We start from the raw sequence: 121896 nt of genomic DNA, 5'->3' as shown, positions 1-121896 counted from the left end.
TAGAACGGGAAGGGACCTTGAAAGGTCATTGAGTCCAGCTCCCTGCCTTCACTAGCAGGACCAAGTACCCATTTTGCCCCAGATTCCTAAGTGGCCCCCTCAAGGATTGAACTCACAACCCTGGGTTTAGCAGGCCAATGCTCAAACCACTGAGCTATCCCAATTGAAGAATAATCCTTTAATTAACGATTGTCATAGAATCCTAGTACTGGAAGAGACCTTGAGAGGTCATCTAGCTCAGCCCCCTGCCTCATGGCAGGCCTGAGTATTGAGTATTGTGTATTACAGGGGTAGGCAACCTGCGGCACGTGTGCTGATTTTCGGTGCCACTCACACTGCCCGGGTCCTGGCCACCGGTCCGGGGGGTTCTGCATTTTAATTTAATTTTAAATGAAGCTTCTTGAACATTTTAAAAACCTTATTTACTTTACATACAACACTAGTTTAGTTATATATTATAGATTTATAGAAAGATCTTCTAAAAACATTAAAATGTATGACTGGCATGCAAAACCTTAAATTAGAGTGACTAAATAAGGACTCGGCACACCACTTCTGAAAGGTTGCCGACCCCTGATGTATTATGTCATGGGATGAACCCTCCAACCAAAATTGGCAATGGTAATCACCCTTCCTCCTGCTCAACCAGCTCCGGCCTGGGAACTGTCCATAACCCCCTCCTGGGCTGGGAGCTCGGAGTCTTCACTCCCAGCCCTTGGGTTACTGATGGCAACGGCTGTTGGAACCAGCTGACAATCCACTTCGCTTTCCAGCGGGGTGGTGATACTAGAGCAAAGGTGGGCCACGGCTGTCCTGCCCGGCCCCGCCCCTGCTGTTCCCCCTCCCCCAGAGCCTCAGCTCGCCAGGCCGGCGGCGCGACTCGGGCAGATTCACAAGTGAACAAAGCGTGCCCTGGCATGGCCCCCCAACAAGAGAGGGACGCAGGATCGGGCACTCGGGCAGCTCAGCACAGGCACTGCGGGGTCAGGGGCCCCTGCTCCTCCTGAATCCTCCGCCCATGTTCGCAGGGCCCCATGCTGAAAGGCTGGCGGGGGGGTTAGGGACAGGGGGTTCCGGGAGGGGGCGGTGGGGGGGGTTCTGAGGGGAGCAGTTAGGGGGCGGGGAGGGGGGGGCAGGCTGTTGGGGGGGGCACAGCCTTCCCTAGCCGGCCCTCCATACAGCTTCACAACCCCGCTGTGGCCCTGGGGCCAAACCCTGTCCACCCCTGGCCTAGAGGCTGCCTTGGAGGGGTGCTAGGGGGCGCTGTGGCGCGGACGCAGGGTCGCCGGCCCCAGGCCCGGGGACGCTCTCGGGGTCGACTGAGCGCATGTTCCGGCTCTGCCGGGCACAGTCTAGGCCACATCCCATAATGCCTCGGGAGGCATCCGCAGCGCGGTGCATGCTGGGAGTTGTAGGCCCGGCGGCCTGCTCGTCCCGTGGTGCCCCGCGCGGGCCCTTCAGTTCCGAGCGGGCGCGGTGGGCAGGCGGCGCGGGGATGGAGGGCGGGTTCGGCTCCGAGTTCGGGGCCGCGGGGGGGAAGCTGGACCCGGGGCTCATCATGGAGCAGGTGAAGGTGCAGATCGCCGTGGCCAACGCGCAGGAGCTGCTGCAGGTGGGGGCGGGGCGGGGCCGGGCCGGGCCGGAGGGAGGCGGAGGGGGAGGGGGGGCGCATGGCGGGCTCGGGCTCGCGCTCGCGCTCGGGCTCTGACGCTCTCTGCTCTCCCCAGAGGATGACCGACAAGTGTTTCCGGAAGTGCATCGGGAAGCCGGGGAGCTCGCTGGATAACTCGGAGCAGGTGAGGCCGCGCCCCGCCTGGGGCCTCCCGCGGGGGCTGGGGTTCGCTGTCCCGGTGACCCAGGGCCTGTCCCTCTCGCTGGCTCCCCGCACTCAGGCCGCGTAGAGACCCTCCCGCCTCACAAGGCCGCAGCGCCCCGGCGTCCGAGCCCCCTGCGCCAGCCAGCCACGGGGCTGTCCCTGGCGTGTGGACATGCTCAGCGGGGCCCGTGAGCCCCACGGCCAATCTTCAGCGCCAATGTGGCCCCTTGGCACCGGAGCTGGAATTCCCCGGCCCAGCCCGTGGTGGGAGCCAGGCCCTGGCCAGGCCTGCAGCGCCACTGCTCGCTAGGTCACGCCCTCGCGGGGCTGCACCTGCTGCCCAGCCCCACTTCAGAGTGAAACATGCCAGCGGGCACTGGGATGGTGGGATCCAGTGGTTTTCAAACTTTTTTCTGGCGACCCACTTGAAGAAAATGGTTGATGCCTGTGACCCAACGGAGCTGGGGATGAGGGGCTTGGAGTGTGGGAGGGGCTCAGGGCTAGGGCTGAGGCTTGGGATGCGGGGGTGGGGCCGGGAATGAGAGGTTCAGGGTGTGGAAGGGGGCTCTGGGCACGGGGTTGGGGGGTGCAGGCTCTGGGGTGGGGATGAGGGGTTTGTGGTGCAGGAAGGGGCTCTGGGTTTGGGGAGGTTCAGGTCTGGGGCAGGGGATTGGAGCCCGGGGTTGGGGCACAGGGTTACCTTGGGCAGCTCCCCGTCAGCGGCGCAGTGGGGGTGCTAAGGCAGGCTTCCTGCCTGGCCTGGCCCCGCGGATCGCACTGCCCACCGGAAGCAGCCAGCAGCAGGTCCGGCTCCTAAGTGGAGGCATGCAAGTGGCTCCGCAAGGATCTTGCCCGCACGCACTGCCCCCCCCCCAACTCCCACTGGTCAGTTCCTGGCCAATGGGAGTGCAGAGCCAGGGTGAGGGCAGCACGCAGAGCCCCGTGGCTCCCCACCAAGGAGCCGGACCTGCTGCTGGCCACTTCCGGGGCGCAGCGCGGTGTCAGAACAGGTAGGGACTAACCTGCCTTAGCCGGGCAGCACTATTAACGGCCCGGTCGGCAGTGCTGACCAGAGCCACCACGACCCAGTGCCATACGTTCCACGATCCAGTATTGGGTCACGACCCACAGTTTGAAAACCACTGGTGTAATGGCATGTGTCTCATAAGAACATAAGAGCGGCCATACTGGGTCAGATGACTGGTCCATCAAGCCCAATACCCTGTCTTCCAACAGTGGCCAATGCCAAGTGCCCCAGAGGCAATGAACAGAACAGGTAATCATCAATCATCCATCCCCTGCCGCCCATTCCCAGCTTCTGGCAAACAGAAGTCTCTGTAGGGTGCTTGGGGGAGGGGGAATTGCTGATCTTTGCAGTATTGCCCAGAGTGGATTCTCAGAGCTGGGCTGCTTTGTGCCATCTCCCTGAGGCTCTCAAAGCACTTTACAAGGTGAATATCCTCATCTGTATGATGGGAAAAGCTGCTGAGAAAGGAAATGACTTGCCCAAGGCTACTGGCAGAGAGGGAAGGCCAGGGACTCCCTGTAACAAGCTTTAGCCAGCTGCTCTGACACTTGCAATGTTCTGTTGTCTGAGCTTTGTGCTTGCTTTGGTGTGCCAGATAGTGCATTGGATCTAGCGTCTGTTCCTAGCTCTGTCACTGGCCTGCTCAGCGACTTTGGGCAACTCATCTCTGTGCATGCCTCTGATTCCCCATCTCTAACATGGGGATAATGAGCCCTGCTGTCCTTGCTAAAGTGCTTTGGGTCTGGGGTGAAGACTGAAGTAGCATTATTGTTCTATTTCAGAAGTGTATTGCCATGTGTATGGACCGGTACATGGACGCCTGGAACACAGTCTCCCGAGCATACAACTCCCGGCTGCAGAGGGAGAGAGCCAACATGTGACCGGTTTCCAGTAGCCCTGACAACATGCTTCAATACTACCCCCTGCCTGGGGAGAGTGACTTGATTCCTGGACTAGCTGGAGTGGCCCAGTGAGAATGAAAGGAAAGGTGGTGGGAGTGAAATCCCTGTGGTTTGATTAATTTGGCATTTTCATCATGGTAGAGCAATAAAGCCACGTCTGGAGCCTCTCCCTGTTATTAGCCTGCGTGAGCTCAGTGTCTGACTACTGCAGAATGCAGGCTTGAAGCTGGGAGGGGTGATGGTGCCCAACCAGAGGGGTGGCTGCTGCCCATTCGGTCAGTGCCGTCACCTGCTAGCTGGCTTTGCTTTAGTGCCCTGGATGGAGTCTGAGGTCCACGGTAGGGGTCTGAGAGACTGGCTAGGGAATATGTTAATTGATGGGTGCCCTGTGAAAGGGCTACTGGGGCAGGGAATCCTTCTGGAAAGGGGGCTGAGCAATCCACTTGCCCCCCTCCCCAAGGAAGTGAACATGAGCCTTATCGGCAGTGCGCATCCACCCCTGGACTGTGGGTTTGGTGGCTGTAGTAGGAAGGTTGGTCTCTGAGCCTGGCAGGTAGGTTTGGTGAACTAACAAGGAAATTGTTAGGCAACGGTGTGGGGCTCCCAGCTTGCTGCCAAGTACCCCACGGGTGGGAGGGTGTCAGTACAGGGGGGCATTGGACTGTTACATGAAATAGTCTGGCCTGCATTGGCTTGCAGAGCTGGGTGCTGGCAGTGCATCAGCTCCAGCCCCCATAGTGGCACTGTGCCATACTTGCCGCGGGGCTGCACCCCAATAGTTGCTGCCAAATGAGAGGTTTGGAATTAAAAAATCTCCCCCTTTGTCCCAGCATAGAGCTCAGCTGCAGGCCCCCGGCAGCCTGTCCTGGCCAGCCGGTGTTCGCCTTTCCTGCGTCACCAGTGCACCTTGTCCTGGCTCTGTGGCCTCTGCTGGCTTCGTTCTGTTATTGAGGTGCCTGACAAGGAATCCGCAACGGGGAAGGAAACGAGAGTGCCAGGATCGCTGGGGGTGGGGCGTAGAGACGGGCTGCATGGAATTGCACAGAGCAAAGGTTAAAGGAGCTGCCTCAGCCAGCTGGCCTCTTGCTGTTTGTTTTCCCTCTCATGCCCCTTCATTTTCAGTCTCTGCCCTTTGCTTTTCTGGGCCATGAAGATGTCCCTTCCCTACTTCGGATGTGGTGAATCTCTGCTCCAGGTATTGGATTAAATCCTGTGACAGCTAATGGCTGCTGGCCCCTTGTAGGCCACACTCAGAGCCACCTCTGGGATTCAGGCAACTCGACCAAGGGCTGGATGGTTAAGCCAGGAGCCCCAGAGGGCAGGGCCAACAGAGCTGCCCTGGTCCTTCCAGCTCCTATGGTGCCCCCCTTTTGCTCTTTCCCAGTTAGTGGGTTCCCTGAGACTGGTTATTCCTTGAGTCACTGAGAATCTATAGACCAAACGCTAGAGGTGCCTGGCAGCTGTCTGTTAAAATGTCAGTTGTTTTGTTCAGCTTGTTTGGCTTCTGGCCCCAGCTCAGTTGAGGGGAAGTTAAATAACAACAGAGCGAGGGGAGCAGGGTGCTGTGGCCCTGCAGTGCTCGCGGAGGTGCTACTCCATATGCAGCTGTGATCCAGAGCCAGGCGGGGTTAGAGCTCAGTGCCGTTCTTGGGATTTTATTCTCAGCGCAGCCTAACACCCTGTGGGCTCTTTCTTGATCACAGCTGTGCATGGGGCAGATGCCTCCCTGAGCACTGTGCTGAGTAGGACCAGAATCACCTCTGGGTCTTCACTTGGCCTCGGGGGGTCATCCTGCTCTCTGGTCCTGCACAGGTGCAATATGGAGTTGTGTGCAGCCTGAGGCTTGGACTGGGTGGGCACTGTCTTGTTCTAGCAAATCCTGTGTTCCTAGAACAAAGCAGGATTTGTGAGCAGGAGGAGTCTGCCCCCAGGAATGTTTAATAGCTGCAGGGGCCAGCAGAGCCCAACCCGCTCTGCTAGGAGACAGCATTGCAATCCCAGAGTCCTAGGGCAGTTCCAGGCCAAGAGGATGTTGGATTGTGACCTGGGGAATCATTGCTGCTTAAATAACTCAGCAAGGGCTTGAAATTGCCTTCTAAGGGTACGTCCAAGGGTACATCTAAGCGATCGATTTATCGGGGATCGATATATCATGTCTCATTAAGACGCAATATATCGATTCCCCGAACGCACTCCCCGTCAACTCCGGCACTCCACTGGAGTGAGCGGCAGTAATGGAGTCGACGGCCGTCGATCCCACGCCGTGAGGACCCAAAGTAAATCGATCCAAGGTACTTCGACTTCAGCTACGCTATTCACGTAGCTGAAGTTGCATATCTTAGATTGATCCCCCCCACAAGTGTAGACCAGCCTTAAGCTGCACTAAGGTTAGAACATAACTTCTAATGGCACAAAGGGTTGGAACCAGTCCCACAACCTCCCTGACACCACGGCCAGGCAGCGGGCACTTACAGTAGAGCAGCAGCCTGGAGGCCTTTTTAAATCAGTGGGCCTAGCCAGAACCCTGTCCAGGAATCTCTAAGCAGGAGCAATGCCTAGACTACCCACACAATGGCTGCATTAGCTCATGCTGTGCTCACCTGAAAAGGCTCTGGGCCCAGCCTGTGTGGTAATTAGGGTGACCAGATCACCCAGGTTAAATATCGAGACGCGCAGGGGGGAGGAGGGGGGACAGAAGGAAAAAAGAAAAAACGTCGGCAGAGCAACCCCCCCCCCCCGATTCCTCCTCCCTCCGCAAGCGCTGGAGGAAGGCCCGGGAGACACAGGGGGGTGCGGGGGCCGGGCTGAGTGTGAGTTCGGCCTGGCCCCAAGCAGGCAGGACTTGGGCGCGGTACCTGGAGGGAGAGTAGGGGGGTGGCCCGCGGGGCCAGGCGGCGGCTGTTCTCCCCACCTGGGCAGCGGGTCTCGGGAGCAGCCGCTGCTGCAGCTCCCCCTGCTGCGGGTGGAGGAAGCGGCCAAGCACGTGGTGCTCGGCAGCTGCGGCTCTGGCGCCCCCGAAGCCCCCGAGCCGGGGCCTGCTGCGGGGACCCAGCAGCGCGCACGCTGCGCCCAGCCCCTGGCCAGTCGCGTCTGGGCTGCTGCCCAGCTGGTGCTATCCCGCTGGCGGCCCTGGAGTGGGGGCAGCAGGCCCCAGCCCCCCCATCCCGCTCAGGTCCCGCAGGGGAACGAACGGGGCTGCCGATGCCTCCACCCCAGGGCCGCTCGCAGGATTGCACCAGCTAGGCAGCCAGCCCAGACGCGACTGGCCAGGGGCTGGGCGCAGCATGCGCGCTGTTGGGTCTTCGCAGCAGGCCCGGGTTCGGGGCCGCCAAGCACCATGTGCTTGGCCGCTTCCTCTCCCGCGGCAGTGGGAGCTGCAGCAGCGACTGCTCCCGAGTCCCGCTGCCCAGGTGGGGAGAACAGCCGCCGCTTGGCCCCACGGGCCGCCCCCCTACTCTCCCTCCAGGTACCACGCCCGAGTCCTGCCTGCTCCGGGCCAGGCCGGACTCGCACTCAGCCCGGCCCCAGGCTCCCCTGTGTCTCCTGGGCATGGCATGCTTGGGAAAAGGCGGGGATTTGGGGCGGGAGCCAATGGGGCAGTGAGGGGGTGGGTATTTGAGGAGGGATCCAATGGGGGAAGGAGGGGGCGGGGGGGGGAGCCCTTCCGGGCTCTGCCTGTGTGCGGGTGCCTTGCTTGTTTGTCCAGTGTCCCGACCTATTGTTGGTCGGGACGCGGGACAAACAAGCAAATATCGGGACAGTCCCGATAAAATCGGGACGTCTGGTCACCCTAGTTGTAATAAGAACAGGAGTATTTGTGGCACCTTAGAGACTAACAAATTTAACTCTGTATGCATCCGAAGAAGTGGGCTGTAGTCCACGAAAGCTTATGCTCTAATAAATTTGTTAGTCTCTAAGGTGCCACAAGTACTCCTGTTCTTTTTGCGGATACAGACTAACACGGCTGCTACTCTGAAACCTAGTTGTAATGCGGCACAATGGTACCTGCTGGGAGCTCCATGGGTGGGGCTGCGCTTTGGCCACGGTAGGCTGAAGGATTGTCTCTGCACCAGATGTTCACCATGGGTTGCATCCTGAAATCCTCAACCCCCCACTCAGCTGCTGGAGGTGCCTAAATTTCCAGCGGCTGATGAGCACAAATCTGCCTCAGTCCTGACACCGCAGAGCTGCTCTGCCCCTGCCTTGCACCTAGGCATCGCCTATGGGCCCGATGTGGTAGGTGTGGTCAGAGGGGGTGACCAGCTCAGGAGTTTTGGGGACTGGCTGAGTCTATCCAGCCCAGGTGTTTGGGCACTTCTCTGTGATATGGGCCAGCTGTTTTCACATCCTTGCTGTGCTGGATTTAGAACCGGGGTCACCCGCCTTCCAGGCGAGTGCCCTAAACACCCGGCCATTGACTCTCCTGGGTGGGAGTCTCTCAACCTCTTGCTGAAGCTGTTTCCATTTGTATAACTAACTCCTGGCAGCCAGAGAGAACCCAGCGAGAGCTGCGGGGTGAGGGTGCTCTCTGGGGAGGTGGGAGACAAGTCCTTGCTCCACCTTAGGAAGAGCAGGGATTTGAAAACTGGTTTTCCCCCCCCCCAGCTGAGTGCCAAAGGACAGGGCATTGAGCTATAAGGGAGGAGGGGGCTGCTTTGCCACTGAGGCTTTTCCTGAGAAAGGGCTGACTTGGCATTCTCAGCTGAATGCCCTGTCTGGCTAAGGACAAGTGAAGACAGGTGCCACGTTACCTTGGAGGGGCTAGGCTTATCCCGGCCCACTCCTTGGCATTACCCACTGGCTGACGTAGGCAGCTCCCCGCTCAGCACACCGGCTGCTGAGCATCCTTGTCTTAGGTGAGTGACTCTCCCCTAATCGCGCCTGTGAGTAACGCACTGCAATAGGGTGAACAGTGGGATACTAAAGTCCTGTCATCCCTGGCATGGTGCTTGAGGCTGGCTGGGGCATGAGCAGGGGTACAGATCTTGGGTGGGGCTTCTGCCAGTAAGGGGCGTCCAAGGAATTGGGTCTTGGGTGGTCAAGCTGTGGTACAGTAGGTGGGTTTGGTTTGGTTTCTTGTCACTGGCAGCACAGCTCTGAAACCCCAGGGCAGAGAGTCTGCAGAGCCATCTCCTGGAGCGTGTGCAAGTGCCACTCGGGGGCCCCTCTGGAAGGCCCTTGCTGAATTAGCACCAGGGTGTAAATCACCTGCTTGGAGCTGGGTGATCCCGCGGCCACTGCAGTGATGGTGGGTGGGTTTTTACTATATGCAGCCTGGGTTTCCAGCAGATCGGGGCCTGTCTAGCCCTCACACACACTGCGCTGCAGCGGCTTGGGTGAAACAGGCCACATTTATTTACAGGAGCCACTGTCTAGAGTCGCACCGTTCTAGGCAAGTGAGCTCTGATTGCACCTGGTGAGCATGCCCTGGTGATGAATCGTAGCTGGTGCAGAGCGTTTGGCATTGGGCCATCTTCACCCCTCGGCAGCATGAAGGAGTGTACGTGGGCTAAGGAAGTAGTGCTCCAGGCGCTCTGGTAACCATTCCACCCCACGCTTCTCTCCTTCCCTGAGTGCAAAAATGCAGCTTCACAGCTTGAGGTTCTGCCCGATCCAGCCCCGGACGGCGGTCACTTTGGTGTAAACGCCAGGGAAGTAAGGCCTTGCACAGCCATAGCCCCAGCTTGTGATTCCAGCTAGAAACCATCGCCCTGAGGGTTCCTTGCAGGCCAAGGGGCCACCTGCATCGCCCTGCGGAAAGAGGGAAACCAGCCTGTGTCAGGGCAAGAGACATGCTGGGGTGCCCCATGCCTGCATGCTGCTTACAGGTGCTCTTGCTCCCAGCAGCGGGTTCCTGAGAGTCACCTTCTCAGGGGCCCAGCTCAGCTCCATGGGGAGCTGATCCCCACAACTCCCTGCTTCTGGGGTGGCTCTGCACATGAGCTTGTGTACACAGGCTGTGGCCTGAGATCAGGGGTCTCTTGTGAGGAGAGAGGCCCTGGGAGTGGTGACTGGCAATGAAACACAGGGCTGTTAGCAGGGGGAGGACAGCAGCTGTCCAATGCCACCTGGTGTTCCCCTGCCGCTCCCTGCAAGGGGCCAGCCAGGGAACAGTTGGGGGGGGGGCAAGGGCTCAACAAGGGAGAGGTTGTGCTGAGGGAAGTTTCTGCCCTGTGGGCCCAGCTCCAGGACTCCCTTGGCCAGTCTGTGCTCACCGAGCAGCTGTCGATGGTGCCCTGCGGGAAGCCGGCACACACCATCCTGCTGCTGATCTGGATGGGGTAGAATTTCTTGCAGGCCTGGTCGCCAATTACATTTACTGCAGCCTTTTGCAGGTGCTTGGACATGAGGCCTATAAAGACAAAGATCACTGTCAGCCTGTGTGCCTGACCCTGGAACTTGGGGAGAGAGGTGTCCTGTGATGCTTGACTGCAGCATGTGGCACCCAGGCTATGGGCCAGCTCTTGTGGTATGCGGGTGAGGCCTCGCTTGGGGAAGGCTGGGCTGTCTTCCTGCCAGAGCAGGTGTGCACTGGGCAGCTGGATATGTTAGTCAGGGGTTGTGTTGATGGGAATGGTGCGGGTGTTCACAGGCAGATGATTTAGCTGGAGTGTGGGAATCAGGGATGGCACAGGCAACAGCCAAAGGGGGGTGATGCACGCATCAGAGCAGGGGGAGTGGGAGCACAGCTGTAAGGGACTGACATGGATATTGGCTGCACTGGGCAGGTGTGTGTATCATATGGGAGGAACAAGCTAGAGGGGGTGTTGGTATTAGCTGGAGGGGTACGGCACGGTGTGGGTGTTACTGGAGGGGTATGGCATGGAGGGCACCTCGGGTGTTGGCTGGAGGGGTAGGGCGCAAACAGTGGTCAGTTGGGGCAGCCCATGCATTGGCTGGACGCACAGGTGGCCATGGCTGTACGGTGTACAGCACGGTACCATCTGGGTCCCTGGGGCCATACCTCCTTCCTTGGTGGCGCCCCAGCCTGTGATGAAACAGCGGGCCCCTTCCCTGAAGACGTGGGAGTTGTCCGGGAGGCAGATGGGCTTGATGGTGCTGGTGAACCGCACAGCTGTGGCCAGCTCCAGCAGCGCCACGTCATAGTCCAGTGTGTAGACATTGTAGAATGGGTGCTTGTAGATGCGGAAGATTTTCTCCACCCTCCCGTCCGTGCCACTCAGGAAGGGCGTCCCCAGAACGGCCACCCACATCTTGGGGTCACTGTAGCTGCAGGGTGGGAGAGAGCAGGAGGGCTGTTCAGGAGGAGGCCCAGCCCAGCCAGCAAGGGGGCCCGTTCCTGCAGGCGCTTGGGGCTGGCATACGCCATGGAAGCGCTTGCTGAGCCGTACGAGGAAGCATTTGCCCCAGCCCTGAGCTCAGTGAGCAGCCCTCCCCTTGCCCAGGGTTTCAATGGCAGTGCTCCTATGACTGGTTCTCCATGGTCCCTGCCCCGGGCAGTAGCTGTGTGGTGGGGCTCTGACACTGGGCAGGAGTGCTGGCTTGGCAGCCTAGAGCCTCCCCCAGGGCACCCTGTGCAAAGGGTCTGAGTGGAACCAGGCAGCGTCCTGGAGGGGTGATGGACGGGGAGGCTGAGGACAGGTGGAGGAAGAGCTGAGCAGACAGCCTGCCTCTGGTGGGCCGGAGGAGGTTCCGGCTGGGCCAGGCTGTGGTGACCCTGTCTCACTTACACGTCGAAGCAGTGAGCTGCTGAGAGCAGCCATTTGTCCGCAATGAGGACGGCCCCACACTTGTGCTCCTTCCGCCGCAGCCAGAGGCTGACCTGCCAGGGCCACTCACCCCGGGCCGCTCCGCTGCCACCCACGATCTTGCTGAAGGCCACGGCAGGGGTCATGCCGCAATCTGAGACAGAGGGAGAAGGCAGCTGCTGGTTAAGCAGACATGAGAGGCTGAGCTCCCTCCCTGCTCCACAAGGGGCAGGTTCCTGGGAGAGGCGTGGGCAGCCCACAGGGCAGTATGACAGCCGGGCCCATGGAGCTGCCCTAGGATGTTAGTGGGGAGGCCAGAGGGATTGGGGGAATGGCTGTGGGAAGGAAGAGCTGGGTTTGGCAGATACGGAGTAAACTGGTTTTGCTGGGACCCTGGTGCGAAGGACCCAACGGCTGTCACAGAGGGGTTGGGTTGGACGATCAGGGGGTGCTTCCTGCCCAGGCAGGCTGGGCCGTCAGGCTCTATGGAGCTTCTGGACCAGATCATGGTCAGACTTGGGTGGAGTGGTGGGGAGCGGGGAGCGGCCTGGGGGTAAGTGGCAGGATGGGAGTGGGACAAGCGGCAGGCCGTGGGTGTCCACTTCCTGTCACAGATTTGTACATTTTGGGTGGGGCTGGGCCTGCAGCTCCCCTCCGGAGCAGGGACTGACTCAGAGGAATGGGATGGAAGCCTGGGTCCCCAAGACTCAGGCTGGGTGACAGGGGCAGGAGCAGCGTGGGGCCAGGTGGCAGAACTGGGAGGGGAGAGCTTGGTAGGTCTTGTGGGGGGAGGGGGAGAATGACAGTGGAGCATGCAGGGCTGGGCAGAGGAGAACCAGGCAGGGCTTGGCTTCGGGGCAAGACAGTAGAAAGGGCTGGGCAGGCGGGACGGCTTGGCAGGAAGGCAAGTGGGGACAGCCAGGCAGGGCCAGGCAGGGGGGGTGGGGGGCAAGGCAGGGAAAGAAGGCCTGGCAGGGCCGGGCAGTACGGAGGGCTGGGCAGTGGTAAGGGCCAATCAAGGCCGGGCACTGGGAAGGACCGGGCAGTAAGGCTGGGCCAGGCAGTGGGGAGGGCTTGGCAGGTGGGGCCGGGCAGTGGGAAAGGCTGGGCCAGAAGACCCGGCAGGGCCAGGCAGCACTCACTGCAGTTGCGCTCGTCAAAGCCGTTGCTGCAGTCAGTGACACCGTCGCACTCCGGGTTCGCTTTCCCAATGCAGATCTTGCTGGAGCACTTGAAGGTGAAGCTGGTACAGGGCACCACTGGAAGGTGACAACCCACAGCCCACTCAGCATGTGGCCTGCGGGGCTGGGCCTGTCTGATATGGGGCTGGATTGTTCCCTGCGACGGAATGTGCTTGCTGCATGGCAGGAGCGCTTGTCTCCCCCATACTCCACCGGTGCAATGGAGGTGCCCCCCCACTGGTGCCTGCCATGCAGTTTGGGTGCCTTCCCCCTCCTCTGGTGACGGATGTGTGGTGAGGGCTCTCCCTCCCCATTCACAGGCACCCCAAGCCTAGCCCGAGTCTGTTACCTGGGAGCTGGCTGGGCCTGGCAGCCCCTGTGGTCTTCGGAGCAGCAGTGGTGGTTTTCCTGGGGGTAGCAGCTGGCTTGGTGGTAATTTGGCTGGCTGGGCTGGTGGTTGCCTCATTGCTGCTGGGCTGGGCTGGGGAGCTGCTTGTGGTGGAGGTCCTGGCAGTTGCCGTGCTGGGCGAGGTGCCTGCTCCAGAGCTGAGGTTGGGCTTGGATGAGATGGCATCTAGGATCCAGTCCTTGAGTTTGGTTATTCTGGAGTACACCCCTGGCCTCTTAGCCTGAGCACAGCCAATCCCCCAGCTTACAACACCGGCCAGGTAGAACAGGCCTGGGGTCTCCTCACAGGCCAGCGGTCCACCCGAGTCCCCCTGGGGAGAAGCCAGGCAGTGACAGCTCAGTATACTCTTTCCAGAGCCCCTGAGGGAACTTCTCAAACAGAGGAACCGCCAGGTGCTACAGAGAAATGGACAAGAAACTGTGCATTGCACACTCGTGGAATATCCTGCTTGTAGGGGGAATTTCACCCAGCCTCTCAAGGTCAGCTCATGCCCTGAAGCACCCATACCCTCTCACCCCATCTAGTGTGACTGTGCACACACTCTTTAGCTAATTCAATGGTCTGTTGTGTTTAGAATCTGAACCTCTGGACCTTACTGATATCATGTGGCATTGAGTTCCACAGGGTAACTATGTAAAACAGTATTTCATGTTTTGAGTTTTCAGTGCACTGCCCTTCCCTTGTACAGAACAGCTCCTTGTTCTCCTGTCAGGAGGGTTTGGGGTCAACAAGTGCAGCTCACTGACGTGCCTTACGTGCATTTCTACAGGCCTCCAGGAAGCAGTCACAGTCTCTCTAGACAACCCTATGGCCAGCCATTAGGGGCAGGGGCAGCATTTTGTACCTGGGGTCTTGAATATTCCTGCGGTGTAGCAGAATTGTGGTTTAGAAGGTCACTCACTAAACTGCATGGGGGCTTCATTTATCTTTCCTAAGATAGTGAAGAGCCAAGCTGCCCGCCGATCCTGACAGATGGACCGTCCTTCTCATTGGTCCATGTCAGAGGTGGGCAAACTTTTTGGCCCAAGGGCCACATCTGGGTATGGAAATTATATGGTGGGCCATGAATGCTCACAAAATTGGGGGTTGGAGTGCAGGAGGGGGGGAGGGCTTTGGTTGGGGGTGTGGGTTCTAGGGTGGGGCTGGGGATGAGGGGTTGGGGGTGCAGGAGGGTGCTCCAGGCTGGGACTGAGGGGTTTGGAGGGAGGGAGGGGGATCAAGGCTGGGGCAGGGGGGTGGGGTGCAGGAGGAGGTCAGGGGTGCAGGCTCCGGGCGGCGCTTACCTCAAGCAACTCCCAGAAGCAGCAGCATGTCCCCCCTCCAGCTCCTAAGCAGAGGTGCAGACAGGAGGCTCTGCGTGCTGCCCCATCTGTAGGTGCTGCCCCTGCAGCTCCCATTGGTCATGGTTGCCAGCCAATGGGAGCTGCGGGGGCAGTGTGCTGAGCCCCCTGGCTGCATAGGAGGCGGAGAGGGGACATGCTGCTGCTTCTGGGAGCCGCACAGAGCCCTGGCATGCAGGGAGCGGGGCAAGCCCCCAACCCTGCTCCCTGGCTGGAGCGGGACAAGCCCCAGACCCCGCTCCCCAGCTGGAGCTCGAGGGCCAGATTAAAACGTCTGAAGGGCCGGATGCAGCCCCTGGGCCGTAGTTTGCCCACCCTTGGTCCATGTAGATCTTGCTTATGGCAGCACATGGACAAAACCTCTGGAAGAACCACAGTTGCTGCACAGTCTGTCCCCACCTTCCCCCAAGGCAGATGCTGAGCCCACGAGCTCCCAGCCACTCTCTGGGTCTTTCCAGGGTGGCCTGGAGAGAGTCAAGAACTCCAAGGTTCTTACCTGGCACGAGTCAACCCTCCCCTCCAGGAAGCCTGCACAAATCATCCGGTCAGTGAGGGAGAAGTTGTAGAGAACATTGCAGGTCTTCTGGTCAATGATGCCGACAGAAGCTTTCTGCAGGCTCTCAGGCTTTGTGACTGCATGAAAACAAAGGGATTAGAAAGCCTGGGCATGCGAGGAGAAGGGGAGCTGATGCCCACTTGCTCAGGGCAGTCAAAGTCCAGATGGCAGCCTGCAGCTCTGACACAAGTGGCAGCCCAGATTCCAGGAGGCCGCACTCCACACTGAGTACAGCAGAAGCCACTCGGATCCTGCTGGGACTCAGCCTTGGTGGACTGTATTTCCTTCCACTCTGTGTAAGCTACAGCTGTGCAGCCCTTGGGTTTCTGCTACACTGCCAGGCTGGCTCTTGGGGGGCTGGAGCCAGGCAGTGACCTCCTCATCTATTATTGGGAGTGGACTACATCCACCCTGATTGAATTGGCCCTGTCAACACTGGTTCTCCACTTGTGAAGTAACTCCCTGCTCTCCATGTGTCAGTATATAATGCCTGCATCTGTAACTTTCACTCTATGCATCCGAAGAAGTGAGGTTTTTACTCACGAAAGCTTATGCCCAAATAAATCTGTTAGTCTTTAAGGTGCCACCAGACTCCTTGTTGTTTTGGAAACTTCCTGGTGGTCTCTGTCCCCTGCCTAGCAGGGCAAGAGGCTCCCTTTGCTAGTGCATGTGCCTTAACCCAGTCCCTGTCCCCTCCCTAGTGTCTGTCCCCCTGCCCAGTACCATCAGGTCCAGTCTTAGCTGTGAGCTTGAGCTGTCTGGGGCAGGGACCTCATCAATGGCACTGGGTAGCCCCTGACGTTCTCTTGGGCAGTTACAACGTGTAGACAGGCAATGCTCCACCACACTCTGCCCTGGGCTCTGGCCAGCTGCCAGCTCCCTTGTCTTTCTTCCTGAGGGCAGAGGGTGCTTCCTTGGCCCTGATTCTCTCCCTGGGGTCCCGGAGCTCTTGTTGATTTCTGGCTCTCTCTGCTGGACACCCCACTTCTCCAGCCTCCTTCCTATTCCCCTGGCCTGTTCAGCTTGGGTGAATGCAGCCATTTGCTGCTCGGTCTCTCACTAGCTCACAGTAAATCAATGGATAAATCACATTCATAGAATATCAGGGTCAGAAGGGATCTCAGGAGGTATCTAGTCCAACCCCCTGCTCAAAGCAGGACCAATCCCCAGACAGATTTTTGCCTCAGATCCCTAAATGGCCCCTCAAGGATTGAACTCACAACCCTGGGTTTAGCAGGCCAACGCTCAAATCACTGAGCTATTCCTCCCCCCATTACTCACTGTTGCCTTCTCTGACGTTTCCCCATCCAGAAATCATGCACTTTTTGCCAACGGGAAACTTCTGCACAGCTAACGGGAGGCACACGGGTTGGATGAACTTGTTGAAACGAAGGGGGCTGGCCAGTTCTAGCACAGCCACGTCAAAGTCCAGGATGATGGGGTTGTAGGAGGGATGCTGCACCACTTTCTTTATACTGACTTTCACCGCGTTGCCGTCTGCGCCAGTTAAGGATGTGGTACCTAGGTAGGCTTTCAGATATTCCAGCTTTGTCCTGCAAGTGCACAGTGCCCCCCCGCCACATGGACACACACTGTGAATTCAGAACAGCTAAAACTTAAGCATCTTATGAGGGTCAATAAGTTTCAGGGCCTGCAATGTGCTGTTCTGCGTGGACAGAACCTTGCTGGTTAATGTCCTCTTGTGAAAGGAGGCTCTTGCTTTTGGGTGACCTCTCCTTGGCTAGTGGGGCTGCTCTCGCCACATGCTGAGATGCAGGTACAGAGGAAGGGCTGGCCTGGGTCGGGCCCAAAGGCTGTCCAGCCCAGTGTCCTGTCTCTGACTAGCCAGCGCCAGGTGTTTCAGAGGAAGGTGCAAGAAACCCACGCTGCCCCCCATGAGGGTCCCAGTCTAAACCCTGACAGAGACTGGTTTAAACCCTGAAACACAAGGTTTCATTTCCCTCCAATATTCTTGTTGTTTGCATTAACTATTGTAACTCTGACTATTCTTGTTGTCCATGATATAAAAGTCCAGTCCCTCTTTAAATCTTACTCAGTTCTAGACCTCAATGACATCCAGTGACACTAAGTTCCACAGTCTAATTCTGTGTATGTAGGGGTAAAAGCATTTCCCTTCATCGGGTTTGTACTTTTCAGTTGAAAGGAGACTACTCTTGGCCTTGTGCTGTGAGACAGGGAGAACAGATGCTCCTGACATATTTCTACACGATTCATTATTTTTATAGACTCTTATCGTGTCCCTTCTTCTAGTCTCCTCTCTAAGGCAAACAGTCTCAGTCTCTTCAACCTCTGATCCTAGGAGAGTTTTTCCAGTTTTGTTGCCGTTGGCTGAATCCTTTCTAATTCTGTACTATCCTTTTTGAGATGGAGTGACAGTGCAGTACAGTTTCCAGATGGGGTCGCTCATTGATTTTTATAGTAGCATTGTAATCGTTTTTGTATTCTCTTTCATCTCATTCCTTATGCATCCTAACATTGTGTTGCCCTTTCCTCTAGCTTGGTTCGAGCACTCTGAAGTTCCTCACGTCCTCTCTGGTCCTGACTCACGGCAATAACTGCAAATTTTAATTCCTCACTACTCAACCCCCTTCCTGCATCATTAGTAAATGTATTGAAACACCCTGGGACCTAGTACGGTACCTTGAAGCACCTGCTGTTCACCGTCTGCCATGGTGAACATTGGTGATGGATTCCTATTCCTTGTTTCTGATCCATGACAATACTTTGCCTCTCACCTCATGACCACTCGGTAACAAAAGCTCTCACCAGCCCCAGATGATGCAGTGTGGCTGGGGCTGCAGAAACTGGAACAACACAACATACAGAGCTTTCAAGAGGAGATGGGCTCTTACTGATTGAAGCAGTGAGCTGCCGACAGCAACCAGCGCTCCCCAATGACAGTGGCCCCACAAAAGTGCCTCGACCCCTCCTTCAGGCTGACCTGCCAGGGGATTTCTCCTTTGGAAGCCTCGATACCTCCCACGATCTTGCTGGGTTTTGAAAGCCCAGGTCGCCCTCCGCACTCTAAACAGAAGCCAAAGCACAGCCCATCAGTATTTTCGCTGCCTCTGGAGATGGGTAAGGAGGGAGCCCTGACCCCTGCTGGCTGGTAACAGCTCAGGGCCAAGTCAGGGACATTTATCTAAGTCCTTCCTGCCAAGCTTGCTATTTCCACCAACAGGTGCCCCACTCCCCCAGGAGGTGCGCAGGTATAGCCACCCATGGTCATCTCCAGGGCTTCCGCCAGCTTTCACCAGGACCCTCAAGCCCCTTCGTTCTCAGTGGCAGCGTGCTGGGATGGGGCTTAGAGTCACTGGGGCCTGAACTCCAGTGACCCCTCATACCCATGAGCCTCCACCAAATGCCCGAAACTGAAGGAACACCCAAAATCTACCTCCTCCCTCAGAGCCCGTCTGATGGGTGGCCAAGAACCAGGTGGCATGAGCTGTCAAACACAGGCTGGCTTCCGGAGCTTGCCCTGCTCCCTGGCTGGTGTGGGGCTGCAGGACTCTCTTTGGGTGCAGAAGTAGGCTTTGAACTGCCAGGAGATCTTTGAGTGGCAAAGGACAGTGAGGGCCTTGGGAGCAAGCACAGCCATGTGCAATTATGCTACCTCAGCCACTGTGCTCAGGGCATGGAGAGAATTCCTGGTGTTTCCCCAGGTAAGGACTGGCAGTAACACTGCCAAGATCCCAACACACCTGCAGCTTCAAGCTGTGAAGCGCCTGATCTTCAGAGTGCAAAGTGTGCACAAAACTGCATGTGCAACTGAGATGCTGGGGAAGGCCACTGTTGGGACTCAGGAGATCAGGGCACTTCCCAGCAGAGGCTGCGCGTTGTGTTTGAGGCTCATGTGGGCCACGCTGGACACAATAGAAAAGGCTGTTTCAATTCAGTGGAAAGGCAGAGCCCTGAACTTCAGGCCTGGGAAGATCATTGTAACTAGACAGCCCGACCCTCCCAGCACCTTGCGGACGGGAAGCAGTAGCTGGCTTGCTGGCAGCAGGCACTGATAAGGTGGTGGACACAGGTCTGTGTTTGCTCGTGGTGCTGTTGCTGATCCCTTCCATGGTGGCAGCATCGTCGTTTGTGCTAGAAAGTGTCGTTGGGACAGTGAGGGCTGTGGGTATGGGGAAGGTGGAGATAGCATCAAGGATCCAGTCTCGGAGTTGGGTCACTCGGGCGTAGACTCCAGGCCGCTTGGCTTCAGCACAGCCAATTCCCCAGCTTACTATACCGGCCAGGAAAAACTTGCCAGATGGCTCTTCACAAACCAAGGGGCCACCAGAGTCACCCTGCAAGAGACAAAGAGCATGCATCACTGGAGTCAGCGGCCAACTCCAAACTGGGCACCATGCACTCCGCCTCCCTACACGTCACTCTGTGTTCTAACCTGGTGTGCAGCATTGCTGTGTGCTGCTAACGAGTTTCTGTGTACCACCCCACAGCTGGCTGCATTTCAGGGGTGGGTGAAGGATCCGAAATCTGTAATGTTTTGGGGATCTGCCTGGATGAAACACATTAAGTGAATGTAACTAGTGGAGACCAGGGCCAGCTCTAGGCACCAGCAAACCAAGCATGTGCTTGGGGCGGCACGTTTTCAGAGGCGGCATTCCGGCCAGCTTTTTTTTTTTTCTCTTCTTCTTCAGACGGCAAAAGCCTAGAGCCGGCCCTGGCAGCAGCAGTGCGTCGTGAGTGGGGGGGTGCCCTGGGGCCGGTGTGGTTTGCGCCGTGGAGGAGCAGCACCCGCACCTTGTTGCTGGGCCGGGCAGGCTCTGAGCGGCCGACACTCGGGCTGGGGGCTGTCCCGTGGGGCACAGGGAGTCACCTGCAGATGCCGCAGGGTGGCCGCCCCCGAGCGCTGGGGCTGGGTGAAGCGACCCGAGCCTCCCAGGGACTGCAGCAGGGCGGCCAGAAGCAGCAGCGGGGCCATAGAGGGCGGGGTGCTGCCGTGTGGGCCCACATCCCGCTCTCCGGGGCTTCACTCCCTCTTGGGCTACCCTGCCCTGGCTCCTCAGCCCCCTGCTGGGGCGGTCCCCCAGCTCTGCCCTCCCGGGTCCCGGCTGGTCCTGGAGGCGGGAGCCCTGGCTGGAGGGACCCTGGGCTGAGGCGCGGCCCGGGAGCCTTACTGCTTACCCTGATCCTGCCAGTGCTGGACTGGCTGGAGGCGAGGGGGGAGTGGACAGTCAGCACTGGTGGAGGGGAGCCTAGGGCTGGGGCGGCAGGGGGTGCGGGTGGGGGGGGAGAGAGCCCAGGGCTGGGGCGGCAGGGGGTGCAGCTGGGGGAGGGCACTGGTGGTGTTGGGGGTGGGGTGAGAACCCAGGACTGGGGTGGGGGGCAGCCAAAATTTTTTTTGCTTGGGGTGGCAAAAAACCTAGAGCCGGCCCTGGTGGAGACACTTAGCTGTGGAGTGGCCTCTCAGGTGGCCAGCCTTAAATCTGAGCCCTTGCTGCACATCAAGGGGGAAATTATCTTTCCAGTGACCTAGGCCAATAGCTTCCAGCTCTTAACAGTCTCCTTATTAATGAGACTGACCATCAAGTCTTAGGTCAACCTTCATTTTCCTCACTGGGCCCAGTGCTCCTTCTGGGCTACGGCTGTTACTCATCTGGGCTGTATACAGAGCACATGTCTGAGGCTTTCCTCTTCGCCACGTGCTGACGTGAAAGAGACGCTGTTTCATCCCTTTGCACGAAGGTTTCAGATTTGATCTTTGGCCCTGTTGTGTGATTGCTGGGCAGATGCATCTGGAGCTCTCAAGCTACTAAGTAACAAAGATTACGTTCCAACCTCAAGTCTTTTGCAGCCCATCTAGGCTGTGACACTGCACCCATCCTCATGGTATCTGAGAGCCTCTCAAAGTTATCCAGTGCTGCAAAGCTCTATCTTCCTCTAGGCTGTTCCAAGGAGGGCAGGGCTGGCTGTGGGCTTGCGGGTGGACTGTGACTGTGGGCGGGCCAGGCTGCAGGAGTGGGCTGGGCAGTTTGCCGTGCCCAGGCTGAGGGGTTTGCTGCAGAATTAAAGGGCATTTTCCCTTAATGGATTTTCATGTTTTCATAGAATCATAGAATATCAGGGTTGGAAGGGACCTCAGGAGGTCATCTAATCCAACCTCCTGCTCAAAACAGGACCAATCCCCAACTAAATCAATAGTTCCCTCAGCCTCTCTTCATAAGTCATGTGCCCCAGCCCCATAATCATTTTCATTGCCCTCCGCTGGACTCTCTCCAATTTGTCCACATCTCTTCTGTAGTGGGGGGACCAAAACTGGACACAATACTCCAGGTGTGGCCTCACCAGTGCCGAATAGAGGGGAAAAATCACTTTCCTTGATCTGCTGGCAGTGATCCCACTAATACAGCCCAGTATGCCATTGGCCTTCTTGGCAACAAGGGGACACTGCTGACTCATGTCCAGCTTCTCATCCACTGTAATCCCCAGGTCCTTTTCTGCAGAACTGCAGCAGTGCATGGGATTCTTCCTTCCTAAGTGCTGGACGCTGCACTTGTCCTTGTTGAACCTCATCAGATTTCTTTTGGCCCAGTCCTCCAATTTGTCTAGTCACTCTGGACCCTATCCCTACCCTCCAGCGTATCTACTTCTCCCCCCAGCTTAGTATCATCTGCAAACTTGCTGAGGGTGCAATTAATCCCATCATCCAGATCATTAATAAAGATGTTGAACAGAACCGGTCCCAGGACCAACCCCTGGGCACTCCGCTTGATACTGACTGCCAACTAAACATCGAGCCGTTGATCACTACCCGTTGAGCCTGACAATCTAGTGAGCTTTCTATCCACCTTATAGTACATTCATCCAATCCATACTTTTTTAACTTGTTGGCAAGAATACTGTGGGAGACTGTATCAAAAGCTTTGCTAAAGTAAAGATATATCACGTCCACTGCTTTCCCCATATTCACAGAGCCAGTTATCTCATCATAGAAGGCAATCAGGTTGGTCAGGCATGACTTGCCCTTGGTGAATCCATGTTGACTGTTCCTGATCACCTTCCTCTTCTCCAAGTGCTTCAGAATTGATTCCTTGAGGATTTTGCCAGGGACTGAAGCGAGTCTGTAGTTCCCTGGATTCTCTTTTTTTCCCTATCTTATTGCCCTTATATAAATCCATGGTACGCCCATTTCTTGAATACTGTGTACAGATGTGGTCTCCTCATCTCACAAAAGATATACTGGCATTAGAAAAGGTTCAGAGAAGGGCAACTAAAATGATTAGGGGTTTGGAACGGGTCCCATATGAGGAGAGATTAAAGAGGGTAGGACTTTTCAGCTTGGAAAAGAGGAGACTAAGGGGGGATATGATAGAGGTCTATAAAATCATGAGTGGTGTGGAGAAAGTGAATAAGGAAAAGTTATTTACTTGTTCCCATAATATAAGAGCTACGGGTCACCAAATGAAATTAATGGGCAGCAGATTTAAAACAAATAAAAGGAAGTTCTTCTTCACACAGCACACAGTCAACTTGTGGAACTCCTTGCCTGAGGAGGTTGTGAAGGCTAGGACTATAACAGGGTTTAAAAGAGAACTGGATAAATTCATGGAGGTTAAGTCCATTAATGGCTATTAGCCAGGATGGGTAAGGAATGGTGTCCCTAGCCTCTGTTTGCCAGAGGGTGGAGATGGATGGCAGGAGAGAGATCACTTGATCATTACCTGTTAGGTTCACTCCCTCTGGGGCACCTGGTATTGGCCACTGTTGGAAGACAGGATACTGGGCTGGCTGGACCTTTGGTCTGACCCAGTATGGCCGTTCTTATGTTCTTAGTGGCATTGCAACCTTTTGAGGCTTCGCCCAGGAATGTGGACCCTAGGCACATGCCTACTTTGCCTGTGTGTTCATCCAGCCCTTGCAAAGGAGGGCACCGGTGGCTGCTCAGAGCTCATCCCATCAGGGCGTACAGATGCAGCTGGCTAGTGTAACAAGTGCCAGAGCCTTTAGCTGGGCAGGGGTCTGTAATGGGCCGCTTGCAGGGGCTGAGTGTGTGACTGGAAGGGAATGAGCCCCTGCCCTGGGAGTTGACACCCACAACATCACTGCCCGGTGCTGAGAGAGGCCCCTCCTCACCTGGCAGGAGTCGATCTTCCCCTCCAGGTAGCCGGCGCACATCATCCTGTCAGTGAGGGTGTGGCTGTACAGGCTGGTGCACAGGGCCTGGTCCAGCAGTTCCACTGTCGCCTTCTGCAAGGTCTCTGGTTTCACCACTCGTGGGAAGAGACAAGGCAATAAACTCGATCTGCCTGTTGGGCCAATAGCCCCGAGCCCATGGGCCCCTCTTCCCTGCAGAATCAGCCCCAGACCAGCCGCACACCGAGCGACTGGATTGGGAGCTGCCAGCACAGCGGCCAAACACTACAACCCCGTGGTTGGGCAGACTGCGGAACCCGCCGGTGCTTCTGCACAATAAAACGCCTCCCAGCCCTTCTTGGGTGTGGCCCCTCCTGCCCCCCACCCTTCACAGAGTCTCCCCCAGCTCTTCTCAGGGTGTGCCCCCTCCCGCCCCTGCCCTTCACAGGGTCTCCTCAGCTCTTCTCAGGGTGTGCTTCCCTCTCCCCCTGCCCTGCACAGTGTGTGTATCTAGGGTTGTCAGGTGTCCAGTTTTCGACCGGAATGCCCAGTCAAAAAGGGACCCTGGTGGCTCCGGTCGGCACCGCTGACCAGGCCGTTAAAAATTCGGTTGGCAGCACAGCAGGGGTCCGGGGCTAAGGCAGGCTCCCTGCCTGCCCTAGCTCCACGCAGCTGCCAAGAAGCGGCCACCAGGTCCCTGCGGCCCCATGGCGCATGGGTGGCCAGGATGGCTCCGTGCACTGCCCCGCCCCTAGTGCCAGCTCCACAACTCCCACTGGACCAAACTGTGACCAATGGGAGCTGTGGGGGGTGGTGCCTGCGGGCAGCACGTGGAGTCTCCCTGGCCGTCCATGTGCTTTGGGGCTGCAGGGACCTTAGGGCCTGTTATAAACATACAGCTACGGGTAGCATAAAATCCCTCTTTACCCTGTAAAGGGTTAATTCCTCTTTTACCTGTAAAGGGTTAAGAAACTCAGAAAACCTGGGTGGCACCTGACCAAAAGGACCAATAACGGGAGAAGATACTTTCAAATCTTTGGGGAAGGTTTCTTGTCGGTGTCTCCCTGAGTCAACAAGGAACCAGGGGCAGGGAAAATACATCTCCCTAAGCCATATCTAAGCTAAGCATCTAACATTGCAGAAATAGTAAGTAATAGCAAAGAAAGGCATTAAGTTACCTTTTGTTTTAGCTTGTGAATTTTCCCTGTGCTAAGAGGGAGGTTTATCCCTGTTTTTGTAACTTTAAAGTTTTGCCTAGAGGGGAAATCCTCTGTGTTTTTGAATCTTTTGTTATTCTGTAAAGTACTTACCATCCTGATTTTACAGAGATAATTCTTTTACCTTTTCTTTAATTCTTCTTTTAAGAACCCGATTGATTTTTCATTGTTCTTAAGATCCAAGGGTTTGAGTCTGTACCAATTGTTGAGGATATTATTCTCAAGCCTTCCCCAGGAAAGGGGGGTGCAGGGCTTGGGGGGACAGGACTCCAAGTGGTCCTTTCCCTGATTCTTTGTCTAAATCACTTGGTGGTGGCAGCATACTGTTCAAGGCAAGGGAAAATTTGTGCCTTGGGAAAGTTTTTAACCTAAGCTGGTAAAAATAAGCTTAGGGGGTCTTTCATGCAGGTCCCCACATCTGTACCCCAGAGTTCAGAGTGGGGAAGGAATCCTAACAGGGCCGCTTCCTGAGAGCTGCTGTAAGTGCCGCCGGGACCCCACACCCTGAATCCCCTCCCACATCCCAACCCCCTACCCCAGCCCAGAGTCCCCTCCCGCACCCAAACTCCCTCCCAGAGCTCGCACCCCCCCAACACCCCAACCTCCTGCCCCAGGCCTGAGACCCCTCATCCCTGGCCCCACCCCAGAGCCCACACCCCCAGCTGGAGCCCTCACCCCCCCACCATTCCAACCTTCTGCCCAAGCCTGCTGAAAGTGAGTGAGGGTGGGGGAGAGTGAGGGACGGAGGGAGGCAGGATGGAGAGAGCAAGGGCAGGGCCTCAGAGAAGGGGCAGGGAAAGGGTGTTCCATTTAGTGCAATTAGGAAGTTGGCACCCTATGTGCACCCTCTCCCCTGGCCCTTCACAGGGTGTACCTCCTCCTCCCCCCTCAGGATTCCCACACACCCACAGCCCTTCTCAGGGTCCTGCCAGTCCTTCTTGGGCTGTGCCCCCTTCCTCCCCACCCCCGGCCCTGCTCAGGGTGGGCCCCTGGCTTTTCTTGGATTCCCCCTACCTCTGGCCCTTCTCAGGAGTCCCCACCCTCTCCTCTTCCCTGCTGTTCTTGGGTGCCCCACCCCAAGGCTTACAGAAGTCTTCCTTGAGATAGCCCCAGCCAGAGATGAGGCACTTCCTGCCGGCCGGGAAGCGGTGCCCGGGGCCTGGCAAGCACGCAGGCTGGATATACTTGTTAAAGGGCACCGGGCTGTCGAGCTCCAGCACAGCCACGTCGAAGTCCGCGGTGTCGGTGTTGTAGGAGGGGTGTGGGATGATGCGGCCCACGCCAGCTTTCACGGTGCTGCTGTCTGAGCCGCTGAGGGAGATGGTTCCCATGTAGGCGGCCCAGACTGCTGGGTCCTGAAACCTGAAATGCACAGACATGTGTGATCCCTTCCAGGCTGCCCCTGCACAGTCGCTGTGTGTGTCAAAGGTGAGGCATGGCAGTAGCAGAGGCTGCTGGGCCTTGACCTGAGCTGAGCCACAGCCATTGTGACAAATGCCCCACCATGTCCCAGTACCCTGCCCTCATGGCACAGTGCGTCCCCGTGGTGCTGAGGTGCCAGGCTGCATGGGCTCAGAATGGCTGGAGTCGGGCCGTAGCCCTAGGCCCAGGGCTGGATTTACACCTTACGCACTCCTAGGCTCAGCACACAGTTTTAGAGAGGTAAAGTGCCCCTAGAACACTGGCACCCATCGGCACGTGCCTACTGTGCCGAATAGGAAATCCAGCCCTGCCTAGCCAGTACAGCAGGAAGCAGGATCCCAGCTGAGATGTGGCAAGAGGCTGAATATGGAGCTAGAGCAGTGCTTCTCAACCCGCGGGCTGCTTGCGGCCCAATCCCATGAGCCATCCTCAGGGCCGTACAGGTAGTATATATAGTGTGTGGATGCAGCCCCCATAAGAGAGAGAGAACCGCATATGCGACCCACAATGGCAAACAGGTTGAGAAGCACTGGGATAGAGGGCTTCTCAACCTGTTCCCTTCCCTGATCTCGGCTCTGCCCATGGGAAGGGGGTCAGGGAAGGTGCCATGGCCGGGGCCATACTCATTGAAGCAGTGAGCTGCAGACACCAGCCACTTCTCAGTGAGGATAGTTGCACCACAGAAGTGTTCGTTGTTCTCCCTCAGGCTGACTTGCCACGGGAACTCCCCTCTGGAGGCCTCGGTGCCACCCACGATTCTGTGGGCTGTCTGCATGGTGGGGCGGCTCCCACAGTCTGAAAGGCAGAAGAGACCTTGTGTGAGCTCTGCAAACTTCCTCACTCCAGCCATGGGTGCAGACAGAGGCAAGTGGGTGCTGCAAACCTGCCCCAGCAGCCTTCACTGGGGGTGGGGATGGATTCATTTCAGCAGAGCATACACCCATGGCCCTGCCCGCTGACTGCCCCAGAGAGTGAGGCCATTGCCTGGAATGCCACAGATGGAGCATATTTTAAATTACCGTATATACTCGATCATAAGCCGGTTCGTTTATAAGCCGACCCCACCCCCAAGATGGATAAGTAAAAATGGAAAATTTTTATAACCTGTTCATAAGCCAACCCTATAATTCAGGGGTCAGCAAACTTTGGCTCCCGGGCCATCAGGATAAGCTGCTGGTGGGCCGAGATGGTTTGTTTACCTCGAGCGTCCGCAGGCACGGCGGTAAATGTAAGTAAACAAAGTGTCCCGGCGTGCCAGCTCCTTATCCTGACGGGCTGAGACAGCAACTGGTGGGGACATTTTTGGGGGGTGAGAAGCTTGGAGTCATAGATTCATAGATTCATAGATTATAGGACTGGAAGGGACCTCGAGAGGTCATCGAGTCCAGTCCCCTGCCCGCATGGCAGGACCAAATACTGTCTAGACCATCCCTGATAGACATTTATCTAACCTACTCTTAAATATCTCCAGAGACGGAGATTCCACAACCTCCCTCGGCAATTTATTCCAGTGTTTAACCACCCTGACAGTTAGGAACTTTTTCCTAATGTCCAACCTAGACCTCCCTTGCTGCAATTTAAACCCATTGTTTCTGGTTCTATCCTTAGAGGCTAAGGTGAACAAGTTTTCTCTCTCCTCCTTATGACACCCTTTTAGATACCTGTAAACTGCTATCATGTCCCCTCTCAGTCTTCTCTTTTCCAAACTAAACAAACCCAATTCTTTCAGCCTTCCTTCATAGGTCATGTTCTCAAGACCTTTAATCATTCTTGTTGCTCTTCTTTGGACCCTTTCCAATTTCTCCACATCTTTTTTAAAATGCGGCGCCCAGAACTGGACACAATACTCCAGCTGAGGCCTAACCAGAGCAGAGTAGAGCGGAAGAATGACTTCTCGTGTCTTGCTCACAACACACCTGTTAATGCATCCCAGAATCATGTTTGCTTTTTTTGCAACAGCATCACACTGTTGACTCATATTTAGCTTGTGGTCCACTATAACCCCTAGATCCCTTTCTGCAGTAACCCCTGTGACCACCCCCCACATGACCCCACCTCTAGCCCGGGACCCCCCCCACTCTCCTCATCCCATCCCTTCCCACCTTATCTGGGGAGGGCCAGGGGAGGATGTCTCTGACCTGGCTGGAGCTGCTCCGGCAGGCAGCACGGCTGCAGCCTGCTCCGGTGGGCCAGACCGGCACGCCCGCAATATGTTCCAACGGGCCGGGCGGCACGGCCACAGCCTGCTCTGGGGGGCGGGGCCGAGCGGCACGGCCACTGCCTGCTCTGGGGGGCGGGGCCGAGCGGCACGGCCGCAGCCTGCTCTGGGGGGCGGGGCCGAGCGGCACGGCCGCTGCCTGCTCTGGGGGGCGGGGCCGAGCGGCACGGCCGCTGCCTGCTCTGGGGGGCGGGGCCGAGCGGCACGGCCGCTGCCTGCTCTGGGGGGCGGGGCCGAGCGGCACGGCCGCAGCCTGCTCTGGGGGGCGGGGCCGAGCGGCACGGCCGCAGCCTGCTCTGGGGGGCGGGGCCGAGCGGCACGGCCGCAACCTGCTCTGGGGGGCGGGGCCGAGCGGCACGGCCGCAGCCTGCTCTGGGGGGCGGGGCCGAGCGGCACGGCCACTGCCTGCTCTGGGGGGCGGGGCCGAGCGGCACGGCCGCAGCCTGCTCTGGGGGGCGGGGCCGAGCGGCACGGCCGCTGCCTGCTCTGGGGGGCGGGGCTGAGCGGCACGGCCGCTGCCTGCTCTGGGGGGCGGGGCTGAGCGGCACGGCCGCAGCCTGCTCTGGGGGGCGGGGCCGAGCGGCACGGCCGCAGCCTGCTCTGGGGGGCGGGGCCGAGCGGCACGGCCGCAGCCTGCTCTGGGGGGCGGGGCTGAGCGGCACGGCCGCTGCCTGCTCTGGGGGGCGGGGCTGAGCGGCACGGCTGCTGCCTGCTCTGGGGGGGCGGGGCTGAGCGGCACAGCTGCTGCCTGCCAGCCCCGGAGCTGCAGCTGCTTCAGAGGCTGGGGGGAGAGCAGCGTGGCCAGAAGCGGAGAGACGCTGGCCCTGCCTCTTCCCTTCTGTCTCTGCTGCCTCTCCTTGCTCCCTCTGTTGGGGGGAGGGGCTGCGTCCCACCTCTCCCTCTCTATACCCGTTCATAAGCCGACCCCCTTCTCTGGTGCTTCCCTTTTTTACTAAAAAAATTCGGCTTATGAACGAGTATATACGGTACTTTTGGAGTAGATCTAGGAGGCCACGGTGAGGGACTGGTGAGGACCCACGTAGTGGGGACATGCAAACACCCACAGAATGACCCACAGGGGACCCACGCAGCAGGGATGGTTGCCAGGTGTCTGGTTTTCGAAAAGCCCAGTCGAAAAGGGGACTTGGCAGTGTCCGATCAGGCTGCAGCTCCGGAGCAGAGGGAATCCAGCTGGGGGCGGGGGAGGGAAGTGGAGAGGATTCAGCTACAAGGAATGGGGTGTGGGGAGAGCAGCAAGTGACGGGGGAGAGGGGAGAGAAGCGAACAGGGGGCTAGGCCTTAGGGGAAGAAGCAGAGCAAGGGTGGAGCCTTGAGGGAAGAGGTGGAGCGGGGGATTCTGGTTGTCAGCCGTTACAAAGTTGGCAACCTGGCAGGAACGGGCAAGGATCCATGCAGTGGGACATATGATTCGTGAACAGTTTCCTCACCAGAAACCAGTGTTCCTTACAGTCATCCAATCAGGGACTGGAATCATATCACATGATCTGCGTCCAGTAAAAAACAACCAATAAAGTTTGAATATCCCTCAGTGACCAGCCGGCATATGAGCCTAGCCCAAGGTGCCATGGCAGGGAAGAACTTGGAATGAGTTTCAACTTCATCGCCTGTGAGTTCACAAGAACAGTCATACTGGGTCAGACCAATGGAGCCCAGTAGCCTGTCTTCCAACAGTGGCTAGTACCAGATAGTTCAGAGGGAGGGAATGAGCAGAACAGGGCAATTCTTGAGTGATCCATCCTCTGCTGTCCAGTCCAAGCTTCTAGCAGTTGGAGGTTTAGGGACACTCAGATCATGGGGATTTGTCCTTGACCATCTGGAGGACAGGGTCATAATTCAAAATGATCTGGACAAATTGGAGAAATGGGCTGAGTTAAACAGGATGAAGTTTAATAAAGACAAATGCAAAGTGCTCCACTTAGGAAGGAAAAATCAGTTTCACACATACAGAATGGGAAGAGACTGTCTAGGAAGGAGTACGGCAGAAAGGGATCTAGGGGTTATAGTGGACCACAAGCTAAATATGAGTCAACAGTGTGATGCTGTTGCAAAAAAAGCAAACATGATTCTGGGATGTATTAACAGGTGTGTTGTGAGCAAGACACGAGAAGTCATTCTTCTGCTCTACTCTGCGCTGGTTAGGCCTCAACTGGAGTATTGTGTCCAGTTCTGGGCACCGCATTTCAAGGAAGATGTGGAGAAATTGGAGAGGGTCCAGAGAAGAGCAACAAGAATGATTAAAGGGCTTGAGAACATGATCTATGAAGGAAGGTTGAAAGAATTGGGTTTGTTTAGTTTGAAAAAGAGAAGACAGAGGGGACATGATAGCAGTTTTCAGGTATCTAAAAGGGTGTCATAAGGAGGAGGGAGAAAACTTGTTCACCTTAGTCTCTAAGGATAGAACAAGAAGCAATGGGCTTAAACTGCAGCAAGGGAGATTTAGGTTGGACATTAGGAAAAAGTTCCTAACTGTCAGGGTGGTTAAACACTGGAATAAATTGCCTAGGGAGGTTGTGGAATCTCCATCTCTGGAGATATTTAAGAGTAGGTTAGATAAATGTCTATCAGGGATGGTCTAGACAGTATTTGGTACTGCCATGAGGGCAGGGGACTGGACTCGATGACCTCTCGAGGTCCCTTCCAGTCCTAGAATCTATGAATCCTATGAATCTTCGCTAATAGCCACTGATGAACGTATCCCCATGAATTTATCTATTAATCCAGTTATAGTTTTGGCCTTCACAACATCCCATGGAAATGAGTTCCACAAGTTGATCGTGAATTGTGGGACAAAGTGCTTTCTTTTGTTTGTTTTAAACTGCTGCCTATTAATTTCATTGGATGATCCCTGGTTCTTGTGTTATATGAAGGGGTAAATAACACTTCCTTAGTCACTTTATAGACCTCTATCATATTCCCCCCCCCCCCGCCCCCCCCATCCATCCCTGGTCATCTCTTTTCCAAGCTGAACAATCCCAGTCTTTCTAATCTCTGCTCATATGGAAGCTGTTCCATCCCCCTAATCATTTTGTTGCACTTCTCCCAATTCTAATATACTCTTTTTGAGATGGGGCAGTCAGATCTGCAAGCAGTGTTCAAGGTGTGGGTTTACCATGGATTTATAGAGTGGCATTATGATATTTTCTGTTTTATTATCTATCCCTTTCCTAATGTTCCCTAACATTGTTCACTTTTTTGCTGCACATCGAATGGATGTTTTCAGAGAACTATCCACGATGATTCTAAGAGCTCTTTCTAAAGTGGTAGCAGCTAATTTAGACCCAATCATTTTGTATATATAGCTGGGATTATATTTTCCAATGTGCTTTACTTTATATTGATCAACACCGCATTTCATCTATCATGTTGTCCAGGGCCGACTCTAGTCACCAGCAAACCAAGCACGTGCTTGGGGTGGCACATTTTCAGGGGTGGCATTCCAGCCATCTTTTTTTTTGCTTCGGGAGGCAAAAGCCTAGAGCCGGCCCTGGCAGTAGCAGTGCGTCGTGCACGGGGGGTGCCCTGGGGCCGCTGCGGTTCGCGCCGCGGGGGAGCAGTGCCCGCACCTTGTGGCTGAGCCAGGCAGGCTCCGAGCGCGGGATGCACAGGCTGGGGGCCGCCCCGCTGGGCACATGAAGCCACCTGCAGGTGCCACAGGGTGGCCGTGCCACAGCCGGGGCTGGGCGAAGCGGCCCGAGCCGCCCAGGGACTGCGGCAGGGTGGCCAGAAGCAGCAGCAGCAGCAGCAGCAGCAGGGCCATAGAGGGCAGGGCGCTGCCGTGTGGGCCCACATCCCGCTCTCTGGGTCTTCACTCCCTCTGGGGCTACCCTGCCCCAGCTCCTCAGCCCCCTGCCAGGGCGGTCCCCCAGCTCTGCCCTCCTGGGTCCTGGCCAGTCCCGGAGGCGGGAGCCCTGGCTGGAAGGACCCTGGGCTGAGGCGCGGCCCGGGAGCCTTGCTGCTTACCCTGACCATGCCAGTGCCGGACTGGCTGGAGGCGAGGGAGAAGCGGGCAGAGTCAGCACTGGCAGGGTGGAGTGGGGGGAGAGCCCAGCGCTGGGGCAACAGGGGGTGCGGGGGTGGGGAGAGAGAGCCATGGGCTGGGGCAGCAGGGGGCACTGGTGTGGGGGGAGGGGGTGAGAGCCCAGGTCTGGGGTGGGGGCAGCCAAAAGTCTTTTGCTTGGGGTGGCAAAAAACCTAGAGCCAGCCCTGATTTTGTTACCCAGTCACCTGGTTTACTGAGATCCCTTTGTAACACTTTGCAGTCAACTTTGGGCTTAACTATCTTGAGTAACTTTGTACTGTCTGCAAATTTTGCCACCTCCTTTTCCAGATCATATATAAATATGTTGAGCAGCACAGGTCCCAGTACAGATTTTTGGGGGACCCCACTGTTTATCTTTCTCCATTGTGAAAACTGACTATTTATTCCTATAGTTTGTTTCCTGTCTTTTAACCAGTTACAGATCCAGGAGAGGACCTTTCCTTTTATCCCATTACCATTCACTTTGCTTAAGAGTCTTTGGTATGGGACCTTAGCAAAGGCCACGTACACTATATTGACTGGATCACCTTTGTCCCCGTTTGTTGACTCTCTAAAATAATTCTAATAGATTAGTGAAACATGATTTCCCTTTACAAAAAGCTGTGTGGACTCTTCCCCAATAAATTGTGTTCATCAGTATTTATGATAATTCTGTTCTTTACTAGAGTTTCAACCAGTTTTCCTGGTACTGAAGAGGAAGTTACTTACCTGTAACTGGAGGTTCTTCAAGATGTATGGTTCCTATCTGTATTCCACTGTGGGATGCACACCATGTGCCCAGAGTTGGAAAATTTGAAAGTAATGTCCATTGGTCTGTGCATGCGCCCTGACTCGCCTCATGCTCCTGTCCAAGGTGATAAAGGGCGGGGCGGTCCGACCGCAGCTCCAGTTCCTTGTTCACTGTGATTCTGACAGATCCAGAGCAGAGGGGAAAGAGGGTGGGAAGTGGAATACAGATAGGGACCACACATCTCAAAGAGCCTACAGTTACAGGTAAGTAACCTCCTCCTCTTCTTCGAGTGGTGGTCCCTATCATATTCCTGTGGGTGACTGACAAGCAGCACCTACGTTGGAGGAGGATGAGGACGGCAGGGCTGGCATAAAATTGCTGTGCCAAAGGAGTCACCCACCGCCAAGTCTGGAACTAAGGGGTAGTGTGGTGTGAACTTGTGAACAGAAGTTCACGTGGCTGCTCTACATCTGTCTATGAGGCACTTCCTGAAGGGATGCTGTGGTTGTTGCTTGAGCTCTAGTGGAGTGAGGCTGTGGGGGACATAAATTCAACATCTGGTAGCAGAGTTTAATACAACTGGAAATCTATTTGGAAAGTCTCTGGGTGGAAATGGCCTGTCCCCTGATTCTCTCTGCCACCCCAATAAACAGTCTAGGGGACTTCCTGATTATTTTTGTTCTCTGTAGGTAAAAGGCCAAAGCTCTTCGGACGTTGAGGGAATGGAGTCTCCGTTCTTCTGCAGATACATGTGGTTTCCGAAAGAAAACGGATAAGTGAATGGATTGGTTACAATGAAACTGGGAGACCACCTTTGGTAGAAATTTCCATGTAGATGTAAGGAGACTTTATTCTTGTGAAATATGGTGAATTGTGGATCCACCATCATCGCTCTAAGTTCACCGACTCTTCTCACTAAAGTGATAGCAACAAGGAAGGCAACTTTCCTGGAAAGGAGGGACATGGAGCAAGATGCCAGTGGTCCAAAGGGTGTGTGTGTTAATACTGATAGCATTAGTTTCAGGCCCCATTGAGGTGTGATCGTTTCAAGAGGTGGGACAGTTCTTAGAATCATGGAACCATAGAATCGTAGGACTGGAAGGCACCTCAAGAGGACAGCTAGTCCAGTCCCCTACACTTATGGCAGGGTTAAGTAAGACCATCCCTGACAGGTGTTTGTCTAATCTGCTCTTAAAATCTCCCATGACGGAGATTCCACAACCTTCCTAGGCAATTTCTTCCAGTGCTTAACCTCTCTGACAGTTAGGAAGTTTTTCCTAATTTCCAACCTAAACCTCCCTTGCTGCAATTTAAGCCCATTGCTTCTTGTCCTGTCCTCAGAGGTTAAGAAGAACAATTTTTCTCCCTCCTCCTTGGAACAACCTTTTATGTACTTGAAAACTGTTATGTCCCCTTTCAGTCTTTTCTTTTCCAGACTAAACAAACCCAATTTTTTCAATTTTCCCTCGTAGGTCCTGTTTTCTATACCTTTAATCATTTTTGTTTCTCTTCTCTGGACTTTCTCCAATTTGTCCTTATCTTTCCTGAAATGTGGCATCCAGAACTGGACACAATACTCCAGTTGAGGCATAATCAGCGCGGAGTAGAGTGGCAGAATTACTTCTTGTGTCTTGCTTACAATACTCCTGCTAATACATCCCAGAATGATGTTTGTTTTTTTGGCAACAGCGTTACACTGTTGAATCATATTTAGCTTGTGGTCCACTATGGCCCCCAGATCCCTTTCCGCAGTACTCCTTCCTATGCAGTCATTTCCCATTTTGTATGTGTGCAACTGATTGTTCCTTCCTAAGTGGAGTACTTTGCATTTGTCCTTATTGAATTTCATCCTATTGACTTTAAATATGGAGATCTACCTATCTCATAGAACTGGACAGGATCCTGAAAGGTCATCGAGTCCAGCCCCCTGCCTTCACTAGCAGGACAAAGTACTGATTTTGCCCCAGATCCCTAAGTGGCCCCCTCAAGGATTGAACTCACAATTCTGGGTTTAACAGGCCAATGCTCAAACCACTAAGTTATCCCTCCCCCACTGAGCTAGCCCTCCCCGAATAGCTTCAGAGCATTTCTACAGTTTTTCCAGATCATTTTGAATTATAATCTGATCCTCCAAAGCACTTGCAACCCCTCCCAGCTTGGTATCATCCGCAAACTTTATAAGTGTACTCTCTATGGCATTATCTAAATCATTAATGAAGACATTGACTAGAACTGGACCCAGAACTGATCCCTGCGGGACCCCACTCGTTATGCCCTCCCAGCATGGCTGTGACCCACTGATAACTACTCTCTGGGAATGGTTTATCAACCATTTTTGCATCCACTCCCTCGAGGTTGCATAGCTCCCTCGAGGTTGCATTTCCCTAGTTTGTTTATGAGAAGGTCATGCGAGACAGTATCAAAAGCTTTCCTAAAGTCAAGATATACCACATCTACCACTTCCCTCCCATCCACAAGGCTTGTTACCCTGTCAAAGAAGGCTATTAGATTGGTTTGACATGATTTGTTCTTGACAAATTCATGCTGACTGTTACTTATTCACCTTATTATCTTCTAGATGTTTGCAAATGGATTGCTTAATTATTTGCTCCATTATCTTTCCGGGTACAGAAGTTAAGATGACTGGTCTGTAATTCCCCGGGTTGTCTTTATTTTCCTTTTTATAGATTGGCACTATATTTGCCTTTTTCCAGTCTTCTGGAATCTCTCCCGTCTTCCATGACTTTTCAAAGATAATCGCTAATGGCTCAGATATCTCCTCGAGTATTCTAGGATGTATTTCATCAGGCCCTGGTGACTTGACAACATCTAACTTGTCAAAGTAATTTTTAACTTGTTCTTTTCCTATTTTAGCCTCTGATCCTACCTCATTTTCACTGGCATTTACTGTGTAAATGTCCAATCACCACCAACCTTCTCGGTGAAAATCGAAACAAAGAAGGCATTAAGCACCTCTGCCATTTCCACATTTTCTATTATTATTCCCCTCCCCCCGCCAATGGAGTAATGGGCCTACCCTGTCCTTGGTCTTCCTCTTGCTTCTAATGTATTTGTAGAATGTTTTCTTGTTACCCTTTATGTCTCTAGCTAGTTTGACCTCATTTTGTGCCTTCTAATTTTGTCCCTACATACTTGTGTTATTTGTTTATATTCATCCTTTGTAATTTGACCTAGTTTCCACTTTTTGTAGGACTCTTTTTTGATTTTTAGATCATTGAAGATCTCCTGGTTAAGCGAGGGTGGTCTCTTGCCATACTTCCTATCTTTCCTACGCAGTGGGATAGTTTGCTCTTGTGCCCTTAATAATGTCTCTTTGAAAAACAGCCAACTGTCTTCAATTGTTTTTCCCCTTAGACTTGCTTACCATGGGATCTTACCTACCAACTCCCTCAGTTTGCTTAAGTCTGCCTCCTTGAAATCCATTGTCTTTATTGTGCTGTTCTCCCTCCTACCATTCCTTAGAATCATGAACTCTACCATTTAATGATCACTTTCACCCAAGCTGCCTTCCACCTTTAAATTCTCAACCAGTTCCTCCCTATTTGTCAAAATCAAATCCAGAACAGCCTCCCTCTAGTAGCTTTCTCCACCTTCTGAAATAAAAAATTGTCTCCAATACATTCCAAGAACTTTTTGGATAATCTGTGCCCTGCTGCTGTGTTATTTTCCCAACTGATGTCTGGGTTGTTGAAGTCCCCCATCACCACCAAGTCCTGTGCTTTGGATGATTTTGTTAGTTGCTTAAAAAAAGCCTCATCCACCTCTTCTTCCTGGTTAGGTGGTCTGTAGTAGACTCCTACCATGACATCACCCTTGTTTTTTATCCCTTTTATCCTTACCCAGAGATTTTGAACAAGTCTGTTTCCTATTTCTATCTCAACCTTAGTCCAAGTATATACATTTTTAATATATAAGGCAACACCTCCTCCCTTTTTTCCCTGCCTGTCCTTCCTGAGCAAGCTGTATCATTCTATACCAATATTCCAGTCACACATATTATCCCACCAAGTCTCTGTGATGCCAACTATGTCATAGTTGTGTTTATTTACTAGCATTTCAAGTTCTTCCTGCTTATTCCCCATTAGAATACAGACATCTAAGATACTGATCTGATTCTTCCCCACACTTCTGTCTTGTCTCTCCATTATCCCTGCTATAACAACCCATGCTCCCCCCAAATTCCAACCCTTCTCACAGGTCTCCATGTTTTTGACTTACCTGTGGGCTTTGGTCACCTGCCCCCTTTGAACCTAGTTTAAAGCTTTCCTCACTAGGTTAGCCACTCAGTATCCAAATATGTTCTTCCATTTCCTCAGTAGGTGGACCCCATCTCTGTTTAGCAGTCCTTCTTCCTGAACAGCATTCCGTGGTCAAAGAAGCTGAAGCCCTCCGGGCAACACTTAGAAGGCCTTTCCAAAATCTAGCGGTTAGCAGGTGTGTAAAAACTCGCAAAGTGTTGAGGATGAGACCTGATGTCTCTAAGGATAGAATGTAGTCCAGGATTAGGGGAATCTTTGCAGTTTCTGGTAGAACACCTTTCTGTTGTGCCTAAGATGAAAAGCGTTTCTTCTTAGTCCGGTAACATTGTATAGTGGAATCTTTCCTACTGTTCGAGAGAATGACTTGTACTGCCAAGGAACATGTCCGTTCTATGGCTGATGCCCATCCAAATACCATGCCCTGGGGTGTAGAAGTTGCGGATCGGGATGCTTGATCCTGCCATTGTACTGGGTGAGAAGGTTGGTGAAATTCAGGATGGTGATCAGTGGACGGGATGACATGCGCAGGAAATTGGGGAACCAGAATTGTCTGTGCCAGAAGAGGGCAATCAGAATGACTGTCGCTTTGTCTTGTCGGATCTTGTGTGGCACCCACGGTAGGAGCAATAGTGGAGGGAAGGAGTAGTTGTTGAATTGGCCAGACCAGGAGAGAAGGAGAGCATTGCCCTGGGAGCTGTAACCGAGGGATCCCCTGGAGCAATATCTGGCACACTTGTTTGTCTGAGAGGCGAATAGATCTCTGGTTGGGGTCCCCCATTGTGCAAATGTTGGGGTCCACTAGGCATAGCTACCAGGTAACTCGGGAGAGTGGAAGGCCAAAAGTGCCGATGAAGCTCTTTTGCTCTGGGTCTGTATACCATAGTGACTCCATTTTGGGAACTCTCACCTACTTCTGTGTTAACTGCTTACATGCTCTGAAGTAGGCTGAAGCAGAAATGTACGGTCAGCTTTTTAGCAGATGGCTGCAGTTTCACTCACACTAGCAGAAATAATAGAGATAAGGAGCGAGGGAAAGGAGGGGTAGTTAGTTTGCAGGCGTCTAATCCAAGGTCGCAAAGACTGGGAAAGTTTTCTCACAAGCTTATGTGGAGCTTATTGTAACAGTTGTCTGGAAGGGAGGGGGAAGGGGGAACAGCCAGACAAAGAGATGTATGCAAACAGTTTGGAGTATAAAAGGTAAAAGTTATTTGTATTTGTTGCACTGGATTTGAGACATGATGGTCTCCCAGTGCCATTTCAGAGCTCTGAAATAAACTTGGCTTGCTTTCTCCCCTCGGTGTCTTTATTGGTGCCAAGCACACCAGGCAACGAACCCCTGTTTGCCATCTCGAGGCCCAGTTCTGGGCAGGCAACACAAAGATGTTGAGTAGCACTTTATTGTGAATTTCCCACTCGTGGTTGATTGCAAAGTGTCTGCTGAGTGAGTCTGTGAGTAGATTCTGTGTTCCCAGAAGATAGGCTATGGATAGAGTGATCTGATTGCCGATGCACCAGTTCTAGAGACTTACTGCTTCTGCACATAGAGCGGAGGTGGATTTCACTCCTCTTTGTTTGTTGATGTAGAAAACAGTGGTAGTGTTGTCTGACATGATCAGGAAATGAGAGTGAATGAGTGGAAGGAAAAATTCACATGCCCTCATTACTGCTCAAAGTTCCAGATGAGCCCAAGTTCCAGATGTGCTTCCTGGATTCTCGAGATATCCTGTGGACATGTAGAAAGGGGACTCTCCTGCATTCATGATGGTGCATTCATGATGTCTGTCCACCATAGGAGGGAGGATAGTACCTTGGCCGGGACTGTCAGCATGAGGTTCATAGCATGGTGGTTCAGTTTATACAGACTGCAGCCATGTCTGAAGGCAACAAAGGTGAAATCTCACAAAGGAGATCATGTAAGTGCATGATGCCATGTGGCCAAGTAGAGTTTGATAAGTCTTGGCCAGTATGCAAGGATTGTTTCTGATGTGAGCTATGATGTCACACATCTCCTGAAATCTGTCTGTGGGCAGGTATGCCTGTAGAGTTTAGGGTAGCCCTGATGAAGTCCAAAGATTGCATGGGGTTGAGGATCAACTTTTTGACATTGACACTGACTCCCAGAGAAGAAAGGAGGCGGAGTATAATAGAGGTTGATGTGTGGGCTTCTGGTGGGCCTGGTGACTAGAAGCCAGTGGTCAAGGTATGCAGAAACAGGGAGACCATAGCATCTGATATGAGCTGCTACTATGGAAAATAATTTGATGAAGACTCTGGAAGCGGTAGCTATCCCAAAGGGTAGTACTCTGTATTGGAAATGATCAGAGTCCACCGTAAATTGGGGAAAAATGTCTGTGGGCACGGTGAATATTGACATGGAAGTAAGCATCCTTCATATCGAGAGCCATGAACCACATGCCTTATTCTAAGGATGGAATTATCACTGCCAGCATGACCACACACAACTTTAGTTTGCAGATGAAGCGACTGAAGTGACAAAGGTCAAGAATTGGTCTCCACCCCACCTTTCTTCTTGGGTATTCTGGAGGAATGCATTCTATTGCTTCCCATTGTAATAAGGAATTCACCTCTTGGGTGAGACTACTGTTGTCAGAGTGGTCCCCAAAGGGACACAGCGAGGGGGGTCTTGGAGGAGATAGCATTACAAAGTTAATCGTATAGCCACGAAGGATGACATTCAGCACCCATTTGTCCCTTGTTATCACACTCCAAGTATAGGAAAAGAGTGCTAAGCAACCTCCAGATGGAGTCGAAGGGTTGTGAGGTGTTAGGCTCAGTGGTTGGCAGCTCTCAAGCTCACATCAAAAATACCTCTTTGCTTGTGGCTGGGTTTGAGATGTTGAGAGGGGGCCCTGGGGAAGCGAGACCTTTGGACTTTTTATCACATGCATGGAGGTTCCTGGGGGTCTCTGCTGGTAAAAGGGGTCTCTGCTGGAGATCTGTACCTTAGTGTGGACAACTGGTGGTGGAAGTTTCGTTTTGGGGCAGGTGTTTAGATGCCCGATGAGCAAAGGATAGCTCTGGAATATTTTAGGGTACGTAGAGACTCATCTGTTTTCTGGTTGAAGAGTTGGTGCTTGTCAAAAGGAAAGTTCTCGATGGTGTTCTGGACTTCTGTAGGAAAACCAGACACATGAAGCCAAGACTCTTTTCATCAGCCATGGCCCTGCAGGAAGTATCAGCCATGTCCACTGTGGATTGGAGGGCAGTTCTGGCTATTCTCTTTCCTTCCTTGACAAGGGCCTGAAAGCAGGCACAGTCTTGCTGCAGAAGACTGTTAGCAAAGTCCGTGAATTCACTGTATTTCAGGAAGTCATATTTAGCCAACAGTGCTTGATAATTTAGTTGGGGTTGGTCCTGCTTTGAGCAGGGGGTTGGACTAGATGACCTCCTGAGGTCCCTTCCAACCCTGATATTCTATGTTTCTATGATTCTAATTGGCTATCATGAATTGCAAACTGGAGGAGGAGAAAACTTTTCGCCCCAGAAGATAGATGCTTCCCATCCTTATCTGCAGGCGCGGATCAAGGGTGTTGTTGTTTAGCCCTGTCTGCAGCAGCTTGTTCAGAGCTGGGTGGGAGAATAGGAATTCTGAGCCTTTAGCTGGGACGTAGTAACATCTCTCCACTCCTTTAGAGGTAGCAGTAAATGTGGTGGGGGTCTGCCACACAGTCCTGACTGGCTGCAGTATAGCTTCATTGATTGGCATTGCTCTTTTTATTAGTCCCAAAGTGTGGAGAATGTCCAGAAGCTTATGCTGGGAGTCTTGGATCTCTTTCGGTGGGATTTGGAGTTCCCCCATGATTCTCCATAAAAGATCTTGACACTGTCTGAAGTCATCTGTGGGGAAGAAAATGATGCAGTAAAAGCTTTGCTTGGCAATGAGGATGGAAATCTAGCCAGCTCCAGCAGAACCGCCAAAATTGGTGTATAAAATTATTCCTCTGCCATCGGATCTGGGGACATACTTGATGTGTCCCCCGGGAGAGGCAGGTGGCAACTCCTTCCTGTATCAGGCATGTTTCGAAGGAGGATACTGACCCTAGGTCCCCCCCATATGGCCAATAGGCAGGATCAACTGGAGGTTTCAGGGGTTCCCACAGCATGGTGGCTCTGGGGAGGGTGAGGACACTCCCATGGGCATCGGTCTATGTGGTGGTACATTGGAGAGGTAAAGGAAATGTGGTTCTTCCCCAGGGTCTGATTCATTGGAAGAGGAAAAGGCAGATTCCAGTTCCAATGGCAGTACTGTCGGAGTTGATGGAGAGATGTATAGCACATGCAAGGGAGCGATAGACCCTGTACCACAGGCATGTCTCGTGGCAGGGATATGAGTTCCCTGGAAGTGAAGGGACCCAATGGAGGGGGAGACTCTGAATCCGGTAAGGTGAAGACATCTTGGGGTGCAGCCATAGATCCAGATCTCCCCAATGTAAGGGGCACTCTCTCCTTTCTAGTCACCGGTACCAGCGCTGAAGTCTTTAATGGTGAGGGAGGGTCTTGCATTTTGTGAGGCACCGTAGATGGTGGCACTGACGGGTCACAGTCTGGAACCGGTGGATCCCACTGTTTATGGGTCTTCTTCTCATGCCTGTGGGACTTAGAATGTCCTACATCCCCTTGAGCCAAGCCGGTAAAGGGAATGTTCAGTTTCTTTGAGGTGGATTTGGAGGAAGACGTAGTCCCGTGCTTATGGGAGTGCTTCCTAATCTCCCAACTAGGCCCTGCCATGTGATCTGTGGGGTGGTTCTGCTGACACCAGAGTTGGACATAGTAGCAGTAGGAGGCACATGCCTTGCTGATTCAGGCTGATGTACAGGGGGGTTCCCCACCTGGGTCCGATTGTGGTCTCATGGCCATCTCCATGAGATACTTCGGTAGATGAAGTACTTGACCTTCTTGTGTACGGCTGGGGAAAGACTGACAAATCCTTCACCTAGCCATGATGCGAGCTGCTCCCAAGCAGTAGAAACAGTGTTTGTGGTTGTCATTGACTGAGAAGGATCGCAGGGAGATGGCGCAGATTTGAAGCCCAGAGTTCTGTGCATAGTCCGATACCCAAATGCGATATGTGGAGGGGGGACGGGGAAAATTCCCAAATACTAACAGTTTAGAATAGAGTAAAAACTAGTAAACTACTAAAACTAGGAAAAAATAAAACTATAAAAACTACAACTAAAAACTGGTAAAACGATGCACAATGAATCATGTTAGAGCTGCATCATAGGCAAGGACATTTAAAGTTCCGACCTGGACCATGCGGCAGTGAGAAGGAACTGGAGACAGTTGGTCTGCCCTGCCCTTCATTGCCTCAGACAGAAGCATGAGGTGCGTCAGGGCCCATGTGTGGAACAACAGACACCACTTCTAAATTCTCCGACACCAGGCACATGGTGCGCATGCGTAACCCACAGTAGAACACAATAGGGACCATCACTCGAAGAAGTCGTCAGGCTTACGAGCCCGTACTTGTCATGATTGCCTCTGGAGCCTTTTCGTTTTTAAATTGGCATTATGTTAGCTATCCTCTAGTCCTCTGGTCCAGAGGCTGATTTAAGTGATAGGTTATATGCCCCAGTTAGTAGTTCTGCAATTTTATATTTGAGTCCCTTCAGACCTCTTGGGTGAATACTATCTGGTACTAGTGACTTATTAATGTTTAATTGACCAAACTGTTTCAAAACCTCCTCTACTGACACCTCAATCTCCTAAAAAGAATGGCTCAGGTGTGGAAATCTCCCTCACATCCTCAGCAATGAAGACCAATGCAAATAATTCATTTAGCTTCTCTTCAATGGCCTTGTCTTCCACAAGTACTTCCATTAGTGCTTCCTTTAGCACTTTGATCATCCCGTAGCCACACTGACTGTTGGGCAGGATTCCTGCTTCTGATGTACTTAAAAACAATTTTGCTGTTAGTTTTTGTGTCTTTAGCTAGTTGATCTTCAAATTCTTTCATGGGTTGTCTAATTATACTTTTACATTTGACTTGTCAGAGGTTGTGTTCCTTTTTATTTTCCTTACTAGGATTTGACTTCCAGTTTCTAAAAGATACTTTTTTGCCTTTAACCACCTCTTTTCTTCTGTTGTTTAGCCATGATGGTATTTATTTTTTTTTTTGGTTCTTGTGCTGTTTTTTTAATTTGGGGTATACAAATTATTAGGTTGAGCCTCTATTGTGGTGTTTTTAAGTAGTCTCCATGCAGTTTGCAGGCATTTCACCCTTGTGACTGTTCCTTTTACTTGCCATTTAACTAACGTCCTCATTTTTGTTTATTGTCCTTTTTTGAAGTTAAATTCTTCTGTGATGGGTTTCTTCGGTATTTCCCCCCCATAAGGATGTTAAATGTAATTACATTATAGTTGCTATTACCAGCAGTTCAGCTATATTCACCTCTTGGACAAAATCCTGTGCCCCACTTAGGACTAAATCAAGAATTGCCTCTCCATGTGTGGGTTCCAGGGCTAGCTGCTCCCAGAAGCAGTCATTAATGGTGTCTAGAAATGTTATCTCTGCATCCTGTCCTGAAGTGACGTACCCAGTCAGTATGGGGATAGTTGAAATCCCCATTATTATTGCATTTTCTGCCTTTTAGCCTTTCTAATCTCCCTGAATATTTTACAATCACAACCACCATCTGGTCAGGTGGTCACTAGTATATTCCTACTGCTATACTCTTATTATTCAAACACTGAAATTCTATCTATAGAGATTCTATGGTACTGTTTGATTCATTTAAGATTTTTTTTTACTTTATTTGACTCTAAGCTTTCTTTCACATGTAGTGCCACTCCACCACCAGCGTGACCTACTCTGTCATTCCTACATGTTTTGTACCCTGGTATTACTCTGTCCCATTGATTTTTCTCATTCTATCAAGTTTCTAAGATGCCTGTTATATCAATGCCAGGTGCTCTCAAGTTCACCCATCTTAGTATTTACACTTCTAGCATGTGTATAGAAGCCCTTGTACATCTCGTCAGTATTCAGGTGCTTTCTTCATCTCTTGTATTTCAATGGGACTCTTTGACATTTGACTGTTCCTCACTAGCTTTCACCTGAACTTTACCAACTTCCTTCCTATCCTCTTTGCTAGGATATAGAGTGTGACATTCTGTACCTTGGAGGAGCATCCTGTAACCCCCATATTCCTCATCTGTATATAATTGTGATATTGCTTATAAAACAGGCCTTGTGAGGTATCAGGAGACAGGTTATGATCTGCTGAAAGTCACTGTTCTATTGAAATAGGTATATCATTAATGCATATGAATTTATGAGAATTGCGTTGAATGGTTGTCACTAAAATATGCTGTGGGTTTGGGAGGTGCCCAGATACTAGCTCTCCAGAGACAATGACAAGGCAGGTAACCAAAACCCGGGTAGGTGCTGAACAAAAATCAACAACCATTGTCCAGCAAGGGAGCTTCAATCCAATGACTCACCTGCATAAGGCCACACCAGGGGAATTGCTCAGTCTTGCAATGCCCACCAGACATGCCTGGTCTTGTGTTCTCCAAGCACATGGGACTCAGGGTATAAAACAGAACACAGGGGCCCCAGACTTGGCCTTTTCTCCTGCCCCTACCTATGCTGCAAGCAACAAAGACACTCAGAAGATTGAAGACTCCAACAGAGGAGTTTGGCCCAGGTTTAAGGGACAAACCTGCATATTAGGGACTGCAATATCCAGTGGGGTGAGAAAAACTGCTTAATCTAGATGTTGCCCAGTCTAATAGGGTTGAGAGTTTAGATGCATGCTTATATTTTATTTTATTTTGGTAACTAACTCTGACTTTCTGCCTATCATTTATAATCACTTAAAATCTATCTTTTATAGTCAATACATTTGTTTAACTGTTTATCTTTACCAGTGAGTTTGCCTGAAGTGTTTGGTAAGGGTGCTTGCTCAGGTTTACAAAGGCTGGTGTATATCCATTTTCCATTGATGAAGTGGTGAACCAATTAATAAATTTGCAAGGCTCATCTTGAGCAGTGCAAGGTGGTATATTCCTGAGGTATAAGGCTGGGAGCTGGGGGGATTTGTCTGGTGCCTTTCTCTGTGTGATTCATGAGTGACTCTGGAAGCATTCATGCAATCTAGCTGGGTGAGGGGCTCCACATGCTGTTGTGCTGAGTGATAACAGCTCCTGGAGGGGTTTGCTGCTTGTCACTAGCAAAGCTTGTGAGAGACAACCCAGGCTGGAGAGTTAAGGGGGCACAGTGGTCCCACAGTCACAGGCTGCCCCCAGGGATCCCATCACGTAGAGTTCCCCTTATAATAAACTCATTCCCAAGGAATGGCGCCACCTGAGCCGTGTGCTCCTCCGCACTTGTTGGGTTTCCTCACCCTTAGTTCAAAAAGTCCTCGACAACGTTTTTAATTTTACATGCCAGCAATCTGGTTCTGTTTTGGTTTAGGCGGAGCCCATCCTTCCTGTAAAGGTTCTTCCTTTCCCCAAGGATTCCCCAGTTCCTAATGAACCTAAATCTCTCTTCTCAACACCATCATCTCATCCATGTATTGAGACTCTGCAGTTCTGCCTGTCAAACTGGCCCTGTGTGTGGAAGTGGAAGCATTCAGAGAATGCTCCCATGGAGGTTCTGAATTTAAATCTCTTATCTAGAAGATTAATATTATCCTCCAGGACTGCTCTCCTGCCTTTCCCTATGTCACTGGTACCTATATGTACTATGACCACTGGCATCTCCCCAGTACTGCACATAAGTCTGACTAGATGTCTCATGAGATCCCCAACCTTCACACCCAGCAGACAATTCGGTTCTCCCAGTCATCGCAAACCGAGCTATCTATTTTTCTAACAACTGAATCCCCCATTACTATTACCTGGCTCTTCCTGGTAACTGGGGTTCCTTCCCACAGAGGGGTGTCCTCAGTGCGAGAGGATACCACAACAACATCAGGAAGGAGGGTCCCAACTATGGGATTGTTTCCCTCTGCCTCAACCTGATATTCTTCTTCCCCAAGACTTTCATCCTCCTCAACAGCACAGAGGCTGCCAGACTGGGGGTGGGACCAGCTCTGCTGTGTCTTGGAAAGTTTTCTCTGTGTCTCCCTTAGCTCCCTCCAGTTCAGCCACTCTGGCCTCAAGAGCCTGTATTGTGTCTCTGAGAGCCAGGAGCTCCTTGCACTAAGTGCACACATACGCCCCCTGCCCACAAGGCAGGTCATTGTATATGCTGCAGTCAGTGCCATAAACTGGATAACCCCACTCTGCTGCTGGACTTCTGCCTGCCTTCGTTTTACTTTTGCAGTGTTCACTGAATGAATCACTAGCTGTGAACTTGCTGCCCTGCTCCAGGCATTAGTGACTCATCGTCTGCATGGCCTTGTGTTTGTAATGACCATCAGCTCCAGTGAAGGACGCTGAGTGATCTCTGGAGATGGGCTTCGTTAACAAGCCCTAGAGCAGGGACAGCATGGGCACTGTCTGGGCCAGTATCCTGTAACACTGCCTGCCAGAGTGCATCAGCCCTTCCGGGGGGGAAGGCACCTCTGGGCTGAGAGGGGCGTCCATGCTCCATGGCTCCAGCCAGTCCTGGCTCTCCCTGCTGACACTGCCAACAAGGGTCCACAATGCCAGTGGGCCAGGTGGTGTTTGTGCTGGGGACACAGGGAGTTGGGCCATCTATATGAATGTTGGTGAAAGACAACAGTGGGGCATGGATTCTCCTTGTGCTCTGCCTGCTGCTGCCCTTGGCCTTCCAGGCCTCTGCCCTTAGCACCTGAAGACAGCACTAGGCTATGAACAATCCACCCATCAACTGCTTCAAAGCAGCTTCCTCCAAGGAAGAACAATTAGTAAGTCCTCTTAATTAGACAACAAGTCCATATCTGCCCAGGGATGCTGGGCCAATTCCTGGACTTCCTTCCTTCCACTATCAGCCTCCCAAACACACTTGCAGTTCCGACATGTCCCACTGGCCAGGTGTGCCCCCAGCACAGACAACCCCAGTGCAAGAGACCTACCACAGCCTGCCTCATCAGAGCCATCGGAGCAGTCGGCTCGGCCGTCACACTCAGGATTCTCTTTCCACACACACTGGCTGTTCTGACAAGCAAATACATTTCCATGGCAACTGCCTGCAGGAACAGAAAGGTGGTGGTTAACCTGGCCCCTCCAGACTAAACAGTCTTCCAGAGCCCCCCACCAGGGACGGCAGATCCAGAGCCTCTCTCTGCAAGGCCCCATCCCCTGGTGCAGGACTCATTCTAAGCTTGTTCTGCAGAGAACAAAGCCTGGAGCTGGTGACAGAGGTTGGGCACATCCCCAAATGCATGGTGAAAAAGTCCACGACTGGACCCTCATGGAGAATGGAGAGAAAGTGTTTCTGGGCAAACTGGCTTCCCAGCCCTTCCCTGTTGCTAATGGTAACTACATAAAACGTCCACCCCCCCAGCCTCTTTCCCTGCAGCCACAGGAGACATTGCACCAGCATGAACAGGTGTGAACCCCACTGGGGCTGAAAGTAGCAGCTGTTACACCAGGGCTGCCCTTGGCCCTCTGTCAGCCTGTTGTGACTGCACATGCATTTTGGTAGCTGAACCAGGGCTGGGTCTGTGCCAAGACCCTGGAGCCACCCCATCCTCTGGGAAAATTCAGACTTCAGACCCGGATTGGGACTGGCACATCACAGCCAGATCCATCTCTGTAACTGGACCTGAGGCCTGGGCTCCCCTGGCTCAGGGACCAGAGAAAAGGAAAGGCACCGCTGTACTGTGCATGAACATGAATTATTGTTGGGCCAAACCATGTTACAAACTCAGAACAAAGCTACAGCGTCGATGGTCTTCAAAGCTCCAATCTCCAGAGCAGAAGGGAGCAGGGAAATGGCTCTTCTAGCCCTGACTGTGAGCATGGCTGGATCCTCCTGAGTGATCCAGCTGGAATGGGCTAATCCTGGGAGGGTTCTGCTCCTTGGGAGGATGCAGGCCTCTGGGTATGAGCAGGCAAGGCACTGATCCAGGGAGAACTCATACCTGATTTCAATCCGATTCCATACAGAGACGCCCCGCTTGGCCCTGTACACAATGGAGAGATAGGGAGGATGAGAGGATGCAGTAATTCTAGGCTCACAGGTCCAAAGTATCTTCCAGCATGGGGTTGGCTACTGGCACAAGATACTGGGATTAGTATTGAGATGCTCATCTTTTCAGCTCTCACAAGTGTAGCAGCCACCATCCTGGCCACCTGGGCCCTCCAGCTCTGAAAGCCTGAGCCTCCAAAGCTTGAGCTAAAGAACCAGGCTCTGCAGCTGTAACAGACTTCTGTCCTCGGTGGATCAGATACAGGGGGCTCACAACACACATTGACCAGTGGGCCACCAGCTCACCAGGGCAGCGTTGAGGAACTCTGACATCTTAGGATGAGTCCAGTGACTCTCCATGGCTATTTCTCCAGTCAGTGACAGCCAAGAACTAACACCTCTCAGCCCTGAGCCTGGTGAGAGGGGCTTCCAGCTCTGATGATAGCTGGAGATGACCTCTCTGAGCACAGCCAGGTGCACTCCAGCGTGCCCCATGCTTTCCTCTTCAGACACCCCCAGGCCTGCGTGGAGAGAAGCAGGGGAGCAGTGAAAATACTGAAATGAAATCTTTGCTAGAAAACTTTCCAGGAGGCTGGAGGTCACCTGCAGCCAAACCCCAGCTGGGAGACATGCCCTCCCCTATGTAATAGAATGTTAAACTATATTATACTGTTCGGCCACTAGGTGGTACTATGTGTAACATGCTTTACTTAAACTCACAATAGCCATTGTTGACAATATATTAAAGAATCAAACAACTCTGGTGTATCTCTATATCATGGAAGCTCTGTAGCCAGTCCTGGTACAGAAGCCTGACCTGCTAGCAGCAGCCCAGCAACCTGTCATGTACAAGGAATACAGGTCATGGTGTCAGAAGTAAACTAGTGGTAGAGGACAATAGAAACAGAAGGAAAACAGCAACAAAAGTTGCAGAGGGAAGGAAAAAAAGTAATAAAGTTTGCAGGATCTCATCAACATGTCACTCCTCAATGTCCCAGAGAACTTCAGATTTGAGACACCTTCGGAATGGAGAGACTGGAAGCAGTATTTTGCAAGTTTTCTCATTGCTACTAAACTCCACCAGGAAACTGGTGATATTCAGGTATCTTCTTTAATTTATACTATGGGGAAGCAGGCAGAATGTATGTTTAAATCTTTTATCTTTACTGAAGACAGTCACAAAGATGACTGTAAAAGGGTTCTGGCTTTGTTGCAGATGCATAAAGTATGTTTGATGCATACTTTAGACCTCAGAGAAACATGGTTTCTGAAAGAGCATGTTTTTAGCAGAGTTTTATAAGAACTCTGCATGCATTGGCTGAAAACTGTGATTTTGGGACTGCACAACAAGGAAATATCAGAGACAGGCTGTTTATTGGGTTAACAGACCAAAGCTTCTCACAGCAACTACAATTAAAGACAGACTTAAATCTGCCCACAGCTTTACAGAAAGCAAAGCATTCTGAACTAGTCAAACAGTAAACCAAAAGGCAGGAGCAACTTGAAAAACCTGAAACTAAGTTAGAAGCTCAAGTTCTAAACAGACACAGCAGAGTGCTAAAAGTGATTACTATAAAAGCCCTGAGGCTATGAGGGAGTTCCTGGTTAATGACAAATCTTTCCAGACTAAATGCACAAGATGTGGAAAAATTCATAGTTCAACAGATGTTTGTTTAGTCAAAGATGAAAGGTTTAATAACTGCACAAAATATGGACATTTTGCAGCTGTTTGCCATACCCAGGCAGTCAGGGAGTTGACTAATATTACAGATGTTTCTGGGATCAATCATGTGTGATGACATTGGGATCGGATACAGAGGGACCTAGACAAATTAGAGGATTGGGCCAAAAAAAACCTGATGAGGTTCAACAAGGACAAGTGCAGAGTCCTGCACTTAGGACGGAAGAATCCCATGCACTGCTACAGACTAGGGACTGAATGGCTAGGTAGCAGTTCTGCAGAAAAGGACCTAGGGGTCACAGTGGACGAGAAGCTGGATATGAGTCAACAGTGTGCTCTTGTTGCCAAAAAGGCTAATGGCATTTTGGGCTGTATAAGTAGGGGCATTGCCCGCAGATCGAGGAACGTGATCGTTCCCCTTTATTCGACATTGGTGAGGCCTCATCTGGAATACTGTGTCCAGTTTTGGGCCCCACACTACAAGAAGGATGTGGAAAAATTGGAAAGAGTGCAGCGGAGGGCAACAAAAATGATTAGGGGTCTGGAGCACATGACTTATGAGGAGAGGCTGAGGGAACTGGGATTGTTTAGTCTCCAGAAGAGAAGAATGAGGGGGGATTTGATAGCAGCCTTCAACTACCTGAAGGGGGGTTCCAAAGAGGATGGAGCTCGGCTGATCTCAGTGGTGGCAGATGACAGAACAAGGAGCAATGGTCTCAAGTTGCAGTGGGGGAGGTCCAGGTTGGATATTAGGAAACACTATTTTTCACTAGGAGGGTGGTGAAGCACTGGAATGCGTTACCTAGGGAGGTGGTGGAGTCTCCTTCCTTGGAGGTTTTTAAGGCCCGGCTTGACAAAGCCCTGGCTGGGATGATTTAGTTGGGAATTGGTCCTGCTTTGAGCAGGGGGTTGGACTAGATGACCTCTTGAGGTCCCTTCCAACCCTGATCTTCTATGATTCTATGACACAGAGCCTGCCTGGAAACTGAAACTGAATATTCATGCAAAGACTATTGACTTTAAAGTGGACTCGGAAGCAGCTGTGACCATCATCTCAGAAAGGACTTAAAATCACCTTCAACCCTTCCCAGAGCTGAAATCACCTTGACTAGCCCTGGAGGTATCTGAACTGCATGGGCCAGTTCACCAGAAACACAACTTGCAAAGACAAAAACTTTGCATTCAGAATGCATGTGACCAAAGGATCAAAGACCAATGACTTTCTCAGCTGCACTGTGGCAGACAGAATGGGCCTAATGAGAAAGGTGGAAGAATCTGATGGAGTATTTGGTGATATTGGAGTTTTGAAAGGCGCTCCAGTACAAATAACCTGAAGAGACAATGCTGAATAATACAGTGTACAAACACCTCTACCAAAAAGACCTTGGAAGAGACTAGCTGCAGATTTATGTGAATTCAGAGGACATCGTTACCTGGTCATAGTGGACTATTTTTCCAGGTATATAAATAATGTACTTGAAAGACATAACATATCACAGTGTTATTGAGAAACTGAAGTGCACTTTTGCTCATTTCAGTATTGCTGAACAATTAGTGATGGACAACGGACCACAATTCACTGCAGCAAGATTTAAATAATTCCAAATAAAATATGATTTTGATCATATTACTAGAAGCCCACTTTACCCACAAGCGAAGAGAGAGGATGAGAGAGCTATACAGACAGCCAAGAAAATCCTACAGCAGCAAGATCCATTCTTTGCTGTTCTGAATTACATATCAACACCAATAGCAGGTACTGGATACACTCCAGCACAACTCCTGTTGGGGAGACAACTCAGAACAAGAATCCAACTTTGGACAAGAATCTATCTTCAAAGTGGTCAGACATGAAGAGAGTAGCCAAATCAGGTAAAAAGGCTGAACACTTTTACTTTTACAACAGATGTCACTCATTTAGGGAACTGATTGGTCTAGAACCTAGTGACTGTGTTCATGTCAAATTGGATGGAGAAAAAGGGTGGACAATTTCAACTGTCGTAAAGAAAAAGAATTCAGTGTCCAGATCATGTGATTGTGACAGACAGTGGAGAGTTCAAAACAGAAAACAGAGAGTTCCTCAGAAAGAACAATCAATCAACAGAGGGAACTCTACAGATGGAAGATGCAGAACAGAAAGATGACTCAAAGCTTCCAAACTGACCACAGCCAGTCATCACAACTAAATGGTTCTGCTTTCAGGATGTGTATCTAGAAAACCAGTACAATTCAGAGACACTTAACAGACAATCCATACTGCACTTTAAAGACAGTGTGATAGTGTAAATATTGTAAATGGTAGGAATGTAGAACTTAAAGAGGGAGGAGTGATAGACTGTTAAACTGTATTAGACTGTTCGACCACAAGATGGTGCCATGTGTTAGATACCTTAAGCTCACAACAACCATTGTTGGCCGTACATTAAACGATCTCAGAGCGAACACATCTCTGGCGTATCTTGATATAACGGAAGCTCTGTAGTCAGTTCATATCCGGCCTGCTAGTAGCAGCCCTGCAACCTATTGTGTACAAGGGGTAAATGACACCTTGCTAGCATAGGCGGCGAGCTACATGGGCCCATGGTGCTCATGCTCCATCAGTACTTAGGAACGTGGGCCTGGCTCCACCAACGTTTGGGCTTATCGTGCTTTGGGGGGGCACTGTGCTTTATGGGGACGCGGGGTCCAGGGCGGCCTCGGGGGGGTTAGCGGGCGGCCTGGAACCGGCAGCAGCAGGCGACCCGGCCCCAGCCCACCCTGCTCCACTCCCTCCCCCGCCCCCATTCCACCCCTTTCCCCAAGCCCCCGTCCCGCCTCTTTCTGGCTTCTGCCCCCGAGTGACACCAGGAGCCGGCGGGGTGGAGTGGAGTGGGCTGGGACCAGGTCACTCGCTGCTGCCGGCACCAGGCCCCCTGCTAACTCCCTAGGCCACCCTGGACCCGTGTCCCTGTGAATCGCGGGCCCCCCCAAAGCATGGAACCCAGGGCGATTGCCCCGGTCTGTCCTATGGACATTCTGGGCACCACCAAAAATTATACAAACCTGGTGTCCATGGCTCTGGTGATGACTTTCCCTTGCAACCCCCCAGGCTGCCCTGGACCCCATGTCCCCCTGAAGCACAGGGCCCCCCCCAAAGCACGATAAGCACAGGGTTTGGGGCGGTTGCCCTAATCCATCCTATGGATGTTCTGGGCACCACCTAAACCTGGCGCCCATGCTTGCTAGTCAATCCATTGGAGCCAACCAGAGCTAGAATCTCCCAGGGAGATTGAATTGGGCTTTAAAAACCAAACTGAGATAAAGCTAAAGCCCTGAGGTGATTGGTCTAATCCAGAAAATTGTTTGTGGCTTTGCTAAGTGCAGCCCTTGCCTGTTATCAGCCTTTGCTCAGGTTACTTCTCTCTGGCGACAGACCCTGCCTGAGGAGGGAACCTTTTGTGCCTCTTGGCAGGGACAGGAGATGCTTACCTGTGAGAGAGGCCGAGGCAATGGTCCCATAGGTGGCCAGCGGGATGCCCTGCTCCCTCAGTGCTGCAGCCAGCCCATATCTGAGCGCCTCTTCCTCCACACTGGAGCTTAAAGGCCAGGGAGCCTGAGGGCTGAAGTGCAGCCGGAAATGGACAATCACACTGGAGTTCCCATTCCTGCTGGAGGAAAAGACTCACTGAGCACATTTCCTTAGGACAGTGCAAGGATGAGCTGTGATCACAGGCCTGTACTCCCTGTTAGGATATAGATATTCAGGCCTGTCTGTAAAGGCCTATACTTTAAGAATTTAGGTGTATTCTTATCACTTAGCTAGTTATAGAGGTATAAGAGAAATAATCAAAATCACTCTTTGTATGTGTAAGGGACAGTCTGAGGCCTGGTTCTTAGGCTAAGGCCTTTGGCTAAGCAGCAGAGGCAGCCATAAGCTGAGAAGTGAATGGTCACATCCTTACATCCCAAACTAGTCACATGGAAATAAGGTGCTATTGGGCTGTTAGGAACACAATCCTGTCCTGATATTCCTATCAGCTCCAGAGAAAGGGAAGAGCCTAGAAGATGTAAAAGGAAACTTAGTTTGATAGCATCCTGTCTGGCAAGAACTCACTTATCAATAGACACAGCTGGAAAACCCTTATGTCTGTATAGATGTAGTTGTGAAATTCTTACTTCTGTATTGTTTTCTATTTTTTTTTGCATGGTCTCTGTCTGGTTCTATAATTGTTTCTGTCTGCTGTATAATTAATTTTGTTGGGTGTAAACTAATTAAGGTGGTGGAATATAATTGGTTAAATAACCATGTTACAGTATGTTAGGATTGGTTAGTTAAATTTCAGTAACATGATTGGTTAAGGTATAGCTAAGCAGAACTCAAGTTTTACTATATAGTCTGCAGTCAGTCAGGAAGTAAGGGGGGAATGGGAACGGGGAATGGGGGTGGGGAAATTGGAATCATGGTTTGCTAAGGGGGGAATGGGAACAGAGAATGGGAACAGGGATGGCTCTGTGGTGTCAGAGCTGGGAAGGGGGACACGGAGGAAGGAAACTGGAATCATGCTTGCTGGAAGTTCACCCCAATAAACATCAAATTATTTGCGCCTTTGGACTTCGGGTATTGTTGCTCTCTGTTCATGCGAAAAGGACCAGGGAAGTGAGAGGGTGAAGGAATAAGCCCCCTAACACTCCCTCCACCCGCCCTTGGCCCCAAACCACAGTGCTCCTGGAGGAGCCTGTGGGTAGATGCCAACCTATTTGCTCAGCAATAAAACTTCAGGGTTTCCACACTGATTCTGGTCTGGAGGGTTCAGAATGGGCCTGTCACTTGCTTTAAAAAGATTAATGAAAAATATTGATAATTAAAATGTTTATCAAAAACGTTATTGAAAAATCTAATCTACAACATGAACCACATTTTGTTTTACCAAAAAAATCAGTTTTTGTCGAAAAAATCATGACAACCATTTTAATCACATTTTTTATAAGGATTACAAATACTCAACATTTTTTGAAAAAAAATCCAAGAGTTGGCAAAAGGCCACATTTTGACAAAAAATAAATAAATCCCCCCCCCCAAAAAAGATAGTGATCAGAAGTCAATCCAGGCCAGACTCATGGAGCCGCAGTACTCCATGGCTGGCTGTGGGGGGCCACAGAGCAGCACACACTCACCTGTACTCCAGGACAGCGCAGCCAACACAGCTCCCTTCCAGCGGAGAGCCTTGGAAGCTGGTTAGAAACTACAAGACAAAGAAGAGTGAGGCCAGCAATCACTGGCTCAGATTTTCTTTAAGCAAAACGCCCTGGGGAGAAGCGATCAGGGCTGGGGAACCTTGGGGAACTGTGTCTGAGAAGTGAGTCTGAGTTCCTGAGCCCGCCGCCCCCCACGCCCTGGGCAATTTAACCGCTTTGCCAGCTAGCTCCAGAGAACTATTTTCACAAAACTGTTTTTCCAGTTGAAAACCAGCCTGTACACAAGAAGTAGAACCACCCGGGGGTGCCACCAGAAATTTTTCCCTTGGTACGCACTGTCAATCCCTTTAGAGAGATCCCCACTGCAGCTGCTGGCCCCAGTGTCTCGCTTGCCTTCCAGCATGGCCCAAATATGGGCAGTGTCCCTCCCCGTCCCTGAGAAGGGACACAAGCTGCTGGAAGCAAAGTGAAGCTGGGTAGGCCCTCGGGGGGAGCCCTGGTGCAGGAGCCGGCTCCATGGTAGCGGCAAGGAGGAGCAGCACTGACCACTCCACTGCCCAGTGTGCTCACTCAGGTTTGGCCCCACAGCCCCTCCATTGACAAACCTAGCAGCACTGTGCATGGGGCTTTAAATAAATTAAAATTTTTAAATTAATGGAGATAGCCTATCTCCTAGAACTGTAAGGGACCCTGAAAGGTCATTAGGTCCAGCCCCCTGCCTTCACTAGTAAGACTAAGTACTGATTTTGCCCCAGATTCCCTAAGTGGCCCTCTCAGGGATTGAACTCACAACCCTGGGTTTAGCAGGCCAACGCTCAAACCAGTGAGCTATCCCTCCCCCCACTGCAATGCTATTCACTCTATTTTGGCCCCTCTGCCCCTCCATCATGCTTGGGGTGCTGTGGGGCCAAAAGCTGAGTGGGCAGGCAAGGAATAGCTCAGTGGTTTGAGCATTGGCCTGCTAAACCCAGGGTTGTGAATTCAATCCTTGAGGGGGCCACTTAGGGATCTGAGGCAAAAATCTGTCTGGAGATTGGTCCTGCTTTGAGCAGGGGGTTGGACTAGATGACCTCCTGAGGTCCCTTCCAACCCTGACATTCTATGAGCAATGTGCATGGCTGTGGGTGCCACTGGCACCACCATCTCACCTGCCCCCAAAAGCTGGTCTGGCCTTAGCTGTCTTTTAGCTAAGTGTTCTTAGCTTTGAGTAGGCATGTTCCACTCCCCCATCTGCTCCCGTCCTCAGTCTCTGTTTGCTTTTCTCTGTGCCATTTCCCTCCGATCTGTGCAGTTATGCAGGATGCCACAAGCATGGCAGCATCACCTTCCCCATTCCTCCAGCAGAATCACCCACCTCCCCTTTCTGCTGCCTCCCACCGCCTCTTCTTTGCAGGGCAGGAACCCAAGAATGTTCCAGGTGTGTCAGGACATCCCAAGCCCACAATATCAGCCCCTGCCAGCCCTTTCCCACTTGCCAGGAATGGTGCAGATGATTGCTGAGCAGGTTGCCTGCTCACCTGAGGCTGTACTGTGTCACTTCTGCAGATTAGTGCATTTCCCAGAGCATGAGACTCCTGTGGTTTTCAAAAGTGTCTCTGAAGTATGGACTCCTCTACGACCATCACTCGTTGGGTCACCTCAGACAGATGCTAATGGCAGGGGGCTCTCTGGGACCCCTGGCCAATGTCAGAGGAACAACCCACTCCTTGCACCATTTTTCTTTTACTTCTAATATTCCCATGACCCCATAGCATGGCCACTGCATCCTTTGAGCTGACGAAATCAGGATGGGACTGTCCTTGGAGCTCCAGGTGTCTCTCTAAACCACCAGAGGAGCCAGTGCTGTGTGATGAGAGACTCCCAGCCTCCCTCTCCAGGGATTGCTTCCTGCTGATTTGGGGCCACAGCTGTGCAATGCACAGGCAGCCGGGACTTTCATTGCAAGTTCTGGATACCCATGGAAGAATCCAACTCACCAGCCTTTCCAGAGTGGGGGTCAACGTCCTGGAGTAGTCCGAGTTCTCCCTTTGTAAACTGCTGTCATATGCAATTCCTTTCAGTTCCACGGTGTGCTCAAAGCTGAGCTCTTGTGCAGAGCAATAAGCTGCAGACAGAGGTCAAGAGTGCCACAAGGGAGACAAGTAAAGGAGACTTGGAAGCTGACAACATCTAGGGGACTGGACCAGCTTCTAAGCTTTGGAAATCTCCCATTTAAAAAAAAAAGATTATCCGCCTCCCATCTTCCTTGTGCCTCTTTGATTTTGTGCTCTCCCTACAGCACACATCTCCCCTGATCTCCCATTAGCATCTTGGAAGCTCCATGCAGACAGGAAGAGCAAAATGCCAGAGATGGGATTCCCCATGTGTATATAAGATGAGAATTTTACCCTGAGTCTTTATCTAATGTGAATGTCGAAAGTGTGAAGTTTTATTAGTGCTGGGGGAGTTCTCAGCGTTCAAGGCAGCAAAGGGCCTAGAAACAATATAGTTTAGTTCATTGAAAAACATTAGTGATATTCTTGGTAATCCCAGCTCTAGTCACACGACAGGGTCTCAGACAACTGGACTGTGGTTAGCAACTGGAATAAACATATTGTTATTGGGATAAGCAGAGAGTAGAAAAAGAAACCAAGAAGTAGCCATTAAGATTTTATTTTCATCATCCTAGAGCTGCTTTTGTTTCCTGCAGGGGCAGGAAATATTCAGTGGCGTGTGGAGCCCTGCAACAATCTCGCGCTTACAGTCCCAGTGTCACAGCAGGTCGCAATACAGCAAACCATCCCGCAGCTGCAGCCCCGGAACATGCTCACTGAGCAAAGAACTTTGCTGGGCGATCAAGCCCTCCTGAATGTGAGAGCATTGCAGTGAGCTCATCCACAACTCTGGGCTTGGGAATTAGCACCAAAAGGCCATGCAGAGGATGTGGCTTTGTGGCAGCATTTGAATGCAGAGGTGGGCTTGGAGGGGTCAGCTGGCAAAGAAGCTGAGGGAGGGAGCCCCAGGCACAAGGGACAGCAGCTAGAAGAGGGTGTGTAAAGGGCAGAGGGAGAGGAGAACCAAAGGACCATCTTGAGAGAGACCCCCCTAGATGACGGGAGAAGGAATAGGAGGAAAGGAGAGTGGGGCAGAGTCGGGGTGGCATTGTGCAGGACCTTGGAGGTAGAGATGAGAGATTGAAAGGATTCATAAAGTGAGAGGAGGCCATACCCCATCACAGAGGGAAGGGGAAGGGCATCACTGTTTGGTGTCCTCACCAGAAGACTTCCCCTATCTCCCTGCTCTTTCTTCTACCTCTCCTTGTCCCCCGTGATGGCAGCCATCCTTGGCCAGAGAGGACTGAGTGGGAGCTCATCAGTGCCTTGCTTTGCTGTTGAGAAACAGAAAACTCTCCCATCCAGATCTCATAAGTTCAGTGAAGGTCTCGAAAAGCATCTAACTCCTGGCTGAGTATCTGAGCTGAACCCAAACATCCTGTCTTTTGAGGTTCACCTGCCATAGGAGAACAGGCCTGGGACACTGGCACTGATTGCCCAGCCTGTTATTCACAGACAGTTTTTCCTTTGTAGCTTATAAACAGTAAGAGCAGATCCAACTGCAAACTTACCCATTAGAATGCCCAGGGAAAGGAGAACAAAGCCACCCACGAGTACAGTCACGATGGTTACCTTACAGCAGGTGCTGTGTGCCGCCAATCTCACCCTCTCTATGTCTGCTGCTGGCTTTAGAGCTAGGTCCATTTGTTCCATGCTTTCAAAACAACTCTACAGGTGACCTAGGTGTTTGAAAAGAAGGAGTGGGCATGTTGGGATAACATGTAAGATCTCAGATATGTTCATGTCAAGACGCCCAACTCAGGTGTTACCAGTCAGGAAGAGCATCACACATGAACAAAGAACTTTGCTGGGCGATCAAGCCCTCCTGAATGCGAGAGCATTGCAGTGAGCTCATCCATAACTCTGGGCTTGGGAATTAGCACCAAAAGGCCATGCAGAGGATGTGGCTTTGTGGCAGCATTTGAATGCAGAGGTGGGCTTGGAGGGGTCAGCTGGCAAAGAAGCAGAGGGAGGGAGCTCTCAAGTGATGAGTGATGAGACATGAGGTCTCATCACTCATCCCTTCCCCAGAACATGTGTCATGTTATGAGCCAAGGGCTCTTTTACTAGATCAGGCTTACGGGGTCTGAGACATCGATCACTCGGGTCACCTCACTGGCCAGGCACCAGTGGCCAGTACCATCGTTTCCCCATGCTGTTGCAGTGATTAGAGAGCTAGGATGGGAAACCCCTCGACACAACAAAACCCAGCTTGGATTTTCTCCCCAAACTCAAACATGTGGGTAACTCCTTTGACCCATCACATGGTATTGGTATGTGCTCTGTGCTTTGGGTTCCAGTATGGACGGCAAGTGAATGGCTGCAACACCAAGCAATATGGAGGCAATATTTCCAGACTGGCTGGAAAGCTCATGGCAACCTGTGGTGTGGAGTTTCTAGACCAGATTTCTGCAGACCCAAGATGTTCGGATAGTTCAGCTCAGAAACCACCTGTTTGGGTTCTTCATTGAACCAACTCCCCAAGGCTTTGGAGGTTCACTGCTTGCTATAAGGAACCCCTTGTGTTTTCTGCTGTGGCCTTGCAGGTTCCATCTCATTGTTACGTTCATGTTTTGCCCAGATCATTCCCTGAGCCCCTCTTCTTACACTAGTTCAAGCACAGTTCTGCTCTGAAAAGTCACTGTGCAAAAGTATCATCAATGGTAGAGCTGAGCAAATCCTGGGCTCTGAGGGTCAAGCTGAGCTCTTTCTGGCTCATTCATCACCTGCAAAAGAGACTCTGCAATCAGACAACTTTGCTAACTGCCCTGTTGATGCTGCCCAAGCAGTAATGGACTCCAGCTCGTTCTCGCTGAGCTGGGATGACCCTGCTGAGCTAACAGGAATCCAAAGGTGCAGAGAGTTTGTCTATTCTGAGCTAGGGGCCAGCCTGACACAGTTCCTCTTCACGCACACAGCCTATTTTTCTCATCTGCACATGATCTCCCAGCCTGTGAGAGCAGCTACCGCACCACGGACTGTCCTTCTTAGCAGGGTAAGATGTGCCAGTAACATAGCAGTACACAGGGATGGCTGCCCTGCTCATGTCCAGGATCCACACTGGCATGAGGCTAGTTAGCCATGGTTGCCAGCTCATCTCAAAGCAGGTTCTGAGCTCTGTCACTTTAGCAAAGACAAAGGACCTGGGTTGTTCTCTCTCTGTCTCTTTTTTAACTCATGTTTATTGAAGTAGCTTAGAGAACTGTGTCTTTATCTCCTGTCAATGTGACTAACTGGATGTCTTTCTGACTTGGATGTTGTTCTAAAAGATCTGTTCTACTTCAGCCACAAGTTACTGGGCTCCATACAGGAACATAAGAACGGCCACACTGGGTCAGACCAATGGTTCATCTAGGATCCTGTTTTCCGACAGTGGCCAGTGCCAGATGCCCCAGAGGGAATGAACTGGACAGGGCAATTATCGAGTGATCCATTCCCTGTCATCCAGCCCCAGCTTTTGGCAGTCAGAGGCTAGGAACACCGAGAGCACAAGGCTGCGTCCCTGCCCATCCTGGCTAATAGTCATTGATGGACCTGTCCTCCATGAACTTATCTAGTTCTTTTTTGAACACTGTTATAGTTTTGGCCTTCACAATATCCCTGGCAATGAGTTCCATAGGTTGATTGTGTGTTGTATGAAAAAATATCTCCTTATGTTTGTTCTAAACCTGCTGCCTATTAATTTCATTGGGTGACCCCTGGTTCTTGTGTTATGGGAAGGAGTAAATAACACTTCCTTATTCACTTTCTCCACACCCATTTTTGATTGTATAGACCTCTAGCATATCCCCCCTTAGTCATCTCTTTCTAAACTGAACAGTCCCAGTATTTTTAATCTCTACTCACAGGGAAGCTGTTCCATACTTCTAACCATTTCTGTGGGCCTTCTCTGGACCTTCTCTGGACTTTTTCCAATTCTAATATCTTTTTTGAGATGGGGCGACCAGAACTGCATGCAGTATTCAAGGTGTGGGCGTACCATGGATTTATATAGTGGGATTATACTTTTTATCTTATTATCCATCCCTTTCCTAATGGTCCCTAACATTCTGTTCGCTTTTTTGATTGCCACTGCACATTGAGTGGATGTTTTCAGAGAACTATCCATGGTGACTCCAAGATCTCTTTCTTGAGTAGAGACAGCTAATTTAGATCCCATCATTTTGTATGTATAGTTTGGATTATGTTTTCCAATGTGCATTACTTTGCATTTATCAACATTGAATTTCATCTCTTCATCTCATTTAAATGGTCCTGAGTTATATTCTAAAGCACAAGCCTTGAGGGGGCTTGATCAGTCTTTCAGGTCATGTTCTCACTTCCATTGAGTTTCCATGTGGAGGTCCCTGTGAAGGCGGCTCAGCCTGACAGAGTACGTGCAGGTCCCAGATCCTCTCTCTGTTGTGTTGGGAAATACTGAAGATGAACCTGATACCTCCAGAGAAATCTTTTTGGAGTTTCCACTAGGTGGGACCTGGGTGTTTCTGCCGAGTTCTGAACAGTTCTAAAAGTCTGAGAGCTCTTGATCCACACTTTGTTCCCTGTTCCAGTCCAGGCCCTGCTTTTGTTCTGTGCCAAACATGGAAGTTTTGTTGCTGCCGAATGTTTATTTCAGCATCCCAGTCTCAAAATTCCTTCAGGTCAGGCCACTTCGGTGTGCCACAGGTGAAAGCGTTCTTAGTCTTTGTTCCATCAGAAGTTTTGCTGGAGATAGTCGCAATGCAAGCAGTGTTGACCAACATGCCAGGAGTGCTTTATATGGGTCCACTGATTTTTGAAGAAGTCTTTTTAAAGTCTGCACTGCTGTCTCCACCTCCCTGTTGCTCTGGGAGTAATGTGGACTGTAAAATCAAAGTCCTGTGCAAATCCTAGGAATGTTTCAGAGATAAACAGAGGCCTATTATCAGTTATAAGAACTTCAGAAATTCCATGTCTTGCAAATGCTGACTTCAGTTTCTGGATGACCTGTGCCAATGAAGTTTGTGTAAGTACAGCCAAGTCAATATATCTGGAGAAGTAACAGATTACTATAAGGTATGTGTGTCCTTTCCGGAAAAACAAATCGGTTGCACCCGCTGCCAAGTTCTGTCAGGTAGCTTTGTAGAGAGTAATGGTTCTGGTGATTGGTTTTTTCCTTGTTGCGTACCTCGCAGCCCTCTGCTAAGGTCTGAATTTGCCTGCTCAGACTGGCCACCATATGTTGTGCTCATGCCCTGCACTTGCTTATGCCTTGGTGCCCATCATTGAATTGGAGAGCATCTCTTTCTGAAGTACTGCAGAGATAAGAATTAGCCGTAATTTCAGAAGCAGGACATCAGCCATGTGGAGGTCATTGCGGTCCTGCCAATATGTAGGAGGCCTGTTGCAAGTTACTCCTTTGACCCTGCTAGGGTGACCAGACGTCCCGATTTTATCGGGACTGTCCCGATATTTCCTTGTTTGTCCCGACGTGCGGTTGGGACTCTGGACAAACAAAGAAATGCTCCGGAGCCCGGAAGTGCTCGCCCCTCCCCCCCGACTCCGCCCCCTCCTCCCCCCATTGGCTCCCTCCCAGAATCCCCGCCTCTTCCCCAGGCTCACCGTTCCTCCTCCCTCCACAAGCGCTGGAGGGAGGCCCGGGAGATGCAGGGGGAGCGGGTGCTGTGAGTGAGAGTCCGGCCTGGCCCCGAGCAGGCAGGACTCAGTTGGGCGGTAGGGAGAGGAGGGGGGCGGCCCGCGGGGCCAGGCGGCGGCTGTTCTCCCCCCCGGGCAGCGGGACTCGGGAGCAGCCGCTGCTGCAGCTCCCACTGCCGCGGGGGGAGGAAGCGGCCGATGGCCAAGCTCGGCCGCTGCGGCGCCCCCGAACCCCCCGAGCCTGGGCCTGCTGCGGAGACCCAGCAGTGCGCACGCTGCACCCAGCCCCTGGCCAGTCGCATCTGGGCTGCTGCCCAGCTGGTGCAATCCCGCGGTGGCCCCGGGGCGGAGGCATCGTCAGCCCAGGCCCGTTCGTTCCCCTGCGGGACCCGAGCGGGATGGGGGGGCTGGGGCCTGCTGCCCCCACTCCGGGGCCGCTGCGGGATAGCACCAGCTGGGCAGCAGCCCAGACGCGACTGGCCAGGGGCTGGGCGCAGCGTGCGCACTGTTGGGTCCCTGCAGCAGGCCCAGGCTCGGGGGTTCGGGGGCGACAGAGCTGCAGCCGCCGAGCTTGGCCATCGGCCGCTTCCTCCCCCCGCGGCAGTGGGAGCTGCAGCAGCGGCTGCTCCCGAGTCTTGCTGCCCGGGGGGGAGAACAGCCGCTGCCTGGTCCCGCGGGCCGCCCCCCCTACTCTCCCTACCGCCCGACTGAGTCCTGCGTGCTCAGGGCCAGGCCGGACTCTCACTCACCCTGGCCCCGCGCTTCCCCTGCGTCTCCTGGTCCTCCCTCCAGCACTTGTGGAGGAAGGGTGTTTTTTTTTTCCCCCCTCCCCCCCGCGTCCCGATATTTGACTTGGGTGATCTGGTCACCCTAGACCCTGCCCTCTTTGGCAGAGTTGAGTCAGTTTCTGGCAAGTCTCCTCCTTTAGCTGGTTTTCTCTAATTTGCTGAAGTCGCTTGGCAGATACTGGAGTAGCTGCCAGAACAAGCTCAATGTAGCCTGACATCTTTCTTTAAAGCTTTTTCTTTGTCCATTGGTGGCTGATCAACTGGGGCTATAGATAGTCTGCTGCTTTCCCTAGTATGTGTTCAATGTTGAAAAAAAGTCACATCAGTCAGTCAAAATCTCTGAATCCTAGGTGGACGGTCATCCAGCGGTTTTGAACACAAGAATGCCAGTAAGGGCTTGGGGTCTGTTTCTGTGTCAACATTCAAACAGATATGCACTGAGCTGTTCACAGACCAAGTGACTGTCAGTGCTTCCTTTTTCACTTGCACATGCTGCTGCTCAGTTTCTGTAAGTCTTCTTGATATGAATGCAAATGAACTCTGGTCTCCTTCTGACTGTTTTTATGTGAGCACTCTCCTAAACTGCATGAAGATGCGTTGTTGGATGGTTTACCGAATAGTGAGCCAAAACAGGTGGAGATGTCAGTAGTTCTTTTATTTTATGAAATGAGTTTTGTTGTGGGCTATGCCAGATCCAAATATTGTGACCATTAAGATCTCTTAAGGGTTTGTTAGATGAGCTAAATTTGAAAAGAATTTCTCAAAATGAGTTGCCATGCTCAGGAATCTTGTTATAGCAGAAACTTGTTGGGGTTCAGGTAAGGCGAGTAATGCCTTCAGTTTTTTTGAATCCAGCTGAATTCCCTGTTTGCTAATTATATGTCCTACAAATTTTATCCACTGCTTTCCAAATTCACATTTCTCATTCAGAGTGAAGCCAGCTTGTTGGAAGCATCTCAAAACTGCATGTAGTCACTCATCCTGTCCATTTTTATCTCTGCTGTATACTAACACATCAGTAGCATTGCAAAGGATGCCAGGAAAGCCTGGCACAATTTGAGTGATTCTCTTTTGGAAATGTTTCAGAGTAGCAGCCGTGTTAGTCTGTATCCGCAAAAAGAACAGGAGTACTTGTGGCACCTTAGAGACTAACAAATTTATTTGAACATAAGCTTTCGTGGGCTACAGCCCACTTCTTCGGATGCATATGCTTATGTTCAAATAAATTTGTTAGTCTCTAAGGTGCCACAAGTACTCCTGTTCTTCTTTTGGAAATGTTTTGGTACATATGCCAAATGGAAGATGATTGAAACAGTACCTTCCAAATGGGGTGATTAATGTAGTTAATGGTACAGCTTCTTTAGCAAGGGCGATTTACCAAAAGCCTGCTGTAGCATCTAATTTTAAGAAGAAGGGGATAGGGATGCAGCATGGGGCTGTGAGAGTGAAGGGAGTCACTGCTGCCACAGATTTACTTTGAACTCCCCGTCAGCTTTCCTAGCCCCGTGATCCATCTCCCGTACAATTTGCTTTTTGCCATTATACATTCCAGTTTCTCTGTTAGGTGTGGCCCTTGTATTGCTAGCATCACTAGTAGGGGAGTTGTCAGTCTGTGCTTACATATATTATTTTTGAATACCTTGCCATCCTTTCTCCAGTTTCCCAAGGAACTGGCAACAAACATCCAATGTATTGGCATTAGCCCCATGAAGAATCTTATTTGGTCTTTGCAGATCCCCATCCTAGGATCAGTTATAATCTTTTTTTGGAATTGCAGTGACTGCTGCCCCAGTATCGATTTTAAATTTAAAGTTTTGGCCATTTAGGTTCATGCTTGTGTACCAAGGTCTTTTCTGGTCTATTGAGGATATAGTCGCTAGAATTGTGGCCCCATTGTCATATGATGAAAATATTCCCTTTTGGCTTGTTTACACTACTCTGGGTGACTTGCATGCTATTGCAAAATGTCCCATATTTTGTGGCCGCCCTTTCATAAATTTGGCACTTTCGTCGATAATATTCTGTCTGCCTATGAAATGGGCATCAAAAGCCTCTATTCTGTTGGTGTATTCCTTCTTTTCCTCATCAGTGAGGGGCAGGGTACATAGGATGTCATCAGCAGCATTGCCCATGGCAAATATCAGGGCATTTACCTGGTATTTTTGTGCTTTCTCTGTTAAACCAGAAGTCATCTGGCATTGTTCAAGTCTCTGGATCCAGCAAAGCCAGCTGCCTGACTTGCCAAAAATAAAACTCTCTAACAGAGCCAATTGCCCCAGGGGCTCCACTGCTGTGCTGAGCAAGGCTGTGCCTCCTTCCTGCAGCTGGTTTCACAGGTTTGTTCCCTGCCTGTATGCTTTGCTCACTCACTCACTGCTCCAGCAGTCTGGGGTCTCCCTTCACTCCTTTAGAGAGACAGATTCACACACTGCTGACACCATGTAGTGTGAGGAAATAGACACAAAGTAAAGCCGCAACCAGAGAACTCCCTAAGCAGGAAGTTCCCACATTTATTAAGCTCTCCACTGCAGCACATCCTGGTCTGCTCTGACAACTGGGGAGAACCAGGGACTCCATCACCCCTCCACACTGTGCAGCATATTTGTTCCCTGACCTCCTATGACATTGCCTCCCCCAGTCCAGCCCTATCAGGTTAGTGCTATTGGGGTGTATGACACAGCCCCAGATGTTCAGCATTCCTTATTTTGTTGCAAATATTGGGTGTTGGCCTCAAGTGACCATGTGGCAGAAGCTGTTGGGGAAGCTAGAGGTTTTGGCAGAGGACAGGTGTTTGCATCCTGGAAGGAGCAGAGGTGTTGGGTAACAGGAAGTATCTGGTTTCATGCCCCCTTCTGGACTGGAGGGAGTTGACTTCCCACGTGGGGAAAGGGAGTGTGTGCTCCTCATTCCAAGTTCAGCGTCCCTGACTGCAACTTTCTGTCACACTGCGCCAAAGTCTGCTACTATCTCCAGAAGTAAGAGAGAAATGCAATAATGTGAAGTTTCTGCTGAATTGATTAGCACTGAAATAGTCAATGCTGATGCTTAAGTTGCCATCAGCCTTCAGTGCTTGCACCTAATTTAAAATGTCTGGGGCAGTTCTCCTTTCTTTGAGCTGTTGTTTCAGATTGCCTGCAGACTCAGGCAGACATCACAGCCTCATTTACATTCAGCTCACATTTTGAAACAGACGGGCTATAGATTTAATTAAACCTAACTAGGGAGATATTGACAGAGTGCTAGCAGCTCCTTCAATTAAAATCATGGCTGATAAAGTTTGCAGATGGCACAACTTAGTGGAGTGGTAAAGAATGACAAGGATAGGTCAGTTCTACAGAATGATCTGGACCCCTTGGCAGACTAGTCTTATTTGAACACTGTGTACAAGAAAGGGCATGCAGAGTGGAAGTCAGGAGATGGTATTACTTCTGGCCATCACTGGATACTGTGCCTGCACTTCAGAAAGGATGTTAAGAAATGGGAAAGGGTCAGAGCAGAGAATGATTACAGGAAGAAACTTACACTCAATATATTTAGCTTATCAAAGAGAACTGTTAAGAGGTGACTCGATCATGGTCTACTCCACGTACCTACACGGGGAGGAGACTTCTGATAGCAGAGGGCTCCTTCACCTGGCAGAAAAAGTCATAATAAGACCCAGTGGCTGGAAGCTGAAGCCAGACAAATTCCAACTAGAAATAAGGCACAAATTTTCAATAGTGAGGGTAACCAACCATTGCAACAACTTAACCAGGGTTGTGATAGATTCTGGAAAATCACTAGAAATCTTTATATCGAGACTGGGTGTATCTTTCTAAAAAATCTGCTCTAGTTTAACTATAAGCTTCAGGCTGAATGCAGGAATCCCTGGGTGAGACTGTGGCCTGTGCTATGCAGGAGGTCAGGTTGGAGAATTTCAGTAAATTAAGCTTTGCAGAGTTAAATAAACAGCTACAGAGTTTAAATTACATTAAGAGCCAAAGGACACTTAAAAAGAGATTACAGAGAACTACAGGGATGGCAGCAGCTAAAGAGACGGAAAGAGAAATTGTATGGAAACATTGTTAGGTGAACAGCGGGGTGTGAAAGGGAGTAGAGAGAAGTTCTGGTGCACGACTGGAGTCACTGGAGGTGCATTGGAATGGGGACTTCTTGGTGCGGTTCCTATTTATTTACCACTGGTACATTTAGTCAGCAGTGCTCTGAAACAAGGTGCATGGGGAGCTGGGACTTGAAGAGGCCAAAGAGGAGGGAGTTACAGCTTTCATAGATTTTCAGGCCAGAAGGATGCATCAGAGGGAGTGCCTGCTGTTGGCCAACCACGACTCTGCTGAGGCCTGCCTCGGTTTCTCCTTCACTCACACCCTCTTAATAAAATGATTCACACAGGCCAAATATTCAAAACATTCCGCCTTTTGGGATTCAGATGAAATTAATAGGCAGCAGTTTTAAAACAAACAAAAGGAAGTATTTCTTCACACAATGCAGTCAACCCATGGAACTCTTTGCCAGAGGATCTTCTGAAGGCCAAGACTATAACAGGGTTCAAAAACAGAACTAGATACATTCATGGAGGATAGGTCCAGGATGGGTAGGGATAGTTTCACTAGTCTCTGTTTGCCAGAAGCTGGGAATGGGTGACAGGGGATGGATCAAATTGATGATTACTTGTTCTGTTCATTCCCTCTGATAGATAATAAGACAAAAAATATCATAATGCCAGTATATAAATCCATGGTATGCCCACATGTTGAATACTGCATGCTGATGTGGTCGCCCTCTCTCAAAAAAGATATTAGAATTGGAAAAGGTTCAGAGAAGGGCAACAAAAATGATTAGGAGTATGGAACAGCTGCCATATGAGGAGAGATTAAAAAGACTTGGACTGTTCAACTTGGAAAAGAGACGACTAAAGGGGGATCTGATAGAGGTCTATAAAATCATGAATGATGTGGAGAAAGTAAATAAGGAAGTGTTATTTACTCCTTCTCATAACACAAGAACTAGGGATCACCCAATGAAATTAAGAGGCAGCAGGTTTAAAACAAAAAAAGTAGTATTTCTTCACACAATGCACAGTGAACTTGTCTATATGCATCCGAAGAAGTGGGCTGTAGTCCACGAAAGCTTATGCTCTAATAAATTTGTTAGTCTCTAAGGTGCCACAAGTACTCCTGTTCTTCTTTTTGCAGTGAACTTGTGGAACTCATTGCCAGGGAATGTTGTGAAGGCCAAAACTATAACAGTGTTCAAAAAAGAACTAGATAAGTTCATGCGGATAGGTCCATCAATGGCTATTAGCCAAGATGGTCAGGGACATAGGCCCATGCTCTGGCTGTCTCTCACCTCTCACTGTCAGAAGATGGGAGTGGGCGACAGGGGATGGATCACTCGATGTTCTGCTGAAGCACCTGGCATTGGCCACTGTTGGAAGACAGGATACTGGGCTAAAAGGACCATTGGTCTGACACTGTGTGGCTGGTCTTATGTTCTTAAGAGGGAACAAAGTAGAGTAAATAGTTTTAATTGTTGTGTGCAGTGTTATAGCTGTGCTGGTGCCAGGATATCAGAGACAAGGTGGGTGAGGGAATATCCTTTATTGGACCAATTTCTGTTGGGGAGAGAGACAAGCTTTTGAGCTACACAGAGCTCTTCTTCAGGTCTGAGTGTCACAGCCAAATACAAGATCCAATAGACAGAATAGGTGCTAACTCCTTATGCTAAATGAAGGGACCATTCAAGGTGAAGTGGCCCATTAATACCCCCGTAGTCATTAGGCCAAAAAAAATTAATAATAAATAAATAAATAAATAATGGAGGGGGGGAGTAGTGGGTTACAGATTGTTGTAATAAACCATAAATCCAGTGTCTCTGTTCAGTCCATGATGTTTAGTTGTGAATTTAAGCTCCGAGGCTCATCTTTTGAAAGTGGTGTGCAGGTTTCCTTTGAGGATGAGGACTAATTAGACACTAAAAATCATGGTCATAATAAAGACACCGGATTTATGACTTATTACAACAATCTGTAACCCACTAACCCCCCTTTTTGTACTATGACTAAAGAGGTGTTAATGGGCCACTTCACCTCGAACAGTCACTTACAATATGTGCTAACTCCTTAGGCTAAACTGTCTGTTGACATTTTGGTACTTTTCCCAGGTTGGAGGAAGAGCTCGGTGTAGCTCCAAAGCTGGTCTCTCTCACCAAGAGAAGTTGGTCCAATAAAAGCTATCACCTCCCCCACCTAGTTTTAAGGAATCTGAAGTTTATTTTGAATTGTTGTGTGTCTACATTTGTTTGCAATTTAAGTTTTAATTTCTTTATTACACAGAAAGTGAGGCTGTGGAGTGGTTATAGATTTCCTGGTCCTCCAGCGTTACCAGAGAGGACTAGAAGGAGCTTAATAAATGTGGGAACTTCCTGGTTAGGAGTTTTCTAGTTGCTGCTTTAAATTTGGCTCTTTGTGTCTATGTCCTCACACTATACACAGGACATGGGGTTCTGTAGGGTTACCATATTCAAAACATTTAAAAAAGAGGACACTCCATGGGGCCCCGGTCCCGCCCCTGGCCCCCGCACCAACTCTGCCCCTTCCCCCGCCCCCGGCCCCCACCCCAAACCCACCCCCTTCCCCGCCCCCATTCCAACCCCTTCCCCAAAGTCCCTGCCCCAACTCTGCCCCCTCCTCTGAGCACCCCGCATTCCCCCTCCTCCCTCCCTCTCTGATCTTGGTTGGGGGTTGCTAAGTGCTTCCCTGCTCCCCACTTGCCCTGCAGCCCCTGCACTCCCCCCCCGCTCCTGCAGCCTCTGTGCCCCCTGCTCCCCACTGGCCCTGCAGCCCCCTGCACCCCCCCTGCCCTTGCAGCCTCTGCGCCCCCCACCTGCCCTGCCCCTGCGCCCTCCTGCAGCCTCTATGCCCCTGCCTGCCCTGCTCCTCCTCGCCCTGCAGCCTCTGCACCCCCACGCCTGCCCTGCCCCTGGCGCTCCCCTGCCCCTGCAGCCTCTATGCCCCTGCCTGCCCTGCTCCTCCTCGCCCTGCAGCCTCTGCACCCCCACGCCTGCCCTGCCCCTGTGCCCCCCTGCCCCTGCCCCTGCCCCTGCCTCTGCCTGCCCTGCTCCTCCTCACCCTGCAGCCCCTGCACCCCCCCGCCCTGCAGCCTCTGTGGCCCCTGCTCCCCACTCGCCCTGCAGCCCCTGCACCCCCCCGCCCCTGCAGCCTCTGTGCCCCCGTCTGCCCTGCCCCTGCACCCCCCCGCCCCTGCATCCCCCTGCCCCTGCAGCCTCTATGCCCCTGCCTGCTCTGCTCCTCCTCGCCCTGCAGCCCCTGCACCTCCCCACCCCTGCAGCCTCTGTGGCCCCTGCTCCCCACTCGCCCTGCAGCCCCTGCACCCCCCCTGCCCCTGCAGCCTCTATGCCCCCATCTGCCCTGCCCCTGCGTCCCCCTGCCCCTGCAGCCTCTATGCCCCTGCCTGCCCTGCTCCTCCTCGCCCTGCAGCCTCTGCACCCCCCGGCCTGCCCCTTCCCCTGCACCCCCCTGCCCCTGCCCCTGCCTGCCCTGCTCCTCCTCGCCCTGCAGCCTCTGCACCCCCCGGCCTGCCCTACTCCCCTGCTCCCCTGGCAGCCTCTGCCTGGCGAGGGCTTCGGATGCTCAGTGGTGACCGGGGCAGCGTGGGTCCCCTGCAGCCCCAGCACATGCCGCACTCCCCTGCCCCGCGCCACAGCCTCCTTCCTGCCGTGCGGGGTGATGGGGGCCGCAGGAAGGGTCCCCCAGTGGCTGGGGAGTCCCTGCCCGTGAGGGAAGCCCGAGCCGCTGGCTGGGCCCGGCCTCCCCGTGGTCCTGCAGGCTCGGCTGGGGCGCGCAATCCGCCCGGCCTCCCGTTGCAGCAGCGGCCCCTCCGCTGCCTTCTGTGGCTGTGCCCCCCCTTCCCCCGCCCGAGCTCGCTACCATGTAGCCGGGCGGCTGGGCTGCGCTGCGGACCCGGCGGGTCGTGCTGGGGCCGGGCGGACCTGGCTTATGATGCCTCCCTATTTCCCCTGACATGTCCGGCTTTTTGGCAATTCTCCCCAGACGGGATTTGAGTACCAAAAAGCCGGACATGTCCGGGGAAATCCGGACGTATGGTAACCCTAGGTTCTGCTTAGCGATAAACTTCATCTGTTTGCCCTCCTGCCCCAGCTATCCATGCTTTAGGGTCTGTTTCTCTAGACCCACATGTTCAGCTGGTTTGGAGCGACTGCTTGAAAAATCCAGAAAAAACCACCCTGAACAGGGAGCAAAGACAGACAGTTGATAGGAGACACTAAAGCAAAGCTCCAACAAAGAAAAGCCAGTGGAAGAATCCACATAATTACAGCTGAATGTTCCAGCTGGAAAGAACATTTTTAATAACTGTCCTTTCCTTAGTCATCAGGTAGATGCCTGGTACAATATAAATAACGGATTTGACCCCAGGACCTTCACGCACCTGGTTCTTGCCTTTGATACAGAAACCACTGCAAGGCTTCAAAATTAAGGGATAATCATGTGATCTGTCATGCCATTGCTCTGGACTAGGTAACTGTGAGCCAGGAGCACAAAGATTCTTGTCTTTTCAAAGCTGTTGTCTGTGTGAGATGCCCACTCAGGAGGCAAATTGGGACCAGGCTGACGAGCCAGTTCCAGCCAAGTACAGTCATTAGAGAATTGTTCTTCTGTGTCCAAACTGGCACACCTGGCCAGCTGCCACATGCCCCACTCCTCCTTGACCACAATAGAGTCCTTTTATTTTAAAGGAGAAAATATAAGTCTCATCGGCATTAGCATCAAGATGTTCTCAGCATGTGGTTTGGGGACAGGGGAGACACTTCAGGCCCTAGGATGAAAGCCAATGGGCTAATGCTGCTCCACTTCTCATTCACAAACTTGGGCTGCTTCTGCTTACTCGGAATCTATCATGAGCTCCCTCTGACTTCCACAGGGGCAGATAAATGAATTATGCCCCGGATTGTTCCCAATGTTTTGCAAACCAGGAGTCGCCATTAAAAATGAAGGAAACTTTTCAATCTCACGAAGGCCAAGGGAGAAACACACAACTCACCTATTATTTACAGCCCCTGGCCCTGCCATTCTCCTGCATGCAAACCTACCTTGAAGCCAAAGGGCACAATGGACATGTAAGGTCAACAGGACCAGTGTATGTGAAAGTGCAGGTAGGGCCCTGTGCAGGCCCTGTGACAACAGCACCAAATCCTGCAGCATCATTGGTTTATTCTGTTGTCACAAGCTACCCTTCATGCCCCTCTCTTGTCCCCCCCTCCACACAAGCTGAGGCTCAGAGCAGAGATTCACAATGATGCAAAACTTGAAGATGATTATTCTTGACATTATTTTTGAAGCTGGGTTTTGCATTCTGCTCTCTGGGCAGCCCAGCTCAGAGCCTCCCTCCCCATATGAGCTGGGGAAGAGGGTGGTGACTCATTTCCTTGGCCCCATGGGCCTTGGCTGCTGCTCTGTTTTCAAGGCTGCTTAGCTCACCAGCCACATTTCTGGCATTCTCTGTTTCCTAGCTGCAAGCTGGATGCCCACCTCTTCCCAGCCCCTGCAGTCTGGCTCCATAGAACAATGCAGGGAGCATGCACTGGAATCCTACCAGCTCCCTCTTACAGGGAAAGCTGGAGAACAAAGAGCAGGTGCAGGCAGATCCCAACAGAGCAGGGAGACAGAAAACCAAATGCCAGGCATTTGGCTCCCATAAAATGACTAATTCCACTCGAAAAAGACTATCTTGTGAGGCAGCTTAGAAAAGAAACAGGTTTCTCAGTCACCGAACAGAGTGTCCATGGGGCTGTGGCTGAGCTGAATGGGGCAGTTCAGACTCTCAGAAATATTTCCCTACGTAAAAGAATAAATGGACACAAATCGGACATCAGGAATGGTAACATACATAAGCCAGTAAGTGAACACTTCAATCTCCCTGGTCATTCTATTACAGATTTAAAAGTCACTATCATTGAACAAAAAAAACTTCAGAAACAGACTTCAAAGAGAAACAGCAGAACTAAAATTCATTTGCAAATTCAACACCATTAATCTGGGTTTGAATAGGGACTGGGAGTGGCTGGCTCATTACAGAAGCAGCTTTGCCTCTCCTGGAATTGACACCTCCTCATCTATTATTGGGAGTGGACTACATCCACCCTGATCGAATTGGCCCTGTCAACACTGGTTCTCCACTTGTGAGGTAACTCCCTTCTCTTCATGTGTCAGTATATAATGCCTGCAGCTGTAACTTTCACTCCATGTATCTGAAGAAGTGGGTTTTTTACCCACAAAAGCTTATGCCCAAATAAATCTGTTAGTCTTTAAGGTGCCACCAGACGACTCGTTGTTTTTTCAGAAATATTGTTTCAGGATCTCTGCAAATTCAGGCAGATGTCGCTGCATCAGTTACACAATTTATGTTTTCAATGCTAGCTCTGCAGCCTGTATCTATCTCTGTAACTGTCTCTGAGGGGGCCATTTAGGGATCTGAGGCAAAAATCTGTCTGGGGATTGGTCCTGCTTTGAGCAGGGGGTTGGACTAGATACCTTCTGAGGTCCCTTCCAACCCTGATATTCTATTTTTTGTATATTTAACTGAAAGCTGAGGTTCTGGAGCATATGCTGCAGTGAGGGACGAATACCATAGATGCCGACTTCCCCTCTTTCCCGTGGGTACTCGACCCCTCCTCTGCCCCTGGCCTCACCCCCAACTCCACCCCTTCCATGAGCCCCTGCCCCTACCCCACCTCTTCCCACCCCCTTCCTCAAAGTCCCCACCCCAACTCTGCCCCCTCCCTGCCAATATTCCAACTCCTTCCCCAAATCCCCGCCCCACCTCCTCCCCTGAGCGTGCCATGTTTCCACTCCTCCCCACTCTCCTGGAGCATGCTAACGCTGCCAAACAGCTGTTTGGCGGCGGCTGGGAGGGAAACACTGGGAAGTAGGCAGAGGAGTGGGGATGCGGCACGGTGGGGGGTGAGGAGGAGGTGGGGTGGGGGGGAGGGGAGCGTGGCTGCTGGTGGGTGCAGAGCACCCACTAATTTTTCCCCATGGGTGCTCCAGCCCCAGAGCACCCACGGAGTCAGCGCCTATGGCGAATACTGTGGCTGCAGAATATGCAGGACCCTGAGTGAATGTTTCCTTTGCAGGGAGAAGAGTCTCTGTCATGTGGGGTCAAGGGTTCTCCAGAGCTCACATGAACTGTATTTTGTTAGAATGGAGTTAGTTGGGGTTCAGACAGAAAAGGTCCCTGTTTAGTTATGTAATCTGCATATTTATTAAATCCAGCAATTAAAGGGTTAATTATGTCTGCTCTAGTTTGTGATTTGAATGGGTTGGATGGTAAAGCTTCCAGGAGAGAGGTCTCCAGGTTTGCATATCATGGAACCACAGGTCAGGTGGGCAGAATTCACAAGCCTTGTGGATAGGGGAGAAGCAGTAGATGTGGTATATCTTGACTTTAATAAGGCTTTTGATACTGTTTCGCATGACCTTTTCATAAACAAACTAGGGAAATGCAACCTAGATGGAGCTACTATAAGGTGGGTGCATAACTGGTTGGAAAATTGTTCCCAGAGATTAGTTATCAGCGGTTCACAGTCATGCTGGAAGGGCATAATGAGTGGGATCCTGCGCAGGGATCGGTTATGGGTCCAGTTATGGGTTCAATATCTTCATCAATGATTTAGATAATGGCATAGAGAGTACACTTATAAAGTTTGTGGATGATATCAAGCTGGGAGGGGTTGCAAGTGCTTTGGAGGATAGGATTAAAATTCAAAATGAGCTGGACAAACTGGAGAAATGGTCTGAAGTAAATAGGATGAAATTTAATGCAAAGTATTCCACTTAGGAAGGAACAATCATTTGCACACATACAAAATGGGAAATGACTGCCTAGGAAGGAGTACTGCGGAAAGGGATCTGGGGGGTCATAGTGGATCACAAGCTAAATATGAGTCAACAGTGTAACACTTGCAAAAAAAGCAAACATGATTCTGGAAAGTATTAGCAGGAGTATTGTAAGCAAGACACGAGAAGTAATTCTGCCATTCTACTCTGCGCTGATTATGCCTCAACTGGAGTATTGTGTCCAGTTCTGGGTGCCACATTTCAGGAAAGATGTGGACAAATTGGAGAAAGTCCAGAGAAGAACAACAAAAATGATTAAAGGTCTAGAAAACATGACCTATGAGGGAAGATTGAAAAAATTGGGTTTGTTTAGTCTGGAGAAGAGAAGACAGAGGGGAAATGATAACAGCTTTCAAGTACATAAATGGTTGTTCCAAGGAGGAGGGAGAAAAAGTGTTCTTCTTAACCTCTGAGGATAGGACAAGAAGCAATGGGCTTAAATTGCAGCAAGGGCAGTTTAGGTTGGACATTAGGAAAAACTTCCTGTCAGAGTGGTTAAGCACTGGGATAAATTGCCTAGGGAGGTGGTGGAATCTCCATCACTTGGGGATTTTTAAAAGCAGGTTGGACAAACACCTGTCAGGGATGGTCTAGATAATACTTAGTCCTGCCTTGAGTGCAGGGGACTGGACTAGATGACCTCTCGAGGTCCCTTCCAGTTCTATGATTCTATGAATTACATGCAGGAGACATTGGAATAGAAATGAAAGCTGCTGGCAGTAGGTAGTTATGGTGGCCAAGTTTGGGTCAGGACATAGATCTGGTGAATATACAGCATAATCCATTCTGTGGCTGCCACTGCATCCTGCCATCCCTGGGGACGGGTAGCAGAGAATTCAGCTTGCAGAAAAGGACTAGTTCCCAAAGGTTCCTTGTAGACACTGGCACATACTTGAGGTGGCTAGATGCAATAGCCAGTGTGACGTTGTGCAGTCTATATGGTTTTATAAAAATATGATAATAAGTGAATATAATGTAACTGGGATATGCTTCATGCAAAAGGTCTCTTGTAAGGTATCATTACAAAGCTTATAATCTATTGAGTGTGATCATCCTATTTGTATAAATGTACCACTCTTGTATCTAAAAGTGTAATTGTATTGTAATTATGCAAAGTGTGGGCCATTAATGGTGGTTTGGAATCTTGATGACTCCCATTAACAGGATCATTGTCTGCAGATGGCTGTGTTTTACCTGTAAGTCTTCCTGTATATGTGTGTGCTGGCAAGTGGGCAATGAAGTCTTGCAGTGACATGTGATCATGTCACCTGAACTGGAATCCATCTGTAACCTGGTGCTTTTCCAGAGAGGGGGAGTGGAAACCCAGAGGGACAAAGGGTTCCCGCCTTATGCAAAAGATATATAAAGGGGTGGAACAGAACAAGAGAGGAGAGAGGATCCATCATGAAGAATCCCCTAGCTACCACGTGAGCTGGAACAAGAGCTGTACCAGGGAAAGAATTGTGCCAAGGCCTGGAAGGTGTCCAGTTTGAGAAAAAAAATTACTGAAGCATCTCTGAGGGTGAGATTATCTGTATTCAGTTTGATTAGACATAGATTTGCTCATTTTATTTTATTTTGCTTGGTGACTTATTTTGTTCTGTCTGTTACTACTTGAAACCACTTAAATCCTACTTTCTGTATTTAATAAAATCACTTTTTACTTATTAATTAACTCAGAGTATGTATTAATACCTGGGGGAGCAAACAACTATGCATCTCTCTCTATCAGTGTTATAGAGGGCGAACAATTTATGAGTTTGCCCTGCATAAACTTTATACAGGGTAAAACGGATTTATTTGGGTTTAGACTCCATTGGGAGTTGGGCATCTGAGTGCTAAAGACAAGCACACTTCTGTGAGCTGTTTTCAGGTAAACCTGCAGCTTTGGGGCAAGTAATTCAGACCCTCGGTCTTTGTTGGAGCAGACGGGAGTGTCTGGCTCAGCAAGGCAGGGTGCTGGAGTCCTGAGCTGGCAGGGAAAGCAGGTCTTGGCCCATCAGGTGGCAGCTTCCAGGGGGTTTCTGTGATCCAACCCGTCACAGCCAGCATGAGCGAAAGCATGTGGAAGTCTGAGAAACTGGTTTGCTGCACACAGGTTTCCATAAGGGACAGCAGCTTTTGAGGGGCATGTGAGGAATTCCAGGCTCACATGTGCCACAGGAGTGAGGGCAGGGTAAAACCTGATGGGCTAGAGGTGGATGTTGAAGGCTCATGGGGGAATGGGACATTGAGGAAGACAAGCTAGAGGCAGTTAAAGGGCAAGGTCTATAAAGCCATTTAACCTTGATTCTCACAAGAGGAGCTCTGAGCCAGAGACTGAACTTGAGACAAGCCCAGGGAAGTCAGCAGCTGAACTCTTGGCACAAACCAGGCCTGAAAAGAGAGCTATATATGAAGAAGAGGAGCTGCGTGACCCTGCTCGGTGATGCCATGAGGAACCTGCTGGAGCTCTGTGACCAGCTAGAGAAAACAGCCAGGTCTGACACCTACCAGGAGGCAGGACTAATGACAGGAACTGGAATATCCCTGCAGCCTTCCCATTGGTTATAGTTCCGTGGGAGCAAGCGCCAGTGAAGGGAGGTTTGATATTAAGGATCACTTCATGGACTGATGAGACCTGAAGATGGGAACACCTTGTGGACCTTCCAGGTGTGCAGTGAGTGAAGGGAAGACTGATTCCATAGAACAGGCAATGGGACAAGGAGGGGTGTCAGTTCCCAGAGTATTGGAGCCCTTTCTAACAAGAGGCATCTGTTGGGATTAGACAGTCTCCAGAAAAACAGCCTCTCAGGGTCAAAACAGGCAGGGCTTGTCAGGTGAGCTTCAAGCTAGGTACGAAATGGGGAGACAGGCCCATTCAACTAGACAGCCTGGTGTGCACTCCCCAGCCACAGGGGTGCTGCAGAACTGCTCAAGGTGCTTTCCTCATCCCCTCCTCCTAGCATACAATGCTTTGCCACTGGCTCAGCGCTCCTGGGTGGAGCTATGTGAGGAGACGACACTTTTCCTTTTTCTTCCTAAGCAAAACGATCAGGAACTAAAGCCCCAACAATCCCTGCCAGTGTCTGTGATTTTGCCCTGCAGAGACAGAGGCTACATTAGCACCAGCCGCTTAGCTTCTGAGCTTGGAGGCCATTCAAGGCAGAGTGGATGATGACAGCAGCCAATCTGCCTTGGAGCCCAGCCAGCACGCTCTGTTCTGACAGCCATTACCTGGGATGTGCAGGCACAGAGGAGAAAAGCTTCTCTGGCATCAAAAGGTTACGAGGCAGCAAGAGGATAAGCACTGGGGAATGGTACGCAAACAAAGACAGAGGAAACACTCACTCCTTTATGCTCACATTTAAAAGGACACTTGTGCTCCAGCAGAGCTAACTGCAAACTGGGGAGGGATAGCGGTTGTTCTGAAGAGGTGAAATAAATGCTCTTTGGGGCTGGACGATAAAATAAAAAAAATCAACGGATTGTTGGGTTTTGTTTTAACTTAATAACACCCCCTCCTGCCATCAGTAAAGCAATTCTCAACATTGATAGCGCCATTTACACAGCACCGCACCTTCACATAGTGCGTCACACAGCTTGGTGGTAAAATTGTTACCATTTACAGAGCAGGGGCTCCCGCAAGCCCCAGCAGGCTGGGCCCCACTGTACAGGGCCCTGCACAAACACCCAATGAGAATGAACCAGGCCTGCCCAGACCTCACTCTAGCTTGGTTGGCCTTTTCTGGACCTCAGTACTATGGTGACCGTGGCACTGTGGAAGCATGTTCTCCAGGGGAGGTGACTGGAGCTGCACACTGCACGGACCATTGCACAATGAAATGAGCTATCCCTTATAATTCTGTACCCCTTTTTAGGGTCTGTATCTCTTTTAAAGCTGTACCCAATTATCTGATGTGCCCTTGCAGGGCCAGGCGAGACTGCAGTGACTGTAACTTCAGTGGGAGTGTTGGCTGCACAAGGGTGGAGCAAGGACTGTAGGATTCCTCCCAAAGAAAGCAAGAGGAATGACCTAGGAGTGGAATCAAACTTTTATTTCCTCCATTAGTTGTATCTAACCAGGCTCAGAGCAGAGAGCAGCTCAGGATAGGGTGACCATATTTCCCTATGCTGAATATGGGATACCTGGTAAAATTACTCATATTAAAGTTCAATCAGAACTACGCAGTACAAACATTCAAATTAACACCAAGTTGACTGAGCCCCTGTTAGAAAGAAATACCGCGTAGTTGGATTCTTTTTATTTACCTTCTTATCTTTAAGGCTTTAGGGTTCACACAGAGAGGGGTGACACATATCCCTGCCTCCCCCCCCAAACAGGGGGAGGGGTGACACACACACACTCCCCCATGCCTCTCTCACAGCGGTGACTGACCGACCCTACTCTCTCTGCCTAGCACTCTTTGCTCTCCATGCCTGGCTGCACCCCCGGGGACGGACCCGCCTCTCCTGGTACCTGGCACTGCATCTTCCCGAGACAACACGTGGGCAGGGGGCACGCACGATCACATGCCCCCCAGATTTCTGCCAGGGTTCACACCAGAATGTGGCCAGCAGCAGCCTTTCGGCACTGTGCATTAGGGAAGGGACGGGAGCTGTTTCCAGCTGCAGGGGAGGAACGGGGTAGGGGGTGGGGGTGGGGAGGAAGGAATGACCTGGCCCTGTCTTTGCAGAGCTCATCTCTTCCCCTCCCCCACCTCAGCTGGAAGCTGCTGGTCTCTTCCTGCCTGCAGTGTCAAAAGGCAGCTAACACCTCCAGGCTGCTGTTAACCACTGACATAACCTGTGCCCCGGCTACAGTGAGGGCAGGAAGGGGTTAATCCCGGGAACCTGACTGCAGGGGCGGATGAAGATGGGGGGTTAGCCCCTGCCCAGGGGGCTACTGTGGAGCCTGCAGGTTCGGGGCATGAACAGGCTAGAAATCGCTTCCCTCCCGCCACTCCAGAGCTTAGCTGAGGGGCGGAGAGGCTTCCCTGTGCCAGCGCTGTGCGGGCATTGGCACATGCAAGGCTTGGCTCCTCCTGGCCAGAGCCCTGGCCAGAGGGTCTTGGGCTTTCCAGCCCAGCCCAACACAGTAGGGGAAGGAAGGAGCCTGCCGGCCAGGAGCAGGATCTATCAGTACTGACGTGGGGGAGACAGAAAATATGGGACAATTTTCCCATTTTTAAAAAAAAGTTGGGACTGTCCCTTTAAAAACGGGATGTCTGGTCACCCTAGCTCAGTGAAACACCATGAGTATTAGGAGGAGCTAGAGGAGTTGAAATTTTGCACAGAAAACCTGACTGATGCTATCAACCCCAGGAAGCCAGAGACCTGGCCGGAGCCCAGGGGAATGGGAAGCAGCAGGGCAGTGTGTCTGTGGAAGGGGTTGCTCTTACTGCTCTAGTGCTCCTTGGAATCCAGGTGCTACGTTGCAGGGACTTCACCACTAGAACGCCCCTGGTGGCTGCTCCCTTGGCCCCCGATGGCCTGTCTGTGAGTCTGCCATGGCCTGGCCCTCCAGCCAGATCACTTGCTCAGTCCCCTTCTGGGCTAACAAATGGTCCAACTAGAATCCAAACCAATATCTAACTCCTCATTCTTCTGCCTCTCTTGGGCTCCATTAAAGTTTTCTGCTCCATAGCCCCTAATCCTGGGGGCAGAGCTTCTCATAGGCGGCCAGCCGGTTCCCCCCCAAGGGACTCTTTCAGCTTCCTCCATGGACCTCCGTGTTCTTTACAGGCACTAACTCTTGGCACCCTGCTGAAACCTAACCTGCTACCTGAGAGCCTCTTCCAGTCTGACCTCACCAGGCTCTTCCCAGAGAGGGACTCTGCTCTGGGTACCTCCCTTAAGGAACGCACAGCCCTCTCTGCTCCCTTGCAGCTGGGGTCAGTTATTATAACAGTCTCCGTCACACTCAGCTGGGCAAATTGCTGGCTGGTCACATTGAAAAGTGAGGCTGATTTCTTCCCAGTACTGGCTGTTTCCAGGCACTTTAGTCTTTATCGTTCTTGTTCCCGTATTCTCTCGGTCTCACTCAGAAGCATGCCGTGTGTTCTGTTCCTTGTCTCCAGGGGCAGCTCCAGGCACCAGCGCAGCAAGCACGTGCCTGGGGCGGCAAGCCTGCCGGTTGCTGTCAGGCTGCCTTCGGCGGCATGCCTGCAGGTCTGCCAGTCCTGTGGCTTTGGCGGTAATTCAGTGGCGGGGACGCTGAAGGCGCGGCACCGGTGGACCTCTCGCAGGCATGCCACCGAATCCGCATGGCCAGAGGACCGCCCGCAGGTGTGCCGCCGAAAGCTGCCTGAGTGCTGTGGTTGGGGCGGCAAAAACCATAGAGCCGCCCCTGCTTGTCTCAGCGCCATTCAGAAGAACTAAGCGACCTACTAAGCGAGGGGTGGTGGGCTTAGCTGGCAGTAGCAGCAGGTGCTGAACCTTTGGGTGAACTGGACCCGGACTCCCACTGGGTGGGTGGAGCACTATGGGCACAAGCGGAACAAGAGTAACTCTGCTGAGCACTAGAACTGGGAAAGACCGATCCTCCTGGGGTCACTTTGGTAGCTCCTGGGTGTTGGGAAGGAAGCGATCTCACAATCAAGCTTTGCAGTGGGCCCCACAGGATAAATATTGCCATTGTCAGGAAGTAGTTCCCTGGGCAAGTGTACAGTGCAGCTGCTGGGCTGGGAGGAAGTCAGTTTAGAAAGCCTTAGTGCTGGCACAATGGGAGAAACACCAGGTACACGGGAGAATCAGATGCACAGATGAAGAAATTCACAGGCAGCTTGCAACACACCCTCAAAAGGAGCTGGCATTCTTCCCCTTGGCAAAGCCTCCCCATGCTGTCCCCTTGCTGCCACCTGAGCAAATCTGACAGGCAAGGCAAACCTCCACTCAGCTGCCACGGCTGGGGGGATATGCTGCTGCTTTTGCGTGCTTGATCGGTTTGATTCTTTACCTTTATTCTGTGCTTTCCCACTGCCCTGCTATCGGCACACAGATCTTGGGGGAGGAGGGAAGAGCTGAAGTGGCCTCACCAGGTAACAACCCCTCTGAAAAAGAGAAAGAATCAGTCCCTTGGCTGCCAGGGAAGGGCATGAGCAATGGTCTGTGAGGCAACGACTCATTTGTGGCTCCATATAGTCCGTATGATGCCAACAGGGCTTGCGCCTGCCTCTTGGGCTTTGCTCTCAACTAGGCCCTTTGGCCTTGCTCAGATGTCACTCATCACAGCAGGAATTTCTTCAAGGAGGATGACAAACATTGGCTTTGCATAACAAAGGTTCAGTCCAAGCTCTTAATTATTGCCACATGCAGACTGGCTGGTATGGACGGCTCAGACAATAACTTTAGAGCAGCCCACAAAACACAGCCAGCTGTTCCCTCCATTTAGCATCATGCTGTGGTTCTGAGAGGGGGTCAGGGGAAGCCTGAGAGAAAAAGGCAGTCTCTTTCTCTCTCCTTCCTGCACTTTGGAAACATCGGTATGGCTTGAGCTGGCAGTCTGACCTCGCGGGGGGATAATGGTTTGTTTTTCTGGGCCCTGGCTGGGGCTTCCCAGGAACCTGCTGGGTTTCGTGGCTTGTTAGAGTGGAGACCCCAATGGAACTGACTGCATGTCCATGAGCAGCATTCTGCACGGTGCTGCACACCCGGTGTTCCCACTGCTTTCAAAGGACTCTCAGCACTCACAGCCCCTGTGCTCCTCAGTTCTAAGACTAGAAATGACACCATGAGGGAAGGGACCAAGAGAAAATGGTGTGGGGAAGATCCTCAGCTGGTGTGAATTGTCATTGCCACAGACCCATTGATGCCCAGCTCTGTAGATTGCTCCATTGACATCTGCCCCAATGTGGCCTTAAAAATCAGTGTCACATAATCTGGGTCCACAAACACCAAATGCCTCAGTCCTCATTGTGCAGTTACCCCACGGAGTCACTCCAGTGCAGAGTCACTATTGTGTGGGTGCCCTACATGTACATTTCCAGCCTGTGACATGTTTGAATTACTTGTAAATCTAATCTTAGCTGTGAATTTCCTGGGTTTATAATGTGTTGTTTGGGGACAATGACAGCCTCCCTGTAATGTATTGTACTCTAAATTATCAATCACTACTGTCAGCCCTAACTCCAGCTTAACATCCGGTTTGGCTGAAAACATACCATTGACACATTAAAGGGGTCAGTTTCTCAAAGCTATGTATAATTATGACCAACTGTAATTGTGAGGAAACATTTAAAGAGATGCGTAAACAAAAATTGGGTGTTGTTCAAGCACTTGTTACACACTGCCCAAAAAACCGCAAATTCTCAGTTGGAAAAAAGGCTACTTCACTCTTAAAGTTTTTATTTTTGTTTTTAAAATCTTGATTAAAGCAAGGACGTGAAAACAGCAATAAAAAAAATGAAAACCAGAAAGCATTATATAACAAATGGAAGAAAGAAGAAGAGGGCAATGAATAGAAATCAGAAGTTTGAAATGCAGATAATTGATGAGAGAAGCTAAAGGTAATAACAAAATATCTATGGAGAATAGGGTAAAGGACAACAAGAATTCTTTTTTTAAAATATGCCAAAGAACTAAAGGAATCCCAGAAGTAGTATAGATCCAATAATAAATAAATGGCAATAGTAAAACTGTCAGTAATGATACAGGAAAGACAGAAGTGTTCAGTAAATATTTTAGAAAGAATGATGAAATATTTTCTTTTTCAACAATAATTAAGGAGAATGTTAAACTGTTTATACTAAAGTTAAACATGTTTAAATCTGCAGCTCTGAATAATTTGCACAAAAGAGTTTTGAAAGAGTTGGCCAAAGAGCTCTCCAGATCAGTGATGCTAATTTTTAATAATTCTTAATTAGGGAAATTTCAGAGGACAAGAAGAAAGTTAATGTCATGCCAATATTAAAAAAAAAAAAAAAGCATTAGTGGAATTACTTTGCTAACTAAAGGCCAATCCAAGCTGAAATAATGAAACTGTTGGTACAGGGCAGTTAAAGAATTAAAGGTTGGAATTATAATTAATACCAATCAACATGGTTTCATGGAATTGAACTTGATATCTTTCTTTGAGTCTATAAGTCTGGGTGATAAATGTAACTGTATTTATTTAATATACAGTACTTGGATTTCTGTGAGGTGTTAACTTAGTGCCGCATGACATTCATGAAATCTTAACACTATACAAAATCAATGACACATGTTAAGTAGCTCAGAAGTTGGATAACTAATAGATCTTGAAAATATAGTTGTAAATCGCAATTACCAGCTAGTGGAGGTGTTTTCTTGTGGAGTGTTGCAGGGATTGGATCGCAGCCCAAGGCTATCTTAATTATTTTTATCTATGAGCTGGAAGGAAATATAAAATCATCTCGGATGACAAAGATCAGCGGAGGGGTCACTAATACACAGCAAGCTGGCTAGTTTTAAGATGGAGCTTGTTGAATGGGTTATATGACAGGGTGGCCTGTGATAGCTGGGACTGGACTTGCTGACCCAGAAGATCCCTTCCACTACTCTGTCCTATGTTCTGATGTGTCAATAGTGGCTTTACAATAGAATGGCAGAGTCAACCTTAGCTCTTAAGTCACGATCTCATCTCCATAATAAAATGGTGGGTCAGTGTGACTAATATTGTCTTGTCATTCCCTTGTGCTCCACCATCTGTGTCCATTTGTTATCTCTTATAGAGAGACAGTTAGGGTTAGCTGTTTGGGGCAGGGACTTTTTGTTCTGTGTTTGTGCAGTGCCCAGCATGATGGGGTCCGGGTCCATGACCGGGGCTCCTTGGCACTACTGCAATACAAGTAATACGTCTGTGCTTCACATGCACTTAACATCTGCCCATGCCAGTTCTCTGGCACTGAAAGTCCCTGAGCAGGTGTGGGGTGGTACAGGTTAATGGTGATGAGCAAATCCACACGTTGCTTTCATGTGACCTTGTTGGAGGACACACACATTAACAGATAGTTAGGGAACTCTGGACTCACAGCCAGGATCAGAACAGCTGGCACAGCAGACTCACTGTGGACACCGCACATGTGGCAGTGGCTTCTAGAACATTCAGTTCCCCATCTCACTCAGCATTTCCTCAACACCTGTGGTTTGTGGACTCCAAATTCTGGGCTACCTCAGAAGACATCTCGCCCAGATCACTTCGACACCAATTGAATAACCCTCTTCTGCTATTGCATCTCCCTCTGTCTGTGACATCAACCCATTGCTGTGAAGATGATTGTGATGCTACAGATGAGACTATGATTGTGGTTGGGGAGAGAAGGGATGGTGGCAGCAGGGCCTGATAAGGAACAGAGAGCCTTTTGTCATCCAAAGAAGTCGAGCCTTGAAAAGGGAAAAGGGAAGAAAGAGGCCCAGAAAAAAATAGAGCAGCAGAATCGTCTCTGAAGGGAAGGGCTTTTCAGTGTTTTTCAGGAGGCGTCAGCGGCCCTTTTAAGTGAAGCGTCCCGATAAGAGACTTTAAAGGTCACCTCTTTGTGAGGAGAGAGGCCGAGAGAAAGGGGAGGGGAGATCGTCTGTCCAAACTGCCTGTTTTTATGGAGCTCAGCATATATTTTCCAACTGTAAATGAGCCTCTGCAGAGATAGGGCAGACGCTGGCGCTTTGGGCCTCTCTGCTTTGTCTGCAGTGAGTGTGTTTGTTAACAATCTCTTGATTTGACAATTCAGATGCTGCAAAGAGGAGACAGGTAAGAAACATTTTTCCAGTGGCACCTGTGACCTAGATGCATGTGAATGAGCTCTCTCTCCCCCATTATGTTGAGGGTCTTGGAGCCATCGGCTCTGTCATGGTATATTCAGATGCCAGAAAATAAGGTTCAGAGGCTGGTCGGATACAGTGACCAAATCAGCTAGCAATATTCACTGATGTTAACTTACTTCCGCCAGGACAACATCTCAGAAAGACTCAGACAGCCAAGGTGAAACTGATGAGGACTGGATTTGTATTTGAAAACAGCCATGTTTTAGAACACTTGTATCTTGGCTGCTGGTGAAGACTCACACACGAGCAAAAGATGCTTGGAGTCCTAACAGGGAATTCATACTATTGATTTCCTTGGTTAGTGGATGGAAGAAATGTTCAGAGAAGGATGTTTTCTTCCCTCCCAAAACAATCAGTATTCATCCTCTTTGCTCCACAACTTTGCTTAATAAAGCTGCTATTTGTTGAGAGAGCATGAGTGGTGAGGGTTAAAACACAGGGACCAGGAAAATCTAACAATGAAAAGGAATTTAAAGTTCTCTCCGCTCTTTCTCCCCCCAGTGCAGCCCTGGATTTGCATCTCGGGACAAGGGATTCTCTGGGCGCCTGAAGCTGTAGTGTGCCTCAGTGATGCTGGAGGTTTACACTCCCTAACACCAGGAGATGACACCGTACTGCTGGAGACGTTATCTGAACATGTCCAGCATCATCTCACCTGCCTTGATCATTCTCAGTCATGGTCAAACACAGTAACATTTCCTAGTGCAGACCAGGCCAATAGGTATTCTGTATTTGGAGGTGATTTGCACAAGTTTCTCCAGAAGCTATAGGTAGCTACATTCTCAGGCCTGGTCTACACTAGAAAGTTTTACTGGCAAAACTTCCCTTCCGGCAGGACTGCTGTACATGCATCCACTCAAAACTGAGTCCTGCTAACAAAACCCGCAATTTTTGCCAGCAAAGTTAAACCAGTTACCAAAGAAAAACAAGTCATCTGCTGGCATAATTCTACTGGCACTATGCCTGTGTGCATGAAGAAGGATCTGTACTGGTACAACCAAGATTTGGGGGTTCATGGTGGATAACTGGCTGGACATGAGCTCTTAGTAGGACACTGTGACCAAAAGAGCGAATGTGATCCTGGGATGAACAAATGGGAATCTCAAGTAGGAGCAAAGAGGTTATTTTACCTCTGTATTTGGCCCGGGTGCAACCGCTGCTGGAATCCTGTGTCCAGATCTGGTGCCCACAATTCAAGAAGGATGTTGATAAATAGGAGAGGGGTCAGAACAGCCACAAAATGATTAAAGGATTAGAAAACCTGCCTTATAGTGATTGAACAGCTTGAGTCTATTTTACTTAATACGCTGATTACAATCTAGAAGTACTTTCACAGAGCGCATCACTCACCACTGGATTGGCGCCTCCTCCAGGTTGCTCTGGGGATTAGCTCATTGTTGACGCCCCGTCCACAGTCTGCACAATGTCAGTCCTTCCCTGCAGTCTGCCTGCAGCCCCTTTCGCAGCATCAGGAACTGCAGTGTCCTCTTTGTGGCTTGGCCCTCCAGCTGTGTCACTGTCCGTGTTCCTCCCTTCGGGGGGAGGTTTAGCTCCTCAGGAGTCCAGGCATTTCCCCCGTGGCGACTCCAGTCAATTGTCCTGCCACTTCCCCAGTGGCAAGTGGGGGGGACCCAGGCCCACCCACTACTCTGGGTCCTAACCCAGGGACCCTGTGAATTGCAGCCTCCTGCTGCACCTCAAATTCCTCTCACTGCTGCTGTGCCTCCCTGGGCCACTTCCCCATGGCTCTCGCACCTTCTTCACCCTTCCTCAGGGCCTGCAGGTACCCAGTCCCAGCAGCCGGACAGGAACTTCTCTTGTTCCCCCGGTCCCTGCCAGCAGTTGCTCTGACCTGCAGCATGCAGATCTCAGCCTGCTAGAGACACAGTCCTCACTCCAGACAGTGACTGACCCTGCTCTGCCCTACAGCTCTTTTATATGGGCCTGCTGGGCTCTGATTGGCTGTTCCTCACAGCCCCCTTTCTATTGGCTGCTCCCAGCGCAGCCTCCCTATGCTGCTTTTAACCCCTTCTCTGCCAGTGTGGGCAGATGCACCATCACAAACCCTTCCCCTCAAGACCAGCCCCCGGGAAGGGGGGGGCGGGTATTACCTCCCCTGCTTCCCCCAGTAGCTGTGCTCACAGGGCGTCCCTCTCCCATCTTAGGTTCTCCACTAGAAGAAGCAACTTGCCCTTCTCCTCCATGGTGTCCCTGAATTTCCCTCTCTGTGTCTCTGTGCCACCCTGCGCTACTCGCAATGCCAGCTCAGTGGCTTTTGGTTTCCCCCACAGCCCTGGCCCTAGCTCTGCAGGCTTCTCTAGCACTCCTTCTCCCAGGGTCTGAGTTCCCAGATTGGTCTCTGTATATGTCCCCACATCCTTCAGCTGGGCCTCTAAGGGACTCTTCTCTTCCATTCATCCCCTTTGGCCTTCCCCACCATCTTGGTGCACCCCCTTTGGGTATATGGTGCCTTTTTCTGGCCCTCTCTGGATTCCTTGCCCTTTTCCTGGCTCAGGTCCCTTTTCTCATCCCCAGTTGGGACCCTGCACTTCCCTGCACTCCTATTCTGCCTGTGAGGGCACTGCCGCTTCACATGCCCTGGTTCCCCACAGGTGGCAAATGTCCCCACTTCCTGTTCTTTTCAAAAGTTGGGCTCCTTGGGGTTTTCCTGATTTCCTTCTCTTGGGGCTAGACTTCCTCTCTTCCCAATAGGGGTTCTCTCTCTCAAAGTGTCCCTGCCTCCCACAGGTGTAACATCGTCTCGCTCAGGTTTCTGGCCTTCTGACCCTGGAGTCTCACTTCTTGCCCCAGGGTCCCTGGCTCCTGCTTACCTCCTGGAGGATCTTGAGCAAATAGTGCTGCTCTTCAGCTAACTGCCTCAGAAAGTCCTGCAGGTATCTCTGTGCCACTCACTGTCGCTGCTGGTTCTCCAGGATCTGCCTCATTAGGGCCTGGATTCCCCTTGGTTGCTTGTCAGCCCCCTTCAGAGGGAGTGGCAACTCTGCGATGCAGCCTGGAAAGGTAAAACCTACCTTCTGCCAAAAAGGCCTCCGCCCATGGTGGCTCCATCATCTCTTTGCCCAACGTATCTCTTCTACAGCCTTTCCCACTCCCCTTGTATTGGGGCAGCTGTCAAACAGTCTGAGTCTCTCTCACTCTCCTTGTACTGGGGTGACCGAATGCTCACCTTCTCCACCAAATGTTACTCACCGCCAGACTGGTGCCTCCTCCAGGTTGGTCAGGGGATTAGCTCGACGTCAACGTCCCCATCCACACAACGTCAGACCTTCTCCGCAGTTCACCTGCAGCCCCTCTCACAGCGTCAGGAACTGCAGTGTCCTCTTCGTGGTTTGGCCCTCCAGCTGTGTCACTGTCCATATTCCCCCGCTTCAGGGGGAGGTTTAGCTCCTCAGTAGTCCAGGCATTTCCCCCGTGGCGACTGCAGTCAACTGTCCTGCCACCTCCCCAGTGGCGAGTGGGGGAGACCCAGGCCCACCCACTACTCTGGGTTCCCAGCCCAGGGACCCTATGGATCGCAGCCTCCTGCTGCACCTCAGATTCCTCTCTCTGCTGCTGTTTCTCCCTGGGCCACTTCCCCATGGTTCTCACAACTTCTTTGCCCTTCCTCAGGGCCTGCAACTACCCCTTCTCTGCCAGCATGAGGTGGATGCCCCATCACAATGGGGAACAAATATTTAATAATGAGCTTTTCAATATAACAGAGAAACACATAACATGATCCAATGGCTGGAAGTTGAAGCTAGACAAATTCACATTGGAAATAAGGCGTACATTTTTGACAGTAAGTGTAATTTACAATGGGAACAATTTACCAATTACCATCACTGTCATTATCTAAATCTAGATTGGATGTTTTCTTCCACACTAACCAACCTGCTCTAGGAATAATTTTGGGGCAGTTCTCTGTCCTGTTTTATACGGGAGGTCAGACTAGATACTCAGAATTGTCCTTTTTGGCCTTGTAATCTATGAATCAATCCTCTAGCAACAAGCCAAATGTTTTAAACTCTGTATCCAAGGGGCTCCCAGGCCCAGGCAGCCAGGCGTTGGTCACACCTGTATCTATGGGTCTCTGCAAAGCTCAAACAACCTTTCCCCTCACCTAGTTAACCATGAATCACACAGGGGAAACTGAGGCACACACACTGTAATAATCCAAAATATTATGAAAAATCCCAACTCCGCCACCAAGAGACAATGAAGATGATCAGATGTGGAAGATGTGGAATGTACATTATTCTGGAGCGAGTACCAGAAAAGAGCTTTGTTTGTATGAAGTGCCACCTGATAGAGCTGATGGAAGAGGTTTGCAGTTGCAGGTGGAAACTATGGTTGAGTTCGGAGGCGATGCATGGGGGGGGGGGGAAATGTGGGGTCAAGTTCCTCCCCAGATTTCTGCTTGGCCTCCCTGGGGGGAAAGGGGAGGGGTTCAGTCCTTCTTCCACTGTGCCTGCGCCTGCCTCCCAGCACACTCGGCCCCTGTCCCTGTCAGCCAGGCCTGGGTAGGAAGCGGAAGGGCTGGGACAAGCCACTTCTCACGCCGGCTGCTCTGGGTCACCGCTCTGTGCAGCCCGGTGGCTGCCTGAGAGTGTCTGACAGGGGAGGTGGCAGCAGGCCACTCCCTGCCCTGGCCCAGCTGCCAGGGAGAGCGGCCGATCATGTTGTGCGGGGAGGTGCAGTGTCAGAAGGACAGCGCTCCCCCTTCCCGTAGGTAACTCTGGTGGGGCAGGGAGAACATGGCAGGCGGCAGGGCTGGCCTTACCATGAGGTGAACTGAGGCGGCCGCCTCAGGTGCCAGACTGTGTGTGGGGGGTGCCACTAGGACCCAGAGTGTAGAAAATTGTGTCTGCTGCTGGTGCATATGTGTTCTCTCTGCTCTAGATGCACAGAGATGGTGAAGTGCTGTGCTGGAGGAAGGAGGGCACAAGAGACATAACAGGCAGGCAGGAGAAAAGGGGAGAGGGAATAACAGAAAGCAGCAGGAGCTGCAGGGAGAGAGAGGAGGAGCCGCCTCTTGTATACCTCTCGAGCACCCCCAAGAGCCTGGACTGATTCACACCAGCTTCTCAGGGAGCTTCCTGTTTCCTGCTGCTTCCCTGAACCCACTGGAGGAGAACAGGAAGTCAACTGAAGTAGGAGCCAGTTAAGCCCGTAAGACGCTATCTTCCCTCACTCAGGCCCTGCTACCAGCCTGCTTATCTGTCCCCTTCAATTGAGTGTTGAGAGCCACTATAGCTGGTGCAGAACAGCAGTCATGAGTGAAAGAAGAAAATACCCCTCTGGGGCAGCATTCAGAAAAAGAAAGAAAGCAAAGGAAGCTTTTCTATCTAAGCAGGAAGGCGCTCTCCTGAGATACATAGACACAAATGCAACAGAGGGTCCTGTGGCACCTTTGAGACTAACAGAAGTACTGGGAGCATAAGCTTTCGTGGGTCAGAACCTCACTTCTTCAGAAGACCCTCTGTTGCTTTTTACAGATTCAGACTAACACGGCTACCCCTCTGATAATAGACACAAATGTTCTCGGTGAGCCTTCCAGCCCAGTGAGGATGTGAGTGATGAGAAGATTCCTGATCTTCCAGTTAGTCAGAGTGCAGGTGACCTGGCAGCTACTGCAGCATCCATATCTCCATCTCCAATGGATGTAACCATGCACATTCCTGAAGAAAAGTGTAGATCAGAGAAGAGTGTGGTGGAGGCGCAAGAAACAGCTGCTGCTGAGTTTAATTCCTTAAGTCTAGATGATCCAGGACTGGGGACCCACTTGAGCAGTAGCCTGAGGTACTTCCTTGTACTGCATGGGCCACAGCAAGTGAAAAACTTCATGTTCCACAAAGAGAATGAAAATAGAAGTTTCCATCCAACACATTACTGGCATGAAATCCCCAATGGTGACAAAGTGGAGAGGCCGTGGCTTATGTACTCAAAAACCCAGAATGCTGCATACTGTTTTTGTTGCAAACTCTTCCAGTCTAATGTTCCAGCCACATTGGGTTCTACAGGAACAAAGGACTGGAAAAATCTGGCTAGAAATCTGGCATGCCATGAGAAGGCAGCAAGTCACCAGAGAGCATCCCATAGATGGAAAGAGCTTGCGATGAAACTCTGGTTAAAGGCCACCATAGATGATCAGCATCAAGAGAAGATTGCATCAGAGTCTTTTTACTGGCAAAATGTTCTGAAAAAGCTCATTGCCATTGTGAGAATGCTGGCTACCCAAAACCTAGCACTGCATTGCACTTCCGATCAGCTGTATGTGCCAAACAATGGAAACTTCCTTAAAATTGTGGAGCTGATGGCTGAGTTTGATGCTGTACTCCAGGAGCATCTAAGAAGAGTCACCAAGAAGTGTACACACACCACTACGTTGGAAAAACAATTCAAAATGAGATCATACAGTTACTGGCAACAAAAGTCAAACAGAAGATTGTGGCAGATCTGAAGTCAGCAAGATATTACTCTGTTATTCTGGACTGCACACCTGACATCAACCATACGGAACAAATGACTTTAATGGTGTGTTTTGTAACAACAACAGAACCTAGTGAAAATGTCCCTGTAATGGTGACTGTCAGAGATCATTTTCTAGAATTTATTGACATTGATGATACTACAGGAGCTGGTATGACAAATGTGCTTCTTAAAAAGCTGGAAGATATGGGAATTGTGATAGCTGACATGAGAGGTCAGATAATGGTGCCAACATGAGAGGAAAGAACAGAGGAGTGCAGACACTGATCCGAGAGTTAAACCCTCAAGCTTTTTTTGTCCCATGCAGTTCTCATTCATTGAACTTGGTGGTCAGTGATGCAGCGTCAGCTTCCAGTGAGGCTGCTGAATTTTTTAATGTAATTCAAAGCATCTATGTATTTTTCTCTGCATCAACTCATTGATGGCAAATTTTGAAGCAACATCTGGGAACATCCTCTCTGACACTGAAACCACTGAGTGCCACATGATGGGAAAGTCGAGTGGAGGCGATAAAGTCTATCAAACACCAAATTGGGAAGATAGATGATGCCATAGTTGCCATTATGGAGGATAATGGTATGACAGGAACTGTTTGTGGGAGAACAGTGGCAGAGGGAAATGGAATCACCAGAAACATACATAACTTCAAATTTCTGTGTGGCTTAGTGTTGTGGCATGACATACTGTTTGAAATAAATGTTGTAAGCAAGAGACTCCAAGGTGTTGACCTTGATATATCTGGAGCAATGGAACAACTGGACAAAGCAAAGTCATACCTACAGTCTTACCGGTCAGATAAGGGATTTCAAAACGTTCTGAAGAGTGCACAGAAGTTGGCAGAGGAACTTCACACTGAAGCTATTTTCCCACCCATTCAAGAATACAAGAGTCACCGAAGAAGATGATATTTTGATTACGATGCACAGGATAATCCCATAAGAGACCCCAAACAACAATTCAAAGTTGAATTCTTTAACCAGGTGCTAGATTGTGCAATACAGTCAGTTGAAGAACGTTTCATGCAGCTCAAGGAACACAGCAGTATATTTGGGATGTTGTATGATATTCCAAAACTCCTCACTATACCTGAATAAGACCTACACCAGCAATACAGGGCACTAGAGACAGTGTTGACACATGATGACATGCGCGATATTGATGCGAGTGATTTAGGTAATGAACTGAAAGCCCTTTCAAGATACATTTCAGCAGGATCAACTCCAAAGGCTATTCTGGAATATATGTGCACAAATAAGATGACCACCCTATTTCCAAATGCTTTTGTTGCTCTGCGCATACGTCTAACACTTCCTGTAACAGTTGCCAGTGGAGAACGCAGCTTCTCCAAGCTGAAGTTAATAAAAACACATCTATGCTCCACAATGACACAGGAGAGGCTGGTCGACCTTGCAACCATCTCAATAGAGCATGAGCTGGCCCAGACTGTGGACCTTCAGGAAGCAGTTCAAATCTTTACAACCAAAAAGGCACGGAAAGTACCACTTTGATTATTCAAACAGATAAAAATGCCAGTGTTTACTATACAGACAAGAAAAGTTACATTTGCTGTTCAGGCATTTGAAAGTTAAGTGTTATTTAAAATTTTTGAACAAGGCATTTTAAGTCATTAGTTCTCCTTTATTGGGGTAGGTAGCAGAGTAGTACCATGAGAGGAGTAGAACAGGAAGAAGGCAGAATTGAGACCTTTAAAAGTTTTGGCTCAAGCGAGGAGGCATGGGGGCGTCATTTGAGCTCCCCGCCTCAGGTGCCAAAACGTTGTGGGCCGGCCCTGGCAGGTGGGGTCGCTGGGCAGGGGAAACACATAGGGCAGTCACATATCCTCCCCTTTAGATTGTGCCCCCGCCCCAGTATGGGGAGGCACAAGTCATCTATGGTTGAATTTCAAAGGGGATTTGAGCAGATGCTGGAGGGAAGGCTGAAGGGAAAAGTCAAGACTTGCAGATGCAAGCTGAACAGCAGAACTGTGACGGGAGACTGCTGGGTGAGGAAAGTGGCCAGTGTAAGCATGTGACTATGGGAACCAGGCAGAGGAAAAGACTCTGAAGTATATGGTGAAGGAGAAACAGAGCTCAGGAAGAGGTTTTCTGAGCTGGAGGCTGAAGGGGCACAGGAGGCACTAACAGAAGGTGGGAGGGCCAGGAGGAAGAGAAGAGCGGCTAGCCCTACAAGAAGAGGGGAAGAGTCAATGGAGATAGCCAGAGTTTGGAGCCCCAGGAGGACAGAGGATGACTCACAGAAGATTGCAAATGAGAACAAAAGACAAGAGGACTTGCAGACAGAAAGAACAGGTGGAAGGCTGGAGAATCACACCATCACCAGGAAGAGGCAGCTCTATGTGACTGGGGACTCTCTACTAAGAAAAACTGGCAGGCCTGTCACCAGAACTGATCCAGAGAACGGAGGGGTGTGCTGTCTGCCAGGAGCGAAGATACAGGATGTGGACCTGAGACTGAAGAGGGCCCTAATGGGAGGGGGAAAGAATTCACTGATTGTCCTTCACATGGGAAGAAATGATACAGCTAGACTCTTGCTGGAACACATTCAGGGAGACTATGCCAGGCTGGGGAAGACACTTAAGGAAATGGAGGCTCAGGTGATCTTCAGTGGGATTCTGCCTGTCCCTGGAGGAGGAGAACAAAGGCAAGACAATATTATGATGATCAACAGATAGCTCAGGCAGTGGTGCTATAAGGAGAACTTTGGGATGTATGGCCACTGGGAGGCATTCGCGGACAAATGACTGTTCTCATGGGATGGACTTCACCTGAGTAGGGAGGGAAATAGAATTGTAGGGAAGGGTTGCAGACCAAACTGGATGAACAAGCATCTCAAACAGGTGATTAAGAGAAAGCAGAAAGCCTACAAGGTATTGAAGGTGGGATGGATCTGCAAGGAAAGATACCACTTGGAGGTCACAAAGTGTAGGGAAGAGTGAGAACCGCCAAGAGCCAAGCAGAATGGACCTGGCAAAGGGAATTAAAACCAATAGTAAAATGTTCTATAGCCAAATAAATAAAATGAAAACAAGGAAAGAAGAAATGGGACCGCTCAGACTCAAACAGCTTAATGGGAGTGGAAGCAAGATAATCTCCCTCCCAGACTATGAAAGGAACTGACACATGAAATTGCCAGCCCAATAGCAAAGATTTTTAATGAATCTCTAAACTCAGGGGTCATATCAATGACTTGAGAATTACTAATATAGTTCCTATTTTTTAGAAAGGGAAAAAAAAGTGATCTAGGAAACTAAGGCCTGTTAGTTTGACCTCAACTGTATGCAAGGGCTTGGAACAAATTTTGAAAGAGAAAGTAGTTAAGGACATAGAGGTAAATGGTAATTGACCCAGATTGAGGTGCCATTAGAGGTGGTTTTGGAACAAATTGATAAACTAACCAGTAATAAGTCACCAGGACCAGATGGTATCACCCAAGAGTTCTGAAGGAACTCAAATGTGAAATTGCAGAACTGCTAACTGTGATATATAACCTATCATTTAAATCAGCTTCTGTGCCAGATGACTGGAGGATAGCTAATGTGATGCTAAGTTTTAAAAAGGGGGTGATCCTGGTAATTACAGACAATAAGCCTAACTTCAGTACTGGGCAAACTGGTTGAAACTATAGTAAAGAACAGAATTATCAGACACATAGATGAGCATAATTTTTGGGGGAATAGTCAATATTGTTTTTGTAATGAGAAATCATGCCTCACCAATTTACTAGAATTCTTTGAGGGGGGTCAAAAGCATGTGGCAAGGGTCATCCAGTGTATTTAGATTTTCAGAAAGCCTTTGACAAGGTCCCTCACCAAAGGCTCTTAAGCTGTCATTGGATAAGAGGGAAGGTCCTCTCATGGATCAGTAACTGGCTAAAAGACAGGAAACAAAGGGTAGGAATAGATGGTCAGTTTTCAGAGGAGGAGAAAGACCTGGGTGTATTGGTCGATCACAGGATGACGAAGAGCCCCCCAATGTGATACGGACATGAAAAAAGGCTAATGCAGTCCTAGAGTGCATCAGACCAGGTATTTCCAGTAGATACAGGGAAGTGTTAGTATCATAATACAAGGCACTGGAGAGACCTCATCTGGAATATGGTGTGCAATTCTGATGGCCCATGTTTAAGGAAGGTGGATTCAAACTGGAACAGGTGCGGGGAAGGGCTACTAGGATGATCAGAAGAATGGAAAACCTCCCTTATCAGATGAGACTCAAGAAGCTTGTTTAGTCTAACCAAGGGGATAATAAAGGTTGAGGGGGAGATATGATCGCTCTCCATCAATACATCAGAGGGATAAATACCAGGGAAGGAGAGGAGTTATTTAAGTTAAGTGCGAATGTGGACACAAGAACAAATGGATATAGACTGGCCATCAACAAGTTTAGGCTTGAAATTAGATGAAGGTTTTTAACCATCAGAGGAGTGAAGTTCGGGAACAGCCTTCCAAGGGGAGTAGCGCAAAGAAAAAAACCTCACTGGCTTCAAGACTGAGTTTATGGGGGGATGGTCTGATGAGACTGCCTACAATGGCATGTAACCCACCTGTGGCTGCTAGCAGCAAATATCCCCAATGGCCAGAAAGGGAACACTAGAGGGGGTTGGCTCTGAGTTACTACAGATAATTCTTTCTCTGGTGTTTGGTTGGTGGGTCTTTCCCACATGCTCAGGGTCTAACTGATGGCCATATTTGGAGTGGTTAAGTAATTTTTACCAGGTTCAGATCAGCAGAGACCCTGCGGTTTTTTAGCCTTCCTCTGCAGCATGGGGCATAAGTCACTTGCTGGTTTAAATTAGTGTAAATGGTGGATTCTCTGTAACTTGAATTCTTTAAACTATGATATTCTAAAAACCCTGATATTCTATGATTCTATGATTTGAGGACTTTAGTAACTCAGCCAGAGGCTAGTGGTCTATTACAGGAGTGGGTGTGGGTGAGGTTCTGTGGCCTCCAATGTGCAGGAGGTCAGACTAGAAGACCATGATTGTCCCTTTTGGCCTTAAAGTCTGAGAGTCTATTAGTAACGAACAGCGGCGAACAGCGGAGGCTAACAGAGGGAGTTTGCCTGGGATCTGTCAGAGAGGAGGTATGCTAAGTGCTGCATTAGGGGGGCTGTGTTGGTGAGTATCTGAGTGTCTGTTGCAGGGGCTGTGTTTTGTGAATTGGGAGTGCTTTGTTCCAGATGGGCCTTGAGTGGGCCTGACTGGTATAAAAAGGCAGTCAGCAGTGAACCAGCTGAGCAGCGAACAGTGGAGGCTAACAGAGGGAGTTTGCCTGCGGAGAGCCCACTGAGCCTTACATCTCATGGGCTTCTGTGAGTTGCCGCAACAGCTGAGGAAGCTCTTAGAAGGAAGGTAATATGGAAGTTGAGCGTTCAGGTTGTGCCATGTTTGTCTTTCTTCCACAGGACAGAAACGACTTTGTCTGTACAAAGTGCAAGCTGGTCTCCATATTGGAAGAGAAGGTTCAAGGTCTGGAGCAACAAGTATCGACTCTGCGTTGCATAAGAGAAAATGAAGATTTCCTGGACAGACCTCAGGATATGCTTCTACATGCACAACGTTCTGAAAAGTCGGAGCAGGTTGTGCAGAGAGTACTGAGGGACGGTGTAGAAAATTGGCAGCATGTCACCTCCAGAAGAAGAAAGATAAGCATCCATGTACCAGCAATGGAGATACAGGTGAGCAACCGTTTCCATGTTCTCTCCACAGGTACTAATGCGGAGAGTGGACTAGATGATACATCTGAGGGAAGGGAGCAGAAGGAGACTCCACTGATTGGAAGGCATCAGATGCACTGTCCTAGGGATGGGGGTTCCACGACCACCACTCCCAAGAGGAGGAGGAGAGTGGTGGTGGTCGGGGACTCCTTCCTTAGGGGGACTGAGTCATCTATCTGCCGCCCCGACCGGGAAAACCGAGAGGTCTGCTGCTTGCCCGGAGCTAGGATTCACGATGTGACGGAGAGACTGCCGAGACTCAGCAAACCCTCGGATCGCTACCCCTTCCTGCTTCTCCACGTGGGCACCAATGATACTGCCAAGAATGACTTTGAGTGGATCATTGCAGACTACGTGGCTTTGGGAAGAAGGATAGAGGAGTTTGAGGCGCAAGTGGTGTTCTCATCCATCCTCCCTGTGCAGGGAAAAGGCCGGGGTAGAGACCGTCGAATCATGGAAGTCAACGAATGGCTACGCAGGCGGTGTCGGAGAGAAGGCTTTGGATTCTTCGACAATGGGATGGTGTTCCAAGAAGGAGGAGTGCTAGGCAGAGACAGGCTCCACCTAACGAAGAGGGGGAAGAACATCTTCGCAAGCAGGCTGGCTAACCTACTGAGGAGGGCTTTAAACTAGGTTCATCGGGGGAAGGAGACCAAAGCCCTGAGGTAAGTGGAGAAATGGGATACCGGGAGGAAGCACGAGCAGGAGAGTGCAAGAGAGGAGGACTCCTGTCTCAGACTGAGAAAGCGGGACAATCAGCGAGTTATCTAAAGTGCCTATACACAAATGCAAGAAGCCTGGGAAACAAGCAGGGAGAACTGGAAGTCCTGGCACAGTCAAGGAACTATGATGTGATTGGAATAACAGAGACTTGGTGGGATAACTCACATGACTGGAGTGCTGTCATTGATGGATATAAACTGTTCAGGAAGGACAGGCAGGGCAGAAAAGGTGGGGGAGTTGCACTGTATGTAAGAGAGGAGTATGACTGCTCAGAGCTCCGGTTTGAAACTGCAGAAAAACCTGAGAGTCTCTGGATTAAGTTTAGAAGTGTGAGCAACAAAGGTGATGTTGTGGTGGGAGTCTGCTATAGACCACCAGACCAGGGGGATGAGGTGGACGAGGCTTTCTTCCGGCAACTAGCAGAAGTTACTAGATCGCAGGCCCTGGTTCTCATGGGAGACTTTAATCACCCTGATATCTGCTGGGAGAGCAATACAGCGGTGCACAGACAATCCAGGAAGTTTTTGGAAAGTGTAGGGGACAATTTCCTGGTGCAAATGCTGGAGGAACCAATTAGGGGCAGAGCTCTTCTAGACCTGCTGCTTACAAACCGGGAAGAATTAGTAGGGGAAGCAAAAGTGGATGGGAACCTGGGAGGCAGTGACCATGAGATGGTCGAGTTCAGGATCCTGACACAAGGAAGAAAGGATGTGGAAAAAGCTAATGTACTCAATGATTTTTTTGCCTCTGTCTTCACGCACAAGGTCAGCTCCCAGACTGCTGCACTGGGCAGCACAGTATGGGGAGAAGGTGACCAGCCCTCTGTGGAGAAAGAAGTGGTTCGGGACTATTTAGAAAAACTGGACGAGCACAAGTCCATGGGGCCGGATGCGCTGCATCCGAGGGTGCTAAAGGAGTTGGCGGATGTGATTGCAGAGCCATTGGCCATTATCTTTGAAAACTCCTGGCGATTGGGGGAGGTCCCAGATGACTGGAAAAAGGCTAATGTAGTGCCCATTTTTAAAAAAGGGAAGAAGGAGGATCCGGGGAACTACAGGCCAGTCAGCCTCACCTCAGTCCCTGGAAAAATCATGGAGCAGGTCCTCAAGGAATCAATTCTGGAGCACTTAGAGGAGAAGAAAGTGATCAGGAACAGTCAGCATGGATTCACCAAGGGCAAGTCATGCCTGACTAACCTAACTGCCTTCTATGAGGCGATAACTGGCTCTGTGGATGAGGGGAAAGCAGTGGATGTGTTATTCCTTGACTTTAGCAAAGCTTTTGATACAGTCTCCCACAGTATTCTTGCCAGCAAGTTAAAGAAGTATGGGTGGGATGAATGGACTATAAGGTGGATAGAAAGCTGGCTAGATCGTCGGGCCCAACGGGTAGTGATCACCAGCTCCATGTCTAGTTGGCAGCCGGTTTCAAGTGGAGTGCTCCAGGAGTCGGTCCTGGGGCTGGTTTTGTTCAATATCTTCATTAATGATCTGGAGGATGGCGTGGACTGCACCCTCAGCAAGTTTGCAGATGACACTAAACTGGGAGGAGTGGTAGATACGCTGGAGGGTAGGGACAGGATACAAAGGGACTTAAACAAATTAGATGATTGGGCCAAGAGAAACCTGATGAGGTTCAACAAGGACAAGTGCAGAGTCCTGCACTTAGGACGGAAGAATCCCATGCGCTGTTACAGACTAGGGACCGAATGGCTAGGAAGCAGTTCTGCAGAAAAGGACCTAGGGGTCACAGTGGACGAGAAGCTGGATATGAGTCAACAGTGTGCCCTTGTTGCCAAGAAGGCTAACGGCATTCTGGCCTGTATAAGTAGGGGCATTGCCAGCAGATCGAGGGACGTGATCGTTCCCCTCTATTCGACATTGGTGAGGCCTCATCTGGAGTACTGTGTCCAGTTTTGGGCCCCACACTACAAGAAGGATGAGGAAAAATTGGAAAGAGTCCAGCGGAGGGCAACAAAACTGATTAGGGGTCTGGAGCACATGACTTATGAGGAGAGGCTGAGGGAACTGGGATTGTTTAGTTTGCAGAAGAGAAGAATGAGGGGGGATTTGATAACTGCTTTCAACTACCTGAAAGGGGGTTCCAAAGAGGATGGATCTAGACTGTTCTCAGTGGTACCTGATGACAGAACAAGGAGTAATGGTCTCAAGTTGCAGTTGGGGAGGTTTAGGTTGGATATTCGGAAAAACTTTTTCACTAGGAGGGTGGTGAAGCACTGGAATGGGTTACCTAGGGAGGTGGTGGAATCTCCTTCCTTAATGGTTTTTAAGGTCAGGCTTGACAAAGCCCTGGCTGGGATGATTTAGTTGGGGATTGGTCCTGCTTTGAGCAGGGGGTTGGACTAGATGACCTCCTGAGGTCCCTTCCAACCCTGACATTCTATGATTCTATGAACCTTTAAAGCCTTTCTCCTTTTGAAGGCAAAATATCAGTCTCATATTTTCAGAATAACCTTTCTTTGATGAAAAGGAAAGGGTTAATTTTACTCAGTCCTGATGCATACAGGGTATCTATTTATCCTGCTCTTATAACAATCAGACAGACTGGTGAAGGAGAGAGAGGGTAGAAAAGATGGGTGAAATCTGGCTTTGGTTAATGTTTTTGGAACACTGGACCTCTGGTTAGTTACAAGTGGATGCTTTTGGCTGGGAAGTTAATCACACCACCTGCTGCTTGTATCCTGGTTTATGGTCTAGTCAGGGATTTCATCTGATCGGATCTTTTCTTCTGAGATAAGGCAGGCTTGTATGAATACAGCATAGTTGTCTTCAGGATTCGATGAAAAGCTGAGAGAGAGGGTAGAAGGAAATGGAGGGGCAGAAAATACAAGAAGAGAAGGAAAAACAACACAGAATCCTATGTACTGCTGCTGTGCTGGCAATTAGGCATCCCCGGTGATGGGCTGAGGACTGGTTGTCATGATAACATGATGACTTTCACAGGTGAAAACAAAGTTGCTTGAACAAAATTCAAGCAAGCTGGTCTTCCTCTCAGAAAGAAAGTCCTTTCAAAGAATCAAGATAGAAGAAGAAGATTAGGGTTGGAAGAGACCTCAGGAGGTCAAATGGTCCAACCCCCTGCTCAAAGCAGGACCAACCCCAACTAAATCACCCCAGCCAGGGCTTCGTCAAGCCGGGCCAGTACTTCACCACCCTTCTAGTGAAATAGTGTTTCCTAATATCCAACCTAGGCCTCCCCCACTACAACTTGAGACCATTGCTCCTTGTTCTGTCATCTGCCACCACTGAGAACAGCCGAGTGCCATCCTCTTTGGAATTCCCCTTCAGATAGATGAATGCTGCTATCAAATCCTCCCTCGTTCTTCTCTTCTGCAGACTAAATAAGCCCAGTTCCCTCATCCTCTCCTCATAAGTCATATGCCCCAGTCCCCTAACCATTTTCCTCTGGGCTCTCTCCAATTTCTCCACATCCTTCTTTTAGTGGTAGGCCCAAAACTGGACGCAACACTCCAGGTGTGGCTTCACCACTGCCAAATAGAGGGGAATAATCACTTCCCTCAATCTGCTGGCAACGCTCCTACTAATGCAGCCCGTTAGTCTTTTTGGCAACAAGGGCACACTGTTGACTCATATCCAGCTTCTCATCCACTGTAATCCCCACGTCCTTTTCTGCAGAACTGCCACTTAGTCAGTCAGTCCCCAGACTGTAGCAGTGCATGGGATTCTTCTGTCCTAAGTGCAGGACTCTGCACTTGTCCTTGTTGAACCTCATCAGCTTTCTTTTGGCCCAATCCTCCAATTTGTCAAGGTCACTCTGGACCCTATCCCTACCCTCCAGAGTATCTACCTCTCCCCCCGAGCTTAGTGTCATCCGCGAACTTGCTGAGGGTGCAATCCATCCCATCATCCAGATCACTAATGAAGATGTTGAACAAAACTGGCCCCAGGACCAACCCCTGGGGCACTCTGCTTGATACTGACTGCCAAGTAGACATCGAGCTGTTGATCATGACCCATTGTGCCTGACGATCTAGCCAGGTTTCTATCCACCTTAAAATCCATTCATCCAATCCATACTTCTTTAACTTGCTGACAAGAATACTGTGAGAGACCATGTCAAAAACTTTGCTAAAGTCAAGCTATATCATATCCATCACTTTCCCCATATCCACAGAGCCAGTTATCTCGTCATAGAAGGCAATCAGGTTGGTCAGACATGACTTGCCCTTGGTGAATCCATGTTGACTGTTCCTGATCACCTTGCTCTCCTTCAAGTGCTTCAAAATGGATTCCTTAAGGACCTGCTCCATGATTTTTCCAGGGACTGAGGTATGATGAGCAGAGATGAACTGCAGTGTGGCAGCCAGGTGGGACAGAAGATGGGAGACAGCTGAACTGAACTTTATTTTTCAGAATCTCTCTTTAAGGAGCTCAAAAGCTCTTTAAGGAAAAGCACCCGTCACAGTTCATCTCCCTCATTATTTTGTCCACCAGTTAGCCCTAATATCCGTCACACCAGTTTTGGTCTTTTAATTTATGGTTCAACATGTTCTGTTTTTATCAAGCATAATTTCAACAGTCCTTGGATTATATCAGTGTGACCTTTTTGTTTTAGACTTATGCAGCTTTTTTTTTTTCCATTTGTTACAATATTCGTGTTGTACTCAGAATTGACCTATTTTTCATGGTTATTGCAACATCATATGAACTTTCACATACATTTTACATTTGAGCTCACAAGAGGGGTACACCTTGTAGGCCTATTAGGCACAACAGATCCAGTCAAGGTAACCTCAGCCTGGATTAAATCTCACTCTCAGGTGGGTGTGCGACAGGACAACCCAGGGAATTGCTGCATGAATTTGGCACGAGGTGAGGCTGTGTAGTGTTAGTATATGGGTCTGTTTGTTAGCCTGGGATAGAACTTTGGGTTTGACTTTTGATACTCCTATCTTATACTAATATGTGTAAATAAAGGACAAAGACTGTGATGTTGCTTCCTAGTCAGCTGGATTTGTTAGTACAATGGGAACAGATAAGAGCAGTTAAAGTGTTACTGGAGCACACACTTTAAGGTTGCCTCAACCCCTATCTCAAGGCAAAGTCAAGCAGCCAGTCGGGAGGGGCAAAGAGGGGAAGGTATAAAACACTAAAAGACCAAAAAAATGCCCATTCCTGACCGTAGCACAACCTCAGGCCTTACCCCTCCCATGGGGTACAAAAAGGGTGGGACTGTAGGTGTGCATTGCAGGTGCATTTGGGCCTGCTAAGAAGGAGGAGGTGGGAGGGGAACGGTGACACAGGCAAGGCTTTGCGGCGTCACAGCTGGGAACGAAGCACTGGGAAACAGAACCTGCCGGCATGTAGAGCTCTGGAGATTCTTGCTTGGAACTCACCCCAATGAACATTGAATTGCCTGCACTTTGGATTTCTGGTCTTCTGCTTTCTGTCTGGATGACAAGAACCAGGGGAGAGGGTGAAGGGAAAGCCCTCCAACATATCGGAGGGAAGAAGAAGGGTTAAAGATGGAAAATAAAAATACTTAGTTAGAAGCACAATTCAATGTGTGTTTATTAACCTTCTGAAAGTGCAGAAGGCAGAAGGATAAAAACCCACGGTATAACCCACGGTATAATTCTTTGGTGGGGCAGCAGAACGCAGAGGTTGATCCAGAGGAGTTGGAGGAACTCAGAAGGAGTGTATGCAGCCATGGGTGGAAATGGCCAGTGGTGATGGTTGAAGTCAAACGTCTCAATTTAAGACAATGCCCAGCCTTGTGCTTTCACTCTCTGTGGCCAGGAATTTCTGGTGTCAAGACATCATGCATCAGCAATCTGTCATAGAAGTTGCTGATGGACCAAGCACAGACTGAATAATTGGCAGACACTTTATAACCTATAGCACTGATCTCAGAGAACAGGTGGCATAGTGAGATAGTAAAAAAGCCTGCTACTTTGGAGAGCTAGGTTTGAATCCTAACAACGAGTTTAGTGCTCACATCCCTGTCCCTATTTGTCACATCACAAACCCATCACGTTATGGCACAACAGAATAGTAGGGCTGGAATACACAGCGTGCCTCAGCAGAGCTGTGTATGCACGTGCATGCTCAAAAACCAGGCCTGGAACACAGAGGTTCTGCTGGTCAGGACTGAGGTGCATCAGCAGAGCTGGTGGGGAGCCCAGGTCTGGAATACAAGTGTGCTGTAATAATTGGGCCTACACATTTACCCTAACTGTGAGTTCAGCTGTAGGAAGTAAGTGAAAGTTCACAGGATGTCCCAATAACCTAGAGTAATAACTAATGTTGATGAGAAAAGGCATGAAAGGGAGACAGAAAAACTGAATTTGTCCAAACAAAAAGGCCTCCTGGTAGAACTCAAGGACTGTGTTAAGATCATGCCTGGTAAATGCGAGGAATTGAGGACTGAAAATTAATAAACAAAAATTTGGTATGTCAGAAATTAAGCCTAATTGGTGGACAAAACAATGAGGGGATAGGCTATCCCACCCATCATTCCCAGCTGGGGTCCTTAAAAGGAGATTTTGGGGAGAACAATTAGCTATTGGAGAGAGCTTCACCCCCATGGCTGCCACTCCCACCATCTCCTGGGACCCTGGACCTTCTTCATCCTAATTCTGAGTGCTGTCCTGACCAAACTGGGCCAGAGACAGGGAGCCTGATGACATCACCAGCTCCAACAGAATCCCAACCAGCCCCTGGGATGTGAGACTTTGTCTCCTTGCACCCCAATGCATCCTTTCCCTTCCCTACCTTATTTCTTCTCTTTTCTAGCCCTCTCCTTTGGCCCCTGTCTAACAAGAGCCTGGCTTGGCCAGCCCAGGCTGCATATTTTGCAACACTGCTGTAAGCCTGTGATCAGAGAGGCAGCTCAAAGCACTACCCTAAACGGCCCAACGCTGGTACAAGTTTGCAAGGTCTTGGAGTAGCTGATCACATCACGGGCTGGGCCTATGTTTTTCCAGCGGGGAGGTGGCAAGTGGGGGTCAGCACCAGAGACCGAAGCTGCGTTTTCAATCTGTGCTGGTCTTGTCTCTCTCCTCTTATGTGGGTCTGTCTGGTTTTGTCTGCTAGGAAATGGGATCAGACTTCACCACCAGCTCCAGCCCATCTCCATTAACTTCCTCTCTTTTTCCCCAAAGGACAGTTAGCACCATCTGTGATATAATCTGTGAGACTGTCAAACAAGGGGGGCCTTCTAAAGACTCTCGCCAGCTAGAGGGAAAGGGAAAGGGGGCACTGTGACAATGAAAGCCTTACATTTCAAATGCTCTAACTGTTTTCCGTTCTTTTCCCGATCTGTAATAAAAGGTTAAAAAAACAATGGTGTGTTTGCTGTGGCACTGAGCAGGCTGAAGTCTCTGGGTACCCAACCCTGACCTTGCATAAAACTGTTTAATGTAGGACAGTGGCTGGGTTAGTCAACATCTTTGACCCACATATTCCATCTACATGAATACAAGACGCGCTTGCAGGCCAGATTGAGCCAGGGCTCACAAACTCTCGCTCTTGTCTGCACCTATTCCTTTTCTTTGGAATCTGGTTGCACAGGACAGACCATCTCTCAGTGAGGAAGGGCAAAAGCCCAGTACACAGATTAACTGATAAAAAGTCACTCAATCCTGGGCTAACGTAGCCTGTGCTACGTGTGGCAGCTAACTCCGTAGTTCATGAGTCATTCTGCTGGCTCCAAATTCTGTGCACTGGAGTTTTAGGTTTTCTTGTCCCTCACTGGGTCCACAGGCTCCACTAAAGCTGATGGGATTGTACAGCTTCTCAAAGGCTGCGGGGATCCTCTCTGAACTGTACAGTCAGCTAGGCTGAAAGAAAGGTGATTAAACAGGGCTTGCAGGGTCTTTGAATCCTATGCCGGGCAGTCTTTTTTACTGATAAAAAAAATGAATTCCTAAAGACGAACAGCTCAGTAGCTGCCATAGCAAGCGATCTACTAAGAACCCCCATGTGCTGTGTGGAGCTAACAGTCCCTGGCTCTTTAGAATAAGTGCTTTGAACATGAGCCACAGCCATGCTGGGTCAGCACCAAGCATGCGTATTGCAGGTATATTCTGACAAACCCTTTTCCCTTAAGAAAACTGACTGACGTGTGACTCTAAAAATGGCCTTGGAGGTCTCCTTGTTTACTGTCCCTCTCAATCTCCAACCTTTGCTCAGTTTACAAGTAAAAAGATTTTTTCCCCCCTACCTGCCAGCCCCGCAACCTCAGCCTGGGATCTGAGAATCAAGCTCAGTTTGTCTCTGGCTCTCACATTGTCACCAGTAACAACGGTTCTGAGATCAGTTACACCTGCCCAAATTCAGCGTCTTCAAATTCTCTCTCTAGAGTGAACTCTGAATAGGCACCTGCCATTGGTATTTATGTAAAAATTCTGTTGGGGATGAGAGAACTAGACTATACTCCAGTTCCCTGTTCCATTACCGTGTGGCTCCATAGAGCTATATACATAATAAAGAGCTAGAACACGGAATACACACAGGGAACACATCTGTAGAGTAAGACAATGCCATTTTTACCTAGTAACTTTTCAAAATAGAACCACAATTTAAGCCTCTGCTTTCCAGCCCATGATCTAAACTCATTAGTGTTGGAAATAGCTCATTTGCTTAAATAACTTCCAAGCCCACATGTGTCTCCTTTGGTCACAGCCCCTTTCCCCTCTGCTCAGGATGTCTGTCCTAATATAAAGAACGAGGAGGAAATTCTGACTCTATTGATGTCAGTGGAGCCAGGATTTCACCCTGGAACATTAAGGGCTTAACCAGAGGTCTCCTCTTGTGGATAAACAGGAGAATTGACTGACAAACAAATTAGCAGCATTGTTTACACCTCACTTTCACATAGAATATCAGGGTTGAAAGGGACCTCAGGAGGTCATCTAGTCCAACCCCCTGCCCAAAGTAGGACCAATCCCCAAACAGATTTTTGCTCTGATCCCTAAATGGCCCCCTCAAGGATTGAACTCACACTGCTGGGTTTAGCGGGCCAATGCTCAAACCACTGAGCTATCCCTCCCCCCTGGGCTCAACTTGTTTTCAAGTTTATTGATAGATGTTTATTAGCACAGAAATCCTGTATAGGCTGGCAAGTGTCCTTTGCAATGAGCGCCCCCACAAGGCTAGAGCTACCTAGAACACAGGTGACTTCACTTCAGGAACAGGACCCAAAATAGAAGTTAAATCGGGTGATTGGAATCAGCATCAGTTGAGTCAGTGGGAGTTTTAATCATTGACTTCTATGATTGTAGGATCAGGCCCCAGATATTTTGATATTGCATAATGTCCATCTCAGAGCCCAGAGAAAGGTTTGGACTCAGCCCCTGAGAACTTACTGCTGGGACCAACCTTTGAACTGTCCAGTCAAACCCACCCCAGAATGTACTAACCCAGCTCAGCTCTTCACAAAGAAATGATGTGATGCTGGCCTTGAGGATGACACAGTTCTGAGGCAGGGCCATTCACACACAGGGCAAGACTGGCTCAAAGCCAAGAGATTCTGGGGAATGCTTAAAAACACAGAGAGCTCCAACTCTCAGCCAATCCTCTTCTGCTGACAGGCTCTGCACCCTGACCCCAACAAAGCAGCTCATGTACTGACTCACGTACTAGCTGTCAATACAGAAACTATGCACAGTACTTGGCTGTTTTACTCCCCAGTTAGTTATTGGCTATACTCCATCCAATACTCATACTATCCAGTACCCACATCATACCAGTACCCATACTAATGTCAACATGCTTTACAATCCCGAGTTTATCCATGTGTGCATGTTGAACATATTTAATACATTTATTGGTTTCCCCCTTATCTATATTGACTGCTCTTAACACTGTATTTTTTGTATTTTCTCTGAATTTGAATGCTCATAATTCTGTGTACCTGTGAAGTGTTGTAAACCTTGATTTGTGGCTTCCAGCACTACTACTACTGCCGTCCTTTCTTACCCAAGGCATTCCAAAGAGGCCGAGAAACAGCATTTTCCAAAGAAACCAAGCCTTCTTTCTTGACAGCCAGGCTCTGTCTGGATGGGAAAATGGTGGAAAATGACACCACCTCCCAGCTTATCACCAAACATGAAGTGCCTTGGAAAGATCCATAGTGGGGGAGCTTGGCAATGAGATGCCTTATTTCCCTGGATCGTCAACGGGCATTGAAATGCCATTGGTGCCTTTGCAAATCTCCCCAGGATTTCTAATATGCAAGAGAAGGATCCCATTAAAACCAGAAGTACCCGCCTCCTAGTTACAGGTGTAACACTTTAATGCTGAACAGGGATCAGTGTAAGACCCAGAAATCAACTCTTCTCATCCAGTAAGTCAGGGGTTCTCAAACTGGGGATCAGGACCCCTCAGGGGGTCACAAGGTTATTACCTGGGGGGTTGCGAGCTGTCAGCCTCCACCCCAAACTCTGCTTTGCCTCCAACATTTATAATGGTGTTAAATATATAAAAAGATGTTTTTAATTTATAAGGGGGTCACACTCAGAGGCTTGCTATATGAAAGAAATCTCCAGAATAAAAGTTTGAGAACCACTGCAGTAAGTGAACAGCTCTATGTTCCATTGTTAAGGAAAATTACTTATCCTTAAGTAACTGGGAAATACTGGTACCTTAGTACTAAGTTATGGACATGTAACACATTAAAACATTTTAAAATAAAATATAAAACAAAATAAAAACAACCTATTAATATCCAAGAACTTCAGCAACTAATGTCTGGTTCCCCAATTCCAATCAAATAGCCAGGCTTTCTCCATGCATATGGATTTATTCTCTAGAGAGGAGCTGCTCTTGGTGCCCCGTTCAGGCAGAGGAGCTGTTCTTAATCTTGAAATCGCTCAACTCAAAGAGCAAAAAATTAGCCAGCTTTGTGGAGAAAGAGACAAGGCGTGAAGGAGCCTTCCAACCGTCCAATCCCTCCAATAACTACTGCAGACTTCTGCTGGGGGTCACTTGAAAAATAGTCTGAATTTACTTTTTCCTACTGAATGTGCAGAGTGTGTGCAGCTCAGAAAATAGTGCAGCAAGAAACCGGCGGGGTTAGTGAGAACTCATCCAGGAATCACCAGCTCGGCTCCTGCTATGCAACGATGCTAACCTGCAGGGAAATGAAGAATGACTTTTAGGAAGTTGCAGTAACTCACCTGCTTTGCTCTGCTTCTTTCCACTGAGGTGTTTTCCTCTAGAAAAGCTCTTTCATCCAGCTCAGGTGCCTCCCCATAAGCTCCCCTCACTCACTGCCTGCTCAGTTACACTAGCTGAGGGATGTTTGCTGGGAAGAGAGGGAGGTGTGCCGTAAGTTTGCATACGGAGCTTAAAGGCGCAGGGCTAAGAGACCCACAGGAGATTCGCCTTGAAGTGCAGTTCTACTCTAAGATGTGCCTGAGATTCTTCACACTCCAGACGTAAGGGTTCAGTTTAAAGCACAAAGACAGTGCCTGAGGCACTTACTTCACAGTTCTGTTGCTGTTGGGCAAGCAGAACAGAACCCACCCTGCTCCCCAGAGCTGGGATGGCTTCGGTAAACTGTGCTGGTGAGGAAAATCAGCAAATGCAGGACCCTGTAAACACAGGACACAATATGACAGGGCCATTTGACAGCTTCACTTTTCAAACCAAAAGGCTGTCAATCTGTCTGTCGTACTTCTATGGCTCTCTTCACAATTGTTAATGAATTTACCTTCACAGTAACTCTGTGTGTGGCAGGAAGCACCATTAGCCCCGTATCCCAGGTGGGGAGAACCTCACGTAGGGTCACCCAGGAAATCCAGGTGGTCACCCGCTCCTGCCTTAAAAGGTTAAACAGCCCGGGGAGAGGGCTGTGGCAGGGAAGGAAAAGCTAGGTTGATTGGGGAAACAGCCACAGCTGGGGCCACTCCCCAATCAGGCCACAGCTGGCTCTATAAAAGGGCTGTGAGGCAGCAGCTCTGAGAATTTCTCTCTAGTGGTAGAGAGGGAAGGGGCTAGAAGCTGAGAGGGTACCAAGACTGAAGCAGGGCTGGGGGAAGGCCAGAGGAGCTGGAGAGCTCTGGCCTAGAAACCCCCCAAGCTGCAGGCCTAGTTAAAGGCCAAAGAAGGTACTGGGGTTGCAGAGGGCAGCCCAAGGGCAGGCAGAGGCAACAGGTCCAACCCCCCCCCCCTTTCCAGTGATGAGTGGCACTTACACTGCAGTTTGCCCCAGGGAACGGGGGCTAGGTGATAACTGACAGTGGCCATAGACTGAGGCAAGGTGGGGATAGAGGGTGGGGGCTCCCTGGGGAGGGGAGACTCAGATCTGTGTGTGTGGGGGGTACTGACAGGGGCAGCACCTGGGCCTGAAAGGGGCACCAGGGTCCAGGAGAGACTGGGGTCCAGCAGCAAGTGGGACACCGGCCTGCAGAGAGCGCTCCGGAGCTGGAAACACTAATTCCCTGGACAACCAGCAGGAGGCGCCGCGGCGGTGAGTCTCACCCTGTTACAGTCCCTTAGCAGCAGCTAGCACCCTAGCCACTGGGCCAGCCTCCCTCCCTGCCTCATTGCGCTGGGAAGATGAAAATTGTTCCCTAAATTCTTTTTTAGGTTCTTTTGCCCTAAATTCTTGCAGTCCAGCAAGACACTGTTAGTAACTATCGCTCCCACTGAGCAGCGTTTTGAGCTGCGACCCTCCAGAACCCATCCTACAGCTAAAGAGACGAGAGCTTCGGTCCATCTGATCAGACAGCCAAAAGTTTCAGAAAAGAGTGGAAGGAAGAATGCTTGCTCTCTGACTCAGATTGGGTTAAGTGTAGGAGTAGCACAGAGGGGATTTCAGAGCAATTTTCCCCCCTTTTTGTTGTTGTAAACCACTCAGAGATGTAAACACAAATATGACTTGCTTCATGTAGGTGTGGTGTTTAGATGTTGCTTGTAATTATTAGAACTGGGAGCACTGGCTGTTGGGAGTCTGAAAGGACAGGAAGGAGGGGGGAGGAGTTGAGGAGCAGAGTGAGAGTTACAGAGGGTGCAGCAGCAGCTTGGTAAAGAGGTTTCCACTTTAAAAATAAAGTCCTGTTGAAGTTTGTTAGTACCTTGCCTGGTTGTTACAACAGTAGGAAAGTGTATAGGGCTGTGGATTTATATCTTGGGCACTTATACTTCTACCACTTTTCCTCTAGCAGCTCTTGCCAGGTCCAGCATTTCAGTGCTCCCAAGCCAGCAACCATGACGTGGGGATTGATTACATTCACCCTTGTTTGAAAATCTCTGCAAGGTTGAGATTTCTGCCCTACTAGGAAGAGCATGGAACTACAGACAATGCTAGATTAAGGCAGAGATTACCTGCCTAGTTAAATTCAAAGTTCAACTTCCCATCAAATCAATGCAAAGTTACATTGGAATAACTGGAGAACATCTGATTTGTGAAGCTAAATATATTCGGCCATAAAAGCTAGACTGAGCACCATTTACCATGTGACTGCTGCCCAACCTTACTGGCGGACTGTAGGCAACATGCTGGTCTATGGTCTATGCAGCAGATCAGACTGGATGATACATCCTTGTAAACCACAGCTGCCATGCTGTCCAGTGAGTCGGCTATAGGTTGATGTTCTCATGCAATGTTAATGGGTAACAGTGATCCAGCACGTGCAATCAGGGACCAGCATAAAATAAGAAAGCAAAGAATTTGGAGTGGAGGGGGGCAACCGGGGACATAGAGAACCACAAGCATCATTTGAGGCCGGAGAACCCTGCTTTACTGAGAGAGACTAAGGAAACTATTTAGTTCATCCAAGAGAAGGCTAAGAGGTGACCTGACCATGGTCTTTAACGGGGGTCGGCAACCTTTCAGAAATGGTGTGCCGAGTCTTCATTTAGTCACTCTAATTTTTAATAATAATAATAATGGAGATATCCCATCTCCTAGAACTGGAAGGGACCTTGAAAGGTCATCGAGTCCAGCCCCCTGCCTTCACTAGCAGGACCAAGTACTGATTTTGCTCCAGATCCCCAAGTGGCCCCCTCAAGGATTGAACTCACAACCCTGGGTTTAGCAGGCCAATGCTCAAACCACTGAGCTATCCCTCCCCCCTTAAAAAAAATTTAAGGTTTTGCGTGCCAGTAATACATTATAAAGTTTTTAGAAGGTCTCTTTCTATAAGACTATAATATATAACTAAACTATTGTTGTATGTAAAGTAAATAAGGTTTTTAAAATGTTTAAGAAGCTTCATTTATAATTAAATTAAAACGCAGAGTCCCCCAGACTGGTGGACAGGACCAGAGCAGTGTGAGTGCAACTGAAAATCAGTTTGCGTGCCGCCTTCGGCACGCGTGCCATAGGTTGCCTACCCCTGGTCTATAAATTCCTACATGGGGAGAAGATTTCCATAGTAGAGGACTCTCTAGCAGCCAAAGCAGAAAGAAAGCCAATGGCTGGAAGCTGAAGAGAGACAAGAATTCAAACTAGAAATGAGTTGCACGTTGTAAAGTGAGGGTGAGTCACCCTTGGAATAACTTACCTGGGGAGTGTGTGTGTGTATTCTTGATCACTTTAAAATCAAGACTGGACGTCTCTTTCTAAAATATCTGCTGTTGCTCAACCAGAAGTGATGGGCTTGATGCAGGAATCACTGGGTGAGATTCTATGGTCTATGCAGCAGGTCAGACTGGATGACCATATTCCCTTCTGGCTTTGAAATCGATTATTCTGGGGGAACCCTCTGGCATTTCAGACATGTCCAGGACACCATTTACACTATGTGTTTGTAGCTGAAATGAAACACCTTCACAGTATAAGTACAATTAAATTCTCGTGTGTAACATTAAATGCTCTAGTTAATCACATATGCATTTCTAAATGTAGAAAGAGGACCAATTTTCTCTGGGACAGGCTGGCTAGAGTGGTCAGAAGGGACTTAAACTAATAACAAAAAGAGAGGGTAAAAAGAGGGAAGATATACTGTAGTGAGTCGGTGTGGCTCCCCTCCTGCCCAGAAGAGGGAGCACCCTTGCAGGCACTGGAGTGGGTGGAGCCACCGCCGCCTGTTCCCGCCCCCTGGAAGTCAAGGGGCGGGACAGGAAGTATAAAGGCCGGCCACCAGAGCTCAGTCAGCTGCCAGCCACCACAGAGAGCAGACGTGCGGCCGGGAGCTCCCGGCCGGGAGACCTCCGAGGCCCGAGGCCAGGACCCTAACTGGCCAGAGCTGCACCGGGCCCACTACGAGGAGGAGCTGCTGGAGCCTGTCTGCTCCCGTCGCTGGGAGGAACCCTTGGAACCCCCCCACGCTAACCCGGAAGGCGAGACCGCACCAGAACCCCTCCGCCCCTGCTGTTACCCGGAGGAGTCGCCCGAGTGCAGTTGGCCTGATTTCCCGACGGAGCTACCGGACCTGCCACCAAGCCCTGGCCGAGAGGAGCCCATGCAGCTGGACTGGCCCGAGCCCGGTGCGACAAACGAGGTAGGCCCTGAGGGGGAACCTGGAAGTAGCCCGGGGATAGCCGACCCCGGTCCGGCTGCAAACGAATGTGAGCCAATGTCAGTGTGTTGCGGTCTGGATACCCCACTGACCAGCAGCGGCAGTAACCGCTGCTAGGGCCCCGGGCTGGAACGCAGTGGAGTGGGTGGGCCTGCGTTCCCCCCTGCCACCCCAGCTCACGGGTGGCAGGCTTCCCCCTCACCCAACGCTCAGCTGTAGGAGCCTAGGCGTACCTTAACTGTTTGCTTGCTCAGCCCCTGCAACCAAGGGCCTGAGCTATAACTGTGTGTGCCCCGCCCTGATCCAGGGCCTGGGCTCTTTAACTGTTTGCTTGCTCAGCCCCTGCAACCAAGGGCCTGAGCTAGCACTGTGGGTGCCCTGCCCTGATTCAGGGCCTGGGCTCCCTAACTGTGTGCTTGCTCAGCCCCTGCACCAGAGGGCCTGAGCCCTGAATTAACTGTTGTCGGCTCCGCCCCTGCACCAGAGGGCCTGAGCCTGGAACTAACTGCTGTCGGCTCAGTCCCTGCACCAGAGGGCCTGAGCCCTGAATTAACTGTTGTCGGCTCAGCCCCTGCACCAGAGGGCCTGAGCCCCGAACTCCCGGTTGTCTGCTCAGCCCCTGCCTGAGGGCCTGAGCCCTGAGCTAGCTGTCGGCTTTGCTCCGCCCCTGCACCAGAGGGCCGGAGCTTCTGGACTAACGGACTGCTTGTTCCCACAGTTGTGAGTTGGTGTGGCTCCCCTCCTGCCCAGAAGGGTCGAGCCCCGGCACGGACCTATTACACGTGGCGCCCAACGTGGGGCTCGAGCCCCTGCCCCTGTGAGAGGGGGCTAGAGGGGGAGTGGCCGTTGCCCCCCCCCGTTCCAGTAAGGAATGGATATGGAGCGGTTGTTCCAGCTGCTTACGGAGAGCCAGGAGCAGCAGCAGACGGCCCAGCTGCAACAGCAACAGCAGCAGCAGCAGCAGGCCGCTCAGCTCGCACAGCAGCAGCATCGAGATGCCGCCCAGCTCCAGTTACAGCAGGAGCAGCACACGGCCCAGCTTGAGCAACAGCAGCAGTTGGTGTGGCAGTTGGGGAACCAGCTGCAGCAGCTGCTGGTGACGATCCCTTGCCCCGCGGCGGGGCCGGCGGGGGAGGCTGCGGAGATGCCGCGGTTAGCTGCTCCCCTTCGTCTGACTAAGATGGGCCCGGACGACGACCCCGAGGCCTTCCTGGTCACTTTTGAGCGGGTAGCCCTCGTCGCCGGGTGGACCAGGGACCAGTGGGCTACCCTCTTAGCCCCCTATCTGACCGGGGCGGCCCAGGTGGCCTATCGCGGATTGGCGGACGAGGAAGCCCAGGACTATGACCTGGTGAAGGCCGCAATACTGGACGCCCTTGACATCAGTCCCGAGACCTTCCGACACCGGTTCCGGAGCCAGACTTACCCCGCCGGGGCCCGACCGCGGGTAGTGGCCCAGACCCTCAAAGAGGCCTGTCGGCGGTGGTTGCGACCCGACACCCGGACGGTGGAGGAGGTGACCGAGCAGGTGATACTAGAACAGTTTGTTCACACTCTACCCTCCCGAGGGCGCGCCTGGGTGCTCCACCACCGGCCGGCGACGCTGGCCATGGCGGTGTCGCTAATGGAAGACTTCCTTGCCGCCGAAAATGCAGTGGGTCCCACCTTCTGACGCCCCACCACCGGGCCCGAACCAGCCTGCAGCGAAAGGAAAGGGGAACCCCCGAGTGAGCCACGGCACCCCGCACCTCGGCCCGACTCCCGCCGCGAGGTCAGGACCCAGCACACGGAACCGGCCCCTCGGACAGGGCCAACGGGCCCGGGCCAGGGGCTCCCAAGGGCTCGGCGAAGCCCCCCCCGGAGCCCGAGCCGAGTGGGCCCCCGGAGCAGGTGACCTGAACTCGGTCCCTGTTTCGGCTGTGGGAAGATGGGGCACCTCCAGCGAGACTGTCCAGAGATGGATTGTAGTTATGGACAAGTGTGGGCGGGCCACACTCGAGCCCGGCCAGCCATGAATCCCAAGCTGACAGTCCCGGTGGTGGTCGGGGGGCAAACGACCCAGGCTTTGATCGACTCTGGTTGTGGCCAGACGTTGGTTCGTAAGGAACTGGTGCCGCAGAGCGATACCCGCCTTGGGTGCATCCATTTACAGTGCATCCACGGGGACATCCGACCCTACCCCAGTGCCCGGGTCCCCCTAACAATCGCAGGCGTCACCCGGCGTCTGGTGGTCGGGGTAGCTCCCCACCTCGCATATCCTGTGATCCTGGGTCGGGACTGGCCGGCCTTCGAGGAAGTCCTTCGTTCCACGCCGGCCCTGGAGGCCGATCGGCTAGGGTCCTCATCCGAGACCACCGAGCAGGTCTCGGCGACCGAGGTAGACGGCACGGACGAGGCGGGGCAGCAGCCGGAGCCCGCCCCTCAACCCCGCTTCGACACCGACTTCTGTCGGGACCAGCCAGCGGACCCTACCCTCAGCCGCTTCTACGAGCAGCTCGCAGCAGTGGACGGGAGTATTGTGGACCCCCAGCAAGCCACCCAATGGCCCCACTTCGAGCTGCGCCGAGACCGGCTCTACCGCGTGGACCATGACCCCCGCACCCAGGAACCACAGACCCAACTGTTGGTGCCCCTGTGTCACCGGCGGGCTGTAATGAAATTAGCCCACGATGTGCCAGCCGCCAGGCACCTGGGGCAGGAGAAGACCCTCGCCCGGATCCTGGCGCGCTTCTTCTGGCCGGGGGTCTACCAGGAGGTGAAGAAGTACTGCGCCTCCTGCCCAGACTGTCAGTTGGTCGCTCCACCCGGGATCCCCAAGGCGCCCCTGGTCCCCATGCCGTTGATGGAGACGCCCTTCGAACGGGTTGCCATGGACCTCGTGGGCCCGCTCCCGAAAAGCGCCGTGGGTTTTCAATACATTCTGGTTCTGGTGGATTATGCCTCCCGATTTCCGGAAGCCATCCCTCTGCGAAGTATTACCGCCCGGACTATCGCAGGGGAGTTGCTGAAGATCTTCGCGCGGGTAGGGCTGCCTAGGGAGATCCTAACCGATCAGGGGACAAACTTCACTTCCCGACTGTTACGGCAGGTCTGTGCCCTCTTAGGCATCAAACAACTCCACACGTCCGTTTACCACCCGCAGATGGACGGGTTAGTGGAGCGGTTTAACCGCACTCTTAAAGGCATGTTGCGGAAGTTCCCAGCAGAGGACCTCCGCCACTGGGACCAGTTCCTGCCGCCCTTGCTGTTAGCCGTCCGAGAAGTTCCGCAAACCTCGACGAAATTTTCCCCATTCGAACTCCTATATGGACGCAGACCACGGGGCCTCTTAGATCTGATGAGAGAGACCTGGGAGCAATCGGCCTCCCCAGCCCAGGGCCTCTTAAAATACGTCCTCCAATTACAGGAATACCTTACCCAGGCCGGGACCCTGGCGCGCGAGAATTTGAGGATGGTGCAGGAGCGACAGGAACGGACATATAACCAGGGGGCCCCAGTCCGGGAGTTTCAACCCGGGGACCGAGTCCTACTCCTCCTACCATCCAGTGAATCGAAGTTGTTAGCCCGATGGCAGGGGCCTTACGACATAGTGCGCAAGGTGGGTCCTGTCACCTACGAGGTACGGCAACCAGACAAACGTAAGGGGACCCAACGGTATCATGTGAACCTGCTGAAACGGTGGCAGGACCGGGAGGGCCTCTTAATTAACCCGTGCCCGCCCGAGCCGGAATTGGGACCCCGTGTACCCTCGACAGATGACCCCCCGGCACCCCAGCTAGGAAAATCGGTCACTGAGGAGCAATGTAAACAGACCAACTGCCTTCTGCAGGCCTTCAAGAGGACATTCATGGCAGTACCGGGCTACACGTCCTTAGTCAAGCACTCGATCCAGACCGAGCCTGGGAAAGTGATCCGAGAGACGACCCGGCCCGTGCCATATTGGATGCGTGACGCGGTCCAGGAGGAAGTAAGAGCCATGCTGCCTCTGGGCATCACTGAGCCGTCGCAGAGCGAGTGGCGCAGCCCGGTGGTCCTGGTGCCCAAGCCAGACGGCACCCGCCGCTTCTGCATAGATTTTCGAAGGGTAAACGCCATCTCGCACTTCGACGCTTATCCGATGCCCCGCATGGACGAGTTACTGGGCCGCCTGGGGGAGGCCCAGTATATTACCACCCTGGATCTCAGCAAGGGCTATTGGCAGATTCCCCTCGAAGAGACCTCGAAGGAGAAAACCGCCTTAGCCTCTCCTGTGTGGTACAGCCCCGTTGGGGTGGCAAACGAGGATGGCCACGTGGAGCAAAGGGAGGCGGGGTGATCAGTTATCTTCCCCAGAGGTTCAGTTGCTCTGGTTACCACAGGAATGCCACGACCCTCCTACACCTTCCTTCAGCAAAGAGCGTCGACTAGTCTGAGAGACGGCGCCGCTCACTCTCCTTGCATCCAGTGAGATGATCAGACTGTCAGTGGCTCACACAGGAGGAAAAGGGGTGGGAAGATGGGTTCACACACTCCTAGACCCAGGCAGCTTCCTCGCCAGACAATGCCAGGCCAAGTCAGCCCACCGTGGGTCGGATCTTCTATAGATTCTCTAGTTACTGGGCTTGCGTTAGAGTAGTTCTGGTCACGAGCCAAACGACTTTGCAGAATACTCTGGGCGTCTTCCGGTAACTTTCATTCACACTAGTGTACACACACACACATACAAACACACACACACCAAGGCCTCTATTTAAATACCACCATGCATCTGTACCTTATGTCTGGACTCAATACACTATGAGGTGGTAACAACCTCTCTTGAGGCAGTAACAACCCCTCAGCACTGGTGCATACTGTGACAGACCCAGACCAGTGGGGTACAGGAGTCTGGTAGAGGGCAAATATACTGGTCACTGGATGAGTAGTTTTCTGGTCCCTGAGTGACCAGAGCAGGGGCTGCACTAAAGTAATCAGGAACCTGCTAGAACCAGTTAAGGCAGGCAGGCTAATTAGGACACCTGGAGCCAATTAAGAAGAAGCTGCTAGAATCAATTAAGGCAGGCTAATCAGGGCACCTGGGTTTTAAAAAGGAGCTCACTTCAGTTTGTGGTGTGAGTGTGAGGAGCTGGGAGCAAGAGGCGCAAGGAGCTGAGAGTGAGAGGGTGTGCTGCTGGAGGACTGAGGAGCACAAGCGTTATCAGACACCAGGAGGAAGGTCCTGTGGTGAGAATAAGGAAGGTGTTGGGAGGAGGCCATGGGGAAGTAGCCCAGGGAGTTGTAGCTGTCATGCAGCTGTTACAGGAGGCACTATAGACAGCTGCAGTCCACAGGGCCCTGGGCTGGAACCCAGAGTAGACGGCAGGCCCAGGTTCCCCCCAAACCTCCCAATTGCCCTGGACTGTGGGTTCTTCCAGAGGGGACGGTCTCTGGGCTGTTCCCCAACCCACATGGTGAATCTCTGAGGCAAGAAAATCCGCCAATAAGCGCAGGACCCACCAAGATAGAGGAGGAACTTTGTCACAATACCTAATGCATTTCCCTTATGCATTAACCTTATTGGGGGTGGCAAAACAGTTCCCCAGCACCGCTCTGCATCTCTCTTCCCCCCCCCCCCCGACCGCACAAAGCTGAATTTGCATATGTTAAATGCGTGTAAGATGAGACTCGCCTGTACCCAATGCACAGTGGAAAGGCCAAAGGGAAGCACTTTGCATTGGAAATGGTCCTGTCGTAGGGATTTTCAATGTGAGGGATGGATGGATATATAAAAATATGCATCCTGCAGGTTGAGGGCTGAGAACCAGTCCCCTCTTTCTGATTATGGTGCTTTCTGTGACCATTTTGAATCGCTGTGTTTTCACAAATTTGTTGAGTTGCCGTAGCTTGAGGATAGGCCTCCAACCTCTTGTTTTTCTGTGTGAGAAAATAATTGGAATAGAACCCCTTCCCTCTGTACTTGGATGGTACGGGTTCTACTGCTCCTAGAGACATGAGGTGGATACCTATGCTTGCAGTAAACGCTCGTGAGAAGTTTTCCTGAAGAGGGACAGGGAAGGGGGGTGGGTAGGGAGTTTGGAGGTAAGAGGGATGGAGTAACCAGTTTTGATAAATTTCTCATACCCATCTGTCTGTTGTAATATTCTGCCAGAGCAGGTGAAATGGGGTCAGGCAATCTTCAAAGGTCTTGAAAGTTTCAGCATTAAAAGAAATTGGGTTCTTGGGCCCTTGACCAAGGCCTCAAATATGTAGTCTGGAAGTTGATGGTTGAGAAGTAGTATTAGAGGGAGCAGATTGTCGTCTCCTCAAGGTTTTTTGCTTCCAACCCTGATGGTTGTAGTATCTATTGTGTTGTGCATACAGATAGGGTCGGAATCGTTGAGGGGCTTGATAACTGCCCTGTCATCTTTAGATCTTAGGTGTGTGTATGTCCAGAGATTGCAATGTTGTCCTCAAGTCCTTAAGAGTGTGCACCAACTCGTCTGTTTTGTCCACGAAAAGTTTGGATCCCTCAAATGGCAAGTCCTCCATGGTCGACTGTCAGGAGGCTCGTCTCATAACAATTGCGGTTGCTATAGATCTCGCAGCTGAATCTCCTGAATCAAAGGCAGCTTGTAATGCTATTCTGGTTCTGAGCTGACCTTCTGTGATGAGCGATTTGTATTGTTCTTGTTTGTCATCTGGAATAAAGGCAATAAATTCAGAGAGACTCGCGTAGTTATTATGGTCATACTTTGCTAATAAGGCTTTGTATTTGGCAATTCTCAATTGTAAGGTCACAGCAGAATATACTTTGTGGCCGAAAAAGTCAAGGTGTTTCCAGTCTTTGTCATACGGGTGTTTCTGTAATATGGTTGCCTAACCCATTCACTGACAGCATCGATCACTAATGAATTTGGTGTTGGATGGGGAAAAAAGGGAATTCAGAGCCCTTTGCAGGCACGTAGTATTTTTTTTTTTTTTAATCAAGGTAGGTGGAATCGATGCAGGGGCTTGCTAGAGCAGCTTCACAGGGTCCATAATCGCATCATTCATGAGAAAGGTGATTTTAGATGAGGTTGATGGGTGCAGTATGTCAACTAGCTTGTGTCACAATTCTTGGACCTCTTCCAGGGAGACGTCCAGTGAAGTGGCAACTCTTTTGTAGAGGTCTTGAAATTGTTTAAAATCATCACCTGAGGTGGGGGCATAAGTGTCATCTGGTGAGGATGAGAAGTGGACTTCAGGTGGATTGTCTTGATCAGAGAATTCCTCCTCCTCCTCTTAAGCCCCCTGCTCAGAGGTGGCGGGTGAGCCTTGTGGCATCGATAAAGGTGCGTGACCTGACAGCTGTGGGAAGGCCGACAGGTATGCCCTGTTGTTGTTGTGGGTATGTAGCCCATGGGTTCAAAAAGGCCACTGTGGTTGGAAAGGCATAGTGGGCATCCAGGGT

The 121896-nt window shown here is 50.7% G+C and overlaps 2 protein-coding genes across 2 annotated transcripts; one reads left to right on the top strand and one right to left on the bottom strand.

Moving 5' to 3' along the window:
- Positions 1 to 1436: 1436 nt before the first annotated feature.
- Positions 1437 to 3912, top strand: TIMM13 (translocase of inner mitochondrial membrane 13). Its single transcript, XM_005313696.4, has 3 exons — positions 1437 to 1612; positions 1728 to 1796; positions 3626 to 3912. The coding sequence occupies exons 1-3, from the start codon at positions 1496 to 1498 to the stop codon at positions 3722 to 3724; spliced, it is 285 nt and encodes a 94-aa protein (XP_005313753.1). The 5' UTR covers positions 1437 to 1495; the 3' UTR covers positions 3725 to 3912.
- A 5174-nt stretch (positions 3913 to 9086) lies between these two features.
- On the bottom strand, positions 9087 to 58661 carry TMPRSS9 (transmembrane serine protease 9). Its single transcript, XM_065578212.1, has 19 exons — positions 58502 to 58661; positions 56874 to 57001; positions 54877 to 54944; positions 53191 to 53366; positions 47995 to 48036; positions 46984 to 47097; positions 26309 to 26480; positions 25351 to 25625; positions 23047 to 23183; positions 18929 to 19256; positions 17814 to 17985; positions 16222 to 16493; positions 14881 to 15017; positions 12985 to 13354; positions 12597 to 12713; positions 11437 to 11608; positions 10710 to 10975; positions 9961 to 10097; positions 9087 to 9496 (listed from the first exon to the last, which is right to left on the bottom strand). The coding sequence occupies exons 1-19, from the start codon at positions 58641 to 58643 to the stop codon at positions 9335 to 9337; spliced, it is 3387 nt and encodes a 1128-aa protein (XP_065434284.1). The 5' UTR covers positions 58644 to 58661; the 3' UTR covers positions 9087 to 9334.
- Between the last annotated feature and the right edge of the window lie 63235 nt (positions 58662 to 121896).

This window comes from Chrysemys picta, chromosome 25, assembly GCF_011386835.1.
Source record: "Chrysemys picta bellii isolate R12L10 chromosome 25, ASM1138683v2, whole genome shotgun sequence".
Taxonomy (NCBI): Eukaryota; Metazoa; Chordata; order Testudines; family Emydidae; genus Chrysemys; species Chrysemys picta.
The sequence above is the reverse complement of the archived record's forward strand: the minus strand, read 5'-3'. Positions and strand labels throughout refer to the sequence as shown.

What these genes read in the sequence shown, in the direction of transcription:
- TIMM13 (XM_005313696.4), top strand. Translation starts at nt 1,496, where the DNA reads ATGGAGGGCGGGTTCGGCTCCGAGTTCGGGGCCGCGGGGGGGAAGCTG. An exon ending in ACGCGCAGGAGCTGCTGCAG is followed by an intron (nt 1,613 to 1,727) that starts GTGGGGGCGGGG and finishes TGCTCTCCCCAG; the next exon opens with AGGATGACCGACAAGTGTTT. An exon ending in CGCTGGATAACTCGGAGCAG is followed by an intron (nt 1,797 to 3,625) that starts GTGAGGCCGCGC and finishes GTTCTATTTCAG; the next exon opens with AAGTGTATTGCCATGTGTAT.
- TMPRSS9 (XM_065578212.1), bottom strand. Translation starts at nt 58,643, where the DNA reads ATGGAACAAATGGACCTAGCTCTAAAGCCAGCAGCAGACATAGAGAGG. An exon ending in TGCGCTGTCCTGGAGTACAG is followed by an intron (nt 53,367 to 54,876) that starts GTGAGTGTGTGC and finishes TTCCTCCAGCAG; the next exon opens with GAATGGGAACTCCAGTGTGA. An exon ending in TGGAATCGGATTGAAATCAG is followed by an intron (nt 47,098 to 47,994) that starts GTATGAGTTCTC and finishes CTGTTCCTGCAG; the next exon opens with GCAGTTGCCATGGAAATGTA.